Source organism: Clarias gariepinus, chromosome 25 (genome assembly GCF_024256425.1).
Source record: "Clarias gariepinus isolate MV-2021 ecotype Netherlands chromosome 25, CGAR_prim_01v2, whole genome shotgun sequence".
NCBI lineage: Eukaryota > Metazoa > Chordata > Actinopteri > Siluriformes > Clariidae > Clarias > Clarias gariepinus.
The window spans coordinates 13,854,533-13,998,711 of NC_071124.1; the positions used below are offsets into that span (position 1 = coordinate 13,854,533).

Below are 144,179 nucleotides of genomic sequence, written 5' to 3' on the forward strand. Positions count from 1 at the left end.
TCGAGAAACACCGAATTGTTGAACTATGTTGGTAACAACAGAACTTGCGACCATAGTTGGCTAACAATGCTTTTGGAAAACGCACCCTAGAGCGACTTACATTTTTATCTCATTATACATCTGAGCAGTTGAGGGTTAAGGGCGTTGCTTAAGGGCGCAACAGTGGCAACTTGGTGGTTGTGGGGTTTGAACCTGGGATCTTCCAAACTGTAGTCCAATGGGTGCATGGTCGAAAATAGAACTTTCGGAAGATAATTCGGGAGAGAATGCAGAATAGCTTTCTCTTCAAAGAAGTAATGCTCAAACCTTCAAGCCCAATAGCTAGGTCCAATGAAGGGACTGTTGTTCTAGTGGGCGGCCTCAACCGTTTCTCCTGCAGAAACTCCAGCACTGAAACAATCTGGCAGTGGACTGGGTCTACAGATGTGGTCATTAAGACTGCGCGTGTTTTCCCGCGGGATGCCTCAATTTAGCGCGCGGCGCGCCGCGACTTGCCGTAAGCAACATTCGGGAATTTAAATAAATGTGTTGTGCTTCACTGAATATCCGCCAGATGGCGCATGGAAGGACTTTATTTAAACGCCGGACCAAGTACTGTACAACGAAGAATTGTGTATAATTACTTAGTCTAAAACAATATTGTTCCCAATGCTGAAGCAAACATGAATTTTATTTTGCTTTACAACAGATCTTTCATGATAAATGTGTGTATATGTGCTTCATATTATTTTCATAATGATGAAATGAGATGCCCAAATTCGTGCTTTAAAATTCTTAATAAGTTTCTTATATATTTTTTGTAATGTTTTAACAGGGACAAAACAGTGAAAGACATGGCAATGTCTCGGTTTACATGGTGTTGAAATTAATTTAATTTTCTGATAGTAGGCTATCTGATAGTCTTAACTATGCGAATGTCCTGATTTGTAAATATGCCAACATATCTTATTTAAAACGTAAAAAATGTGTCGACATCATCAGAAGACATGAATGAACTATATATATTATATTATTAAGTAAATATTATTTTATGAACACGAACTTCTTCAGGCTTTTTATAATAATCATCATATTTGCTGTTTGTGTCCAGCATTTAATAATTATTTCATACATTATTTAACCACGGCTGGAAATAATAGCTGGAATGTGATGTGATTGTAAATTCATGACTGAAATAAAGCAGTTTGTCTTTTGTAAAGTACTTTCACTTTACAAAAGGCAGCGTTTTTATCAAAAGGTTGATAAACGCGTGTTGTACAGTATATACACCGCGACAGCGCGCGCAGTTACTCACTTCTCACCTTTCATGTAGGTCTGCTCGGACTAATTCGTTTTAAACCCCTCAAAACTGCGTGTATATACAGCTCAAAACCTCCATCAGTTATTAACAATAGCATCTATTTAGAAAAAATGCCCCAGTGATTTCGGAGCTTCAGGAAATCTCCCGGCGCTCTGCGCATAACACCGGGCCAACGCATGTCGGAAAGAAACGGTTTCCAAACGTGGGCTATTGTTTTTTACCTATAATATTTGTTAATTTAATTTAAATGAGGTTTGGGCTCAGGACTTTAATTCAGCATCGTGATTCTCCTCTTTAATTTACTCCATAGTTTTAATCAGCGCTCAGCCGCATGCATGGAGTTTTCCAGAGCGCACCGGCAGAAGTAGACTAATGATTATGAACGCGTCGGGAAAACAGCAAGCAGACTGACTCTGACCATTTAAAAAAACGTTTGCGTTCATTTTCTGACGCGCTCAAGTTCACCAAAAACAATACAGAACAGCGCAGCTTATTTGCTTTCAAACATTTATAAAATCACGTTTTTTCGTTATTGTGAGTGCTTAAATAAAAGTTGAGTCTTATAAAGGCATGTAGTCTTATATAGTTTTATTATATAGTTTTTGCACATTAATCAGAGTCCTCATCTGTTACATTTTTGAGGACAATAGTTTTTTTTCAGCCTGTCACGGCGTGCGCCCAAATCAATATCGCTCCTCGCTCACTAGTTAGGCAGCCTCTTCTTCAGATATGCGAAAAAGCGGGGCTGCGGAATTAAGCACGAATAGTGAAGAAGAGCTCTCCTTGCTAATGATCCCGGGTTCATCCGCGCTATAAAATACTTGGGGTTTGTTGGTTTACAGTGGATTTTACTACGCGGTGTAAGTGAGACGCGCGCACACAACGCGGAAGTGCGGCATGCAAGCGGGGCAATTGGAACGCGCCCCAGAGACTTTAAAGAAGAGCAAGAGCAAGCGGACGGAGGCAGGAGCTGCTGTCCGCGGATGGCCGTCGTACTCGTATTTTATAGCGCAGGATGAAAACCCGGGATCATTGGCATGGAAGAGCTATGTCCAGCTCTGTACCAGCATGTCATGTGGGCATTATAAGACTAAAAAGTGGCAGCTGGCACGCCTAAAAATAGACGCAGTTTAATTTTTTTATAGTCTAAATTAAAATCCTCCTCTTTAGTGCCTCCTATTCCTATTAATCCTATTGTTCTTTTAGTGTCACTGCGTGTGCTTACAATGCCAGACAACATTCAAATGCAAACTATTCACTCTACCCAAGTGTGAATCAGCTGTTCTCACCTATACATATTAACCTATACGTTCTCACCTAAAGTGTTTCCACCTATACAAGTGTGACAAATATGCAAAGAAAAAAAAATAGGAAGGGGCAAATACTTTTTCATGGCACTTCACGTGTAGTCAGATTGTTCCACTGGGCTGAAACTGTAGCAGGTGGAGTTATAGCACTTTTCAAATCACACTTACTATACACTGATATGAATAACTTTGAATGATGAATGCTACGTTGATATGATCTCGGGCTTGCTCCACATTATAAAAGCAAAGCGCGGAGTTTAGTCCGAGATCAGGGAAGTACGTGATGTGGTGGAAAATAGGCAGTGGCGGTTCTACACTGAATTTCTCTGCGGGCGAGACTTCCTCCCGCCCCCCGTCAGCGCCACTTCTAACCAACAAAACCCCCTGTCTGAAGTCTGCTCTGTCTTGTTAATTTGTTTTAAAAAAACCAATTCTCTGAATTCCCCCAGCAGCGAAACCAGTTTGATGACTTCACACCTGTTGTAAAGGTGAGATGGGGGATTACAGTAACTGTGGGTGCGCTTCACCTCGGAGCGCGCTGTCGCGTTGTATTCAATGAATAGACTAAAACAAAATCATGTTTGCTTCAGCATTGAAAACAACATTGTAATAGATTAACTTTATTGAAGATTATACACTTTTGTATTCTTTGTCCACACACGTGGGCAATTTTTAGATATTGATCCTTTCTCGATGCAGCGAATTTTCTGAGCAAATTAATAATAATTTCCATGAATGAAAAGGAGGAAGAAGAAAAGGTTACGCGAAAATAAGAAAAAGCTTTAGAGGTAAATGCTGTGAAATGCTTCAAATGAACAGATTTTGCCTATAACAGGTCAGGGACAGTGAGGCTGGATCCAGCACCGCACCACATCCCACATCATAATACATGCTGATGATGACCAACATGTCTCCCCTGATCTACCAGAGCCAAGTAAAAAGAATGGCAATAAACAGAATAAAATTAGTAGCAGCATTAACTTGTGCTAGTTATTATGATGGTGGTCAATATTAATTGAAATAATGTTTCTCAGCATTATTTCGTGTTAATATTGACTACCATAATAATTAAAGAATAAAATAAAAAATATTGTCTTTATAGATTTATATGTTGTTTGTCTTGATGTTCTTTTTTTTGTTTGTTTCTTTGACCCAATATATGTTCAGTGATACTTCAAATAACATGTTTAAATAGCATTGATTTCTGTATTGTGTTATATTTTTATACTAGTAACTGGTGTTAAAAATGTATCTCTACATTAATGAGCCAATGTATTATGGTGTGGGCTGCTGTGGGCCAGGAAGTCCAGGGCCACTTTTTGGTGCCAGTCCGCCCCTGTAATAACGAATGGAGAAAGCGGATTCTGTGTTCCGCGGGGGCCAGTCGTGAATGGCTGACACTCAGTGACAGCCAATGAAATTGGAGCATTTTTGCCGCTTTCCACGTGGTGTGGCGTTGCTTAAATAATATCCGTATAATATCCGTATATCCTATAAAATCGTCCAGACCCTGGTTCGAATCCCGCTCTGGGTGAAAATGTAATAAATGTGAATCCTTTGTTTTACACTTTTTGCTTATGATAATCATTAAATTATAGCAACTGTGAGGTGAGTGCTAATGTGTTTCATAGCTTAAGAAAAAAAATTCTGAATTGCAAACATACATTTAGTACTGAAGCATAACTTGATAATGTAATGGCTATATCGTGGTATTTTAGCGAATTTTGAGCACTGGCCGGGAATCGAACCCGGGTCTCCCGCATGGCGGGCGAATCATCTACCATTGAGCTACCAGTACCCATCTGTGTTTAAACCGTTTATAGGCTAATGTCATACATCTTTGTAGTCCTTTTGTAGTCCACACTCGCGGGTGCATTACAATAATAATAATAATAAATTTGGAGAACTACTACTACTAATAATAATAATAATTCTAAATGAAAATGAAGAATAAATACATATCAGTTTGAGCTTGACACGTTTATGAGCTCTGTCGCTTGCCGTCAATGGGCGCCTAAGAGACATCACATTTTTCGGCTTCAGTAGACACACAATACTTTAGACTGAAACACGACTGCCCCCTACAGGTACTGAAGGGAATTTTCACAGCTTGCCGCGCGCACTCGCGGCAAGTCGTGGGATCTCTTTTCCGAAAACGTGCGTTTTTAAAGGCCAGATCTGTACATGGTTTGCCATATACCAATTTTCAAAACCATTCCATCTGAGGGCATAAGTTCTTCTAGTAGAGGGAGCCTAGCACAAAGAATAGTTTCTATTAGAATGGCTGGAAGACCAGCATCTCTTGATTGGGCCCCCTCAGGGGCCAATTGTGAAGGTTTCAGAGCTCAGGCTGGGGACGAAATATTGTTCCCTGCACCAAAATTGCTCATGATGAGCTGTCGAGGAGGGATATTAGATCTGAGAACCATATTCTGGTCAGCAAATGAGGCGCTATGAATAAAAGGCGATGTCCCTGTTGACGGACCTTCGCTAGGACTCCGGAAAGCAGAGCTATTAGAGGATTCAGTGAGTAGTAAAGGGGAAATTGTTTCATGAACTGCGAAGCATGTCCTAAACCATGATCTAAAATCTCTCCCAGATTTTTATGACTACTTTGGGGTGGGGTTTCCATTCCCCATGTGTCACAGCTTGTCTGGATAGCAAGTCTGCTCCCATATTCATTTGCCCCAGAATGTAAATCTCTTATGCAATCCGCCCTGGCAATTTATGTAGGAGACTACTGTATTTTTGTCCACCCGTACTAGGACGTGGTAGCCTCTCCACTGCTGGAGGAAAGTATTTCAGGGCCAGAAATAGAGCCATCATTCCGAGGCAATTGATGTGCCATGCAAGAAGATAACCTCTCCAGATCCTTTGGGCTGGACGGCCATCTAAGGCCGCACCCCACCCCATAGGGAAAGCGTCTGTCGTTAGCATCTTGTGATGACAACACGGACCTAGAGCGGGACCCAAGGTCAGAAACCAGGGTCTGAACCACATAGAAAGGTTACAAAGCCCCTGGCGCATATCCTTCATTTTTACTTTAACGTAGCAGCAAGAATTAAGAAGTTAAGAAGTTAGTGCAAAAAGTAGTCCAGTAATGTATATTGTGCAAAAGAGCATTTACAGGTTGGTGTCTATGATAGTTTGGTAGTGTAGGTCAGTGTGTTTGCGCTTGTGTTGATTAGTCAGTCCAGTCTCAATGTTTTGAGGTAGTTGAGTTAAGCTGACTGATAATAATTGTGTGTGTGCGTGTGTGTGTGTGTGTGTTTATCAGTCCAGTCCCTTTTTGTTGAGAAGACGGATGGCTTGTAGAAAAAAGCTGTTGCACAGTCTGGATGTGTGTGCCCGAATGCTTTGGTACCTTTTTCCAGATGGCAGGAGGGTTAAGTGTGTGTGAGAGGAAGCCGAGCAGGCACAATGCTGGCGCCTTGGCGGATGCATCATGTAGTGTAGATGTCCGCAATAGAGGGGAGACAGATCCCAATGATCTTCTCTGCTGTCCTCACTATTTGCTGTAGGATCTTGCAGTCTAATATGGCACAATTCCCAAACCAGACAGTGATGCAGCCACTCAGGATGCTCTCGATTGTTTCTCTATAGAAGGTGGTCAGGATCGGTGGTAAAAGCTGGGCCTTCCTCAGTCTTCTCAGAAAGAAGAGACGCTGTTGGGCTGGTGTTGAGGGACCAGCTGAGGTCCTTCTCTAGGTGGACACCCAGGAATTTGGTGCTTTCGACGATCTCCACAGAGGAGCTGTTGATGCTCAGTGGAGAATGGTCCTCCTAAAGTCAACAATCATCTCCTTTGTCTTGTCAACATTCAGAGACAGGTTGTTGTCTTTACACTAGTCTGTTAGCCTCTGCATTTTCTCTCTGTACTCTGATTAGTTGTTCTTGCTAATGAGACCCACCACGGTCGTGTCATCAGCGAACTTAATGATGTGATTTGAACTGTGTGTTGCTACACAGTCGTAAGTGAGCAGTGTGAACAGCAGGAGATTGAGCACACAGCCTTGTCGGGCCCCAGTGCTCAGTGTGGTGGTGCTGGAGGTGCAGTTCCCGATCCGTACTGACTGAGGCCTAGAAAGTCCAGGATCCAGTTGCAGAGGAAGGTGTTCAGGCCCAACAAGCTCAGCTTCCCGATCAGTTGTTGGGGAATGATAGTGTCGAATGTTGAGCTGAAATCTATGTACAGCATTCGAACGAATGTGTCCTTCTTGTCCAAGTGTGTGAGGGCAAGATGGAATGTAATAGAGATGGCGTTGTCCGTTGAGTGGTTAGGACGGTACGCAGTTGCAGTGGGTCCAGTGAGGGGGGCGGCAGGGTCTTGATGAGTCTCATGACGAGCCGCTCGAAGCACTTCATGATGGTGGGCGTAAGTGCAACGGGACAGTAGTCATTGAGACAGGACACAGAAGACTTTTTGGGCACAGGTACGATGGTGGTGTCCTTGAAGCACAGGGGAACAACGGCGCTGCTCAGAAAGATGTTGAAGATGTCGGTGAGAACATCTGCCAGCTGTTCTGCACATTCTCTGAGCACTATGCCTGGGATGTTGTCTGGTCCAGCAGCTTTACGTGAGTTGACTCTGCGTAGAGTTTTCCTTACATCAGCTGTAGTGAGACAAAGCACCTGGTCATATGGAGGAGGGGTGATCTTTCTTTGCTGCCATGTTGTTCTGCCTGTTGAACTGAGTGTAGAAGTTGTTCAGTGCATCTGGGAGGAAGCCTTCACAAGTGATGGCTTGTAAGCCCTGCCACATGCGCCGTGTGTCGCCGCTGTCTATGAAGTGGATGTGGATTCTCCGGTCTGTTCAGACAATCAAAAAGTAAAAAATAACAAAATGGGGCAGTCATTAGAAAGTCAGACACAAAAGTTGCAGGTTCGTGTCTCGGCAGGGATTCTAGGTGGGGAACTGTGCTCTTTTCCACCCTTAATACCAGACTCCTGAGCAAGACACCAAACCCCCAACTGCTCCCTGGCCATCACCACAAAAATGACTGCCCACTGCTCTGGTGTGTATGTGTTCAGTGGATGGTCCACTGGTTAGGTGAAATGCAGATAAATTCCTAGTATGGGGGGTCACGTGATGCAGGCAGTGAGGGAGGACGTGCTGCAGTGAGCTCCTCTAACGAGCTATATTATCAATCCAAATCCTTAATAAATTTTCCAACTTGAAAGATCTGGACCAACTGTCAACACTCTCGAGGCTAACAAACCCAACACGTTACCTAGCATGGCTGACGAGGTGGAAGGTGAAATGTCGCTACAGATGGTGTGGAAAGCAATTAAAGCCAGCAAAGAAGAAATTAGTAAACAAATTGACAAAGTGACTTACAACATACAAAATAAGTTGGCTTGCATTGAAACTTCTATGTCAACATTATCCGAGCAGATGGTCAAGGTTGAAACCAGAGTAAGCGCGACAGAAGATGACCTAAAAGACACTCGTTCAACAATCAATCACTTGAAGAAAGATGTTTCTTATTTAAAAGACAAAGCTCAAGACCTGGGGCCTCATGTACAAAGACTTGCGTTGAATTCATACTAAAACATTGCGTACGGACAAAGCTGTAAATGTGCGTACGCAGTAAAAAAATCTGATGTATGTAACTGAAATTGAGCTCACATGCACGAGCGCAAAACCCCTCCCTGCCTTCTCCCCCGTATAAATATGTTAATGACTCCACTTTGGCAAAACCAAACAAAAAAGCAATGGCAAAAACAAGCAAGAAGAGAAACTTCACAGAATGTGAATTGAAGGTGCTCCTATCGGAGGTAGACCGGATATAAACTGTTATTTGCAAGTTTGTCCTCTGGAATTAATAACAAAATAAAAAAAACTTAGCTGGAATAATATCTTTAAATACATCACTCACCAAGAAGCCACCCATCGCGCACCCTGCCACCCTGGAGCCTCATCCCAACCATGCTGTTTGTGAGGATGAATGAATCATGGGTTGTCCCAGGCCACCTTGCCACAATATTTGTTAGGCGCATTTGAGCATCACATATTATTTGCAAATTTATTGAATGGAAATGTTTCTGATTCACGTATGCAAACTCGTCTTCGGATGGCGCCTTTATAGCTATGTGTGTGTAGTCGATCGCTCCGATTACATTAGAAAAACTGGCGATCGCTGCAAATTGCGCTTTAATGTTTGGCTGGTCAACTGCATGGTATGGAAACCTTATATACCTGCTAGACATGCGGATGATCCCGTCCCATACAGCTGGCATTGCACGGCTCAAAGATGACTGGCTTAACCCCGAGCGGTCTGCCAGTTCCTTTTGGAGAGAACCAGTTTTCAGGAAACCAAGCGTTGTCAGCACCTGTAAGGGAACGGGTAATGCGTGGCTCCTCCCTGTCTCTCTTTCCAAACTTGGACCCAACTCAGCACAGAGCTCTAAGAGGATAGCTCTTGGAAATCTGAAATGGCTAATCACTGCAGAAATGGCTAATTACTAAACAGAAAATCACTGTGATTCCTAAAAACGCGTTCCTTTCGGATTCGGCCATTGACAATGTCCTCTAATAAGGCCAACACTGCCATTGCCATACACTAAGGGTTGTATACATTTGCAAATGCTTTTATATGTTCTAAATCAAATAATTGGTGGAAAAATATTGTGTTAATTAACCCATTTTATCAATTATAAATGAATAGCAATGTTTTTCACATGTGTTGGTGCGATACTTTGTAGTGTGCAATTTAACATAATTGCCTCTAGGAGTCGCCAACGGAAATAAAACAAACACACACAAGAAATACACGTACGCCAGACATGAAGTTGGCGTGCAAGAACGCACATTCTCACGTTAATTTCACTGTTAGTAAATCCGACCGTGAGCGTGAAAACTGGCGTAAGCAAAGTTTTTTTGCGTACGCAGCGTTGATACATGAGGCCCCAGGAGAACAGAAGCAGAAGATCTAACATCTGTATCATTAACCTACCTAAAAAATCTGAAGGAGGTGATATGGTTTTGTTTCTAGAGCGCATCATACCTGAAACCCTCGGTGCAGAAAACTTTCCTTCTCCTCCTATAATCGAGAGAGCGCACAGAACAGGAAACATTTTGCCGAACAGAGCGACTCCGAGGGTAAATGTGGTGAAACTCCTCAACTTTAGAGACTGACAGAAAATCCCTTAACTCATGAGAGAGAGAAAGGAAATCTACTTCGACAGTCGCCGCATCCATTTCTTCCCGGATTTTAGCGTTAAGCTCCAAAATGCACGAAAGGCCTACACGGAGGTTAAACGGGCTCTGAGAGATCGGGGCATCGAATACTCATTCATGTATCCCTCCAAACTCCTGGACTCCTAGAGGCAATTATGTTAAATTTCACACAACAAATTATCGCCCCAACACATGTGAAAAACATTGCTATTAATTTATAATTGATAAAATGGGTTAATTAACACAATATTTGTCTACCAATTATTTGATTTAGAACATATAAAAGCATTTGCAAATGTATACAACCCTTAGTGTATGGCAATGGCAGTGTTTTCCTTATTAGAGGACATTGTCAATGGCCGAATCCGAAGGTACTGCGTTTTTAGGGATCACAGTGATTGCTTTTTTGTTTGGTTTTGCCAAAGTGGAGTCATTAACATATTTATACGGAGGAGGAGGCAGGGAGGGGTTTTGCGCTCGTGCACGTGCGCTCAATTTCACGTTAATTCAGATGTACAAAGAGAATATGCATGGGATTCCGCGTACGCAGTGTTTCATACATCAGGTTTTTTTACTGCATACGCACATTTACAGCTTTGTCCGTACGCAATGTTTTAGTATGAATTCAACGCAAGTCTTTGTACATGAGGCCCCAGGTCTTTCAGCATTGCTCCGGTAAAGGAGAAAAGATTAAGAAAAAAGAAAGCTGAAAAGAAAAGTTAAAAGATAAGAAAAGGAGAAAACTGAAAAAAGATGTAAAAGATACTTTAGAAAGAAAATACAGTATACTGGTTGTTTACATAAAATAAAAAGTACAAAAAAAATTCATTTCACAAGAAAAAGAGTGGAAGATATAAATATAATGTGTGTGTAATATATATATATATGTGTGTGAAATTAAATTTTTTTGTACGTTTCATTTTATGTAAACAACCAGTATACTGCATTTTCTTTCTAAAGTATCTTTTACATATTTTTTCAGTTTTCTCCTTTTCTTATCTTGGTATGAGTTACCAAGTAGTGTAGATGTGCCATCATCTTAGTGCTGATTTGTAGTGAGATGTTTTTTATTCCTGATATCGAGGAGGACCACATTTGGATAAATTTACCCTTGTTTTGGTTTCTCATCACAAGCCTTGGCCAGGGCCCTAAATAGAATACAAGGTAATTAAGTAGATGCTTATCTATTATATCTTATATAATATGCTATACAATATATTAGATATGTTATGTGAACAAAAGCTTAGTACCAGGATAGTACGAGTCGTCTATTCCACCAGGCCATTAGTTTGTGGTTGGTAAGGAGAACAGAGACTTCTCTTAATACCAGACAGACAGACAGACAGACTTTATTTACTGTGAGGGAAATTATTGTGTTACAGCAACAACAGGTTACGCAAACAGCAATAAGGGGAAAAAAAAACAAGCAAACTGGCAGTTCAAAATAAGAAAAAGAGAAGAAATGTGCAAATTGTCTGTGTATGTATGTGTGCATAAATTGACAGTGAGTACTGTCATTATTTACATCTGTTACATAGAGGTGAGTTGTTGTACAGTGCAATGGCAAATGGTAGAACCGTTCTTTGTGACAGCAAAGCTGGATCAGTTTTTTGGAGAATGAACTCCGCTGCCTCTGTATTGAATGTATAGGTACTGTAGTGGGTGGGATGGATTTTCCATGATTGACAGGAGTTTGTTCAGTGTTCTGTTGTCCCCCACTGTCTCTAACCTGTCAAATTTTTGTCCAATTATGTGTTCAGGCTTGCGGATGTTTTTATTTATCCTGCCGCATCCCTGGAACTGATGCAGACCACAGCACTATAAAGGGTACTAGCCACAACAGACTGATTAAAACATTTCCAGCATCCTGCTGCATACATTGAAGGACCTGAGCTTCCTCTTAACCCCTTTTTATACATAGTGTCAGTGTTGGTCCAACCGGCCAAAGTGAACACAGAAGTACTTGTAGTTGTCTACAACCCCAACCCCCTCAGCCATGATAGTCAAGTCAAGTCAAGTCAAATTTTATTTATAGAGCACAGGTTTAACATAACCATAGTTGATCCAAAGTCGACTTTCCAAAAATATATTGTGGCGTGGGCGGAGCGGCAGCTGACGACCATCATGCATTGCGGGGGTTTGCAATGTGTTCACCCTGTTGGGGAAGGTTGTTTGGGCTGGGGGCTTCGGCCATGTTTGTGTGTGGAGTGTGTGTGACCTGTTGCATGTGCTACTGTTTATGCTTAGGCTGAATTGGATGTAGGTTTTCGTGTGAATGTGCTGCTCATGCTATACCGTGCTGTGTTAAATAAAGTACTCCCAGCCATTGCATTGGGCAGCAATCAAGCTCACTCGTCTCTCCAACATTCTTTTGCCATCAAACCCTACGCATTCTTCGCCCATGTGGAGCTAGCCGCCGACTTTGCGGGCTGGTCCCCAGCGAAAACCGCCGTCAGAGTAGCATTCTCGCTGGAGGCCGACGCGCTCCGGGCGCTGGAAGACCTCCGGGCCGATGAGCGGAAGGACTGGGCAAAGCTACGGGAGTCGCTCCACTTCCGGTTCGGTGCAGGTGACCGTAAGGAGGCAGCGTGCGAGGAGCACGCGAGGAGCTGGTGGTCTGTGAGCAGCGCGCTTATGAGCCAACGGTTTTTCTCTCTTTCCTTTATTTAATTCGTTTGCTCTTCCTGTGACGTAGCTTCCTGTTTTTGTATCGTTGCCGCGAAATTTTGCGTTTGCGTTTGTGTTAGCGTTTAAATTACATACTTTTTTTACTTATACAATAATAATATTAATAGCAACTAGTTTTTACATCTCATACTATTTGGCTTCGCCTTTTTCTGCGCTTTTTGGAGAACGCGCGAGTTTTTTCTTTTTAGAACAACAAATGGAATTCAGCTCCAAACAACTAAAACTCTGACTCAGGTACGTTATCATGTCCAATATTCAGCTTGTTCAGTGTGTGGAGTGCAGGATGTTTAGACATTCTTCCTCCGTCATTAGTAATAATTTTATAGGTGTGTGTTAGTAAGCACTCTGACGGAGAAGATATCAGCGTTAGAGGAGCGCATCCAGACTTTAGAGAGGGTTAGAGAGTGTAAGAGCAGTGTTATTCCTGTAGTGGACAGTCTGGGTGCCGCAGGCGGAGATAACCAGCCCCCGACTCCGGCATTAGAGCCCTCACAGCGGGGCGAGTGGGTGACGACTCGGCGGCATACTCGTTCAGCCAAAGCTAACGCTAAGGCTAGCCCACCGGAGCACACCTCTTCTGCGCCTCAGCGTGTCCAACAGGTTTGCTCTCCTCACTGATGCACCCGCTGAGAAACCTGAAAGAGCTCTGGTTATAGGAGACTCTATAATGAGACACGTGAAATTAGCTAGACCTTTAGGGGCGCCAGCGGCAGTGATTAGGTGTATCCCGGGAGCCAGAGCACCGGACATAGCAGGTAATCTCAGGGCTCTAGAACAGCACAGGTTCTCCAAGATAGTAGTACATGCTGGAGCTAATGATATACGCCTTCTTCAGTCAGAGGTTAGTAAGAGTAACTTTATAGAGGTGTTTAAATTAGCGAAGGCGATGTCCGATGGAGTAGTATGCTCTGGTCCCATCCCAATGAGACGTGGTGACATAATTTACAGCAGGTTATGGTCGCTGAACCGCTGGATGTCCAGGTGGTGCTCCGAAAACAACATGGGCTTTATTGATAATTGGAAGACCTTTGAGGGCAAAGCTGGCCTGTTAGGGCGGGACGGTATCCATCCCACTCGGGAAGGTGCTGCTCTCATTTCCTGTAGTATAGCTTATAGTCTCAGAAAAGGCCTAGTTAATCGGTGACAATCCAGAGCCCAGGCCAGGGAGCAGACAGACAGGCTAAACCAACCGTCTGCTAGCTGCAAAGAGTCGTCACACAGGGTTCACTGTATTGAGACTGTGTCTGTTCCCCGAGCTAAAAACAAATTTAGAAAGACTCAGAAAGTCTGTTTTAGTAATTTAATTAACATAAAGACCACAAACTCAGGTCATACTGAATGCACAGCCGGCACCTCTGATCTGAAGGTAGGACTGTTAAATATTAGATCTCTTGCATCTAAAGCAGTTATAGTTAATGAAATTATCACAGATCAGAAATTTGATATACTCTGTTTAACAGAAACCTGGATTAAACAGGACGAGTATGTGGCTCTAAATGAAGCTAGTCCTCCTGGATACAGCTACATACACCAGCCTCGATTAACTGGTAGAGGAGGAGGCGTCGCAGTTATTCACAATGATAATTTGACTATTGTACAAAAACACGGACACAAATTTAATTCATTTGAAATTGTTTATAGTAACATAAGTGTATTTAACTATATTAAGTCAGCTCAGTCGATCCCGCTAATTGTCATTTACAGACCTCCAGGGCCGTACTCTGAATTTCTTAGTGAATTTGCAGATTTCCTCTCAACCCTAGTTGTTTCTTTAGACAAAGTGTTAATTGCTGGAGATTTTAATATTCATTTTGAAAACCCAGAAGACCCTCTGAGAACAGCATTTATGTCCATACTGGACTCGGTAGGAGTAAATCAGTGTGTAGTAGGACCCACTCATAAAGCAGGTCACACTCTAGATTTAATAATATTATTCGGATTAAGTATAATAAATTTATTTACAATTCCACTATCTGAAGTTATCTCAGATCACTATCTTGTCTCAATTCAAGTGTGTCACAGTAATAATGTACGCACAGCGCCGCGCTACCGTATGAAACGTACATTCACATCAACTACCAAACAGAGTTTTATCAGTAATCTCCCAGAGTTCCCAACTTCGATTAGATCACCGTCTGACCCCACAGAACTCGATCAGGCGACTGAATATTTAGAGTCAACATTTCGCTATACCTTAGATAATGTAGCTCCAGTTAAAAGAAAAATTATTAGAGATAAGAAACTTCCTCCCTGGTAAAACGATCACACGCGCACTTTAAAACAGACCGCTCGGAAATTAGAACGTAAATGGCGTCAAACTAAATTACTAGTATTTCAAATAGCATGGAAGGAGACCATCCTCAACTATAGAAAAGCTCTTAGTGTAGCTAGATCAACATATCTCTCCACTCTTATAGAAAATAACAAAAATAATCCCAGATTCTTATTTAATGCTGTAGCCAAATTAACCAGAAATAAGACCACTGCAGAAATCTCCACAACAACATCATGCAATAATGAGGACTTCATGAACTTTTTTAATAATAAAATTGTAAATATCAGGCATAAAATTGAGGTTTTGAAACCGAACAATGTAATTGATGCAGATGTTAATCTAGCCATGTCAGATCAGAACCTAGAATACTTTACTCCCCTTGAAGAGAATGAACTAATTTCACTCATCTCTTCTTCAAATTCATCAACCTGTATATTAGATCCTGTACCGACACATTTTCTCAAACAGATAGTACCAGCAATAACAGAACCCCTGTTGAGAATAATTAATTCTTCACTCAGCATTGGTTATGTTCCAAAATCTTTTAAATTAGCAGTTATCAAACCAATAATTAAGAAACCTGACCTCGACCCCTGTCAGCTGTCCAGTTACAGGCCAATATCAAACCTCCCCTTTATCTCTAAGATTCTGGAAAAGATAGTAGCGGAGCAGCTATGCTCATATCTACATAGAAATGGCATACATGAACTGTATCAGTCAGGATTTAGGCCTCATCACAGTACAGAGACAGCACTCGTTAAAGTAGTAAATGACATTCTATTGGCCTCTGATCAGGGTTGTGTAACTATGCTTGTATTACTTGACCTCAGTGCAGCTTTTGACACCGTTGATCATACTATTCTTCTTCACAGATTAGAAAATGTAGTAGGAATTAAGGGTACAGCCCTCTCATGGCTCAGATCCTATCTAACCCATCGTTATCAGTATGAAGACTTAAATGGTGATTATTCTGCATGTTCTCTAGTGGAGTTTGGCGTTCCGCAGGGTTCAGTTTTAGGTCCACTGCTTTTTTCCCTTTACATGCTTCCTCTGGGCAACATAATCCGTAAGCATGGTATTAGTTTTCATTGTTATGCTGACGATACACAGTTATATGTCTCAGCAAAACCTGATGAGAAAAAACAGCTTACTAAAGTTGAGCAATGTGTGCAGGACATAAGAAATTGGATGCTAATTAACTTCCTTCTGCTAAATCCGGATAAGACAGAAGTTCTAGTCATAGGACCGCATACAGCTAGGAGTAAAATAATATTATATTATAAAGTAATATTACCAGGATAGCATTCTTTCACCTCAGAAATATTGCCAGGATAAGACATTTATTGTCGCTAAACGACGCAGAAAAACTAGTTCATGCTTTTATTACCTCTAGGTTGGACTATTGTAATGCCTTACTGTCTGGTTGTTCAGCTAGATGCATAAATAAGCTTCAGCTAGTCCAGAATGCAGCAGCGAGAGTCCTCACTAGAACCAGAAGATATGAGCACATCACCCCTATCTTATCTTCACTCCATTGGCTCCCTGTGAAATTTCGCATTGATTTTAAAATACTACTCTTGACATATAAAGCATTAAATAGTCTCGCGCCGCAGTACCTGAGGGAACTGCTAGTGTCTTACGATCCGCCATGCCTACTTCGATCAAAGGATGCAGGCTGCTTGTCAGTACCGCGTATCATGAAAAATACAGCTGGGGGCAGAGCTTTTTCTTACAAAGCCCCAAAATTATGGAATAGTCTTCCAAATAGTGTTCGGGACTCAGACACAGTCTCAGTGTTTAAGTCCAGGCTAAAAACCTATTTATTTAGCCAAGCATTTTTATAAATAGATTTGCCATAGGTAAAGGAGCAGATCTGGGGGTCTCATGGACGTAGAGTATTATGGTGAACTGGTATGTTTGGATGCTGTCTTCCTCACTCTCATTGATCACTCAGGTTTGCTGACGGTGAGGTGATTGTTTGCTTTACATGTCAGGAAGCCCTCATGTCTGTGTTTCCTTCTGGCTCATCCTTTTAGTTATGCTGTCATAGTTAGTCCTGCCGGAGTCTCTGCTTGCACTCTACAGTTAATATACATTCACATTATACATTGTGTGACTGTGACCAGACCTAACTGCCATCTCTCCTCTTCTTCTCTTCCCCCCCCCTTTCTCTTTCTTCTCTCCTCCTGTCTCCCCCTTTCACTCTTTCTCTCTCTCTGTCGAGCTACACATGTCGTTCCTGAGCTGCCAGTGATCCAGACTCCCTCTGCCCTCCGGACCTGTCTGACCCATACTGGTGCCCCGCTTCTGGCTGAAGATTCGTCACATGGATGCCCCGTGTGTCTCTCCGGGATGCGTCTGGTGTCTGGGGATGGTTCTCTCTACCTAGAAGACGGTTCTGGCCTTGACTGGTGTTGGCAACTGTTTCTCTGGGGACTTGACAGTACGATAGTTCATGACAGGAACTTCTTACAAGTCTACCTGGGTCTTCAATAACTACCTGGACTCCATATTAACATCAATTAACATCAGCTATTATAGCTGAACTGCCTCCCACCCTACACACTGTATAAATGCAAATCATTTACTGCTTTCTGTTTCACCCAAATGAGGATGGGTTCCCTGTTGAGTCTGGTTCCTCTCAAGGTTTGTTCCTATTACCATCTCAGGGAGTTTTTCCTTGCCACTGTCGCCCTCGGCTTGCTCACCAGGGACAAACTGACCATTTTGATTCATACAAATTCACATTTCATACAAACTTAAAAAAATTTTTTGACTGTGTAAAGCTGCTTTGCGGCAATGAAAATTGCTAAAAGCGCTATACAAATAAAATTGAATTGAATTGAATTAATTCCAACCTGCTCCAGTTCTTTGAGTTGAGAGCGAGGAGCTGGTGGTCTGTGAGCAGCGCGCTTCTGACCCTCTAGGCACATTCTCTATGGATTTAAGATGCCTCGCGCGCCGGGGCTATCCGGAATTTGAGCACGACAAGCAGGAAGAGCTAGCTCATTGCGCATTTCTCCAGGGACTCCGACCGCCGCAGCTCCACGAGCACATCAGGTTAGCGCACCAGCTTCCCTTGTGCCCCGCCAGCCGAGCGCGCTGAACCCATAATGGCGGAACATTACGCCGAAAGAGCCGAGTGACCGCCCGCAGCTCAGGGTGAACCTAGCCGGGGACAGGGCTACCCGTCACGGCTAGGCAACGAGCAAGTCTCCGGGGTTTTGTGGCGATGCCAAGGCACAAGACCTCGAGACTACCGTTGCAACGTTCTCAGGCCTGAGAGACAGCATACCCCAGCAGCTGGTAAACTAGCTCCGGGGGGCGCTAAGAGGAAGCCGCCTCCCACAACCGTTCTAGTTCGTCATTTTAGAAAGATGTGGTGCGGTGCTAGACTTAAATAACAAAACTCTGCGTGGTAACTTCGGGTTAGCCAGGTTGCTAATAACCAAACCACAGCCGGACATTTTAGTAGCACACACCCGGGGGGCGGAACTTTCGGTATCAGACCAAGCGACGAACCTACACGCTAATGTCAGCGCTTTATCCCGACGGCCTGGCAGCAAAGCACGTGGTTGGTACTGCGACGTAGAACCCTCGACTCTGAACTTAGCCGAGTAACAGCCGAGTTACTGCATCACATAGAGCGTCATCCGTAGTCGCTTCGCCTGTGTCACAGCTGGACCGTGATCAGCTCATTGCCAAGCAGGAGAAGGATCCGGTTCTGCATAAAGTGCTAGATTGGGTTAAAGCGCGCGTAAGACCAGATTACACCAAGGCCGCTCAACTAGGGCGAGAGGTAAAAGCTCTTCGCTCCCAGTTCACTCACCTAGCGTTGCACGAAGGGTTACTCTACCGCTAAATAAAGTACTCCCAGCCATTGCATTGGGCAGCAATCAAACTCATTCGTCTCTTCAACATCCTTTTTGGCGGTAAAACGCTACAATATTATTGGAAAATATACTTTAAGTGAAAAGTTTGTCTAATTTACAAAGTATACTTATTTAAACTTTGTTTTTCAATGTATTTATGGTATATATTTTAAAAATATGCTCGAAATAATAATTGTAACAATGTACTGAAAGCATACATTAGAATACAGATTTTAATATACCTTAGTCTCAGTATATTTTTAGTCAATTTTGAATGTACTTATTCATGCATATATTGAGTGCACTACTTGTGCATGTCTGAAAATATCCTGCAATAATGCACTAAAAGCCGGGTTTTTAACTTCATTTAATGTTTTCAATAAGGTGTAAACATGTGTGCACATGGATATTCTTGTTGTCATGTAATCTTTATTGAGTTTATAATACACATTGTAACTGGCAGACAATTATGTTACAAAATCTTAAACCCAAGCTAAGTCAACACTTAAATCACACTTTGGTGCTAGTACAAGCAGTTAAGACAGTTGGAGCAGTCATCTCCAGACAAGTTATGCTAATGCTAGCGGCGCTAACGGCTGCAGACAGGAAGACACTGCCAGCACCGGAAACGCGTTCATCATCACCGAGCAGGCCGTGAGGAGAGCCTTCAAGAGAGTGAACACCAGGAAAGCAGCAGGACCAGACGACATCTCAGGCTGTATTCTCAAAGCCTGCGCAGACCAGCTAGCACCTGTGTTCACTGAGATATTTAACATCTCTTTATCTCAGTCGGTGATGCCTACATGCTTCAAAGAGTCCATCATTGTTTCTGTCCCAAAGAAACCTCATCCTGCTTTCCTCAATTATTATCGCTCTGTAGCCCTCACCTCAGTAGTGATGAAGTGCTTTGAATGCCTGGTCAGAGACTTCATCATTTCTTTACTACCGGACACACTCGACCCACTACAGTTTGCATACCGTCCAAACCGTTCCACGAACGATGCAATCTCACATCTCCTCCATACATCTCTCACTCACCTGGACACTCGGAGGGGGAATTATGTGAAAATGCTCTTCATCGACTAAAGCTCTGCATTTAATACCATAATTCCCTCCACACTTACCACCAAGCTGGAGCACCTGGGACTCAGCTTATCCATGTGTCAGTGGATCTCCAATTTTCTGACTGGCAGACCACAGGCAGTAAGGATGGGCGGACATGTCTCAGCCTCCATCACTCTCAGTACTGGAGCACCCCAGGGTGGTGTTCTGAGCCCCCTGCTGTACTCTCTGTACACCTATGACTGCGTGGCCACTACCGACTCCACCACCGTCATCAAGTTTGCTGACGACACTGTCGTGGTGGGCCTGATCACCAACAACGATGAGACGGCCTACCTGGAGGAGGTTGGAAATCTGGAGAACTGGTGCCAGAGAAACAGTCTCCTCCTGAACGTTAGCAAGACAAAGGAGCTGATAGTGGACTTCAGTACAAAGCAGGTGAGGAACTACCAGACCCCCATCATTAACAGAAGCCAAGTGGAGAGAGTGGACAGCTTCAGATACCTCGGTGTTCACATCACGCCGGACCTGGCATGGTCCTGTTACATCAACACCGTGGTAAAAAAGGCCCGGCAGCGTCTGTACCACCTCAGGCGCTTGAGAGACTTTAGACTGCCCTCCAAGGTGCTCAGGAATTTCTACTCCTGCACCATAGAGAGCATCCTGACAGGAAACATCCAACCTGGTTCGGGAACAGCACCATGCAGGACAGACGAGCTCTACAGAGGGTGGTGCGATCAGCTGAGCGCATCATCCGCACCAAGCTCCCTGACCTGCACTCAATCTACACCAAGTGCTGGACCAAGGCCAGGAAGGTCGTGAAGGACCTCAGCCACCCCAACAATGGACTGCTCACTCTGTTGCGGTCTGGGAAGCGATTCCGCTCCCTGAGGGCCAACACAGAGAGAGACTGAGGAGGAGCTTCTTCCCGCAGGCGATAAGGTCTCTCAACCACACCACTATGCAGAAATAACACAATCTTTTCACAATCAATCAATCAATCTTTATACATCTATGAACACTATGGACAATTCAACGCACATCTACCTTCACATCTACACTACATGTTTATGTTTACATTCTGGACCATTGCATAAAGACACTTTAATAACCATTGCACAAAGACACTTTTTCTATGCTTATTTGCACACCATTAAATTTTCTATTTGTACAGTATATTTCTATTTTGTACAGCATATTTCTATTTTCAGTTTCTATTTTTAGTTCTATTTTTCCTAGTTATTTTATTTTTTATATATTTTTATTCAATTTTTCTATCGTATTTCTTTTATTCATATTTATTACTTATATAAGCTTTAATTCTCTTTTTAAGGTCACTGGCGGTCGTGTAAGCATTTCACTACATTTCGTACTGTGTATGACTGTGTATGTGACAAATAAAATTTTAATTTGATTTGTTATTTACAATGTCAAATTCTGATTTACATGAAGAGCAGGTTTTTGTAGCTGACTCATTGGGTCCCATGTAGCTTTCACAGTTGGTGCAAAAATGGGGCACATATTGGCCAAATTGTCCATATTCTTTATGAAAAATATATGAGGTTGTTGGCACTATGCCAGGGAAATGTTCATTGAACATTGTAAGAAGATCCTAGAGCTGGTCCTGTCAAATTGTGCCTCAGCACATACTGTATGACATGAGCAAGAGCACACTCTGTCCTTTTGTGAGGGGAGCACTAGGGTACACAGGATTATTGTCATGTTGTTTCTGTAATAAAATATAAGAGCAATCATAACACTTTCAATACAATATGAAACTAAAACATAACCAGAAAAAGCACTGACAGTGCTGCTCACAAAGTCAACTTGAAAAAACACCATGTAAAAATATTCTGAAAAAGCATTGTTGTACATTCTCTTGGTTAAAACTTTGATTTCCTTGGATGTTGTCCTGGCTCCTCTCATTTCCTGCTGTAAGTTCTTGTCCACTTTTGTCATCTTCTCCTCCATCCTCGTGTCCACTTTCGCCATCTTCCCCTCCATGCTCTTGTCTGTCTCTATTATCTTCCCATCTGTCTCCACTTCTGGCATTGTCCTCTCCTTCCTGAGATCCATTTCCATCAACTTCATGCATGGATGTTCTTTAAGGCTTATTTTCTGTTCTGGTGTTGCATCTTGTCTTTTTTCCTCCAGCTCTACCTGCTCACTTTCATCACAATTTGGGTGACTCCTGTCCTGAGGAATCTGAGACAAACGTACAGCAAATAAAAAGTCCCACCCTAAAAAAGACAGACCACTCAATATAGTCTTGTGAGTAGTTCTGCTTTAGCCTACAGCAAAGCAGTAACTGTAAGTCCACTATTTTAAACATGTAGGAGCAGGTTTAAACTTTTAATAGAACTCGACTAGTTTATTAAAAAGACAGTTGCCTTAGCCATTGTTTTCTGAACATACCTCAAAAAACTTTCTTTTGTAATCAGATGTTCTAGAAACTGAAGATGACGAAAGAAATTGCTTGTAGAACGACCTTCTCAATTTCTGCACATACAGCGCATTGAAACAAAAAAAACAGTTAAACAATGATCTATCCATTAGCAAAATGTGTTTTTTTTTAAGTTAAATGACAATACAGTATGATGAAAAATGAAGATTGATACTATTGAAATTGAAATTTGTGTTTTTAAAGTGATATATTTCAATGAATCCTTTATGGTTACTTGTGGCCTTATGACTGTCAGGGCACTACAAGTAGGGTCATTAAAGTAGGGGTCTTAAGCTCAAGAAAAAAGGTTTATTAAAGTTTATTTGTGGCACTCAAATGAGAGGGCTATCCTAAAAACTTTTAAGGTCTTTTTCTAGCATTAACCACAGAAAAAAAAATATATATAAGATCTTATTGCATAATTACAGTAGGGGATCATAACTAATTGAACTTCTAGTTAGTAACTTACAGTGCAAAAATGAAAACTAAATTATCCTAATGTTTTTTACACCACTACATTTTTTCAGAGAGCTTCTGTTTTTGTTAATGGAGAAAATTGTACATGAACAAGTTGTGAACAACTTATCAGATATGAGGTTCTGGTAATAATTAGACTTCCTAATATACTGCAATCAGTATTGCTTAAACTCTCCACATACCCCACCCCCACCACATCCCTGCCCTATATATTTTTTTTATATTATATTGTTTGGACAAAACAAACCTTACAATTAAACAAGCATTTCCTGATTTTTATTTAGACTAAACAATTTAGAAGAAATTATGACAATCATCAGAAAATTTTATAAAATTTATTTAAAAAAATATGTAATTCTAAATCCTATACAAATCAGTCATATAGTATATGACATTAACAGGATAACAGCCATCTTACCTGTTTTTGCTGGAGTCTTCTGTATTTTGTTGTTCTAGGAGTCGGTTGTGGGTCATCATCATTTAAATGATTTTTCAGTTTTTGTTTTGATGCCATGGGGACATTTGACTTAGGTGCGCTGTCCTATCTGTCGAAATGTCGTTCCAGTTCACTATTTATTATCTCTTTAATAAAACAGTAAAGGTGGAAAGTACGTCACTTATTGTAGGTTATTCTGACCAACACATTAACCAAGTGACGTCCGAGCCAGACCTTGACAGCGACGATAATTGGCTTGAAAGAAAAATGGCCTAGCAGAAAAAAAACGGAGAAGACAGTTCCAGCTAAAGTCCTACTATTTGGGGGTTAGTGTTTTTAGCTTACTTAGTAGCAATTTGTATAATGTTTATCTTTAAAAAAGTTTGTATAAAGGTTGTTTTGCTCTTTTATTTAAGATTCGTTCAGAGAACTCGTTGCAAAGAAGAATTTGTATATTCTGGGTAAAGATATTTAGACCGAGGAAGAAAGCAGAGGTGCTCGCATGAAAAAACAAAAAACGGACCAAGCACAGAACCTCATGGTGAAGGCTAAAAGAGCCAGACTGGTGGGTGGATATGAATAATTTTGACAAACGCCATGTTTTCAACTTGACAGCCAAGATTTAGATATGTTTTATGTACCATATGTGCGGTCCATGTTTGTATGCTAGGAAATGCAGGTAAGGTTAGCTAGCAAAAAGTTTATGCTTTCTTGTAATCTAGACCTCTGTAGTTGGAGTCCACTAAGAGTAAGGCATTTTTCTCTGTGGGACCATGAGATGAGAATTTTGAATAATCACACCCACCAAGCACACCTTTCCAAAATGCATGAGGATTTCTTTCATATTGTGAATATATGCTTGTTCATATTCTTTCTCTCTCTCTCTCTCTCTCTCTCTCTCTCCATTTTTTTTTAAATCTATACAAATTTTCCAGCAGGGAGTGCAAGCCAGAGTGAAAGAGGCAGCCAAGGACCAGGCGATAAAAAACCTAAAGACTTCCCTTTCAAAAAAGAGGACCATATCCACACAAGATCACTGCACCAGTCCAGACAATAAAAGGCCACAACATGATGATGGTGTTAGAATGCTTTCCTGAGCAGTTGGCTAAATTTTATGGTGTGCTTTATAATAATGCAGATATGAACAGGTGTGGTATACTGAGACAAAGATGAAAGAAACAGTTTTCAATTATTTTAGGATATTGCCAACAATTTCCCTATTTTTACTTTAGAAATATTTTTATCTAGGCATTGCACGCAACAGCAGCTAGAAAAGTTGTTACCCATGGCATCATCTCCTGATCATGACAGTTCTGATGACGCCACAAACATAGCAAGTCAACAACACCCTGAGACTGTAAGTTATACTTTTACATATAACCATGCCATGTTTCCTTTTTGTTTTATTGTCATTCACAGCTCTATTTCCTTTTCATTTTTTTTCAGGTAGAAGACTGGGATGAAGAGTTACATTTACCCTCAACCCAGAGAATGGCAAGTACTTTTATATTGTTCTGATAGGTCAAATAAAGTTCTCACAACATTATATTGCATCCAACTGTGTCCCTCAAGTCATAATACAGTAAGTCCCCTACACAGAAACATTCAAGTTAAAACTTTCGAAGATACGAACATGCACTTGCGCGTGTTAAATTGCTGAAGTTAGATCACATGTTCAGAGAACACTGTCGTTCGTCCTAAGATGCAGTGATGAAGCTGGTACTGCTAAGAAGCGCCGAGCAATAATGATGGAGACAAAAGTGAAAATAATTGAGAGAATGGAGCGGGATGAAAAGGTGGCAGGCATTGGTTTTACTTTTTAGACGATGCTTGTTCTTTTCTTTTTGCTTATACTTTTTTTGTATTAAACTGAATAGCCAGTTGTTTTAGTTTCCTAGTACCTAGACAATGTTTTTTTGTGCTCGGAACAGAACTCTTTGTTTGTAAAGGACTTACTGTAAAATATCATGTAATCAATGATTTTATTTTAAACATTTGTTTAATCATTAGTCCCACTGTTTGGTGCTGTGTGTTATACAGTAACATACATGTTAATATGGTTTAATGTAACTAATCTTATTTAAAAAGAAAAGCCTGGTATTCCATTGTTCTTTATGTTGCAGGAGTTAGATGATAATACTGGTCATGGCATGCCACCACAAGGAAATGAGATCAGGGCGTCCCTTCATGGTACTGTAGGTGGTCAGTTGGGCATGGGTGGGATGACATTTAAAAATACAGTGTGTTCATTTAACTATTTAGGGTTTTTTTCACAATATACACAAACTCCAGTACCATTATCCCTCTGCCACTGGCCAGTTTATTTGATTTATTTGTGCCATGCAACAGACACAATAATAAAATCAATCAATGTTTGCTCTTTTTCCTTGTTACATTAACTTAGAACTGATGAAATTAATGAAGGAGTGTTTAGAGTGTGTTCAGGCACTGATCACTGAGGCCTTTACCCAGAGGCACCCCTTCATCCACACCCTCAATGTCATCTTTATCAGTGGACTATGAAACTGAAATGTTATGTTACAATTAACTGATAAAACCATCTATTTATTATTAGTCATTGTTTACTCATGTATGTACTGTATAGAATTATAAATTTGCATCACTTCGGTGTCATAGCTTGGTGTTTTGCATTCAAGTCAAGTCAAGTCAAGTCAAATTTATTTATAGAGCACAGGTTTAACACAACCGTAGTTGATCCAAAGTTCTTTACAATAGAAATAAACAGCAAAAAAATAAAACAAATATAAAAGGAATTAAAAAGAAAATTCACAAAACACAAATTTATTATGCAAAATACATGCACAACATCACCCAAATGCTAATGAGTAAAAATGTCTTTAAGCTTGATTTAAAAACGTCCAATGATGTAGAAGCTCTGATATGCCATGGTAAGGAGTTTTGGGGCAACTACTGAAAAGGCCCGATCACCCTTCATTTTACAATGTGAACGGGGGACAGATAATAGTAGCTGATCATTAGATCTTAAAGACCTAGAAGCTACATAGGGTGTGATAAGATTGCAGATATAGTCTGGAGCAGAATTATGCAATGCCTTATATGCAAAAAGAAGAATCTTAAAATCAACTCTCCCTTTTCTTAGTACCTGTTAACCTGCCGCATTTTGAACCATCTGTAACCGAGAGAGTGTAGATTGAGGTAGGCCAACATACAGAGAGTTACAGTAATCCAGACGACAAGAAATTAACGCATGAATTACAAATTCAAGGTCTTTACTGGATAAAAAGTGTTTCACCTTAGCCAATGATCTGAGATGAAAAAAACTACTCTTTACAACTGCATTTATATGCTTGTCAAAATGAAGAAAAGGATTCAGATGGACTCCAAGATTCTTTATGTAGTCATGTAGGTTGTTACTTAGAGAACCTAACTGTGTTTTGATAGAGTTATTAACAACAGTAGGGCCAAATAGCAGCACCTCGGTTTTATTTTCATTAAATTGCAAAGAGTTTTTGGCCATCCAGGTCTTGACTTAACTAAGACATGCCAAAAGATGATCAAATGAAAAGTCATTTCCTGATTTGAGTGGAAAATATAACTGGAGGTCATCAGCGTAAAAATGGTAATTAATATTATGTTTCCAAAGAATTGAACCCAGAGGAAGTATATAAATGGAGAACAAAAGGGGCCCAAGAATTGAGCCCTTTGAAACACCACACTGGATAGGTGCAAGGGGAGAGGTAAAAAATCCAATATTTACAGAAAAAGTCCTCCCCTTTAAGTATAAAGCTAAACCCCGCACCCCGATAACACACTCAAGTCGATTCAGAAGAATATTATGATCAACCGTATCAAATGCAGCACTTAAGTCCAGAAGTATTAAGATAGCAGAAGATCCTGAATCAATGGACAACAGCATGTCATTTGTGACCTTCAGCAATGCAGACTCGGTACTCTGCAGTGCTCTAAAACCAGATTGAAACAATAGAATCTAGAATCTAGAATATTATGTGTATCCAGGTATGAAGTAAACTGTGATATTACAACTTTTTCCAAAACCTTTGAGATGAACGAAAGTTTAGAAATAGGACAATAGTTGTTATGTACTGCGGGGTCAAGATGAGGGCCTTATAATAAGGGTTGAATAATAGCATGTTTAAAACTTTCAGGAAATGCCCCATTTATTAAAGAGCTGGTTACAATAGCTAAAAGAATGGGACTAATTGTGCCTAAAACCTCTCTAAACAAACAACCTGGCAATACATCAGATTGACAAGATGTGAGTTTCATCTGAGAGATTATTTTGAGCAATTAAGATGAAGACACTGACTGAAAGTTTATAAAACTACTAGTTGAGTGTGCCAGATTTGGTAGGAAACCTAAAGTCCATCTTTTTTCCACCTGCGCTCGGCCCTCCTACACTCTTGTCTGAGAGTGCGAGTGAATGCATTTAACCAGGGTTGAGGACTAAGCTTAAGCTTTTTGCGCTTAAGTGGAGCAACTATATTTAAAGCATAACAACAGGCAGAGTTGAACGTTTCAACCAATAATTCAGTATCCATACAAGATGACAGAGAGGCATTTGAATTTGAATTTACATTGTAAAATAGGTCAGTATTAAAGTTATATGGTTTAATAATTTCAGATGCTAATAGGTTATGTGTATCACATATTTTACACCTACGTATATCCCACCATTGTGACTTTAGTACATTGTTTCTATTGTTGGATAATGTCCATTTCTCATACTGTAGGTAGGTGGAAAGCACCCATGTTGATATGAATTTAATTGACTCTCATATTCAGCAACCCTTGTCTGGCAGCACAGTTACAGTTCCTAAAAGGGCCTTTTTGCATCTGAAATGCACCCAGCATTTTTTAGGGTGTATAATTTTGACAGTTAAAAATGAGTGCAGTGCATTTAAATGAACATAATTTTTCAAGTTTCTGTATTGTAAATACATTTTTTTCACCATAAGAAATTTCATAATATTTTAAGATGCGTGATTTTTATGATTTTTAATGGCTTGAAATATTTCACTTTACATGCAACTTAAAAGTTTAACTTTTTTTATTTAAATAACAAAAGAAAATTAACTCCTTCACAACGTTTTAATTTTTGGATAGCTTTGTACTGTTTAACTCTTGTACTTCCCTCAAAGTCTGTTCTTTAAAGATAAATTTATATTCAAAATTTAGACAATGAGACCATGGGTCTGTGCCATAGACCACCATTATTCCCAAAAGCACTGCTCCACTGGGTGACATGTTCCCTCATTTCAAAGCATGTGGTTAACAATTTTTTAGAATATTGATCAAAAAAGACAAATTAACTAATCTAGGTTTTAGGCTTACAGACTTCAAATTGTGAGTAATTATTGCTGGATTTAGAAAGTGTATGAACAAAATATGCATTTAGAAAATGTCCACAGTTCTCCTTTAATGTAGTCAAAACGAAAGAAAATGTTGCATGAATATACCCTGTGACATGATCTCTTATGCATTTTGTTAACAGATGCTGTTCTTCAGGAGTTTCCACTGACAAGTGCCTCTGATGTACGTGCAGCCATCAGACGCAAGTGTAATAGTGAGCAGTTTATCCAAAAAAAGGCTACTAATGTGTGTGCGTGTACATAAAACAAAAGCAAGTATTATTAGTGAGATTCCTTGTTAAAGATCCAGTTTCTGTCAGAAAGCAGTGATTCCGTTAGTGTACATGCGCTTGAGTGCCATTAGACAAGTTCCTTGTTTCCAGACAGAGTAATGTTTCCTTTAGAGTGTGCGTGCATGTGTGCGTGCGTGTGTGTTTGTGAAAGTCGTTCTACTGCTCTGTCTGGACTATTTTCAAAGGTAAAGTGCAGGTTAATTTGTTTTATTTTTTACTTAGTTATATTTTGTATTAATTAATTTTTTTTATTTTATATTATTATTTTTGAGATGTGGAACGAATCATCAAAATTTTCATTATTTCTTATGGGAAAATCCCAGGTTTAATTGTGCAGTATCATGGATTTTAAGAAATCATGTTTGACATGTTTTCCTCCACTTGACTAAATCCACTTGACTAAATCTGTCCCCTTTCCCCACTTGACTCCCAATCCACTTGACTAAATCTGTCCCCTTTCACCACATTGTGCATCATCGAATGTTCATAGGTCGGGGACTACCTGTATCCGAAAAAGCGATGGCTGGTATGAGTTAATCTGGCACAAAACTATTTTTTGTGCCAGATTAGCTCATAGTGAGAGTCAAAATTTTAAACATCTGGCAAATACAAAAGGACTGGCAACATTTTATTACGATTATGGTTTTTGACCACATGATGGAAACTGAATTTCCTGGAACACTGGCAATGCATCCAGAGGCTCAGGTTTGGGCATTGGATAGGTGAGAAACTTTACCTTTACTTTATCCTGTAGACGACATCACCAGTGAATTTGCAAAATTACAAAATTCTATTGTTCGGTCCTTTTAGGGTGACGTGTTGAGTTTCTGGTGTTTTTGCTACAGTGAACTCTGTGCTAATGAGAAAACATAATGTTGGTGGTATAACATTACTGTTATATTGTTACTTTAAACATCCAAGCATTTGGGCATTTATGCTTGTGGAGGTTTGTGACAGCAGCTTCGGGCATGAAAAGGACACACATCGTTCAATATAAATATTAATATTTTATTCAATATTAATATTTTTTATTGTATTCTAGCTATTTTCTCATTACAATGTACTGTACAAATATTGGCTTGTTTCAAATGTTAGCGTTTATAATGCTACAGGTTTTCAAGTTTCCACTGCCATTTGCTTAACATTTGACAATGTTAGCTAGCTAATTTTTATGGTACTTTAGTTAAGTTGAATTTTAGGACATTTGTGAGATAAAGTGGAGGTGAACTCTTTTTTTTATTATTTTTAAGCTTTTTTGGTCTAAAAGAATGTCATGTTTCATATTTAGTTTTAGCTGCAAAATCAGATGCCGCCTATATACTGGTAACAAAGTTGAAATTGTTTATTATTACAGTATAAACAACGTTTACATTATTACTGAACGTATTTGCTGCAAGGCAATGTTAGTTAGTTAGTTAGTTAAAGTCTCAATTCATGTTCTGTTAACTCACGGCTGTAATAACGTTTAATATGTGTAACGTTAATTATGGTTGTTGACCTTCGGTTGCAATCTTGAAGATACTTTAAATTGTCTGGAATTATAACCGAATAGGGATTAATCTGCAGACATACAATATAAAATATATTCAGAAAAGCTATTTATGCAATATAAGGGTATATAAATGAAGAAATTTGTGTTACAGTGCGTTTGTTTGACAGGATACAGCATATCGATACAAATTAATTTCTGCCAGCTTCAGTCCCAAAAGGTATATTTTTGACTAATCAGAGAGTATTTGAGTGTATTAAAGTATTTTAAATTATTTAGGAAACTGAAAGACAACAGCTACTTATCATTTCAATTCTATTTATGTGCATCTCACACTACAAGACACATATTACAGATCTCAAAATTATCATTAAGGTGCCGTATGAAACAAAACCGCAGGAAATACATCAAATTATAGACTGCTGATTTTGAGGAATTCATTTCTGAAGGCAAGTTCCAAATTGCTAAATGACTGTATGACTAGTCATTCAAAGTGTAGGCCATCAGGTGTCTTCCTTTAAACATTATCCTGCCTTTGTGAGAGAGAACTTATCCCTGTGAACAAGATTATTGTGGAAGATGATTCTGGCACTGAGATGGATAATGAAGTGTTTGCAGATTTATCTAGCATGGAGGGAATTTGCTTTGTTATCAAGGACAGTCATGATGATGATGGTAAAAAAAAAAAAAAAGAAAAGTTGTCATGTTGTATAAACTGCAACAGTACTTATTTCAGATGCATTATATTGATTTCATTTTCTTGCTTGCAGTTTTATATTTAGTATATAAAATATTAATAAATCTGTTAGAATAAGTTTAACTTATTCTAAGAATTGATTGATTGATTGATTGATTGATTGATTGATTGATTAAAAAACAACTAATGTTGTTGTTGCCCTAAATAGAACAAAGTTTTTTATCTTTTGTTTGTGGCAGTTCATATATGACGAAAGCAGATGTTTTGTCTTTGAATTCCAACTCTTTAAAAAAGAAATATATAAACAAAGTTTAATGCATGACTGGAAACACATACTGTATCGTTTTGATACAAAAAATACAAGATGTTTAAATGTAAATTGTATTGATCATATCAAAATTATCATTGTTAAATTTCTGATTAGTTTTATTTCAGTGATATCATAATAGGGTATAGAGTGTTGTATAAGGATGTCCAAAATTGTAGAAAAATACTACAATTGCTACAATTAATTATGCGGGTAAGCCATTAACAGCTATTTTAAATTTTTTAAATAAATCCACATGCTGTGGGAGTACTGCAGTACAGATAAATGTGTTTAGTCTGGGTGGTATCACTGTTCCTAATAAAGTTTGCCATTAGTGGTTGCTTTACTGGAAGAAAAAGCAAAAATGACAGTACTGAGGTCATTCCTGCAGTGGGCTCATTACTAAGGTAATTTTATAATTATATCCTTATAAATACTAGTAATGTTGAAATTTCTATTTCATGATCCATTATCCTCAGTGTATATGTCAAATTGGGCTTTTAGTACTTGTTTGGAGGGTTGAAGCTAAAGACATGTTTTTTAAGTCCAACATAAAATAATCGAAGAACATGACAAAATCCCTTCCAAAGAAAAACCAACTAGCTGTTGCCTATATGTCCCTTATAACATTGAAAGTCACTGTCTGCCATAAGTCTCGACCTGTCAAATCAAAAATATTGTCACACGCCGACCTGCGTCAGCAGGCTAAAAGGACCCACAAGCAGACACAGATCAAATGGGAAAAAGTATTTAATTGGGAAATATGCTGGAAGCAGATAAAGGGAAAATTAGGCAGTATATATATATATATATATATATATATATATATATATATATATATATATATATAGTTTAGTTCTTTTATATTTAATATATATTTAGTTTAGTCTAGATGCGGTCAGGAGTAGGCAGCAGGGCAGGTTGGAAGTTGACAGAAGTATAGCAGATGAGATTATGCTAAAAGTAGATAAAGAGGAAAGTTAGGCAAAATATGCGGTTCACTCAAAATGCCAATAGGAATGGGCAGCAGGGTAGGTTAGAAGTGGCTGAGGGCAGAGTGTGCGCGAGCATGAGTAACTCAGGCGGCAAAATGGAAGCCGCGGACTGGAGTGCGGAAGGGCGTTGCGGGAGATCAGGACTTGTCCCGAGAAGCGGGCATTACCTGGCGTAGCGTGACAAATATTGAGTGATGTTAAAAATGGTGATGTGATTTCGGAACATTTTCAAATTGATATGTCAAATAAAATACAGTGTGTAATGGGGTGAACTTAATGGTATTGAGTATTACACTGGTTTTATTGTTTGCACTGATTTTGTACATGAGATGCTAGTGTTCAATAAGATTGTTTGTATCTCTTTGAGACATGAGGTTGTTGTTGTTGTTGTTCTTTTGAGGAGCATTTGCATGCTTCTGATGTTATTGTCCATGTGCATAATGTTTCAGGTATATCACCTCATGAGACATTCCAAATGTCTTACGCTACAGACTGATTTTAATATGTTGTTCCTTATGGCTGTATTGCATAATGAAACATTGAGGTATCTCATAATACCATACTTTACAAAGTCGTTGTGCAGGTTTTTTGAGTGCTTTGCTCTGTTCCAATTACCAAGGGCGTTTTAACTATTTTTTTTTAACTGTTGCCAATATACTTTTACTCTCGCTTTCACTTTAAGAAAAGTATTCTAATGCTATTTTGACAAGCCTGTTGCCTCAGGATATTTACCCAAAGCAACCTCATGTGTCCTTTCAATTTCAAACTGGATAAAAGCTGCTGCGTTTTAGTCACATCAAACCATACAGCTGATCTCAAACAGCGGAGGTAGGCATTGTTCATTGTTGTATCTATAATAAACAATAAAGACTAAGCGTAATAATGTTATAGGAATCTAACTGTGGTACAGCTATGGGTTTTTTCGTATTTTTTTTTTTCATGTCCGGGTTTTGATGACTGTGGATAAATATGTTTTCACGGAGGCTCCAGCGGCCGTGGTTGTACCTTTTGACATTCACACATTCTCGATCCCCTCTTCCATTTCTTAATAAATAAATTCACAAAAATGACAGAATGCATATTTTCTTACACTTGAGTGGACAGAAAACCGGTACATGGAATATATTCTTGTATCTTCTAAAAACCTTATCTTTCAGAAACTCTGGTTACCGGCGCTTTATAGCGATGCAGTCACTATGAAAACTGTTCAATGATGTAGTCTGTTATTAATACTAACCACAACCATTACATTTTTAAAAAGCAGTTTGTTTATATACATTTAAAATATAGAATTACATTTCAGTAGCTGTGTGACTAAGGGAGTGACACATGTAAAGCCAAATGTCCTAGAATCCAGTTTAGATTTTCGAAATTCTGTTTATTTTTTTAATTAAATATAAAATAAAAAATGAATAGCTTTCAAATTATGGGAGTTACATATGCAAAACCAATTCCATTATAATCCAGTCTATTGATACTGATTACAACCATTAGCTCTTAAAAAAATCCGTTTGATTATTTTTTTCTTTACTCTTGCAAAAAAAAATATTATATTTTAACAGCTTTTTTTTATGTGGGTTATGCATGTAAAATCAATTCCACTATAAACGAGTTGTTACAATCATTAGATTTTTAAACTTTAGTTTGTTACATGACAGTCTACAAGAATTAGATTACAAACTCTAAATATTATTTTAAAAAATTAATAATACATTAAGATCTATAAAATGTAAGCATTTTTATCTTTTTTTAAAAAGGTTTTTAAATTCTACTTTCTATTTCTATTTTTCCTTTGTTTTGTTTTAAGATTTTAGACAGTTCAAGTGTTCTTGGGCACCCTCTGGTGGCCACGGGAGCCCTAAGCAGGAACTTGGTTAACTAACTTATGCAGCTCTATTGATCTGACAGCATTCGACTTAAAGGAGCTCATTGTTGTGAAATAATAGTAATGAAACAAACAAACAGTGTTATGCTAGCTACCCATAAATTAATAAGTTACTGTTACTAGTTACTTTTCGGTAATTATATTCAGTAAAATATTACTATTACAGGGGAATTTTAGTTCAGAAATGCCCCAGAGTACAAACAAAACAGTTTATGACCAAACTCCTTCTCGAAACCAGACCCAGAAATCCCCACTCCAAGCTGCCACTATTAGCTGAACAAAGGCATGAGAGTCTTCCACCATCAGTTTACTAATTCCACGGTCACTAGTGTTGGGGGACATTACTTTTTAAAGTAACTAATTACATTACACAATTACTGTATTTAAAAAGTAATCAGTTACATTACAGCATTACTTTTTGATAAAATAAATGATCTATTTACTACTACTACCCCTATCTCACTTATGCGGTTTCGCGCGGTGGCAGTAAGTACGGTTCTCCATGATTCACCGTGAGTTTTGCCACTGTGATAAGGTTTCCATCTTTCATAATGACGGAGAACAGATTAATACTATTTACATGTGTTACTATGGAAAAAACTAAATTGGACTACGACCAAACAAGAAATTAGGAACAAATTATGCTTGTGACCCGAGGTTCCACTGTACTTATTACTTTTCTGTAAATATATTTAGATTGTTAATACTAGTTTATATCTTAAATAATGGGTCATTTTTGCATTACTTTTTTAATTTGTTTTCCGTTTTCAAAAAAAAGAGAGTTGCATAATTTTCCTAAATGAGTCAGGATAATGGTGAATTAACAGTTCATAATAACATTTGACAAATGTCATGTAGATGTATTTTTATCTGATTATAAAACAAAATCAATTTAATTGTTTAAATTAATTGAACTAACAAATGTGAGGATGATAGGACATAGTAATTTTAAGTCGTAACAAATTTTTTTGCTAATGTGTTCAAAAGTTTTGAGTGAAAGCTGTTTCCAAAAAAAAATGAAGAATGAGGAAAATTTGAATTTTCAGTTTATGTAAGCTAGCAACAGGCAGGACAGATGTAAATGTTATACTAGTCTATTTTATTACATACGTGACATAGCTGCATAACTTTATCTTTTGCCTATTTCCCCTCTTCTTTTTTCCTCTTTATTCGAAACTGGGCATCTGATAGATTGGTTCTAATAGGTTGGTGTGTGATAGTTACTAAAAAATTAATATATTACTATTACTGTGTTACTATTGAAAGGTAACATGTTATATTACTAGCTACAAATTTTTTTTCTGGCTGTGTACTGATTCATTATATGTGAAATATTCAACTTTTTCATTTATTTTCGATGATTACAGCTGATATTGAGACATCAATGAGAGAAAAAAAATGTTGACAAAATAGTTGTTTCTATCCTTTTGTACAAAATAATGCTTTGTTACTTGACCAATCAATTATCCTGCAGGTTCTGAGACAAGAGATATTATTTTTAAAACATCACTTTGTTCTAAATTATATCTAAATATGTTTTATTAATGATGTCATATTGAACATAGTGATCAGCAGAAAGTTACAGGAAGACCATCATCTGGGATTAATTTTTCTCCTTAAGCTAAGAGAGATGTGCTTTTTTTTTTTTTTACCTTTGCGAGCAGAGATTTTGTTGTTTGCTTTATTTGGGGTAAATGCCAGTACTGTTGTACATCTGTCAATGCCAGTACATCTATCCATATCACAAATTGTCTGTCACATTAAGCATATGTTTTCATGTGTTTTCATTAGAGAGTCAGAGAGAACCATGTGCAGCCCAATGACAAAACCAATTTGTTTGGTGACAAATGTGAACAGTTCACTATGTGTAAACACCAGTGCCTTGGAGTACCTGTCCAATAATGACACCCCAGTGGTGGTGGTGTCTGTGGTGGGACTCTATCGCACAGGAAAGTCTTACCTTATGAACCGCCTGGCAGGCAAACAAACAGGTGAGTTTTGTTTTTAAAGCCATTCTCTTTTATTTCACAATTGTTGTAACACTGATTACATTGGGTGAATCTTTTTACTTTGTGACATTTAGACAGAGAATTAAACTCCTCAAAAACAATTTGTGGATGATTTCTTTATGAAAAAAAGAAAGGAAGTCTTCTTAATGGCTTTTAATTACTAGAGGTGTGTGCACCAGTGTTGCTTTATGTGCAGCAGGTGAATACTTACCTCAGCCCAAAATGCCTAGAACAGTTAATTTTATTTAGTTTTAAATAATACTAAAAATAACATGAAGGTTAATGGTTGCAGGATTTGCCCTGGGCAGCACCATTGAGTCGAAGACTAAAGGCATTTGGATGTGGTGTGTGCCACATCCTTATAATGCTAAACAAACTCTTGTGTTGCTGGACACTGAGGGACTGGGGGACATTGACAAGGTGAGGACAGTATCATCATACTAACACAGTAAATACTGCATGCATTACTATAAAGATGCATGTTTTAAAAAGACACTTTACTTGAGACACTGGAAAAAGCAAAGTTATAAATGCATTAAAAGATTTTTTTGTTTTTAATTATTTTTTATAATTAGGTTCAGTAGGTCCATAATTGCATGTCTACATGCAATTGAATTTCCTTTCCATGCGTATACAGTATAAGCCTTAGTGTGCTTTAGTAAAAAAACAATCTCTAAGCCATGTTACTGAGAGATTGGTAATTATAGTGTATAATTCAAGAGTGTTCGTGGTTCTGTCTATGTGCTGGCCAGCACATTGGGAAACGGACAGTTATTTAGTTAGATGAATGTGTGAATTTTTCTCTAACAGGACTTTTCTAGTCAACTAATCATTTATTCAGGTTTTTTAGACAGAGTCTTTATTTTATGGATGGTCAACTGCAGTAAAAAAGTATTTGCCCTTTTATGATTTATATATATATATATATATATATATATATATATATATATATATATATATATATATATTAAGGTTCTCCTTGGGAGTGACAAGGATTGATAGGATCAAGAATGAGTACATCAGAGGAACAACCCATGTTAGATGTTTTGGAGATAAAGTCAGAGAGGCCAGATTGAGGTGGTTTGGACGTGTTCAGAGGAGAGATGGTGAATATATCAGTAGAAAAATGCTGAGGTTTGAACTGCCAGGCAGGAGGTCTAGAGGAAGACCAAAGAAGAGATTTATGGATTCAGTGAGAGAGGACATGAAGTTAGTTGGTGTGAGAGAAGAGGATGCAGAGGATGGGGTTAGATGGAGGTAGATGATTCGCTGTGGCGACCCCTGAAATAAACAGCCGAAAGACAAAGAAGAAGATTACACAAAGATAAATCTGAGTGAATACAAAATATTATTAAATTATGTAATTTATTAAGAAAAAGCTGTGCAAACCTGCCTGGCCTGAAGTGAAAAATAATTGACACTTAACCCAATTCCATCATTAAAAGGAACAACTGCAATCAAGCATTTGCAATAACTGGCAGTAATTCTTTCATTTCGCTATAGAGGAATTTTGGCTCACTCTCCTTTGCAGAATTGTTTTAATTCGTCCACATTGGAGGGTTTTGGAGCAGGTATTTAGATGTTGTTCTTTTATGAGCTTCTGGATGAGCTGTCATTCTGCTTTTGGAGTAATTTGGTGGACTGGCCACTCTTGGGAAGGTTGAGCAATGTTCCAAGGTTTCTCCATTTGTGCCTCACGTCTCTCACTGTTGTTTTACTAAGTCCTTATAAATTGCTTCGGAACCCTTTCCAGACTGATACATGTCAATTACTTTGTCATCTGTTCTTGAATTTCTTTACATTGCGACATGATGTGCTGCTTTTTAAGATCTTTTAGCGTGCTTGACTTTGTCAGACAGATTTTATTTAAGTGATTACTTGATTCTACAGGTCTGGTAGTAGTCAGGCCTGGGTGTGGCAAGTGAAATTTACCTCAGCTTTTCATAAAATGTGGTTAATCACAGTTCATTCTTGATTAAGTGTGGGGATTTTTTTTATTATTATCATCATTTCTTTATGTAGGGCCAGGGAGGTTTAAACAGCTTTTTTCCCCTAATCATTATATTCAAAACTGAATTTTGTATTTAAACTGGTTATCTTTATTTAATATTAAAATTGGTTGGATGATCTGAATCATTTGGTTGGATGATCTGAATCATTTGAATCAAGTGTGACAAATATGCATAAAAATTACAAGAATCAGTGCTGAGGATAACTAAGTAATGATGGTGCATACCTCTGACTTGGAAAAGGTAAGGGAAAAAGTTTGAATGACTTTATTCTTTACTTATTACAATCTAAAGTCATATCCCTCGGTTTCACATGTTTGGTATTATGTTGATATTGTTTTAGGGAGACTCTAAAAACGATGCCTGGATCTTCTGTCTAGCTGTTCTTCTGAGCAGCACTCTGGTCTACAATAGCCGTGGAACCATCGACAACACAGCAGTGGAAAAACTACAGAATCCTTCATTGCACTATTAAAAATTTACTATATAAAATTATTCCTCATACCTACAGAGCCACTCTTTTCTTTTCTCAGTTTTTCTTTTTACTTTGACACAATTTCAGTCCTGGAATATGCCTGTGCAATTAGGGAAGAAAAACTTAACTGAAGTGACTCTCTAGTCATTCAGGTCTTCACCTGACTTCATTTTAATGCTACATATTGTTGCAACAACACACCATAACACTCCCTTTAGAGGGTTGTAGTGTAGCCACTATGCCTGGTGGATGCATTCTTCATGTGCATCCCTTCTTGCCTTGACATGACCATCACTCTAGAACAGGGCCAATCTGAACTTGTCAGACCAAGTTTTGTACATTGCTCTAAAGTCCAGTCTTTATGCTCCTCTAAGAAATTCAAATTCTGAATAATCTCCCTAGCAAGTGGTATTCTTATGCCCACTTTTTCCAACCACCTTCCTTCCTTCCTTCCATGATAGTTTACCAATATCCTTACAGGATTTGGAAATTTTTTTCATTAATTTCAATTCTTTTAAAGTAGTGATTTTTTGGCCAGGCAGTGTATAAACATAGTTCTTTAATCAGCACAAAAGCAACATTATTAAGACATTATCAAACATTGTGTGCATTAAAAAGCCTCCAACAGTTGTTTTTCTCCAAAATCTGCGATTTAATTATTATGAATGCTTACATCAGTCTCAAAACACAGTGAGGTGCTAATTAGTCTCAAAACACATGCACTAGAAGCTGCACACACTTACAAAAAAATGTCTGTGCTGTGCCCACAACCACACAACATTTACTCAATATTTTTGAGGCAGTAAACATTGGCATCCTATGTGGCAGGAGTGAATTATTTGAATAGTTGTAGCTTTGTAGCTTTTAGGTGGTGTAGTGGTTAGCACTGTTGCCTTGCACCTCAGGGTCCGGGTTTGATTCCCAGCCAAGCTTAATTCCTGTCTCTGTGTGCATGGAGTTTGCTTGGCGGGTTTCCTCCAGGTACTCCAGTTTCCTGCAGATTGGGCTAAATGGCGTTCCCAAATTGCCCGTAGTGTGTGAATGTCTGTGTGCTCTGCGATGGATTGGCACCCTGTCCAGGTTGTAGCCCGTCTTGTGCCCTAAGTATCCTGGGATAGGCTTCAGGCCCCCCGTGACCCTAAATACAGGATGAAGCATTATAGATGCTGAGTAAGTGAGTAAGTTACATGATAAGCTCTTTTACATGCTGCGCTTGTTTTTTTAATTGAGAAAATGCCACATTTATTGTCTCATGTTTAATGCAGTTGTGAAGCTCTTCAATAAATCTAGGCTTTATTTAACAGCTTCCAAAATGGATTTTTTTTCAAAGGTTCATGGTCTTGAATCTGGAAATCTGAAGAAAAAAAATTGTCATACAGCATCACAATAGTAACTGAACAGGAATATAGATATCATAGTAATATCATATCGGGGAGTCGTTGGTAAATCCCATCACTGACATTTACTGTACAGTTTAGTCATGATTCCTTAACATGCTGCAGCTATGTCACAGAGCTTTCAGAGCAGATTAAGATCAAATCACCTCCATCCAGAGCAGCTGAGGAGGAGGAAGTAGAAGACTCTCATTTTGTGCAGTTTTTTCCTAACTTTATTTGGACAGTTCGTGATTTTTCATTGGAGCTAGAGCTTGAGAAAAGGGGTCGAGTGACTGAGGATGAGTACCTGGAATTTGCCCTGCAGCTGAAGAAAGGTAAAAGTGACATCTCTGCACAAATAAACTGGAGAAAAATGTATACTTGTAGTCTCACACTCACCAAGGCTATGCAATTCATACATAACTTACTGTAATGTGCACTCACTGACTGATTTATTAGGAACCTCTTGCATCTGCACATTCATGCAAATGTCGAATGGCATGGATATAGAAGCCAGAATCTTTTTGTCTGCCTTATGTGTAATTTTACTCCTTATTCTTAGCTGATTGCCTACCTGTCAGAGCTATAGTAGTACTGTAGTATATTTAATACTATTAGTATAGTAATACTGCAGTATATTTAAAATTGTAAAATATTTGTTGTATCCTTTTAAAAAGCTTTAAATTTTTCATATTATTTTATAGTCTGTCATCTGGCATTTTCTTCTATGTTATTTGGTGCATCTACCTTTTTTTCTGTGTCACATTAGAGTCACCAAATAAAGCTAAGGCAAATGATGAGTTTGCAGCTTTGCATGTCTGTCACTGCCATAATTATTAACAAATCATGGATTTGGATCATCCTATATGGATGAAACATTATTTAAAGAAACTGTAGATATTGCCAAGCAGTTGGTGGCATTCCAGGTTAAAAAAATAAAACAAAAGAATAATTTGCAGGGCACAAAAAATCAGATGCAAGGCATGCCACTGGCATTTATTCTTACTGAAATGCAAGATAAGTAGTGTTAGCTGGTTCTCTTTGAACAGGGATACGTAGGCATGAAACTCATAAACGAACATTTATGGGGAGAAAACAAAATGCCTTTAATTTTGTTAGTTATTTCAGTCTCTTTCTATCCTTTAAAATTATACTGGCAGGTAAATTGAGTACACTATTATCCTTCAATGTGAATGTGATCTGAGCTGATGTTAACGATTTTGTCTGTTTCTTTGTTTTATCTGTAATACAGGACTTAGTATGAAGAACACCAACTACAATCTTCCAAGGCAGTGCATTCGAAACTATTTTCCAACCAGGAAGTGCTTTGTTTTTCCATTTCCGGCCCCCGAGGACAAAATGGTTCGTTTAGAGACTCTGGATGAGGGTGAAATTTCCCCTAAATTTCTTAATGTCACAAAGCAATTCTGTGACCATGTATTTGCAGCAAGCAAAGTTAAAACACTTAAAGGAGGATACAGAGTCACAGGGAGAAGTAAGCACTACATTATTTTTCCCTTAATGTTGATTATCTTTACAAACATTTTCTGTAGTTTTTTAGCTAACTATTTTACCCATAATTCAATATGTAGATGTTACTGTATATGCTGTGACACAGTCACTCTCTTTCCGTTTGCGGACAGTCTTTGGTCACCTTGTGCAGTCATATGTGGAGACAATTTCTAGTGGCAAAGTCCCTTGTCTGGAGAACGCTGTGGTTGTAATGGCACAGATTGAAAATCAGACAGCTTTGCAGGAGGGTCTTAAGGTCTATCAGAGTGGAATGGAACAGGTAATGCAATACACACAAACATACACAAAAGGAATGAAAAGGCAATAAAGACATGAAAGGGAGCACATTAAAATAAATTTTTTTGTAATTTAATGCAAAAGATGATTCAAGCCTTTAATTGCCCTTACTATTCTTCAGTATAAATACGGTGTCCCTCCGTCTGCTGACTTGACAGTCCAATCTTAATGGCCAGTCCTTTAGCTCTTTTAAACTGATGGTATGCCAGCAATCCTATTGACATAGGCAAAAAAAAAAAAAGCACAATAATTTTTTTTTTTATACTAAATCAAACACTTTACATTGATTGCAAGTGTCCCACATGTTCCTGTTCTTTTCTGAATTTTACACAAAAAACCTTACTGTCAACTTCCATCATCTAATTCTCGGTTCAGTCCACACTCTTATTTTCTTCTGTACCAAAAAATTCATCCTGAAAATCACGATCTAATGTTATCTAGCTACACTATCCCCTGCAACCACCTTACAGTCAAAATCTCCTTTAGATTGCATGTCCTATATAGCAGATAATCTACATGAGTAAATCTCCCATCTCTCTTTTAAGCCAGCCTGTGTTCTTTCTTCTTAAAATATCTATTCACCACTGCCATTTTTATCCTTTTTTTAATCTACAGTAATCCATACCTTAACCTCTCTCTTAACGTTATGGCGCAATTCCCGAAACGTTTGTACTCTAAGTATATTTTAGGTAAGTCACACTTTCCACAGTGCAGCAGTCTTTATAAATCAGCGGTGTATGCAAGCATGGCACGTTATCAAAGTCGTATTAATGATGGAATTTATTGTAGGCCTGTTTAAGGATTTAAATTTATTTGATATCAGAACTAATAGAGTGACTTTTAATTAGCCTATTCCATAATGTGACTAATGCATTAAAATTGGCAATCCTTTTTATATTGAACAGTTGGCAAACAATTTGGCTCTAAGTGGCTAAGATCGTATAAATTGGTAATCATGGTGGTGTCCAGAATGCAACAGATATGGCAGCGATACAGCATGTTGTTGTGCTATACGAAGACGCCGCCGCAGTTATGGTGGCAACAGCCATGCTCCATATCATGGCTCTGCGTGGTTGCTTTTATTGAAGGTTTCTACCAATGGCAATCAAGAGTGTGTTGCACATAAGTAACCGCAGCTGTTTGTCAATCAATTAGGATTGTATACTCGGTTCGTTTCACTGCCACTACAGGTTACGTGAAAATATTAGCAACACTAGCGAATATTATATATTTGTCTATTATGGCATGCTATTGATAAGTTAACCCATGTCGAAATGAACATTATGGGAGAATTTTTTGCAATGTTTAATTTGCATAAATGGTGCTGTCTTTCTTAATGCTGTCATGCAAAAGGAGTTTAAAATCGATTCCTAAGCAATCGATGTCAGCCAATTCAGTACCTTCATTGTAGACAGCGCCTTGTAACGTTGGATGTAAGAGGCAGCAACTTACAGTAAGAAGACTCCCAAGGGACAGTTCGGGAAACACACTTAGAAAAGTTAACAACTTACGAAAGATATACAGTATCTTAAGAGTCTTCTTAGCGCGCTAAGAGTGTGCGTTATCGGGAAACCAGGCCCAGAAAATCAAGGTCACAGAGTCTAGAGGAAGAGTGTAGAGGCAAGGAAAAGTTGCTTGAAGAACAGGGTAAAGTTACCATAGTTTGTGATTATTTGGGGTGCCATGTCATCTGCTAGTGTTGGTCTACTGTGTTTTAACAAGTCCAAAGTGCAGCCAGGAGATTTTAGAGCAATTCGGGCTTATGTCTGCGGACAATCCTAAAGGAGGTGCTGATTCTTTGTCCAGCAAGTCTTAGCACCTGCCCACAGTGCCAAATCTACCACTAATTGTTTTGCTGACTGTGCAGTTACTGTACTTGTTTGGCCAGACAACTTACCTGACTTGAACTCCATAGAAAATAGCTATTGTCAAAGGGAAGATGAGAAACACATAACCCAACAATACGGGCAAGCTAAAGGCTGCTATCCAAGCAATTCTTAATACAGTATGCAGCGGATTTTTATTTTTTACTGTTGATGCCAGTTACATTTTAGCGCTAAAACATAAGCTGTAACTCCAATTAGAATAGTGTAAAAAAAAGACAAAAGCAGTCGGTTGATCTGGATGAAGTAAGCTGGAATTTATTGCAGCAACAAAGCCCAAGTGAGTCAACCCAACTGCAAGATAAAGAACAGGCAAAAAGCAAACTGCTTCAAGAACAGGCAAAAAGCAGACAAATTCAATGACCACTCCTTATACTGTTGGCTGAGGGAGGGACTCAACAGTCTCCTCCCTAGGTTTTTCCCTTTTTTCTTATGTTATATATTTTTTTATCTTATATATATTTTTGTCTAAAAACATGCTTACAAATAACACTTTAGCAGTGTCACAGGCTGATCGCCTCCATACCAAGCTGCACTACATATAGTAATTATGCTAAAAGAGCCCTGACCAAGTCCTGAGTGTTTAAATTTATATACATTTTTTTAAATTTCTGTATAGTAAATCCCTTATTGATTGATCTTAGAAAATATTCTAATATTGTGAAATACTGGATTTGCATGAGCTGTAAGCCATAATGAAAAAAATAAAAATATATTTACATGTAATGAATCTAAACTTTTCAAGAGTTTCACTACTTAAATGAAATAATGTGATAAAATTAACTTCAAAATATTTTTTTTTAATGCACTGTATTCCAGGGTCATGAGCTGTATCTTAATGATACTGTCAAATACATCATCTTTCCAGTGCATTGTAAAAAGCAAAACTTAATATAACTTAACTTTGATTTAAACCCAAACTGAATCCTTGGAACGCCAGTATTTTTTCCCTTAAAAATACTTACTGAAAAAGTGTTTATTATGTCTACATTTACATTAATAAAAATGACTGTAACAAAAATTTGTATTTATAATTTGTTGATCATAAAAATATGATAAACTTGATATGGGCCATAAGACTAATCCAAAGCAAAATTAACTCTTAAATTTATGTAGGTGAAGAGTTTGTTCCCAGTCAAAGTGAGTGAATTATCTGCTGAACATCAGAAGATGAGCAACATGGCCAGCACTGAGTTTATGAAGCGTTCGTTCAAAGATGAAGGCCAGGAATACTTCAAGAAACTGGTGGTGGGTTTGGAACCACACACACACACACACACACACACACACATACACATTCCAAGGTTTATCCTTATTTTTGGTAACTACAGTTTTTATTTTAAAAACGTATTTATTTTTATCATATTTATTGATACAACATCTTGTGTGGATTACTCTTTTGAAAAACAATGTCAATGATCTCCCGGACAACCATCAAGTCATGACCCCATTTATATTGGATTACAAGCAAAATTTATTCTGGAAGCGTGCTCATATTTCAAAACAACCATAAACCAAATAGAATTTTCCCATAAGAAATAATGGAAACTCAAATTATTCGTTCCACAGCCTTAAAAAAATAAATACATGAAAATAATTAACACAAAATATGAAGTAAAAATAAAACAAATTAACCTGCACTTTACCTTTAAAAAAAGTAAAAATAAATCCCAACAGAAGTGTTTCCGTTTGTGCGCGCAGTGTATGTGTGTGTGTGGCACGGTGTCCAATGTGGCGTGCGCACACAGACACAAAGAGCATGCTGACCCTTGAGCAGAGAAAGAAATGGATTTTAAACCTCTCTAAGGAGCCTTGCTTTTGCTTTACACGCTGTACACACACGCATACAGACACAAAAATAAAAAATGTTTTACGTGCACACACATGGTCACAGTGTTATAGTAAACAGTACACACATGCACGGATGTTGATTATACCAGTAAGAGACGTGCACTAAAACACAGCAGGGGAGACGATTACCCACAATTCCACAGCAAAAGAGAGAGAAAAATCGTTGGCTCAGTTGTGATCATGTGAAGCTCAGCATCAAAACAAGAAGCGCATCCGTGATATATGAAACTCGGTACACGTAAACCAAGACTTGTTCTTTTTCCAAGTCGAAATTTATTTAAAATCTTTGCCCGTCCTGTGGAACGCTCATAAACACTATATGAATAGTAATTCTAATATTTAAATTTTTTAAAATACTGGAATTTAAAATTTCATGAGCTGTGAATTCAGAATATATGACAGGTAATTAAATCACAAAAGCAAATTTTTTTTAGAAGCACTGTATATACAGTATATACGTGTGTGTGTGTGTGTGTGTGTGTGTGTGTGTGTGTGTGTTCTGCATAATTTGAACGTCTTTGAATATACTGTATTTTCAGGAGGAAGTAGATAAGCACTATGCTGAGCTAATTGCTCAGAACATGGAGGCATCAGATAAGAAGTGCCAGCAGATTCTGTCTGATCTATATGAGAAGATGAATGAGCGTGTGCAGCGAGGGGAATATGCAAAGCCTGGAGGATATAGTCTCTATTGCACACACAGAGAGGATGTCATTACTCAGTACAACAGCCAGCCCAATAAGGGAATCCAGGTAAAAAAACAAAAACAATAATTTGTGCACCTTTTAATGTGACTGGTACAGTAGGTTAATTTAAGGAACGGGATGTCAAAAATAAAATTAGGACTATGATGTTCAATTGTTGCATGTTCATCACTACAGTGTATTTCCAAAAGGCATTTGGTTTACTGCGCTGAAATAAATACTACCCAATTAAAGCAGGATTATTGTACCAAATAGGTCACCAATAAAATGTACTCCATGGATTAGACTTGTTTCTTCATCTTGACCAAATTAAGATCTTGGGAATTTGGAGGCCATGTCATCACCGTAAACAAATTTTTCTCAAATCATTCCTGAAAGTTTGACAGTGTACATTGTCCTGCTAAATTTGCACTACACTGTTCAAATTAAGTGTGTGTGTGTGTGTGTGTGTGTGTGTGTGTGTGTGTGTTATCTGTTTGAAGGCCGATTTGGTGTTGGAGAGGTTTTTAAGTGAGAAAAGTGTGGAGGCAAAATTAATTCTCCAGACTGATGAACAACTGACTGAGAGTGAGAAAAAGGTTCAGGGTAAGATGAGCATGATCATATTATGTATTGTGTTTATTCATTATTTTGAATAATGGGGAAACCCCCTATAGATTGCATATTGGTGAACATTAAATTAGGGTGACTATTTTCTATATTCCCTAGTTGCTTTTGGACAACCACTAAATAGTCAGGAAGAGTCTAAGAATTATTATATTCCCAGACTGTTTTTTCCACAGAAATTAAGATACTATTATAATATTAAATATATAAATAAAACTAAAACTTTATAAAAAATGATAAAACAAAAATGAAAACGAATTTAAGTAAATGAATTATCCAGTTAAATCATCAAAATTAATTAACTAATTTAATATAACACATGTAATTTTTTTCACCTTTTATTAATCAACACGTTTTCTCCTAAACATATTGTTTTTTTTCTAAAAACGCTTTGGGAACATTTCTTTCCCATATGTGTATCAAACATGCCAAATTTTGGCTTATATAACCTCGGTCAGGTGACGTCATCTGATGAGGTTTATCTGCAGGTTATAAATAGGAGTGAATCGAAAACATCCTCAGGTCAATTTTTGTCTGAAAGGACGTCCAGTCACACCAGCAGTGGGTGAGGCGCTATCAATAAGAGGCGCAAACCCTGTTGACGGACCCTCTCCAGGACTCCCAGGAGCAGAGCTATCGGAGCAAATGCATAAAGGCGTAATCTGGGCCTCGTATGGGCCAGTGCACTTGTTCCAGTTTCCAGCCTCTCTCTACAGTGCTTTGTACTTAAAGAGACAAACCTGGCAGTAGGTTCCCTGTTGCCAGCCTCTCTGAAAGCGGCACAAGTTTTGACACTTCAGCTAGATGGGGGGGCGTTAGATGTTCGGCATCCTGAAACATGGCAGGAAGGAACAGAAGGGTTAGGGTTAGGGTTAGCATAGGAGAGTTCGCTGGAGATGAGATTTGGTGGCCGATGGTCTCGACTCCTGAGCACAGCGGGGGAGAAATATCACAAAGGCCAGCTCGTAGAGCTTTGCCTCCCGAACCTAGTGGTGGCGGTGTTTACGGCGTCGCCAAAGGGGCTGGAAGGCGAGGTGTTGGCATCAAGGAGGAAAGTGCAGCCCCTGTCCTTGATGCCCGTGAGGTTAAGCCACAGATTTCTCTCCGTGGCAAACATAGCAGCTATAGAAGGCCGTCTGTTTGGTGGCACGGATAAATAAATCTGTGGCTCGGCGTAGCTCTGCAAACGCCGCATTGTTGATAGACCTGCCAGTGCTCAGACCTCTCAGCAGGTCAGCCTGGTATACCTGCAAAACCGCTATGGTGTGCAGGGCAACACCAGCCTGACCCACTGCCTGGAAAAGCTTTTCCCACCGACAAACATGTTAGTGTTCACGGCTTGGTGGGGAGTGTGGGCTTTTCAGGGAGGATGAGCTTCCAGGAGAGAGATAGCCCACAAACGTCTCTTCAATCTGGGGTATCATTATATAAAACCACACTTTTATGTCATCAACGACATTTGAACAAATCGATCCTGCGGCTAGTCAAGGTGTAATCGTTCAAACGCACATTTTTTTACTACTTCCAGTAACTCCTCATATGTTCGGTTATCATTAGAGGAGCGCTCTGAGGTGGCTATCTCCATTTCTGCGGAAGCAAGAGAGGAAGTCTTTTCTGCCTATTCACAAGAAGCGCTGGAGCGCACTTGAGAAAGGGACGCTAAAACTACCTGATCCGGCGAGAGCGTAAGACAAAGGGGAAATTCTGTCTCATGCACGTCTGCCAGATCGGCACGTGAACCCCAGGAAGCACTCAGAAAAGAAAGTGTGGAGATCGCCTTCCGAAAGAAATCTGTCACATGGAGACACGCATCTCTTAAACTCTGCCATATTGGTATATTATTTAACACTTTCTTTCTCTTTGTTTGTATATTCGCTTGCACACACACACACACACAAACACAATGTGATCCTTGAAGACAAAAAGACCTGAGGATGTTTCCAGTTCACTCCTATTTATAACCTGCAGGTGCACCTCACCAGATGACGTCACCTGACCAAGGTTATATAAGCCAAAATTTAATGTGTTTGACATACACATGCTTCACAACCAGTAGAACAAAGAGATGTTCCCATAGCATTTTCATGCAGCATCGTAGCTTTTGAAAGGTACCTACTCTTTCTTTTCATTACCCTCTCATTCTCCACCTTTCTTTCATGATGATAATGTATAGAGGAGAAAGAGCAGGCAGCACTGTTGGAGCAGCAGTGTAAAGCAGAACGGAACAGAAATCTGGAGATCACACAGCTGATGCAGGAGGAAAAAGAGCACCATAAGCAAAGGATGCAACAGCTGGAGAAGAAGTTTGAGGAGGAGAAGCTTCATCAGCAGCAGGAGCTGGAAAGAGCACTGGAGAGAAAACTAGCTGAACAAAAAGAACTTCTAAAGAAAGGGTTTAATGAGAATGCCAAGATGCTAGAGATGGAAATTGAGCAACTTAAAAAAGAAAAGAATAAAGAGTCTGGAAATATTTTTAAGGATTTCTTTATGCCTATCTTAGGCACTGTGTTGTCCAAAGTCCTTAAATTATGAAAACAACTAATTCGTGTAATTATTTCTAATTTATAGTGAAGCTTTAGTAACTATAAAAACACAGCAAATATCAGTTAAAGAATATGAAAAATTATATAAATCAGGTAAGAAAAAATAACTTTTAATGCTTTGTGATATGCAAGTATTTAGTCCACATTTTAATTTTGTAATCAATTCTAAAAATCTTCATGATTAAGTGTTTTACAGTGCAGTTAGAAAAAAGAAATGATGATGCTATAAGCAACTGTTAAATATGTATTTTTATGTGAGTAGTTCCTTATGTAAAATGGCACTTTGAGGCTATTTTATCTCCAAATATAACATAGCGCTGTAACAATGATTTTAGTTTACTAACTTCCACTTGTGAAGTTAGTGAAATGCAGTATAACTATAATATATTGTAATTTTTTATAATTTCTATACCATAACTGAAAATCCTTTGACATGTGCTTTTATTGCATTTATTGCTTTTATTATTAACTTTAGGGGTTGTGGTTGACAATTCACATCTGGCTGTTTCATTATGTCTCTATGACAACACTTTTTAACAGTTTGTTCAATTTGTTACTTATAGACTTAAAACCCTGGTAAAGTCAAAATAAAAAAGATGGATTAAAAATATTGCGTTGTGGTCTTTACAAACATACAGTAATTATGTTTAAGAAGGGGGGGGGGACACATACGATACACGTACACATGTACAGTATAATATATATATATATATATATATATATATATATATATATATATATTTTTTTTTTTTTACACTCCTCATATGTACTGTATGTGTGCGTAGTATAAGTGTGCATTAGTGTGTGGTTGGGCAGGCTAATGTTTATAAAACGCTATAATTAACTGCTCAAAAAAAAGTAAAACACTTACATTATGTACATTTTCTGTGGCATCGTTCTGATAAATGTATGCAGTGTCACAACATATTAATATAAATTCAACATTAATCTAAAATCTGTTCTTGAACTACTTTAGTCTTAATTATTACACACTCTTATATAATAAGTCGTATTACTCACTCTTAAACAAATATCAAAACACCAAGAGTGCAAATTAGTCGAAAATCATTTTAGAAGCCCCTTGGGTCCGAGTTAGAATCCATACATTTCCGTGCACTTGCAGCCACTCAACCCGTGCACTCACTGTCATGTTGAGTTTTATGATTTTAAAGATGTTTGAGGAGATAAAACGACGCTGTTTCTTTATAATCCTACAGGTATTGCACTACGAACCATTTACATTGGTTAATTTTTTTATTAATTTTCTGATTAAATTGCATTAAGGCCTTTGATTCCAGCTGGGAACGCCGCCCAGCCATCGGGTGTCAAGAGGAACTCCCACCTGTGGCTGTGGACCTGGGAAAGGCCAGTCTTGGCCAATGTCAGCAGGAGAGGTCGTCCTAGGGAGCGTTACCTCTGCGTGCCCTATTCTGTCACTCTGCCCGCCGACACCTCTCGCCAGCTGTGTGCCCACATGCCAGATGGGCAGTGCCTTCACTCCTTTCCTCCCCTTTTCCTCTTCCTCCCTCCTTAAACCCTTTTCCTTTCCTATTTTTTATGAATAAAATTACCCCTTTTCCTGTAGGACCTCGCCTCATGTCCATTGTGGTGCTACCCGTGTAAAAGATCATTACGTCGTTACAAGTAGATAATGTGTTTTATACACACACATACGCACACACTGGGGAGTCAGAAACTATCCACTCTGGATGTAAAAATTATTTTAATTCACTTTTAGAAAAGACAAATACATCATTTTTCTACATAATCAACTTGCTTTTTAATACATTTAAGTAAGTAACACTCAATGACAATGTAATCAGGGTCATATTTTCTAAACATGCTGTGTGGTATTTACTTTTTTTATTTATTATTATATGCTTAGGATTTATTGGCTTATATACATATAGCTTTCTTGAGAATGTTAAAATTATTATTAATAGTAGCAGTAGTTCTGAAATTCTTCAGAATTGGATACTGGTTCTGGAAAACAAATTTCATTCTTTCATGTTTAAAGGTCCTACACATCATATTTTTCATTAAATGTTAATATGATCTTTAGGGTCCTAATGAAAAGTTTGTATTATACGTTAATTAAAAATTCAAAAGAATTGTGTAAAAAAAACACTACTTTTACCTGGTAAAAACTAGCTCTGTTCTCAGCAACCTGTTTCAGTACATGCTAATTTAAATGCTCATGACCTCTGCTGATGCACCCCGCCCCCCCCCCCCCCCCCCCCCCCGTTCTGTGGGGCGTGACACGTCGGGTATAGCGACGGAAGTGTAGTCCAGTGCGGGCAATGCTTTGGACTGCATTACCCACAACGCAGTGCTTTGTGGGTAATGCAGTCCAAACTGGAAAACTATGGAATATGGAGCCCGAGCCTGTTTTCTTCAGTCGTTTTTGGTTTGATTTAAGTACGGAACCTACGCGGAAGTTTGTAATATCGCCTGACAACGCAGAAATTAAAAGAATGGACATGCATCGACTCGATTTGTCTCTCATCACTGCATGGGCATGAATTAATGGGCTGTTGCGCTGCCGCGAGCAACAACAACAAAAAGCGGAGAAACTTATCGAGAGAGATACGGACGCGATGTGTTTACTGATGTGTTTACATGACTTCTTAATCTTTGACAGACATCGTTATAAACCATTTAACGTTACAAAGGTAAGCATAATATAGTTTTCCGACTACGTACACAGTTTGCAACTAGACAATCACAGTAATGCATTGTTTATTATAAACGGGCGATTAGGGATTATATAGAGACGGATGTACACAGAGAAGAAGCCATAACCATGTTCTATGAGAGTATAAGTTAACTTACACTCCGCATTCATCGTGATTATTAGAAAAGGCGATCTGCAAAGATTCATAGAAAAAGAAATTACTCACCGAGCCTGGTGAAGATGAAGCAGGAACACGAAGCGTTAGTACAGATCCATTTTTTAGGAGCTGCTTCCTAGCAAAACCTGCTTTATATTGACCCGCGTTTATAAAGCAGACTGTGAAAAATTATTACTGCAAACATGAACGCATTTAGGACGGCGGGGACGCTGAAACTAAATTCAGCCACTGTGTTCTCAGCGGCTCAGATGTCGGTAGTGAATGACGACTGCTGTGTTCGCTATTACACCCAACAACTGTACAACACACTCGCTTAGGTGGCATTTTGCTCCAGCGGCGAAAAACACCAGTGTCAATCAACTAGTGTAGGAGCGGCCTCTTTTGGTATGGCGTCACACTGCAAGGCATTTGAGAATAACCTAATTTCAGAAGGGGCATGTTATTTTAATAAATGAAAAGAAAATCACTGGGCAGCTCTTTATCATCGTAGAGTGATTCTGTACGCACTCTTCTAACACACAGTTCAGTCCAAACAGCTTAAAAAAGTGCATGTAGGCCCGTATGACCCCTTTAACCACTGAGCTACCCCTGATTACAATAAGCTTTGTCCATCTGTTTACAAGTTTTTATATTTCCTCATTTAAAATGCTTTTGTGGCTGAAAGGATTCTTTAACTCCTTAAAACAATGTTTCTGCAGCGTGTCAACAGTGCGGGCTGAAATTTACACATTCACACTTGCACAGCAGCCACTGGGGAGATGGTAGCTTTGAAAGTAAAGAGCTGATAAGACAGTGTGGTCAACAGAAGTTTTAATATAACTGGAGTATAGATAATTTTTGACTTTGCTCACCCTCTTGTATGTGTCTACACATACCTATTAAATACATACATATTAGATATACTGTACATACAGTATACACACACACACGGAATGACTCCGTGCATTTGACAAAGAAAAAAATCTCTAAACAGGCCTTTGAGATCATGTGACTGCTAACATTTACATAATCACAAACAAACTTTGCAGAAGGACTGTAACAGTGTTTTTTTAAGACAGTCATAAGGCAGTACTGTAATATACTCAGACACAGTAGATGGCAGTGTGCTCCAGGAAAGAAGGCTCAAAGAACAGTAAGTGAATTATTGCCACAAATATGTGATTTATATATGTATGTGTGTATACACACACCTGGAATTGACTAAGCAAATAGTTAAGAGGCTTCCATTGGATAAATCCTACAGTGAATAATATGTTTCAGCTGGCAGAACGGTATTTAACCATAACAGATGCAGTAAGTAGCTTCTCATTCCTTAAACAACTAAGTCAAAAGACATATCCTGTAGTCGTAGCAGTAGAAAATAATACTCTGTTTAAGAACAGTCAAATTACTGACCTGCATCAAGCAAAGAAAACAACTAAGGAGATTGCTGAAACTACTGCAATTAAGAACTGAAAAACACATTATTAAACGTGAACCATCATCTTTAAAGAACAAATATGGTGGGAAAGAAATCTAAATGATTATGAACAGAGATCATCTAAATGGATGGATGGATGGATGGATGGATGGATGGATGAATGTGTGTAAGCACTCACTAAACAATAAACAGTTCAACTTGTACCAGATTCTCATTTAGCTTCTGCTCCAAAGACTTTCTTCACAATCTGTGTTATCAAGCTATCTTGAGGCAATACAATTAATAACACCTAAAAACATATTCAAGAAACTATAAAGGTACAGGGTCAGGTTTTAAAGTATAGAAAAATTTATATTCCAATATAGTGTACAACGTGTTATACAAGCAGTTATACAAAGTGTGTTAGAAAGTCAATGTGATCACCTTACACTAAAACCTCATGGAGACCAGTTATATGATCACAAAATATACAATTATACCAAATTAATCTGCACTAAGTATACATTATGTGACTGTGACCATGTCTGACTCATCCTGGTGCACCGCTGCTGGTTGGAGAACTTGTCGCATGGGTGCCCCTGTGGTCTGCTTGGGATGCATGTGGTGACTGGGGACAATTCCACCTTACCATGAAGATGGTCCTGGCCTCGGCTGATGCAGAGTGAGGACTTAAGACTGCAGCCACTTAATAGATCAGGACTGGAATTTCCTACAGTTTTTTACCTAAGCCTCCAATAATGAACTGGACTTATTAATTTTAACACATCTATTAGATTAAATGTCCCGTTATAGCAATGAGTGCAAAACAGCTCCTGCCACGTTATCACCCAAATGATGATGGGTTCCCTGTTAAGTCTGGTTCCTCTCAATGTTTTTTCCTACTGCAATCTCAGGGAGTTTTCCTTGCCACCGTCACCCTTGTCTTGCTTATCAGGGACATTCTTCTGATCATACTCATTTAAATATTTTTTTTAAACCATTGTTAAAAGTGCTATACAAACACCATTTTAAAATAAAAAATTTAGAATGTCCAACCTAATGTACAGAAAACTTTAAGAGTATTTGTATATATGGATTAGATTGCGATAGCATATACTGTAATATCTTATCATGAATAGTATATAAAGATCTTTTAACAGTATGTGTGCGTTACCAAAAATGAAAAACTATTTCGCAATGATCATATGACAGGTCTCCATAAGGTTTTAGCCTACGGCGACCACATTGACTTCCACACGCTAAGACACATTGTATAACTATTTGTATAACACACGTTGTGTGGAACCAACCGCCCTCTTCCCCCGCCGCTGCTGCTCCATTCACTCTCTCAGCTCCACAATACTGATTTGCCCACGCGAGCAGTACTCCGTCACTGGCCATGGGTTTCCACGTGAGGCCTAGGTCTGCCTTATATAAAGAGACTGACGGTGCTTTTATCCAATTGCCACATTAGACTCCTTGTTCCCGCCTACTTTCATTGGAAACGTAAATTTATGAGCGAAGCTGATTGGTCTGTGAGAGACTTGGCTGGTGGAGTTTGAATTGAGGTCATCGCTGGCGCTGGAGATTCAGGGCAACAGTAAAGGAAAGAGTAAACGTAAGCGAGTGCAGTGTGTCAGGCGGCACTGGAGGCTGAACCGAGAAGCCAGGAATTGCCCATTCATATAAAGAAGTTCGCCTTGGGAATCACAGTTGCACAGTTGGGTTGACAGGTAGGCTGTGTGGTTTTTTGTTTCGTTTTTTTTCTTCTTCTGCTATGTTTGGAGTGTTATGAGTTCTTGTATAACACAGGCATTTAATTGACCGCAATGTGTAATGCAAGTTGGACTGGAACATTTCCTTGTAAGGGCACAATTCTCGCAACCTATTTCTCCTTACAATAAAAAATCAATTTGCTTTCCAGTTACTGCTCACATCACATTATACCCCGAGATAGAAATGAGAAATATGCGTAACTCTCACGAGCGCGTCTTTAACCCACATTGTTTAAACACGCGCGTTGCATAACTGTGTCACGGAGTGGGTCAACGCTGGTCACGGTCTAATAATGTCCAGAAATAAAAAGGATGGTGGGAAAGCTCTATATGCGGTTGAATTCAATGTCTTATTAAAATAAGATGTAAAAATAGATCTCTCATATGGATCCATTGTTTAACGCAATTTTGTCGCATAATGTGTTTTATCCTTCAAAATCGACTAAGCACTAAGCAATCTTTCAGAGCAACTAAAGTCAAGTGGAAGACTCTAGAAAAGTCTTCCCAGTTTGTGATCTTAACTTAACCGAGTTAAACATCTTCGTGCCAAGACAAGCTTTTCGTGCCACCACTACTTGCGGGTTCATTATCTGATGGGATGTAAGATCAAAGATTTTACCACCCATGCCCTGTCTGGACAGAGTAATCCAGAAAACTTTACTGTAAAAGAACCCATTACTTCCTTAATGTTCTTACTTTTTTTCACATTTTAAAGTTTTTTGGACTTTTTATGATCTTGAAAGTTTAAGGAAAACAGTTTTGATTATGGTTGTCATGGATCCCTTGCATCTCCATGGGTGGGTGTCCAAATCTCCCCTCTGGTCTGTGTGCATGGAATTTTAATTTTCCTTCCAGTGCATGGTTGGTTTCCTCTGGGTATTCTGGTTTCCAAGGACGGGAGGCTGATTTTCCGTTTCCGAAAAATAATGAATGAATGGTTGTGTGTGTACTGTGCATGCCCTGCAGTTGACTTGTGCCTAAACCAGGGTCTGCCCTGTGCTACAGGTTTTTTTGTGATAGGCACAAGCCCCCTGACACTACACAGGATAAGTGTTATGGATAAATGGAAAATTAATTCACAACATTATATAATGTTCTTGAATGTAATTATTAGGTTAGAAAATTAGTATTTTTGCAGGAAACCAGCCCCAGGATTTGGTATTAATAGATTAGTAATATGGGTCTGAAATGTCAACTGATATAAATGCTAAAATAATGAGTTTAGTTAATTTATTCATTTCTTCATTTAATGTTTTAACTTAAGTCTGTACTTTATTTTTGGGCACAGTTAAAGTGAATTTCATCCAGAGACAGAAATACACCCTGGATGGGACATCAGTTGATTGCAGGACACTGTTTACATACAAATCAATTGTTGGAAACCAACATGGACACAGTCCTTATTCCACACAGACATGAATACTGTCTATGATGTAAATATTTCTATAAGACCATACAAAACTGCAGTTTCAGCAGAAGTTAGATGACTGTACAATCAGGAAACAAAGAGCCAGGAAATTTATTTCATGCAGTAAAATGACATAAGAGTTCCATAGTCTAAACAAAAATTCGACACAGCAGGCTTCTATACTGATGTACAAGAGGACACAAGCTTCATCATATAAACATATGGTTAGTGCCCAAGGTGGGAACAGGAGAAAGACATAAACAAGGACACAACATCATGACTCAAGAACAGAATTTACATAATCGGTAATCATGTGTGAACACAGACATTTAATTGAACTAATCTTAGATAAATAAACAATTTATCTATAAAAACATAGTAGCCAGTCATGGAAAATATCACTGATCACCTTAATACTGTGATAAAACATTGTGTATAGTGACATGAGTAGTCTCTTCCAGGATGGCTTACCCTCAGGCACAATAGCTCAGTGAATGGTTTAAAGAGGATGACAAAACAGGTATTTAAAATTTCATGCTGTGAGGTTTATATCCACTACATTTCTGGTTTTGATTTTGAATTAGCAGTTCTCACCAGCATCATAAAAGTTACATTTAAGGGGATTTTTTTAAGGTAGAGTTTATCTCCCAAGACAGTTTCAAAGTGCATTGAAGCTGATCAGCTGGCTTGTGATGGGTCAACACCTTAGTAAAACACTTTTAGTGTGATTTGTCCTCACCAACAAAACTAGCTATGTATGGGTGTTTAACACCTAATGTTAAATAAGTAAATTCATGTATAATAGCTAGCATGGCAAAAATAGTGTTCTTAAAGTATTTGTTTGGTTTCTTTGAATAATAGAATTTAAATTACTTTTAATTTTAGCCTCAGATAGCTTATAGTTGGGCCACAGAGTGTCTGATATCTTTATTGCATGTTTTTCTAGTTTGCAATATTAACAGCATGTCCATTTTACCAATGCATTTTATTAGGGCCAACAGCAAATAACAGAACAAATACTAATGTTAAGATGATGTTTTCCAACAAATATTCTCTTAAATTTTCTTTTTTTTTGTGAACCTACTGTACAGTATGTGTTTTTTGGATACTGGCCAAGAATGGCCAGACCTACATTTTGCTTACAAAATTACCAGATGTGCAAGCAAATACCAGCTGTCTGGCTCTCAATACTACATCATACTGTACCGGACTTCTTTTACCTACCCAGTTAGGAATGAAAATCTGTCACGCCTACTAGTGGCCAAGCTGCACTTTTTAGATCCCAGGAGCACAGTCCAAAAGCAAGACAAAATAATGACAAACACTGCATCAGGATTGTGACTGCTAAATAAGGTATAATGTGATGCATGTGTTTGCGAGTTAATTATTAAACGTGACCTATTCCTAGATTATGTGCACCAAATACTAATCTGGCTTTAACTGGTGTGCCTTTTTTTTATAAAAAAATAATTTAGTAAAATAATTTAGCATTATGTTTATTACCTGCTAATACTCACTGATTGTTGATTTAAAAGTAAATATTTTCAGATAACAGAGTTATTACTGACCAGTTAATCCATTGAAAAGCTAATCTGTTAAATTTGCTAAAACTGTAAGCTAAAATGTGCAGCTACCTAGTGTGGAAAGATCCTGGAAAATCAAAATGTGCTGTTTTGAGGTGATGAGAAAACGTATAAGTGTTTTCTTTTTAAAATTAGATTTATGTAAATGAAGAAATTAAGAAGCAGAAATGCATTTAAGTACAGTACATGGAAACTGGTGGGCGGTTTAGACATCTGGTGTTATGGATGCAAGGATTCATTTTTAAATATTTAACCATATTAATATTTTGGATGTTTTTTGCTTAAATGTTCATGTACTACATAAATACCTCAATCTATCATCATACTTGTATTGCACTCTATTTCTAGCCACTTTAATATTGTTCTTTGAAGGTTTTATTCATTTATCCATCTCCTATAACTTATTTATCCTAAGGCACAAATATTCTTGTTGTCGTTGTTGTTAATCAAGAGCCTACAGCTCTTTTCAAGTAACATATCTCATTTTGTGGTTTTCTGCACTCGTGTAGATTGCTGGATGGATTCAGTTTCACCGGAGGGATAACTACATGCAAATGCCCACTAGAGAGTAATGACTAGATTAGGAGGCAGCGCTGAAGTGGCTGCTGTGTTATTGCATACCAAAGTGCTAGGCGTGGAGGAAAGGCTGATGACGCACATCGTGAGGGAAATGCTCTTTTTTGCTTTAAGGGAGGCGTACTGGTCATGAGTCACACAGATACACACACACACACTCACACTCACAGAAAGCCTCTATTCAAATTTTTATCAAACATTGCTTGTACAGACAGAGTGCACAGAGGTTCTGTATACCACTTTTAATTTTACCCAAATAATAGACTTTCAGAATACTGTACAGTTTATCATCACTGTTCTTCGAGGCTTTTTAACAGACCAAGACTGTGACAAATTGTAACAGAACAGTACTATTTGACCAATATATACCTGGGCAAAAAGACGGTATAAAATCTATAATTGATATCATAATGTGTCACTTTTTCTTCTAGATATGCTTTTTAAAAAAAAAAAATTCAAACTGATTTTAAGCAGCTGATCTATGTTAAATTACTGTAACAATGCAATGAACTGTAAAAAATTGCTGTGACGAAAACGAAAGTGTTCACGCAATTGTGCAGCACAGTGTTTGCTGCACGAAGCCATTAGAAATCAAAATTTCAATTACACTTCGGCTTGAAAAAGAAGACATTGAAAAGCTTGGAACAAAAGCATTGTGTAAAATCTAAAGAAATCATTTAACCCAAAGTCAGTTACATTACCAAGATTCTGAGAACTACAGCGGGGTCTCTGAGTCATGATACAAAGCCAAGACACCTTTTCCATCAACGTTTACTTTATAGTGTTAAACCACAAAATGTTAGAAGCTGAGAACAATAAAAGGTCTTAGTTATACAAAATAACTAATGCTATCATTAATAATTTAACAATTACCAAACTGAATAAAAAAATTATTATACATTAACTCACATGAAAAGGAGAATTTGAAGTGCTAGAATAGTGCTAAAACACTAAATGCAGTCAATGTGGAAAATAATAAAGCACAAAAATAAATTAAGGCTCAAGATCATGAGTCACTCATCAAATTAGCACACAGAGGAGGTTGCAATTTCTACACAATCAAAAAAATAAATATCTTTCTTGTGTTAGAATTGTTATACCCTGGAAATGAGAAAATCTCTCGTTTTCCTTCTATTTAAAAAGAACATAAACAGCTGATCTTAAATAATCTGGTCATATTAAAAAACTAATTTCTTAAAAGATTAGTTAATTAGGCTATTGTAGCATAAATAAATTCCTCACACCCTTCCTGTTTCAGGGATGAGTGGAGTTTGGCCTGATCTTCTTGTCTTTGCTTGCTCTCTCTGGCTTCCCTGTGTTTGTTAGAGGGAGATTTTCTGTGCCAGAATAGTGTCCTGTCCCGGGTGTGTCCTTGAAATTGCCCAGGCTTTACTGTAACCGTAAGGATAAAGTGCTTACTAAAGATGAAATAATGAAAAAGTGAAAGCCCCAAAGTTGTTCATGTAGGTTTTTAAAAAATGAATAAGAATACCAATAAAAAAAATAGTACACGTGAATATGAAATGCTGCAAGTACAACATCTGGAAACATGCTAGATTTCCACTATTTTAACAACCATTCATTTTATGGTCAATGGAAAGTACATAAATTAAAATTCCAGCCTAGAAAGAACTTGGTGAAAGAGAAAACCCTCAAAATTGTATAATACTTTTATTCTACAATGATTGTATTGATTTTAACGTGAATCAAAACTGTCTTGTCCTGATAATCAGTTAGATCTGACCATGACAGTAGCTAATAGCTAAAGCTCTCAGTTTGGGAAATCACATACATACATATACAGGGGAAAAAAAAGTAATGGTATCTTTTCCTTTTTTCATCCTATATATTTAATCAAATAGATTGTGTATTAATAAGTCAAAGGTTGAAGGGGCAAATTCAAGAGAAGAATTAATGTGCCTTTCTCTAGATTGAATGAATAGCTTGTTGGGCCAAGTAGCTGCACACACATGCATTGACGTAAAAGGAAAGTGGTCAGCTGCTTCTGTCTCAGCAGTATCACACTCCCAGTGACCTCCTTTTTCAGCATCAACCTATGTGACCGATCAGGACGTTTAAATGGAATGTTAAGACAAAGACCAGTGCATGTTACAGATTTGAACTGTTTAAACTATTATTGACAATTTTATCAGACAACCTGTAACAAATTCAGCTGTAGAAGACCTTAAAGATGTATGGTTAGGGTCAGGTTGCTGGGTGCTAGACAAATGGCTCTTGGGTTTCACTCAGATCATGATAATTAGCACTCTCACTCACTCACTCATCTTCTTTACCACTTTATTCTGTATTCAGTTTCGTGTAAAGATGAGATTGTGTGTGTGACTGCGTGCACAAACAGAAACACCTATCTGTTGGGATTTATTTTAACTTTTTTTAAAGGTAAATTGCAGGTTAATTTGTTTTATTTTTACTTGATATTTTGTATTAATTATTTTTATGTATTTGTTTTTTTGGGCTGTAGAAGGAATAATTTGAGTTTTTATTCTTTCTTATGGGAAATTTAAATTTGGTTTACAAGTGTTTTGGAATACTAGCCTGCTTCAGGAACGAATTATGCTTGTAATCCGAGGTTCCACTGTATGTTCATTTTAGTTCAGCTAAATATGTTTCGATTGCTGACTTTTCTATCATTTTGATGTTTGATTTACCAACCAGATATTTCACCCCTTGACCTTTGTGGAATAGATTTTGAAATCTCTAATGATAAAGCTGTACTGGTTGATTATTACTTTATCACCCAGCAACTAAACTATTAACCCTGTTTATGCTTAAACATGCTCGAGAAGATTAAAATCCTGAGGCTTGGCTTATTCCATGTAATGATTTAATCATTCCTGCAGGCTTCTACTACCATGATGTCCAGTGATGTTTGCCCTTTCTGTATTACCAAACTTGGCATACTTCACACATTTTTCACAGGACCACCACAAATTCTCACTAGAGTATGCTAAAGCAAAGTAGTTCTTTTTTTAATACATCAAAGTCTGTAAAAAATAAAAATTAAAATAAAAAAAAAAATATATATAGGCCTATATATCATTTAATTCAAGTCATTTAGTGGTTTTTGGTAATGGTGAAGCATGGCGTAATGAAATTTCTTGCCTAAAAATATTAAATAGGTCTAATCTGTAATCTAACCAAATCTGTAGCTGAGCTTTGTTCACCCATTACCCCTGTTTTTAATTTCATTCTATACTTTTATTCTTTTGCAGGAAAGTTATTTTTTAAACTTAGTACTTACTGTACTGCTTTCCATGTGGATACTATGCCAACTTCGCTAATTAAAATCCCTTCTTTTACAATGCCCGCTCACAACGAATGCTCCTTAGTTTTGGCTCTGTTCCCGCCAACTTGAAAGTGGATGCAATCCAGGATTAAAAAAGCCGGCGCTTGACCTAGAGGAGATCAGCAATTATAGACTTATTTCCAACCAGCCTTTTCTAGGCAAGCTACACAGACGAGCATGTCATGGCAGCTTAGCACAAAGAACACTGGCTTCAGCCACTCAGTTTAAAAAGTTTTTTTTTAAGAGTCCTAATTCTGAAAGTATTCTTGTCAGGGTTTCAAGCAACTTGTTGGTTATGGTTAATCCGGGATTTTTTTAAATATTTAGCTAAACTGCTTCCTCTGAAGAAGTATGCCACAACATACTCCTGCACTAAACTCACAAAAATGGCTGGGCATGTGGGTACTGTGCTCTTCTGGGTCTGATATCTTTTTTTCATATTTCTCACAGACAGCAGTTGGCTATAACTGTAGCATTAAGGTCAGGCTTTTCTTGACCTTCTCTTCTAGCATTCCCCAAAGCTCAGTTCATTAAAGACAATCTACCTTGTCAGTATCATCAACGTATATGGGGCCTGAAGTTCCATTTATATTTTAATGATGTGCAGATTTAAATACACCCTAAATCTTTTTGTGGATGACTTGACAGACCTCAAGACTTTAATAAATAGAAGCTTTCTGAGGCTCAACATTAACACGTCCAAGGCCATATTGATTGCAGACAACTATTAGAAAAACTCCAGACTGATTATTGACTTATTGATATGGCCTTATATCACCCAGCACCAATAATTGTCAAATTTACTTCTTCTTATTATTATCATTATTATTATGCTCTGATAGTTCAGGTGCAAGGTTTGTACTGTAAATATGCTCAACTTTTAAAGCATAAAAGGGATATTTTTTCAAATGACAGAATTTGCTTCCATGTCACAGACTGGACAGGGCAAGTCATGGGACTACTTTGTGTCTAGACAGTATATTTAATGAGGTAGTATACTGCCACATAAAGAAAATCAGAATGGCTATTTAAAAACTTTAAAATGTTGCCAAAAAGACAAAATACTTGATACATACTTAAATAATCTTGACTTCACACAAACTTGTAATATTCTTTTCTGTTATTAGTTATAATCTAAATTGGCTTCTTGTTGTACATGTACACAAGGGGCATTCGAGTCAAACTGGAAAATTTCTTGCGACATAAGACATAAAAAAGATTGACATTTTCAGAAGACCTTAAGAGAGGTACAGTAATAAAGTAGTAGTATTTGAATTATGCAGATGATTTAAACCCACGAATGACAATCCATAAACATTTAACAAGTGGGACGTCTGATCCTTGAAAATCGAAAAGTAACTTGCTGCCAATTTGTGAAATAGTAGAATTTGTCTGTGGAAACTGTACACACAGTCATTCATGAACACCTTGGACATTAAAGGAACTCAGCTGGGACTTACTGCCACATCTTCATACATCTTCATGACCTCACTCTAGGATATTTCCACATGTTTATACTATTAAAGGAGTTTCTGAAAGGCAGGTATTTTATAAGTAAAGCTGATAAAACCTTCATCAGTGCGCACATATATACGCATATATAAGTTTACTTTAACACTGTGTCCCGTGTGTGTGTGTAAAGCATTTTTTTAATTTTGTGACTGCGTGTGTGAAAGTCATCCTAAACAGTAGCCCCCTTCCTTCTCCTCTCCTCTCATTGGTTCTGTTAGCAAGCTGGTGTGTGTGTGTCTGCGGTAAACGTGTGTGTGTGTGTGTGTGTGTGTGTGTGTGTGTGTGTGTGTGTGTGTGTGAAAATTATCCTACACCGTAGCTCCCTTCTTTCTTTTCCTCTCTCTCTCTGGTCTCAAGCACTGCAGCCATGATTCTTTTTATAGGTAAAGTGCAGGTTAATTTGTTTTATTTTTACTTTTATATTTGTGTTAATTATTTTTATATGAATATTTTTGGATTGGGAACGAATCTTAAGAGTTTCCATTATTTCTTATGGGGAAAGTCACTTTGATATAAGAGTTTTTAATATACAAGCATGCTTCCGGAACGAATTATGCTTGCAATCCAAGGTTCAACTGTAAAGAAAGTTTTTACACTTATAATTGTGTTTTGTTATTCTGCAAAATCAAAAGTTCTTATTTGACTTTAAGGATGTTAAAGGATATTTTGTCCAATACGTGAGTACTCTTAACTGTGTGACACTGAAGTACAGACAGGATACCATTTTTAATAACTAATCCTGCTCAGTACTCATATTATCCCTACACATGTGACAATAATATAAAAGACTTACAGTTAAATACAGTTAAATAGGCCCTTAAATGAAAGCCCCCTGCACTACTACATGCAACGGATCCAGATGTGGGCCAGGGGTAGCTCAGTGGTTAAGGCATTGGACTACGGTTTGGAAGAGCCCAGGTTCAAACCCCACAACCACCAAGTTGCCACTGTTGGGCACTTGAGCAAGGCCCTTAACCCTCAACTGCTCAGATGTGTAATGAGATAAAAATGTAAGTCGCTCTGGATAAGAGCGTCTGCCAAATGCCTAAATGTAAATGTAAATGTAAATGTGGCATTTGCAAAGACCGTAACCTTGTTATTAATTTTACAGCACCAACATCCTCATTAATTATCAAACTCCTTCTGTACTACTACAGAAGTTGTTTGTCGAAATGTGGCTAGCTCTACGTTGGAGGAACCAAAAATAGATTAGCTGTTTGTTTTGTAGACCAACTAAGCTCACTGGAGATTTTATTTTGCCAGTAACATGGCACTTTCATTCAAGCTGCCAAATGTGTGACATCAGTGTCAGTATTCTGACCATCTGCTATGGCAACAGTGATGTAAGAAAACAAAGAGAAAAGGAACTCCTAGGAGCTATGGAACCTCGGGAAGGAATGCTTTTTTCCATTACAGTGTTGTGTGGAAACATTTGGCAATGGGTGCAACTTCTTTCCATTTTAATTAGTTAAACTCAGGTGCTTGCTTTAACTTAATTTAAAAAACATATAAGCATATTTGTTTGTTATATCTAAAACACGATCCCTGTTTGAGAAAGAAAATATACAACACTCAATCAAGTTATATTTACTACTTGGTTATTAAACGAATATAATGCAAATGTCTGATTACTGCCTTTTGGAGTAATGCAATTATTACAGTCCTTTTGACTCTTAGATTAACCTGCTTCCTATTTAACTCTTCAGAATTTACTGCATTTGTGAACAGTCCCTTCAGGTTGTCACTGCCCTCCCGCATGTTGAATCTTACAATTAAGACATAAAATTCACGGTAACTGGAATCTAATGTCTTCCATCATCTGATGTCGCTTCACAGGAGTGCTGCAAACACAAAAAGTGACTTGAAGGATTCGGTGAGGCCCTTAAGTGTAGTACCATTAAAGTGGATTGGTAAAGAAGTGTTGTAAGAGTCATCTAAGTGGAAAGACACTAAATTCCAGACTAACAGGTAAGTCCAGACTCCCATCAGGATAACACTGTCTATACCGTTTTATCCTCTAAACAGGTTTGCGGGTGGCCTGGAGTCTTATCCCAGGAGACTTGGGGCACGAGGCGCAATACACCCTATTGGATAGGGTGCCAATCCATCGCAGGGCACCCATACACACATTACGGGCAATTTGGGAGCGCCAGAACATGCAAACTCCATGCACACCGCGGTGAGAATCGGAAATCAAACCAAGACCCTGGTGGTGCAAGGCGACAGTGCTAACCGCTAAGCCACTGTGCTGCCGCCATCAAGAGTTGAAGTTGCTAGACTAAAACCTTGAAAAAAATTGCTTACTCTAGCATGTTAAGTGTAGGGTTGCTGGTGGATAAATGAGTATTTTAGGGGTGAACAATATTGCATTAATTAGTTAAGCCATTAGGCAAGGACATTTTTTCCCATATCCATTTACAAATTCTTATGTGTTCTTAATTCTGCAAAAACATGAATGATATGATAATGCATGATAATTAATCTACCTAGTAAAAGCCATTTACCATCATATTGCTTCTAGATTGGATTATGTATTACAGTAGGTAATGCGATTTAGACCTGTGTGCTGCACCACCATTAAGGTTAAAAACACACTAAAATATACTTTTCCCCAGGGGCACGGGCTGCTGATTTGGTAAAACTTATTTTAAATCAGCTAGTGGGAAAGTAGGATTCTGAAAGGATACCCAAATAGTTTGTGTCAAGTTTAGCAACTGAATGGCAATGCCATCAAATTACTAAGAAGGTGTACATAAACTTCCTGACCTACTTAAAAGCTTAAAAACTTTGAAATTACCTTTTATGTAAATTGTAACATGTAATTTCCAGAGTAAAAGTTTACTAAAAATGTCTTTAACCTTGGTGTATATAAATTTTGGTCTCAAGTTTAGCACTAAACAAATGTCCTTTCCCATGATAAGTCCATATTCATTATGTGTGGCTCTGACATCAAGCTAAACACTTGTGATGAGGCAATTGTTTTACTAAACATACTAAGCATATTTAGCTTAAACAAATCTATAACTAACCACCTGAGTCTTATTACTACTAGTCTACATTCCCTTGTGCTTTCTGTATCTCTGCATAGGGAGAGAGCTTTACAGCTCCTCGAGGCTGCAACATCTCTCTCTAGCTGCGTTCAGCTAGATGCGTCCGATCGGCAAGTAGTTAATTGCAAATTAAACTTTACAGGGTATTCCGCCTATAAAGTTTGATGTTTAGTTTGAGTCCCCAACATAGGTACGTGCTAAGTTTAGAGGGTGAACGGTATAGGGTCATCAAGTGAACATTGGTTTGTCACTTCATCAGAAGAGGACATGCAGAATTTCTTACAAGTTATTACGCTTCGCTGGAGTGTGTAAAATGGAGCTTTAAAAAGGGGTTTATATATTTATTATTATTATTATTATTAATAATAATATATTATGATTGTGGATGAAAGAAATTTAAAGTACACAGTGGAATTAAATGTAGTGCATCTTTCTCACACGCATACAAACAGCATAACCTTTGAGCAAAAAAAAAACCTGTTTGCTTAGTAAAAGCTTGTTTGTATTTTGGGGTTTGTACAGTACCTTATGTTGCACTTTTCAATGACTTGTATAAGCAAGATGACCATGACCCTGCTTTTTGTCAGTCTTCACTGCAGAGAAAGTTGCGTCATTCCTGAATTTGGCTGCCCTTCTTGGCCTGTATAAACACCGCACCCACAAATTGTCTTATATTGTCTCTGACTCAAATTCCTTTACTTCGAGACAACATGGTGTGTCAATCTTTAGTAGTAGTAGCAACCAGATGTTAGTAGTAGTAGCAACCAGGAGTTTTCCTCACATAGAGACCATTTATTGCAGGTGAGGATGGGCTCATATGGTTTACTTATAGATACATGTGACTACTGAAGAGTAGGTATGGTTTGGTATGATGGCTTATGACTTCAGAAGCTGTGATAGTTTTAGGACTGAAATCGCCATGAACTGATTTAATAACATTTTGCTTAATTTCAAATCTGTTGTGGTGGTATACAAAGGCGAAATTACAAAAATAATCTGTCACTGTTTATACACGTTGGCCAGCCAAAGCATTTAACATCACCTGCCTAACATTGTGTAGGTCCCCCTTGTGCTGTCAAAACAGCTCGGACTCATCGAGACACCGCCTCCACAAGGTGTGATGTGGTATCTGGCACCTGGACGTTAGCAGCAGCTCCCTCAAGTTCCGCAGGTTACCAGGTAGTGCCTCCAAGGATCCAAAGTGTCTATCCATCACATCCCACAGCATATTGATCAGATTGAGATCGGTGGATTCCGGAGGCCAAGTCAACACCTTAAGCGCTATCCTTTTGAAAGAGGCCACAGCCATTAAGAAATGCTGTTTCCATGGAGGGATGTACTTGGTCTGCAACAATGTTTTGGTAGGTGGTAGATGTCTTATTAACATCTACATGAATGCGAGGACTCAAAGTTTTGCAGCAGAACATTGACAGAGTTCTGTTGTATTTCATGGTGCTCAGGAACAGAGCCTATAACCTTTTTATACCACAGCATTTGCATACAGTTATGCATTTAACAGCTCATTTTAAAGGGACTGGTGCATCAATTGCAACATGTAAGGTAAGACAAATAAAAAAAAATCTAATGTATCTTAGTTGATATGGTAAGAAGTACAATTAAGCGAGAGAAAGTAGTGCTTAAGTAGTGAATTCGTGCATTTTTAAAACATGGTCTCCTAAGTACATTACTGTTAGACAATGATATACCCATATGTATCCCAATTAAGTTCACAACCCCGTGTTCTTTTTACAAAGCAGCTTGCCAATTAGAAGTAATGTTTATGTGGCATTTGCATGCTTTTTCTGCCTTTCAGCAGCAATGCTGTAAAAGAATTAGTGTCTGAAGATTGACAGATTGTTTGCAACTTGAACTTTTCAGCTCTTCTTGCATGTACAAATTATGTGCTCAGCATGCGAACAAAGTTTAACAGCTTGTTAATTAACTTATGAGGTTTTCACCCTATCTATATCAGTATAACCTTTTGTACTGTAGCCCTCACAAGCTGTATTTAAGAACACTGATGTAATCTTTGCTTTAGTTGTACGTTTGTCCTCTAGGTTACTAGGTTACTGTAGTTTTTTGGCACACACAGTCTCTTTCTTTACCATGTGCACCATCATTGAACACCTTATCTGAAATGCGATTGTGAGAACCATAATAAAAATAAAAAAATTAAATAAAGCTCATTGTTATTTGAAGGGATATATATCAAAAGGTTTGCTGATTGTGTAACTGCCTATTGCTTTTGCTCAGCGTCTGTATATTTACATATATATATATATATATATACATGTATATATATACACACACACACACGCACAATTAAATAAAAATTGTTTTATTTAAACTAATATAAATAATACTGTTTAACACATTATTAAATTAAGGAAGACATGTGGTCGAAAAAAAATCCTTAAACTTTTGGTGAAAAACAACAAAACTTAGAACTATGTTTAATAGTAAAAGTAAGAGCATTTCCTTATGTGAAAAGACCTTGAGGGATAGGGACTAAGCAACTTATCATGTTCAATGGATCAGAGCTCAAACCCAAATCCTCGGTCCAAAAATCAACAACCTAGAGCCTTAGCCTTAAATTCATGAGATTTTGTAAAAATTGTTCCCCTTGAAGTTACCTCTTCAACGAGCACACACCTTTGATTTCATTCAAACCTCCATCTAGAAGCTTTTAATAATTTAAATTTGCTGTTCATCACACGTGATGATGTTTTTCAGTCATCTTATTATCCGCGTTAAACATGCCATTATCATGCACAGTCGGGTAACTGTGCTGCGATTATGGTAAGCAATTAGGGTCATATGATTAATTTGCGCTAAAAAATAGCAGATTTAGTAATTAATAGTAAATAGTAAATTTCTATACTATAGATATTAGTAAATTTCTAGATTAATCACATGTGTTAACCCATTAATATTGACAGCTACACACATAATAATGTACACTAAAATTCTCAAGTGGCAGATAAAAAGGTATGATAACCTATAGAACCTTTGGAAAAGCCTAGAGCAAGGCTAAAGGGCAAAGCATCCTGCTACACAGGCTAGACCACGTGGTTAGACATCTTTTGAAGGCCCAGATAGAGGTTTTGTATAGAGCAGAGCTGATGGAAGCCCTAGACTCTTAACCATGGCTAAGCTAAACTTACCTTTGATGTTCTAGCTAGCTCTGTGAGGATCTTTTTTAAAAAGGGCACCAGACAGATGTTGCTCTTTAAGATCAAACCTTTAACCTAGGTGCTTGTAGGGATTATATTACTTTTTCTTCTTACCTGCTATATTTAGTTCTCACTCCGTCTGTAACCCAGAAGTAACATATCAACAGCAGGTAAAACAGTGACCAGTGTAATTTTCATTCAGATATGACAAGAGTAGTCCATGATGACCTGCATGTAACCATAACAATGTTTCTGCTAGTTCTATCTAGTATTGCCTTTCTATTCATTTGTTTTATCTGTTTACCTGTCTACATACTGTATCTATCTATGTTTACTTTACAAACTCAAATGATGTACCAATGATTTCCCAAAAATAGGCAAGTAGGTATCTTATTTTGGATTACAACTTTGTAATATAAATAATTATAAATTTTTATTTAATTTTTCAGAAATCTTAAACTCGCATACTAATAATCATTATTATTTTTCACCAGCAAGCTGTCCTGTTTTTTTGTTTTTTATGTGACCACAATTGTTTTGTGCCCTAAATAATTGGCAGAAAACAATAGTCACATAGTGTTTTTATTTTAAAAAATAGGTTTTCCTTTTTTTTTTTTAACCAGATGTTGGCACATCCTGCCCACCTTGCAATTGTACTCATGGTTGGGGGGATACACTCCAAATGCCTTTAATATGTTATAACACTACGACATCTGTTAGAAAACACTGATCAAAGGTGTTTAATGTGGTTGTTTCTAGTTTTTGCATCTTTTCATGAATTCATAATTTGGTAAAGTTATAAGAACAATGTTACAAATAGTTTTCTATACGCCTCAATACTTAAAATAATACTATGATGAAATGATCGGACTGTGGTTCATACAGTAAATAGACTTTTTGCATCATAGAAGTTTTCTGTAATTCCGGTTTTCTTTCAGCACAAATTTCTGATGTTTCTTGTATGCTTCTTTGTGTTTTCTCTCAAAGGATACTCAGGCCCAATTAGATAAATTTTTTTCACAACAACATTGAGAAGATGGGGAAATATTCTTAATAACACCGCAAATGCAGAAACCCATCTCCATGTCTGAAGACCACAACACGAAACCATACCTGTTTTCCTCTTTGGAGGGCCAGGACCAGGCTACTGGCTGTATTTCCATGGCAACTCTTCATCGTTTTGCAGAGGCAGGGGAACTTGGCCTGGCCTCAGAGGGTAGTGACAGCAGCAGTCATGACCCTTCTGCCTCACCTGACAGTGACTGCAAGATGGCACACTCCTTACATGAGGATGTGGAGATGAAGAGCAGTGGTTCCAGTGGTAGTGGGACTGAATCACAAGGAAATGAATCACATGGCAACGAGTCTCATGGAAATTCATCAAATGGGAATGAATCAACCAGAAGTTCCAATGGCAATAGCAAGGATTCAGCCCTTTTGGAATCATCAGGGAGCAACAAGAGGTAATGCAATCATAGGCACGTAAAAGTAATTGTGTAATGGTAGGCCATAATTAAATGAAATTAAATGCAAGGAATGTGCATAAGAGCGCATAAATTTGATTTTTGAAAAAAACAAACCTGCCGGTTTGTAGGTGCGAGAGAAGCATTTTTATGATATATGAATATAATATAAAATACTACCAAAGTAGAATGATGCTAAATCAACATGGCTACAAACTGCATTGGAAATAAACAAAGTAAAACATCTTACCCTAAGTAGTTACAGTTATACTGTATATAAAAGTATTCGATTTAGATTAATTAGCATACAGAGATATATTCTTATACAATTTCTACACAGTTTAATGTTTTAGAAAGAGAAATGTATAGTGGAACCTCGGATTACGAGTAACGCGGTTTACGAGTGTTCCGGAAGACGAGCAAAGATTTTTTTTTTTTATTTGACTTAAAAAACGAGCATTGTCGAGGTTTACAAGCTCCGAGTATTATGTATAACGCATGACGCTTCTTATTTTGACACCAAGCGTCGCGTCATCACAACTGAGCCAACAGTTTTTCTCTCTCTGGCGCTGCGGGGAAATCATCTCCCCTGCTGGGTCTTAGTGCTCATCTCTTACTGGTATAATCAATCCGTGTGTGTGTTTTTCTTTCTTTTGCGCTGCAGAGCGTGTGTGTTATGTGCGTGCGCACATACAGTAATTTGACACCGCCGGTTCACACACACACGCTCTCTTTCTCTCTCACCTTTACTGTGTGTCAGTGTTTGAGTGTGTGTGTTATGTGTGTGCGCACTTAATTTGACACCGTGCAGGTTCGCACACACACTCTCTCGCTGTTAGTGTGTGTCAGTTTTTGAGTGTGTGTGTTATGTGTGTGCACCCATAATTTGACACTGCGCCTGTTCAAACACTCTCTCTCTCTCGCCTTTAATGTGTTTGTGTGTGTGTGTGTGTGTGTGAAACAGAGAGGGAGTGCTTCACTCACACACAACCAGCACGGTGTCAAATTACGCTCGCGCACACACATAACACACACTCAGCTGCGCAGGAGAGAGAAAAACACACACACACACAGCGCCTGTGCGCATAAATGGAAACACTCATTGGTCGGGATTTATTTTTACTTTTTTTAAGGTAACATGCAGGTTAATTTGTTTTATTTTTACTTTATATTTTGTGTTAATTATTGTTATGTATTTATTTTTTTGGGCTGTGGAGCGAATAGTTTTAATTTCCATTATTTCTATTGGGAAAATGTGCTTTGATTTACAAGTGTTTTGGAATACAAGCCCGCTTCCGGAACAAATTATCAACGTACCAACACTTATTTCTTTATATAAATTCTTATTAAATTAATTGATGTTAATTAAATTAAAGAGTTGGAAGATGTGACAGGCTGCAAAGTGCCTAAAGATACCATTTAAAAATGGGTTTTTTAGGTAACAACCACAGCAGCTGTTCCAACGTCTGACCCAGCTACTCAGCATTGAGCATCACAAGTATACTAATCACTGGCCTGATCATCTGTCATCATTTGCACCCTTTTCTCACTGGTTCATGCCTTAAGTAAGATCTTTGGTTTTATGCTTGAATGATTCATTGTTGGCTTAACAAACAAAAAACCAAACAGAAATTTGGCAAAAATGAGAACCAAATGCTTTAGAGAATTGTTAATCAAAATTAGATTATAAAAATACAAGAAAGTCTTTCTTTGGAAGAAAAATATGAAAAAAAAGAGGGTGGCCTAACACTTTTGTGCAGTACTGTAATGCTCGGTCCTTTTATCTAATAAACCAAATTAAAGAGACTGTATTCACTCCGCTCATAATAAGTACCAAACCAAACATTGTGTACTGAAATGCTACTAATTTAAAGATGTGTACCATTACATTCTTTAACTTTAAAGTTTATATGATTTTATGTTGCATCAAAATTGAGGAAGGTTTATAGACATCCAAACATCACCTCCATATGTATGTTCAGCATTATACCAGGTTAAGCATTATCTCACTGTAAGATTTGCAGAGCTGATAATCATGTTACAATATTTATATTATCACCAAACATTCTTTTAAGAAGCATGGGTTAAGGGCCTTGTGAGAGCTTGGTCATTCTAGAAATAAAACCCTGAATGATCAGGGCATACTTTATAACCATTGATTGATTTTATTTATTTATTTATTTATTTATTTATTTATTTATTTAATTGATACTAATGTTTCCACTGGTGCTGCTGTGTATGTCAGCAACAGTAAAACGGTTTAATCAAATTGCTCCAGATGCAAAGTCTAGACAGATGTGAAATTTTTTTTCAAGAAATTTGTTGTTAAATTTGTTATGGTAAAAAACAGAATTTGCAGTAAAAGTATTTCTATTCCCTATGAACTCTGCAACAAATGAAAAGGTAATTACAGTGCAGTTGCTTTCATATGCATTATTTTGACTTTTTCTCTGAAAAAGCCTTACAAACCACCTGGCTAGATTGTAACCTGATAGACACATCAACATGTTTTTTTCCAGTTGAGAACCAAATTTTTAGCAGTGTAAGGTGTTACAGATAACGGTAATGGTAAATCTTTTTTTATAATCGTAATATTAATAATAAACCAATTTCCAGGATAGTAATTTGTTATTTAACAAAGAAAAAAAAAGATTATTATTAATATTTTTTGACACAGGAGAGTTTTCAGGACATGAGCTTCCATATGCGAGGATATTGTAAAGCAAAAACTTAAGAGCTTTAAAAATTGCTGCAGTGATTAATATGTTTTAGCTAGCAACAGTTCTTTCAGCCAAACTGAGTAGCTTCTGCTTTTTTTCAACAAACATGATGAAAGATGTTGACTGTAGCCATAAAAAAGATCTTACTTAAAGAAAAGAAAACAACTAAGGATATTGCTGACATAACTGGAATTGGGTTAAGAGCTGAATTTGGTCACTAACATTAATAAAAACCTAAAAGGATAGTGTTGAACCAACAGCCTTATGGAAAAAAGGTAGTTGGAAAAAAAATTGAAAAACAATTACCAGGATTTGAGATCACTTAAACACTTGGTGAAATTGATCATAAAAAATCAACTGTAAAAAATCAACTGTGAAATCACAGCTATGTTTAAGAGTTAATGTAAGAGCATTTCCACATGCACTCTGCAAAGGGAATTTTCAGGATTAAGACTAAACAGCTGGATGGCCATAAGAAATTATTATTGATACTAATTAAAAAAGCCTTAAATTTACTGATTTTACTTATCATGTGGTCTGATGAGCCGAGATTGACTGTATTCCAGAGCGTTGGGCGCGCCAGGGTGAGAAGAAAAGCGCATGAAGCAATGCACCCATTATTCACATTGTCCATAGTGCGAGACTCTAGAGGCAGTGTTATGATCTGGAGTTGCTTCAGTTGGTCAGGTCTAGGCTCAGCAACATTATGTGGCAATAACATGAAGTCAGCTGACAACCTGAATGTACTGAATAACCATGACAACAGTTTTCTCTTTAATGATGTCACAGAAAAAATTTAGGACAATGCCAAGATTCATTGAGCTCAAATTGTGAAAGAGTGGTTCTGGGAGAATGAAGAATAATTTTAAAATATGAATACTCTGTCTCTATTTTGTCACCACTAGTATTTTCTATTTATTGGGTCAGTTTGTCAGAGCTGATGGATTTTTGCATAAGTAAAGTGGACTAATTTGTGTCTAATGATAACAAAAACAGATTACACTGCCCTCATAATCCTTGCCATTTGTTGCCTCTCTGTGCCAGAAGGAAAACATTCCATTCCCACGCACTTAGAGAGGTTTTTCCATGACAACGTAAGTGTTTGCGTGTGTACAGGAGATTGTGTCATTTAGCTATGGCCCAATTTCACTGTGTTTTTGTTTCAAGGTTTCTGTCTTTTTTTATATCAATTTATTTTTTCTGTGCTCACTCTTTTAGTCTTTCATTGTGATTGTGATTTGCCTCAATTTTATATATTTGCCATGCATTTATTTCTTATTCTATTCCTATTCTCTTACCCTTTTTAAGTTTCTTTTTGCATAAGTTTGGTTAATTTCTTTTCATCTTCCAATGTACAGTACATAAATCAATAGAGGAACATAATTGAAATGTGACTGTGCTCAAAACCAATCACAACATAAATGTTCAAAAGTTAATTAAAATCACAATACACCTGTTATGAATGAGGTGATTTTGATTAACCCAAAGTAAATATTAGCTGTTACTATACAGTACATGTGACTACTCAAGCCATGGTCTGCTTGCTTTTAATGTATTTGTTTCAAACATTTTGAAACTAATCACTCAGTAGTCTAGGCCCCTTTGTCCTTTTCCAGGTAAAGATGTACAATTTAAGATCATGTAAATGATTAGACAAAAAAAGGTTTGACTGGATTTGTGTTTTTGCTGGAGCACCAGCCTAGAGGTTTTCTGTTCAGGCTCACTGTTGTCCTGCATTTTGCAGCACCATTAAACAATTTACCATTGAATTGCAACATCTGTCTAGCCTCTAAGACTCTTAGTTAGTATGTACTAACTATGTAAAAAAGCAGGTCATTTTGGCAATTTAAAAAATATTCATGGAAAAAAAATGTAAATAAAAAAAGTGTATTTGTTATGAATATAAGCAATAGTATTCCTGTAGTATAACTTTTTTTTAATAAGCTTCTGAATGTGAGGTCGCGCTACATTCACATTTCTGCTAATAATCTCAATTGTGTTATGATTTAAAAAAAAAATAGTTTGTGGGGATCTTCATAAGAGTTCTACATTTAACCATGTACAACCTATAACTCTACCATTTACTTGGTGCATTACTTTATTTTGTCAGTATATTTAGCTCATCTTCTTTGGCTATTCTATTTGTAAACATGCTTTCTATTCCAAGCTTCTTTGGGAGCTATTTATAAAGTCTCTGTTTAATCTTAGCAGAACCTTAATGTCAATTGCACCTGGACAGGTGCTTTATTTAGTGCTCACAGCTCTAAGCTTATAGGACAAAGCAGTGGCCTGGATACATGCATATTTATATATTCCCTAATCTTTACTAATCTATCTTTGAGGAGGCTAGATGTCACCTGCACCTGGATGGTCACTCTTACTACTTACTGCACTAAGCTGAAAAAGAGCTAAGTAAGAAACAGAGGGGAAAAGAGTTTTTAAAATACAGTTTTCTTTCAAAAGTCAAAATAATTGCAAAGGGAAGGCCAGTTTTTGTTTTTTTTTTGCTATGAAAGAAAAATTAGCCTATATTTTCTGATGTTTTTAAGTTTAATTATGGGGTCTAGAAATGCAATATGGAGAAGAAAGAAGCCACAACCAGACATCGAACAAGTAGGCCAACAATTGCAAAGACTTCAGCAACAGTTTCCACGGGGTAGGGGTAAGGGTATCATACAACTAGATGCAAATCTAAAGAAATAGACATGAGGCATAAAAAAATTCTGGAACCAAGATTAACTTCTGCCAATGTTGTAAACAATAAAGAATCTGCTCATGATCCGAAGCACAGCTCATTTGGCAAACCCTTTGGAGGTAGTGGCATGGCTTGGACTTGGGCTTGGCTGCTCCGGGAATCGGCTCACTATTTTTACTAATGATTAGAGTGTATTCTAGGTGCTAGCATTACCTGCAAATGGAGTGTGCAGTCCACTTGTTGCCGCTCCTCATTTTTTGGCAGGCTTTACATTTTCATTTGCATATATAGGCATTGGGCAGACGTTCCCATCCAGAGCAACTTAGAAAAGTGCTACGAAGTTTCCATCATTGGATAGATCCTTACACTGGATTACTAGGTTACTTGCCAAGTACTGTCAGCTAAGCCTGTTGGGAAGGTTTTTATTTTTATTATTATTATTATTATTATTATTGGGGAGATTAACTAAAATTTTGGATAAAACGAGATTCATTAATTAAAGATTGCCAGTGACTTAGCTGTACTGTCTTGAACTATATCCGTACCACCAGATATGAAAAAAATCCATTTATGGAAAAAATCTGGTCATTCAGTATGCCTGAGACATGCTCACAGAACAACATAAAAGTTGATTATGACACTGCCAGTGCAGGAGTTGACATACATTTCAGTTTAACTGATTTTTTTTCTAACCACTTCACAGATTTCATGTTAACAAACTATAATTTTGGCAAGTTGTAAAAACTGAAACAGAAAGATTATTTCGCTTATAATTAAAACAATATTTAAATTATATAAAGGTAAATTTAAAAATATAAAAATAAAGTTTGTTTGTACACCTGGGGTATCATGTTCTAAGTTATATAACACCTCTAGATGTAAGGAAATGAAAGCTGACAATCTGATTCATCATCTAATATTTATCTTTTTATTTTAAGCCCAACTGTTTTCAGGGTGGCGGCACAGTGGTGTAGTGGTTAGCACTGTCTCCTTGCACCTCCAGGGTCCAGATTGACGGCCAGGCTTGATTCCCATCTCTGTGTCCATGGAGTTTGCATGTTCTCCCCATGCTTGGTGGGTTTCCTCACACAGTCCAAAGATATGCAGCAGGTTAGGCTAATGGGCGTTCCCAAATTACCCGTAGTGTCTGCCTTGTGCCCTAAGCCTCCTGGGATAGGCTCCAGGTCCCCGTGACCCTGAATACAGGATAAAGCGGTATAGAAGATGAGTGAGTGAATGAGTGTTTCCAGGGTATAGCAAAAAAAGGAGAATTGGTCATGCTGTCCAATACTTTTACAGTCAACTGCATATAAATGAATTATGTCACTGTATGAATTCAGACTTCCTTTAAAAAAAAAACAGTTAATTTTTAAGGAGTCCTAAATATTTTGTGAGCAGAACAGAAAAGCTCACTAAGTTTTGACTTTGTGTCTTTATCATATAAACACACAAGCTTCATATACTGAAGAAATACAGTAAAAAAGGACCACATGTCATGCCAAGGGTGCTAATTGGATGCTTGAGAGGCACAAGTGAAGAAGTCAGCAAGACCCCCATCTCATTTGTGAAGTGGGTTATTCACTTGTTACCACCCCACTATTGTGACACTGAAAAGAAGAATAAGAAATTGGTCTCAATGGCGTCATCATGGCACCATACAGTACAATTGCCCGTAGTGTGTAAATAAGTGTGTATATGTGTGTGCCCTGCAATGATTTGGCACCCTGTCCAGGGTGTACCCCGCCTCGTGCCCCAAGATAGGGATAGTTGCCTATAAGTATTTTAATGGTGCAAAAAGTCAAACTTCAGAGGCATGTCATCGGTAACCTGAAATGAAAATGCTATTTTAGTGTGTGACGTGACTTCATGTGCAGGTGCGATGGATCGCGTACCAACCAATAGGGTGTAACGAGGCTATTTTTTTAATTTAAAGAGTAGAAAGTACAGATAATTGCGTAAAAATGTAAGGAGTAGAAGTAAAAAGTCGGCTAAAAAATAATTACTCCAGTAAAGTATAGATAGCCAAAATATCTACTTAAGTAAGGTAACAAAGTATTTGTACTTCGTTACTTGACACCTTTGGTTCTAACCCAATTTTAATAGTTTCAGCAATTTCTTTTTTTTTTTTTTGCTTGAGGCAGTTTTTGCAATCAAGAGATGTGTAGCACTTTCTTTGCTTTAAGGAAGTCTGTTCTCATACTTTTGCTCTAGGTTTAATGAAATAAAATCTACAATTCTGATATATTATCCAACATTCATCTTATGCCCAAATGTGTTCAGTGTATAACACAAACAAAAAAATTGGTCATGCTGTTTCAATGCTTTTGGAATGAATAGGGATAAATGAATTAGGTCACACTGTGTGAACCCAGTTCTGTATGTACAGTGTGTGTGTGTGTGTGTGTGTGTGTGCGTGTGTGTGTGTGTGTTTACTTAGTTTACTTTTTTTCCTTCTCCTTCACACAATATAATTTGCGCTTAAGGAGGAGCCCTACATTTTTTTGTAAGCAAACAGAAAAGCTCACTGAGTTTAGGCTTTGTGCCTTTATTATATAAAGCCAAAGGGTGACCCTTGTACTGAAGCAATAAGAAAGTAACACATTGCATGCCAAGGGTGCTAATGGGATGCTTGAAAAAGGCAAAAGTGGAGAAGTCAACCAAACCTCCATCTTATCAATGAAATGGGTTATTTGCTTATTACCACCAGATTAAGTGGCATTGAGAAAAAAAAGAGAGAAATTGGTCTTAATGGCTGTCATCATGGCATCCTATAAGCACTAATTTATTTTCAGGGTAGTTTTCCTACTTTTACTTTTAAGCTCATGTCTAGGTAATTTTCGGGACAGTCTATCCATTGTTTTTGTGTTTACGTTTATATGAATTAGAATTTGCATATTATGAATTGTCTGTTTTTACAAGGTTCTCAACCATAAACCCTTCTTCTTTCATAATTGTTTATATGAAATTGTCTAGAACCTGGCAGAACCATAAATATGGAATTCTCTATGGTTTATCTAATTCACTGTTCAATCCAGAGAAGTATTTTATGTCTGCATCGAACTGCAAACACCCCCAACAAAAACAACTAATCTACAGGCTATGATAGACGTTTTTCCAATCCAATTTTCCTAATAATCAAAATGGTTTGTTTCAGGCTAACAAAGACCAGTTCTAGCTGTTGTAGCTGTTCCGCAGATGTATAGATAGTTATTGTTTAGAACTGTGTTTTCATTGCTTACATTATGTGTCTTTTCATTTTGCTTGCAGCTCCAAATCTCACAGTCCCTCACCCCCCAGCAGCTCTAATGCCTTCAGTCTGCTGAGTGCAAGTTCTGAACAGGACAACCCTTCTACTAGTGGATGCAGGTTTGTGGATGCAACTTACACAACTCTTGTACTTAACTGTAGTACCTACTACCACTTGCAGTTTGGGATTAATACATTTGCCTGTTGGTGACACATTTTCGTCATGTGATGTGATTTTGTGTGTGTGTGTTCTGTACATTTGCAGTAGTGAAGAATCTGCCAAGGCAAAGACACAGAAGGAGCTGATAAAAACCCTCAAAGAGCTGAAGCTTCATTTGCCAGCAGATAAAAGGAACAAGGGCAGCAAGTCCACCACTCTGAACACACTGAAATACGCCCTTCGCTGTGTTAAACAGGTTGAAGGTGAGCAGACCCCTTTAATTTAACATTCTTCCTGTGGGTGCAGATCCTGTACCAGGCCCCATTGTGTGTTTTACTTCAATTGCACACCTGTCAGTGTCACCCTGTTCCCAAAGCAAATGAAAATAATGACCCATGAAACATGAATTTCAAACGTAGGCTTGATAGCTTAATCAAATGTAATAGTGACATCACAAGGTTGTCTTCATGATGAGCTTATTCATTTACCTTAGTACTACTAAAACAGAAAGCTGTATTAATTATCACAAGCTAAAGGCTATGTATCACAATTCATTACAGATAGTGTACTGCCTAATACCAGTTAGCTGGCTAACACTAAGTGAGTGACAATTCAAATGGTACACTAGTATTTTTGCTAGCAGTTTGGGAAAGGCTCATTTATTGGTGTGATGCTTGAGTGTTTTCAAGTTTTTTGCCATAGAGTGTGTATGATATCTGATGACATGTAAATAATAGGATGGCTGGTATTAAAATAAACACCAGATTAGAGTATAATATTTTGCCAAATTATTGGTATATATGTAATCCTGTGATTTACTGATGAAGGGGGCCTTAGATGCCTATTTCTGCTCAGTATACTGTATTATACGTTTAATAAACATCATGGTTATGTATTTAACATTAGCTATTAGCATAGTACTGATTGTATTGTACTGAACATAGTAACATAGTATTTACACACCAAAACATGGAATTTAGTGTCATGTAGTGATTTCCCAAACTGTTAGATTGTGGTACTCAATATCATACTGTTCTTTAATTGAGTCAGGATCACATACGCAAAATGGCCTTATGGTCATATTCACCGAAATCTGATACATACTGCTGTTTAAAGCATTGTTCCCCTTGTGTGTGGAGCCCATTAAATAGACGTCTAACTGACTGTAGTGAAAATATAAATTATAAATATGTCTGTTTAAAATATTATTATTAAATATATTTTGTGTTATATTAGTAATATCTTTTGTCTTAGTGACATGTATTTTTGTCTATACAGTAATATGTCTAGACACATAACTTGTTCTTATAAATCAATCTTAAGTAATTTAATTTATTACGGGTTTATTAAGTAGTTCCATTAAAACAGTGATCTGAAATCTTGGACTTTAGATTAATGCTGTGACTTTTGTTTTAGCCAATGAGGAGTACTACCAGCTGCTTATGATTAATGACAGCCAGCCATCTGGCCTGGATGTTTCTTCTTATACGATAGAAGAGATTGACAGCATCACATCAGAATACACGCTAAAAAATACAGTAAGTTTCACACATTTTGCTTTTTAAAACGTTATTTAGCATATTTTAATTGCATCATGTGACACATCAGTCCCACTAACACTTACCGCTTAAAATAAATCTGGTTCTTTTTTCAGGTAAAATATATTTTTAAGTTTTTAGATTTTATTAGCAACATGCTGTTTAGATATTTTACTGCAGTAAAACAAACTGTGTGGCATCTGGCCTCAGGTCCACGTGTGATAATTCATCAGACAGCTCAGTTTTTATATGGCAGATTGTTTTAGATCTTTGTTTGAACTTAGATTTTTTTGTAAAAAAAAAAAAAAGAGCAGAATATGTAGACACTAGGAAATTGCATTTTAATAACTACATTTATAAATATACACTTATAACTATATTAAAATTTGATTAAGTTTCAAATTGTTAAATGTACTGATTAATAGTGACACCTAATGCTGACTGTGTGTTTATAGGACATCTTTGCGGTAGCAGTGTCTCTGATCACGGGCAAGATTGTCTACATCTCAGATCAGGCTGCATCTATTCTCAACTGTAAGCGGCATGTGTTCAAAAATGCCAAGTTCGTGGAGTTTTTATCACCGCAGGACGTCAGCGTGTTCTACAACTTCACAACACCATATAGGCTGCCATCCTGGAGCATGTGCACAGGAGCTGGTACGACATCCATGCAATATCTAGTGTATAAATGATTCTACCACGGTTTCCAACAACACCATCACGAAATATGATAACCATCACGAATTGATGATGAAATCCAGTGGTGGGCAAAGTCCTCCTGTTTTTGTTGCTGTCTGCAACCAGATCCACTACCTTATATGTTATTACACATGTTTTGGACGAATGGCAGGTCACAAAATTATGCATGACAGTCAGCAGGTGTCAAAATTTGCATGCAACACGTGCAGAAATGTAGCTATTTAAAGATATTCATTGCACTTTTAAGCAGAGTAAAAGTATCGTCTTATAAAACTACAGTACAAATTTGTGATATATATGCTTTACTTTACTGTATGTAAAGCACAATCACAAAATAAATGTACTCATTTACATACCACCCCTGATGAAATAACAAAAATTTCCAGAGTAAGTGCGTCATTCTCTTCTGATTTAGTCTCCTGCAAACTCTTCATGTACCATGGAGTCAGTTTTAGAGCACAGGAAGGCAAAGACCCAAATAAAAAACAAAAGTTCAAGCCTGGAACAGGGATCTATATGTTGATCTAGAACACCATTTGGGTGATTTAATTCAGTTACTGAAAATAGGACAGTAATTTATTTTAAGAGATTACCCCTGTGTTCTAGGTAACAGTCTGCAAAGCTTAAAACAATTATCTGTGAGTCATTTTACCTGATGTAGGCCACATTGGGGACAAAGGGTGACTGATACAACCCTTAAAATTGTTACAATGAGAACAACTTTTTCACCTCAACTGCCACTGGAATTCTTATTGTAGCATTGTAGGTGTTTTATTAAAATTCACGTAAACATTTTGTACAAGTTAAAAGAGTACTCATTATGTCGTTGTTAAGAAGCAAAGAATAAACCATGACTAAAAAATCGGAAACGTGATCAGTGCATGTACTTAATTCACACAATGGGTCTTGCTGTTATTGGAAAATAATAAATGATTGAGTGGTGGAATGTCATCACCACGCCAAAGCTTTTTTTTCTACTACTTTCTAAAAGCAAACCTTGTCCCAAAGTGTTTTGGGGATTTTACCACAGGAATTTACCAGGTTCATTTCTAAAATGTAGTTCCTTTGCCAGCGTCTTTTTCTCTCTTGACAGATAATAATAAAAAATAATAATAAAAACATCCCATTTTACTGAAAAACTTAAAAGCATGAAGACTGATGAGCTGAACTATGAATGCTGAATGCGATTCTAATGCGATTCTGCTGTGTTCCTAATGACTCTCAGACTTTCAAAAATTTTGTCCTAACAGAAAGCTTCACCATATTAACATAATAACACCTTTTTTATCCATTTATTATTAGCCATAGTTTAGATGGAACATCTGTCACACTATGAATTTGTAACTATGAAAATAATAAACCTTTGAAATATACACATATGATTATTCCATAAATGTATTATTATTTTGCAAGTGGCACTGCTGTAAGAGCTGTGCTGTTATATAACATAAATAAATACCTTCTTTTCAATTTTTTGTTAGTTTTCGGCTTCTCCCATTGAGGGGTCGCGACAGCGGACCAACTTATCCGCACAACAATTTGGCAAAGGTTTTCTGCCGGATTCCCTTCCTGGCGCAACCCTCCCATTTTATCCGGGCTTGGGACCAGCACTGCATCCAGTGGCTGGGGTTTGGGCACTGGCTGGGAATCGAACCCGGGCCTTCCGCATGGCAGGCGAGAAACATACTACTGAGCCGCCAATGCCCCCTCATCATTCAGCTGTATAGCTCTTAAATGTAACATACCTTTCGGTACATGCCCCTTGTTGTTTTTTCTTCATAAACATTATTCTGAGATTCTCCAATGCAGCATGCATCTTCTAGAATTCACCAACACTGTGATATAACTGGTTTTAAGCAGTAGCAACAGCCATAATTACCATGCTGTAATAATGTACATCTCTTTTTTTTTCCCCTCAAAAGAATCTTCACCTTCTGACTGCATGCAGGAAAAGTCATTCTTCTGCCGCATCAGGTGAGTATCAATATATACTGTACCTATGTCTATGTATCTGGGGGTGTGTATTGTGTGTCTACATCCTCACTGTATGTGCCTCTCATAAAGAAAAATAAATTTAACTTAAAGTACTTTTAAGCATTTATTCTGGTCAAGCAGTATTGAACATTCTTCCCCTGATATTTCCCTTACAAACAATTCCTTTTTTGCTGCATACAGATAATTATTAGCATAGTTTCTGCTGCTCTTTGCTGTGGACAGAATGGTATGATTTTTTCTTAGACATTGTGCTCGCACTTAGGTTTTACAGTTTTTCAGCTGAGAACAAAGTCCAGTCAAGTTCAACTATGCCTCTTTTTTTCAGCTGACAAATACGATACCAGAGTTCTTGATGTGAGCAACTTTGTACAGAGAGGGTGGAGAAGCCGATTTCATTTTCTTTTTTGTTCCTTTTTTTTTGGTGCTATTAAATTAAGCATTATATAAAATGTTCGGCACCCAGATAGTACAGGTAGTATGTGTTTTTGTCTTAAATAGGGTTGATTGGTACCTGGTTTTTAAACTAGCACATGATTTACATAGAGCACATCTTGATAAGCTCTCTGCTCATTGTTATCATTTGTATTATACATCCATGTTTCCAAAGAGTGACGTGCAGAATGTGTATAAGTTGTAGACAGCCTTAAAATACTGACTTGTAAAGACCAGACGTAAATACTTATACAAATACTCATGGAAACAAGAAATCTTGCACATATAAATTTTTTACAAATTTTATTTTAGTCAAATAAATAAGAAAGTTCGATTGTATACAAAAATCTGTGCGCCCATAAGCACCAGAAATTCTAAATTCAGACTATGTGGACGGTGATGTAGAGTCAACATTGGCCCATGATGCAAACTCTTTGCACATATTACAATTGAAGTTGCAGTCAAATGTCATTGAGTAGACCAATGACTTATAGTGCATAACCCAGCAGCAGTAGTGGGCACATTTTCTGTACAATTTCTCAAATGATGTAAAGACTAAATGAACAATCAAAATGTTAGCTGAACAGAATCACATGGCAAATTTTGTGCATGTGCACGCCACGCTTAAGAATATGCGAGTTAGGCTATTCACGAAGTAATGCTCTATTAAACATGATGGTAATTTTACCTTTACTGTGTTCCTACTGTAAGAAAGTAGATTTCAGCTTTTGTAACAGTGGTGATTTTTTTTGTCATTTTCTTTTTAATAGTCCCTCATTTCTTTGTCCATAAGTTTTTGAACGTATATGTGTAAGAAAATCAAGCCAGCACAATTGACCAAGGTTAAACACCACCCAAGTGTGTCTGTGTTGCTTAAACTTCTCCTGTGTTGCAGTGGAGGGAAGGAGTGTGAGGGAGACCTGGAGTACTACCCATTCCGTATGACTCCTTACCTAATGAAGGTGCAGGATACAGAGCACACTGAAGACCAGTTCTGCTGCCTTCTGCTGGCCGAAAGAGTGCATTCTGGATATGAAGGTCATTAGCAAACTTTTTTTTTTAACACTCAATAAATGTCCAGGTTTCAGGAATGTAATGTAATAAAAATGCTTATTTTTACTTATTTAAAATTTGGATTTTTGCTTATTAGAATTTAGATGATTTCTACCAATACCCTATCAGCTTATTTATTAATATACATATAGAACTGATTTGTATGTATTCTGAAGTACTAGTATGAATACCAGATTTCTTGTGTAAATCTATACATCTATACATATAATAAAACCGCAAAGTTGGGGTTTCTGCACATTAATGATATTTGTGGAAAAAAAAATTTGGGGAGAGGTAAGATAGTAATAGTAATAGTAAAAGAGCACATTAAGATGGTTTTGGGATTTTTTTTTCTGTCTGTTTGCCTGTTTGTTGGTGCGCGCATCATTACTAAACAAATTTTAATGGGGTTGTCACAGCTGTATTTGGCCTAACTTAATGTTTCATTAGATTATGGGTATTATTTATAAAAGTAACTTTTATCCCTTCATGCATCAATAACGATTCTTGTTTTAGATGCCGATTTACGTGTTGGTGCATTTTAATGGCTTAGACTTGCACACAGCTGTGCATCCATGCGTGCGCAGTAGTGTAAAGATCTGGGTCGACTTGGAAAGTTTACTTCTGTTTGTATTTTGGGTTAAATTGCACTGCGTTGACGTCGTAGATTAAAAAAAATATTCCTTCCCGTTATTATCAATTTAAATTAATTCACTGACCCAGTTTGTTAAAACCGAAATTTTAGATTATACTGGGGCACAGTAGATCAACACTGAGGCACGTGCGGCAGTAAAATTAGTCTAGAGACAACCATTGTAAAAAAAGAGCAAACATTATTTTTCCAAAGTTCATTCATATATCAGATTTAGCTCCGGTTAATTTTTTTCAACTATCTTATTTCCATAACTCTGGCAATTATAATTTTCCAGTCATTTATTTTAATGCACATACAGTAGGCTATGACTAACTATGTGATTTCCTGTTTTCTTCATTTTTTTTTTCAATTTTACCTACACAAAAGCCTTATTTTGGAGCCTTATGAAAAGAAAATAATTAGTTTACCCTTTACAAATCAATCAGAAATTTTGCTGCGGCTGCTACATTATGCCCCTCAGTACAAACTCTGCCCCTGAATAAATGTGAATCACTAAGGAACACTAGCTTTAGTTAAAAGCCAGAGCCATTAGGTGTTTTACACACAAAATATAATAGTGAGGCTAGTCTCTAAAGCAAATGACTTTGAATAATAGAAGTGCGTCACTATCTGTTATTGCTTGTATTAACCTCAAGATGTTTACTTCACAGCTCCAAGGATCCCCACGGACAAACGCATCTTCACCACTACACACACACCAAGCTGTGTGTTTCAGGATGTTGATGAAAGGTCAGGATTCATGTTTTTCTGTTTTTTTATTCTAAACATAAAAGTTTTTCTTAAATTTGTATTTAAATTTAAATTTCCTGAAACAACATATAATTTAAAATAATTTAAAATAATTTTTGTTTGTGTCACAGAGCTGTCCCGTTGCTCGGGTATCTACCACAAGATCTGATTGGTACACCAGTACTTCTGCACTTGCACCCAAATGATAGGCCTCTGATGCTGAGCATTCACAGGAAGAGTAAGTGTCATATCATCGGTTTGTACTGCCCGACCCCTATTTGGTTCTAGTTTTTATGGGAAGGTGGGGCAATGTAAAAATTACCAATATATGTCTGAAATTTTAGTTTAATCTAAATCTCTGATGTCAGTAATTTTACTTGATCCACATTCCTGGAACGATTGCATTTACTTATTCTACAATAAAATGACTTGTAGCTATAATACTAAGTAGGATCAGTGGGGTCTAAGAGTCAAGGTTGAGGTTTCCTCTGGGTAATTCACTTTCCTCCCACAGTCCATTAGGTTAATTGGCATTTCCAAATTCGCCATAGTGTGTGTGTGTGTGTTTGTGTGTGTGTGTGTGTATGTGTGTGTGTGTGTGTGTGTGTGCGCCCTGTGATGGATTGGCACCACACACTGGGTGTAAAGGGTGTAAGTCTCCTGGAATAATCTTGTATAATATTTAAAATATATTTAATCCTTAGGCTACCCTGTACACAGAATAAGCAATATTGATTGATTGATTGATTGATTGATTGATTAATATTATACATGTTGTATATACATTATACATTATACATGTTTATTATACATGTATAAATTCAGTCTGTTACCAGTCCACTGTTTAAGATTAGTGTTGGCCTGATCGAGGTACTTATCCCAATGACATGTCCAGTGCTCCTCACACCTCTCGTTTCTGAAGAAAAACAAGTGTTTATAACTTTTTTGTTTATACGTTTTTTGGTACTTATTCATCTGACTTTTTAAACCTGTACAAATTTAATTTGAATGTGATATTTGAAAATTTGTCTAGCGATGTGCTGCTTGTTTCTTCGAAAATGAAATGCATGTACCATTACACCCCCGTCAATTATAATCGTCACATAAGGCTTTATTAAAAGACATCATGGTATACTTTAACCTAACCTAAGAAGTTGGGCGATGCAGGAAAAATATACATACCTTCAGGATGTAGCATGTGATTTTCAGCGTGGTAAATCGGTTCTTTTCCCATAGTCTTGCAGTATGCTGGCCAGCCATTTGACCACTCATCCATTCGTTTCTGTGCTCGAAATGGAGAGTACATCACCATGGACACCAGCTGGTCCAGCTTCGTTAACCCCTGGAGCCGCAAAGTGTCCTTTGTTATTGCACGACACAAAGTCCGCATGTGAGTATGAGACATGCTGTTTGTGCTAAAACTTACCATTGTTTAATTTGAATCTCTGACTTCAGACCTATAGTTTTTAAAGTAATTGAAGCACAGGTGTAATATTATAATAATGATTATTATGCTTGAGTGTTAAGTTTCTCATGGTTGGACTGTACTACAGTATATCCCTCAGCTGAATGTTTTATATTTTCATTAAACTCATTTTCTTAGGCAAGTGCAATATGGTAAAAGAAACAGTAGGTTTGATTAGCTTGGAATTTTTCAGGGGTCCATTAAATGAGGACGTCTTTGCAGCACCAGCTGCAGCTGAGGGTAAACCAGTGGACTCAGATATCCAGGATCTAACAGAACAGATTCATCGGCTTCTTATTCAGGTCAGTCAGTCTATAAGGACAAAGAAACACAAGATTTTATGCCAAAAAATGATTTAGAGACGGGAATTACCACGGACCACCCGATACAATATTATCACAATACCCAGATAACAAGTTGATTAGTATTGAGATTCTGTACGTATCATGATTTTAGATCAAGATCTGTAGGATTAAAGCAAACCTGCAACATTATACCACCTCAAATCCCAACATATCTTAATTAAAAATAACTAATTTTTGTCAGTGTGGCAATACATGTATTGCCACACAAAAGAATCTCGATACATACCCGAATCGATTTTTCCCCATCCCTAGCGTTTATATTTTCTTGACCTAATAATAATACAATAATAAATAATAAATACACACACACATACATATAAATGACGCTTTAAACAGTCAACGTCGTTGTCCCCCTCTTCTCTCTCTCTCTCTCTCTCTCTCTCTCTGTTTATGTGGGTGTAGCCAGTACATAATAATGGTTCAAGCAGCTATGGAAGTCTAGGCAGTAACGATCATCTGGTGAGTGTGGCCTCATCCAGCGACAGCAATGGAAACGGAGCGCGTCCACGCGCAGATGACGAAGAAGATCGAACCAAACCTGTAAGTCATGCTAACTGATTCATCATATGGTCAAAGATTTGTGTACAGCTGAAATGTGGACCATGACAAAGTAAAAATCACAAAACTGTCTAGGATTTGTACACTGTTGCATTAAGGTTGCTCTTCACGGGAACTACGTTGCCCAAACTTGTAACATTATGACAGTGCTCCTGTCTGTATGGACAGGGTTTGCCAAGGCTAGTGTGTAAGAACTTGAGTACCTGACCTGACATCAGTACCTGAAGGCTGTTTGGCATCTGGTGGCTGGTTAGGTATCCACATACTTTTGGACATACAAATTCAACACATGTACAAAAGACATAGGCTGTGCACCTTTCATGGTTTTGCCACTCTAAGAGATATTTGAATTTAAAAACAGTTACAGTTTAGTGCAATTAATAATGGGGATGCTTTTAAATTGATCTTACATGTTCACAGAGGTCTTGGTGATGTTTATGAACTTGTGGGTAAATACTCATTTTTATTTACATTTTTCTTTCCTATTCGAAAGGAAAAGGTCCCACCACTTATCGTAAATGTTTCTTTGTTTAAGCCCCTTAGTTAGAAATGAACCTAATGAGCATGGTCCCCATCTTTTTTTAATTTAGGTTTAAAGATTTTTAAAGACCTGATAAGATTTTAATGTAAAACCTGTATTCAGAAATGTTCCCTGTCGATCTAACATATACCAGTTTACTGTTTTAGATTAGTGTTGGTCTAATCCAGGTACTCATCCCAATGACATTAAGTCACATCTCTCATTTCTGAAGAAAAACAAGTATTTTGTCCAGGAGTACTGTATAGAGTGTTGCTCTAGGCAAACAAGTGAAAATGTCAGTAGAGGTTTATTTATAGAATTGGTATATAATTTTACATATTTTAAAATAGTACACTTATTCATATAGTTCGTTATATGATAATAACTATTAAGATGTAAATTATTCATTCAAAGTACTTCAGTTACATCTACTAAAAACCATTAACCATAAGCTAAATCTCTACATGCTAGTTAAAAATTTTCTGAAGTTCAGTATTATAAAAATCTATTAAATTAGGATTTATAAGAGCAAAAATATAGGATTTATAGGAGCAATTTCATTTTTGAATAAGGGATTCAAAAATGAAATTGCTCCAATCTGACATTCTTTTGTCGCATTTTAAATACTTTTAAATCTGAAACTGAATTTCAAATTTGCTAAAAAAAAATTATATATATATATTCTATTCTCTAATATTCTAATGTTCTATTTTCTCATGTTTCAGCTAAACTTTTATTTTAAAAACTCTTATTTTATCCCACTATTTATTTCTTGTTAATTCTTTTTAAATTTTTAAGGTCACGGGAGGTCATATAAGCATTTCACTGCATATGGTACTGTGTATGATTGTATATGTGACAAATTATATTTGAATTTGGTTTGAATTTTATTTTTATTTTTATGACAGTATGCTCTGAATCTGGCATAAAAACCTCAAACCAAATTTGCTTACATTCAAATAAGAACCTCAAAGTAGTATACAATCCAATATATTAAACATTTACTTTTTGTTTTAAATCTTTGAGAATTTTAATTTAAAAGAAAAAAGTCTAGCTTTTCAATGTGGTCTTAGAGTTTTAGACCCCTCTGTATATATTTTATAGATGCTATACTTAGTGTGCACTTGCTTGATTACCAGTTAGTGATTTGGCTTTAAAAACATGTACTGCAGACAGACACTATAGAACATCATCAACATTTTGGCTTCACCTATTAGCCACGTTCATGTTCGGTCTCCATATACTGTATGTATTCAATCTCTAGTGCCTTACCATTGTGCTTATTGGGCTTTTTTCCCCCACAGAGAACATTTCAGGAGATCTGTAAAGGTGTTCATATGCAGAAGAACCAGGGACAGCAGTTCAGAAAGAGTCTAGGCAGTAAGTACGAATATGCCTCTATGCCTTTGCTTACATGTGTATCAGTGTATGAATGTCTCTGTAAGAAGAATAAGAATCATGTATGGCTTGATGCCAGGACTAAAGAAGACACAGAATGTAGCGAGAACTAAACCAGTTACACTTTCTTCAGCAGAACCGCTCCAGAAAAGTCCAGTAGTTCGGCCCAAGGATTCCGCGTATCCAGTAAACTTGAAAGAGAGTGTGGAGGAGCAGCAGGCCACCATACAGGAAGAACTCCCATTAAAAGACCAGACTGTCTACTCATACCAGCAAATCAGCTGCCTGGACAGTGTAATTAGGTACGATGTGATACAAAGAATAAAGAATAGTGTATTAAATTTTTGTATTTAAGAAAATTATTAAATTTGTTGATTACTGTATGGCAATCAAGTTGTTTGTATTACATTTAGGGCATTTGGTATAATCTCTTATCCAGAGCAACTTACAGGTCAACTGTATAAATCAATAAATCCTATGAGAACAAATACAATTTTATTTTAACTTTTTACTTGTATTTATATAGGTTAATTTATTTATCCCAAGTTTCATTCATTTAGGACTCTCACGTCAATTTAATAATAAGTCACTTTCATGCACACCCCCCCCCCCCCCGACCCAGTCAATTTTCTTTATTTACACAATGTCCATATTTTCTATATTTTTCTATTTGCACAGAATATTTTTTATTTGTACAGAAAAAAAATTCTTTATTTTACCTAGCTAAATTTTATTTTCTATTGTATTTCTTTTTTATTCATATTTATTTCTTACAAATAAGCTTTTACTTTTAAGGTCACTGGCGGTCATGTAAGCTTTTCACTGCATATCGTACTGTGTACAGTATGACTGTGTATGTGACTAATAAAATTTGAATTTTAGGTTCCATATAGGTTTTTTATGCCTCTGCCACTAGGTGGCGGAGGTGTTTTGTCTTAAGTTGTTCTTTCATTCATGTAAGATTCAAGTTATTTTAAGAACTACATCTGGTTAAATGTAATTATTATTGTTCCCAGCAGATCAGGGACAAGAACTTTTTCAGCTTTGATGTGGTTTCAGAAGACGGCTGCATAAAGTCTTGATTTTAAATTTTTTATGAAAATGCTTATCTCTAGCTCTCTTTCTATCTCTTAGGTATCTAGAGAGCTGCAATGTGCCTATCACAGTGAAACGTAAATGCCAGTCATCATCCAATACCACTTCCTCTAACTCAGACGAGGACAAACAGAAGGGAGCTGAAAGTTCTATGCAGGTGGCAGAAGGTAGAAAAACAACAACAACATGTTCTTCAAGTCATTTAACCACTAACCACATGTGCTGCAGCAGTAAAATTCTGTGTTTAGTGGTTTCAGTTGGAGTGAACAAGAAGTGCTAACTTTCTGTTGTTTAAAAACAAGCAACTATTATATGTTATCATATACTTTTTTAAAATGCACGTCACCAATCAAAGCATTTTATTAATACCTGCAATACATTATTAATTAACAATAGGTTTTATACATTTTATATGTATAAATGTTTTTTTATCATTCGTTTATTATTATTATTATTATTATTATTATTATTATTTAAAATCATCAATATCACTGTTCTGAGCAGGAGTTATAACTATAACATATTTTACTGTTAATATGTATTTTTAGTACGACATACTACATATTTTTTCATCTTAATGTCAAGCTAAAAATGTATGCATATTTCCTCTGGTTGACCTCAGTGTAACTGACTTGTTTTAAATCGTATTTATCCTTTAGCATCCGGTCACCTGAAGTCCCAAAGCAGTCTTTCACCTCTGGATGTGTCAAAGAAGCCGAATGGCTCGAGCGTGGTGGGCACTTCACTCACTCCCCTGGCGCTACCCAGCAAGGCTGAGAGTGTGGTGTCCATAACCAGCCAGTGCAGCTACAGCAGCACCATTGTACACGTGGGGGATAAAAAGCCCCAGCCTGAGTCAGGTAGATAAGGCACATAAGTTAATAAGCAGTAAGAACATCAGTAACCAGTAACATGGTTAAAGAAAATAAATTTAGCTTCTTACAGGATTTCTCTTTAATAGTTATTATGAGCAACCACTAGGTGGCGGCAACAGGTTGTGGCATAGTGTGCAAATGCCAGCTGGCACCTGCTAGGTTCCACTCATTATTCGTTTACTATTCATATGTAATATTACATATTTTGCATATTTTTGACCGTAAAAGAACTGCAGAAATCCAGTTTATTTATTATTGCGCATTAAATGAAAAAGTCTGCATTATACAGTGAATGAACATGAATTTCCTCCTGTTTTTCTCACACAGAAATTATCGAGGATGGTCCCAGTGCGGGAGACACAGCAGAAGGCACACCCACTCCAGCCACTCCTCCTGCCACAGTTACACCGCCGAGCCAGGAAAGAGAAGCGTACAAGAAACTGGGCCTGACCAAGCAGGTGCTGGCCGCACACACACAAAAGGAAGAGCAAGCATTTCTTAACCGATTCAAGGAGCTAAGAGGGGTTCACACTTTTAAAGCAGACTACCTGGAGAAGCAGAAAGGACAAGCCACCGATGGTGAGCATGGATTCTCTTTGGGGTTTGCAATTTAGTCTTTTTTTTTCAGTTGTCATCTGGTGACAGTAAACCCTAGTTTAGAATCATCAGGCCGAAAATCTGTCAGCTGAGCTGAAAATAAACAGAAGTGAGGAGGCAGAGTTCACACCTTGTCAAACACTGTATAGAACGTCACTGCGAATTTCAGTCAGCAAAGCGGATTTTAACAACGCTTGTTAATTTATTGCATGAAAGAGTCATTCTTTGACTGAAGCCCAAATAAGTACATTCCGATCCCGTGTACCAACGAAAGAGTGGGAGTAGGTGAAGTGCCACCCTGGTAGCGTAAGCCCTGACTCAACACGTTGGCTGTTAGTTTGGCGACATTTTTTTTTTCTAAATATAGCCTGAGAAAAGGAATGAAGCTTTAAACACAGGCTAAGATCCTACTACTAGAAGTAAACTTATAATCTGTGAAATTTTAAAGGGAACAATTAAATTAAAGGTGTGGGGGCGAGGGGTTACACATTGCTGAAAAGTAAGCCCTTGTGTTACCTTTGAAAGAAATCCACAAAGCATAGGGAGGAAACATATTTTCTGCGTACACAGACCGAGCTTGAGCTGTCAATCATGAAGGTCCAAGGCCATAGTGGTGACCAGAATTATGTCTAATTTTTTAGAATTATTATTATAATAGTATGTTCGAGACCATTTATTCTACTTACACTCTAGCAAGTTGCCAGCGTATGCCAGCTAAGGCTGTGATTACAGATATATGTTAAAGAAATATAATATTATAGTTTTTTTTTTCAATTGCAGCATGTTTTGCACATTATTAGAAATCTGTTTATTAAATTATGTGTCATGTCTGCCTTACATGTCCCTGTGAATGAGTTGTGTACAATTGCTAATATCACTGCTGCCAGACCTGCTGACCAAAAATTAAACAACTTAAATCAACACCTGCTGACCCAACATATTTAATAAAATTTATGCTGTAATGTGTATCAGTGTGACAAACTGTAACTAATTAGTAAGAGACCAGTATTCTCCTTGTTAAAATCTAGTTAAATCACATAAAGTACTGTTTGTTTTTCATTCCATTATTTATACGTTTGTCTCTTTCTCTTCCCTTTTCCTTTTGTACAGCCGGACCTTCTCCGTTTGGTAAGCAGGGTGGGAGAGCAGAACCCGCCACTGGCCGTGGGGGCCGCAACAGAAAATCCAAATCAAAGCGCGTCAAACAGAACGAATCATCTGACAGTACAATCTCACATCGAAGGCAGCTGTTCAGGCAAGAACTGCAAGGACTGAACCAGACTTCGTGGTCTCCTTCAGACACCTCACAGTCTGCTTTTCCAATCGCATACCCAGCTGTTGTGCCTGCGTATCCCCTACAGGTCTACCCAGGGACCAATACTATTCCACCCAGAGTGGATGCTCCACAATCAGGATTTGGAGACAACCAGTGTACCCAGAATCCACGTTTCCCCATGCCACCCATGCAGCCCCAATTCCCTGCCCCTCTTGTCACACCCATGGTGGCACTTGTTCTGCCTAACTACATGTTAACACAGTTAGGAAGTGCCCCACGTCAGACTTTCTACCCTGAGCAGGTGACCTTCAGCTGTTAACTTACCTTTTTTGCATTTTAGATTTTTACATATATAGTATAATTAGGAAAGGCAGTATGTAAACAATTATTAATGATTATTTATTTTTATTTATTTTTTTACTCTCTTAAAGGCATTGTTTCCACCCACTCAGGTTCCATTCCAACCCCAGACGACATTTCCTGTACAGAATCAGTTCACCCCGCAAAACCCTTTCCCAGCTCAGCCATTCCCTTTCACGATGCTGGACAAGCAACCCAAGCCCACAGAGCCAGAAACAAGAGAAGAGCCTTCTCGAAGCTCCACCCCTCAATCACTGGGTGGACGGGACCAGTCATCTCCACCTTTGTTCCAGTCACGGTGCAGCTCGCCACTGCAGCTCAACCTTTTGCAGCTGGAGGAGAGCCAGCGCTCCAATGAAAGACTGGAAACCACAGCAACCTCTGCTGGTACTCAGGGCAGCGCTGCAGTGGAGAAAGGAGCGAACACTGGCATGCAGACCAACACAGACAAAGAGCCAGTATGGACCTGAGTTCTTTTAACTTGTCTTTTCTGTTTTCCCTTGCTTTTGCTTTATTTCTCCACCAGATGGCAATATTGTTGTTATTTTTTCCCCCATGGATTAAAAAAACAGTCCATGAAAAGGAATGAATAAAAAAAGTATTTGCCCCTTGATATGAATTATAATAGATCCTTCTGAAGATTAATTGACATTTGGAATGGTATGATCATTTTGCTTTATACACAATAAAATTAAACAGAATTTAGAATTTTCTCAGCATTTTTGCTGATGTTTTATTAAAATATTATGATCCGCTTGATTCTCAGACTTGCTGATAAAGCTTTGTGAATCTTTTACCAAAAACAATTTGATCCTGTGCAGTAAGTGTTCATGTTATTTGCTCTGCACAGATTTCCTTTGTACCAAAATGTGGTTACACACCTGCAAACATTTGCACCGAAACAGAACATCAAGAATGGGGCAAATATTTTTCAACAACTTGGTACAAATTGTTTCAAATTGTTAATCCTTTACAACATGACCTGTTTAAAACTTATATTAGGATGACTAAAAAATAGTAATAGACCAATGAGTGCAGCGTTAATAGCGACTTACAATAGGATTTTTTTTTTCTTGCATGTGTTGTTTTGCAGGAAGATGCAGATGATGGACACCACTGTGATGCTTTCTCTTCATCCAGTGATCTGTTGGATATCCTCATGCTGGAGGACTCTCGCTCTGGCACCGGGTCAGCCACGTCCGGGTCCATGCGGTCTGCTTTTAATGGCTGTGGCATGTCAGCTTGTGGAAGTGGTGGATCTGCTAGTGGAACTGGTATGCATGTCCATTTGCTGTTTTTATGACACTAGAAGCAAATAGGTGTGCATGGGCACAGAGGAGATCCCTGTAACACAACACGTTATGTTTTGGATGTATTGTTTTACCTCGGCCCAAATGACATTTTTGTAGATGTGTAAATAGGCTAGCATGGAGACTTGCCCATTACTCTGATACATTCTAATATATTAGTCTTCATTTGCAAATAAGACTATAGGCCTACCCTAGATACTATGGTATTGTCGATTATTAAATTGTTGCTTTCTGAATGAAAATGGTGTGAAAATGTATGATTTTCATATGGATGGAAATGTTCGTACCTACTTATTTGATGAACCATTTTAAAAGTCATTGACATTTTTTTCTCTTCTCTTTTTTTCTCATATTTTTTTCTGTATCTTACACAGGGAGCAGTCATACCAGCAATAACAGCAGTAATTATTTTGGCAGCGTGGACTCTTCACAGAAGTCCCATAAAGCAAAGAGACCAGGAGGTGGCGTTTCGGGGCCCTTGGAGTTAGAGGAGAGTGAGAGTTTGATCAAATATGCATTGCAAGATCCTCTGTGGCTCCATGCTGCCAACGTGGACAAGACTGTAATGATGACATACCAGTTGCCCTCTCGGTAAGTGTGTAAATATAACCTGTGTCTTGTCACTATTCATAAAGTCGGCATTAATGATCCCTGTAAAGTGTTCTGAAAACCCACGGAGGGGAAGACAAGGACAAGGAAATAGATATAAGTAACAGTCACATTAGGATATTTAGGACTTGTGATAGATATGATTTTGCATTTGACATTTTGCCTATAGTCAAGAAAAGGTCAACGGTATAGAATAGCAAGGTGTACAAAATACAGTGGTCTTAAGTAAATATAGTATTTTTATTAAGTATTTAATATTCAATGAAAGTTTTGAAAGTATTTATAGTGATGTAAGAGGAGATAGTGTAAGTAGAGCATTATTCTTCTCTAAGTGTTCATATGGATCCACAAGGTTAATAAAATTACAATTTAAACATCAGTTGGTTGGTATGCATTGCAGTTTCCCTTTCCCTGCTTTCAGCTCTCTTAAGGTGGAAACAGGAAATCAAATATCATTATGATTTTTTGATTATTTGTTTAGAATATCATGTTTTTATGTGTGTTCATTTCTCTTTAGTGATATTCAGCAAGTGTTGCGAGATGACTTGGAGAAACTGAGGCAGATGCAGAAGAGTCAGCCGCGGTTTTCTGAAGAGCAGAAGAGGGAGCTGGCTGAGGTTCACTCCTGGGTGAGAGGAGGCGGTCTACCAAAAGCCATTAACATTGAGGTGAACGGCAAAAAACAGCACTTCACACACAAGACCAGATAGGCATTTTACATCTAACCCAAAAAGTGTCAGCTAAGTGACAAAATGTAAAGCCAATATACAGCGGTGAGCCATAACATTAAAGCCACTGACAGATAATTAACACAGATTATCTTGTTACAGTGACACCTATTAAGTGGTGGGATATAGTAATAGTATATCAAATAAATAGTTTTCAAAGTTTATGCGTTGTGAGCAGGGAAAATAGACAAGCGCAAATGAGCTGAGCAATGTCAAGAAGGCCTTAAACAGAACAATTCCAAAATAGAAGGTCTTGTGGGGTGCGCCCGCTTCCGGAGTTAGTGCCTATCAAAATTAGTTAAAGAAGGGGGTCAGGGTCACTGATGCACATAAAGTGGCAATAATAGCAAATCTGGTCATAGAACAATTATTATCCCACTATAAAACAAGTTGCTGTTCTCATTCTCGCTATGATGGAAAGGTGTAAGAACACGCAGTGCACTTTAGCTTTCTGCATATAGGGCTATATAGCCTCAGACCAGTCAGATGAGGGCACTGGTGGCTCAGTGGTAGGTGTTTTGCCTGTCATGCGGAAGGTTCGATTCCCAGCCAGTGCCCAAACCCCCCAGCAACTAGATGCAGTGCCGGTCCCAAGCCCGGATAAATGGTTGCGTCAGAAAGGGCATCCGGCATAAAACCTGTGCCAAGTTGTTGTGCGGACTGGATATTCCGCTGTGGCGATCCCTTGCCGGGAGCAGCCGAAAGACCAACAACAAGCATCAGACCAGTCAGAATGCCCATGCTGACCCTTGTGTTCCACTAAAATCATCTACGGTGGGCATATGAGAATTCAGTTTAGTTTTACTTATATAGCAATTTTAACAATAGGCATTGTTACAAAACAGCTTAATAAAAATAATCAGACACATCAGGTTATATGCATAGCGCAACCAAAAATAATTAACTTTTGTAACTGTCCTATATGCATATGAAGTCAAACCCTGCTATAAAGTCAAATGTCCAATTGTATAACAGGAAATGTGTTGTAGTAAAAATGAAGTCCATTTTGTTGTGGTTACCAAACTGTCAACTGATGGAGAGTCGAGTGCACAACTGTTCATGGCACTTTCAGTTAGAGCAACTGCAGTCATAAGCCACTATAGCAAAAATATCTCTGTTTCAAATGTGGGCCAAAATTATCTTCATGGTTTCTAAGTGAAACCACTTTCAGTAGTTAGATATGTAGGAACATGACAGAGTTCAAGTCCAATTTCCCTAGGGATGTGATGGACTTACAGAACCTGAAGGATTGATTGCCAGCTTCTTGGTGCCAGAAACCAGAGCACACCTTTAGAGGTCTTGTGCAGTCCGAATCTCAACAGGTCAGAGCTGTTTCGGCAGCACAAGGGCGACCTACACAAAATTAATTAAGCAGATGGTTTTAATGTTATGGATGATCAGTGTATTGCATTTAACTACGATTAAAACACTATTCACAATTATGCAAGTGGCCAAGTAGTTCTGGTACTTAATTTTTTTTATACTGTTATTTCCTTTGTCTGATTTAGGAAAGTTGAAAGATGAAAATCTTGATTTATAATGCTTAGATTTTAAACCTAAACTCCAAAATTAGGACATATTATCAATTAAATGATCTCATCATTGTTTCAGTATAAGTTTTGTTGGCTAGATATACATTATTGTATTGCTGTTGACTGACAAATAAATCAATGAGGCATTATAATAATTGTTAAATTAATGTTTAAAAAACATATAGCATTTAGTTGTAGATACGTAATGCATGTTAAAATTTCTACAGCAAATTGTACACTTTTGTACTTCCAATTGCTGGGTGATTTTCTGTCACACCACTTGGCAGCAAAACAAATATAAACTCTTTTTTTTTTTTTTAATGATGTGTGAAACGTATACATTAGCTACGCTCAGGCAATAACCTCTGATGTAAATATTTTTATCAGCTGTATTAATTAAACCTCTTCAGCCTGACATCCAGTACATGTTCTGTAATTCTTGTAAGAATCGAGCTAATATAAGTGTTTATCTGTTGCATGTTGTGAAGGCGTGTGTTGACTGTAAAGGAGTCACAGAGACAGTGGTGGAGGAAGAGCTCCCAGACCTGCACATGGGGGAATCTGATGTCACAGCCTCCTCTCATGACCAGACGCAATAAAGAGCTTGTATATACTGTATAATTACACACACACACACACACAGAGTGCTGATCTGGGACAGGAAGTGTGTGTACGCGTAAAAAATGCCATAGATTATATGTTTAGATGTTAGGCGGAATGTTATGGAGTTCGTGTGTGTGTGGGGGTGCGTGTGTGTGTGTGTGTGTGTGTGAATGAAGGGGGTGTGCACGTGCATATCGGTATGCGCATGTGCGTGTGTAAAGTCGAGATGTCTGTCAGCAAAATTCATAGACTCCACCGGGTTTTAAGACAATGTCCTTGTGACAGAAAAGTTTTCCGTTTTTTTTTTTTTTCAATTTCTCCTGTAAATGGTTACTATTTTAAGATATTTATGTGGATCTTGAAAACCACATATTTTGTGTTATATAATTTTAGACTCCAAGTCTCCTTGAATACCTCAACTATGACTGTAGTAACATGTATGTGAAAAGGAGGTCATAAAGCATTTCTGCTAGAAAAGGCTATAAGAATGAGTTTCAATTTTAACAAATGCATATCATATCTCATCATCAGCCAGTACACCTATATAAAATTTAGAAAAATAAGATGGAAAAAGATAAAACTATCCAGCTAAATACTAAAGACCAAGCTTCATACTGCCTCGTTAAACCCTGAACCTGAGAGTTCCAAAACCAGTGCAATGAAAATTGTTTAATATACAGTGTTTTATGTAAGTTATTGTATAAGCTAGTACCTTAATGACGATTATGGACAAATGTGTTCAAAGAGAACTGTGGTACAAGTCACAAAAAGTTTTTTTTTTTTTTTCCTAGGAAAGAGACGTCGAGTTAGGAAAAAAACTTTTGATATTGGATATGTCCAAAATAGCTTCTTACTCTAGTGAGTGGGTATTGAATATATTCATATTCAATTAAAAGCAATTAATATATTAATATTTAATTTATAATAAATAAATTATGCTTTTTCTTCTCATGTAACACCCTTAAAAGCACTTTTTTAAGATGTGAGTCACCAAGTCTTTTTTGTTTTGTTGTGCTTTTTTTCTTTTTTAAAGGGGGGGTGGTGAGATTTATTAATTAAAATATATTTTTCTTTTAAGCTTTAGTTAGGAAAGTTTGCACAATCAAATAAAATGTATTGTTGGCTATACGGACGGTATTTTGTGTCAGATGTTATATAGGCTTTGTTTGTTAAAAATGATAATAAAGTGATATTTTTTAGAAAAATTCTTGATTGGAGTTTTGATTTTTGTGCATTTTTAGTTTACATAGCGCTTTGAAAAGGCAAAATAGGTTAAATTTCACAAATGGAAATCCCAATGCATTAAAAAGCATGAGACGTATACAGGACAGCACACAGCAACAAAACTAGCAAGCGAAAGCTAATGTAAATGTTTAAGTCATTTACATTATAGAAAATAAAGAACAAATAATAAATTTGACTATTTAATGAAACGTGCTTGTTTTTTTATAGACATGAGCTCTGAATCTGATTATATCGGCCGCTGAGGTGACCGTTGGAACCGTGTGTGTGTAACTGGAGCCGTTTCGGTGCCATATGCTCAAAATGCTCCTTTATTTCTGCCTCAGACGGCATTTCCTGCTCGTTTTATGACAACAGTTTTCCGGTGTACAGCCTCTCTTGGGTTTTAGTGGCCCTTTAAGCGTCGCTGAGGGCGCAGAGACTGGACGCGACGTGAAGAGGATGCGACTGCCTTTGATGAAAGAGACCTGACAGTCGTTCACACCTCTCCAGCCAATTTAAGGACGAGGTGTTAAAAAAGTCCGGACGACACTAAAGTCGACACCTCGCAGACGCCACTATAATCCGTCTGATCAGAGGAGCAGCTTACCTTACAAGCTGACAACAGTCGGCCAAGTTTCTAATGTGGATTTAGGGAAAATGGTTAATACGTTTTTTTTATTCCACACTGACCAGAGGATCGAGCAGAATACAAACTATTATCCAAAGAATATGCGCTGAGGGTATAATATAAGTTATTTAATATCATACATTACATTTGTACTAAGCCTACATCAATATTTAGGACGCAAGAATTATGACATCATACCTATGTCGTCATAGGGTGAGAAGGGGCATATCTTTTTCCTTGTTATTTTACTGTCTATTTTGTCTTTCATATCAGTCATGCCACTGAACAGTACAGAATAAGTGCTGTATCTAAGATCATTTTTAAATCTATGGTTAGAGACTGATTTATATTTGAACATTAGATCATACCAGGTTATGAGTTAGTTGTACAACAGTGTACTACATCTAACCTGGACGCGGCTTATTTCACGTGTCTCTTAACCCTTATAATAACAAGGGAGCGAATGTCCATGTCTTGTTTAGGGCTCTCCATCTATTTCACAGACCTAAATTTAGCCAGTGATAAAAAGTTGAATTAAATCCTTGGTCTTATAGGCATTCTGTGCTGGTAAAATATATGATATAGATGGATACACTGTATAAAGAAATATACAAAATAATAATAAAGTGTAGTAAATGTACCTCAACAATCAAAGTGAGCCTGCTGAAGAGCTTTCTAACAACTCTTTTTTTTTCCTACAAAGGGGTTTACCATAGCCCAAATAAAATGCTTCGTCTATGAAATTGTTTGCCATGCAGATGCTGTTAAGTGAATGTATTAGTGTACTTCTATTAATTATAACCCTGTAATATCCACAACCACATCACTTTATAACGTGTGAACCAGCCAAGCCCCAAAAGGCTGTGGAAGAATGACAGCTGGGATTGTCAGCTCTGGATTACCGACCATCAGAGGTGTGGGGTTTCCTACACACTCCAAAGAGTACTTTCTCACCTTAAGCCTGCATAAGCAAAGTGTGGGAACGATGCCCCCTGTGCTCTTGACCTTTGCTTATTTCAATTGTTAATTTTTTTTTTTTATGTCTAAGAATTCTACGCATAAAATTCAATTGTGGCCAGCTAGTGTGTGAAGTCTGATGACGTGTAATTGTATGTAATTATATGTAATTATATCCCATGTCTGTTATGAGACATCCCTGCTTTAGTAGTGCAAGGGGTGCTTCTTGCATTTTATCCCACAAGACAAAAACAAATGAATACATTGTAAAAGAAGAAATGTTTTAATGAAGAAAACGCATGTCATCAATATATCTACAGCAACAATGAAATATTTACATTTTCTGTCTACAATAATAAAATACAGATAAGCACTTTCTAGAAATACTCATCAAAACAGTCTCATCTTAATTAATTTATTTTTTATTACTTATACAAAAAAAAACACTTAAATACGCTACAAAGATGCTGATGTTGCAGTGTTATTATTAGGTTGACGCGCGGCTGTTTCACCATGAAGAGCTTTTCAGAATTGTTACACACACTTCTCGTTCGCAGCTAAAATGTCCAGTTTCTCTGAACTAACATTATACCTAACAGCTACACAGGTTCTGTTGCATACATCTCACTGCTACGTTTCAGGGATCTGTCCACGTCTACCAGGGCCTCCATACAGACTTAGAGTAGAACACAGTAGGCACGTTATCCTGAGCGTCCCGGCTGTCCACGTGACTGTGCTCGGTGTCGGTCTCGTCGATGTCCGAGCACAGGTCGTCGCTTGATGTGCTGGACGGGGACGGGGAGAGGTCTGAGGTTCTGCCGGAGGCGCCTCCATCGCGTGGGGACAGCACGGAGTACACCCCGTCGCCCGACCAAGCCCCACCGGGCCCACAATCTCCCACCATCAAATCAGAAAGCAAATCCTGGAAGCGATCTTCGTCGTTCAGAGGCATACACTCCAGCAGATGGTTGAGCAGGTCCGCTGCAATGGTGGCGTCGATGCCGGGACAGCTGGACACGAACGTGTGCACTTCATGCATGCACTGGATATAACCGGCGGTGAAGCGCTCACTCGCTTCACGGTTCATGCTGTCAGCTGCTGAAGGAAAGACAAACACATAAGTGTCTTGATCCCAACGCTGATCTATTCAAGGTTCTGATTAAAGAGTTGGCAAATGATCCTTGAGCACACCTAACTCACCTTTCGCTCTGTTTTGAAGAATACTTTCCACGTGCTTCACGGTCATTTCCAGGACTTCTGCGTTCTCCATCTTTGTCTGCGCCTAATGATGACACAAAGAGTGTTAAAGCAGGATAATTGTTCGCCCTGGTTCCGCAGAAAACGAGCTGTCATGTGTATGTGTAGGCGGTAAAGTTAGACAAGTGATCAGCTCGACTTACGTCTGAGTCGGTCACAAGCAAGCGCAGCTCCTGCAAACTTTCATTAATCCGGGCGCGCCTCTTCTTCTCCACCAGCGGCTTTCTCGTCTGCACACATGTAACATTACATAGCATTAAGCATCGCTGCAAACACTAGAAAAGCCTGGAACGATGCAAGATCACACAAAACAGTTCGTACCTTTCTGTCTCCTTTGATCCCATAATAGTCATCCTCACTCTTGCCGTTGCGGGAGGCAGGGGCCATGTTGCTGTGGTGCAGATATCCGAGAGAGAGAGAGAGTGAGAGAGAGAGAGCGCGCTCCAAACAAGCACGCAGCGCCGTTACGGCTTCTGAATGGAGGGCAGATGGCCGGCGAGCGCAGTCTGAAACAAAGGTCTACACACGGCGCTAACAAGCGAGGCGGGTATTGTGCTAGAGCGGGCAACCAAGGGGTGCATTTATGGAGCCTGATTTACATGTCAATGGAGCGCGGAGTGCGCGAGAGGGCTGACGGCGAGTTCGCGCATAAAGAGAGCCAATCAACTGCAGCCCCTTTGTCTCGCTTTCGAAAACCAACCCACCCTGAGGAGTGTGTAGTGGAGGGGAACGCTTCGATTTCCCTGTCCCAGATCAGCGCTCTGTTCAGTCATACCACCACAACAACCTTCTTCTACTACTACTACTACTACTAATAAATATAATTAGAGGAAGTTAAAGTGATTATTTTTAAACAGTTAAAATAGGTAATTAATAGATTAATTTGGTAATTAATAGACAGAATTTGTAAATGATCAAACCACAAATAAACCCCAGTTCATAGTTCACATAACATTAAGATATTACCTGTTTATCAGCTTTTAATATGGCATCCTCCTGTTTACCTGTAATTTATTGTTTATCTGTAATGCAATTAAGTTTATTAATAAAAGTTTTAATTGATATAAATTCATTGTGATTTAAATTCGCTTTCTATCTAAATGCCAAGTTAATAACGGAAATGTCTCCCTCTGCTGGACACTCCGTGTATGATTCCACGTCAGTTGTGCCAGTTACACAGCTTTCGAGGACAGCCTATTTTTACACAGACGACCAACGAGGCCATGATGTAAGAATTGTTATGATGACGCAATTCGATAAACAGAGTGATTAACACGTGTTGCTAAATTTGTGACCATTTAACTTTCATGTTGTATACATCCAGGTATACAAATCTACCGTAATACACTGTTCACTTTAAAATCAGAGCAGCGAGTGTGGGTTTGGACGCAAGCACAATCACACAGCCATCTTTCAAATCTCATGGAAAACTATTAGTCCAAAACTATTTAGAAAAATCCCACGTACATATGACATTCTAACGGCAATATAAAATCTAGTCATGTATAACCTCTTTGTCATAGACCAGGGGTCCTAATTCTAAGGGCCAGGGGGATATCAGGCTATTATTACAGTCACACTGGGTCGTTAATTGATGTTTAAAGTAAACCGATTAGTCAAAGGAAATCCGGTGCTTGATTGAGATGATATGTTTTTGTGTTTTTTTTTTTTTTTAATTTAGTCTTTTTACTTATTTATAGTAAAATGTTTAATTCTCGGACAGACCCCATAAATAAGGGTAATTACACCACAATTAAACTAAGACCCTGTGTTCAAAACCTCAATTTTTCTGATTAAATGATTGATTAAGGATCCCGGATTCCCACACACCGTCAAAGCGTTGTCATAAATTATAATAACTCCATATAAGTAGAGTGCCATGTCAGGTTATTTTTTGACTTCCGGAGGGCTGATGCAAATCTGAGTGCGTCGTTCACCGTAAAAGCCTAAAATAAGCATCGGAAGGCACAGCCATTTCAGGAGCATTTCAAATTAAAAGCCCCTTTGCTCGCGATGCAGCTTCTAAGGTAAAACGAGCCCAGATTTAATCAACGTTAATAAGGCCTATGTCTATTATTACGATAACAATAATAATCATAATCATAATAATATACATAGGCCTTATTGATGTTGATTAAATTTGGTCGCAGTTAACCAACCTTATTTTTTTAAATTATTATTTTATAGCCAGCACCTTTGTAAAATATTGAATCTGGTTGGTGAGAGTGTGTTCTCTCACTCATATACAACTTTATCCTGTATACAGAGTCCCAGTGGGCATGGAGCCTATCCCAGGAGAGTTAGGGCACGAGGCGGGGAGTGTCAATTTATCTCAGGGCACACACACAAATACACAATTTAGACATGTCCTTTAATCTAATATCCTAATATAATATCTTTAACCTGTGGTAGAGGAAACCGGAGCACCCGGAAGAAACCCACCAAGACCTGTAGCAGGAATCAAACCTGGACCATGGGGGTGCAAGGCCAAAGTTTTAACCACTATGCCACTGTGCCACTCTAGTCAGAAAGTGTTGATTTAATTTAAGTGGTTAATTAAATTTTATAATAGTATCGGCTGCAAAGTAAGGTAGCACAGTGGTGTAGTGGTTAGCACTGTCGACTTGCACCTCCAGGGTCGGGGTTTGATTCCCGGCCAGGCTCGATTCCTGTCTCTGTGTGCATGGAGTTTGCATGTTCTCCCTGTGCTTTGTGGGTTTCCTCCGGGTATTCTGGTTTCCTACCACAATCCAAAGATATGCAGGTTAGGCTAAGTGGCATTCCCTAATTGCCCGTAGTGTGTAAATGAGTGTCTGTGTGCCCTGCAAAGGATTGGCACCCTGCCTCGTGCCTAAAGGCTCCAGGTCTCTGTGACCCTAAATACAGGATAAAGTGGTGTAGACAATAAGTGAGTAAATGGCTGCATAGTTTATATTATTATGCTTTTTTCTCATTCCAAAGAGAGAGAGAGAGAGAGAGAGTTGTCATAGTTTATGTGTAACAGAAAGCAACTTGTTTGATGGTTATATCACAATATTAAGTACAATTAAGGACTTTCAATTCAAAAAAAGTATATTCATGTTCCTTAATTCATAATATAGAAAGCAGGTTTGCCAAATTGCTGTTGTGCATGAGGAGTTAATCATCGCCTCGCACCTCTACTTCCTCTTATCGTGCTTGGTGGGTTTACTCCGGTTTACTCCCACATGGGACTAAGGGACTAAGCACAGTCTGTATCAAGTTGCTAGGTTTGGGAATTTGCTGGGAATCGAACTAGAGCCTTTCACATGGTAGGTGAGATGCCTACCACTGAACCACCAATGTTTTGTAATAAAATATAATAAAATATGCAATAAAATATCCAGTCAACAACTCTGTGGTGTTTATATTATATTAAAGATCATATGATACAAGACACTTAATTAGCATATTCTTAAACCAATTTAATTCAAATTTATGTTTACAGAACCTTCTGCACTAGACATTGTCACAAAGCAGCTTTATGAGTCAACCTGCAAAATAGATATTATAAGTCCTTACTCTTTCTCATTTTACACCACATAGTGATGAGTGAAGAGTGTATTGAAAAAAGTTCAGTAAAAACATCTACTGAACAAGGTCTGTTATGAAGTTTCTGTGTATAAGTCTACAAAAAAGTTATCCATTGAAAAATGGGTGAGTGTTTGGCATAGAGTGCAATTTTTTTAGAATATCCATGTGGAATCATCCCCAGTAGCGGTGAGTGAGTCAGAGGTACAGACTGCTCCAAGCACAAGCAGAGCATCAGGAAGGGTCAGGCAGTTTTGGTATCCTGAGGGTGTCAGAAACACACTTTGTCATCCCATCTGGCAGTAGCAGTAACGTATGTAGCTTGCATTTTGAAAATTTTGAAAACACATTTGTGTTGGCATGTGAAAGAATGTCCTTAGTCAAAGGATGTTCTCCAAAACTATTTAGGCCCTGTTCATGTTCTCACTGAGAAACATTATGTGGAATGAAAATGTAAAAATTTTAATGACTATTAATTTTCTTCTTTAAATAAAAAGAAATCAGATTTTCTTGTGCAGGGTTTTTTTTAAAGTCCTATTAAAATTGTTGTAAATGCTTGTCGATTGTCATCATTCTTGAAAGAAAAAAAGAGAGATCTGTAGATATCAGACATCATCATCATCTTGGCTTTGGAGTCCTTGCACTGGTTCCCAGTACATTACAGTATCCTAAACTTAAGTTAAGGTTAGCTTTTAACATTTAGTTTTAACACTTGTAACAATGTAGCTCCCATAAGTTACTGCGCCATCACTCTACTATAGGTCATGAAGGATATGCAATGATAATTAAATTCAGACTTGAAAGAAATTTTTTACGACCACAGATTTTCACACTACAGGGAATTTGGAAACGCCAATTAGCCTAATCTGCATGTCTTTGGGCTGTTGGAGGAACCAAGGCCCTGGAGGTGCAAGGCGACAGTGCTAACCACTAAGCCACTGTGCTCCTTATTTCTTATAATTGCTTTAAAACAGTAAAATTATTATTCATTCTCTCTCTCTCGCTCTCTCTCTCTCATTTTTTTAATAAATTATTTTAACCAACTTATTTAGTCCAACATAAGAAGTTAAGCCAGTTATTACTTAACTCTGTCTACTTTCCAATACTTCTTAAACTAACTTTTGTGCTCTTTCTATAAACCGATATTTATAGGAGTTGTTATTTATAACCGGTGTGCGCTGATTGGACGACTCTTACTTTGAAGCAGACCGGAAGTCGGGAATTCCCTTTAAGTGCGCGCGCAGTTCAGCATCTCGCATCAAGCGCATCGCTGCCTTTGTGGTGCATCAGCTCCTCTCCTGAGCGCGCTCACACTACGACCCCGAGCTAAAGAACAGAACAGAAGAGAAAATGGTGAAGATCTCATTTCAACCCGTGTCTGTGCAGAAGCCTGAAAAGCAGAGGGATGGAGAAAAAGAAGAGATTATCATGTCTTATTCTCAAGTGAGTTGTTTTTTGTTTCTTTGTTCTTAAAAAGTAAATTTTATTTATTTTTAATACAAAAAATGATTTGATGCAGGTGTAAACTGATTAAAAGGATGTTTTAATCTTTTTTAGTTAAAATGTAAGTTTTGAAATGTATTTAAAATATTGGGGGGATTTTACCATTAAACCCCCACTTGAAGTATAATTATGATTCTATGCTTTTGACGTCATAAACGCTGTAATAATAGAGTGGCATGATTGGTGGTGTTTATAGAGCTTATATTCGCAGTGTAGAAACTAAAGCCCAGAATTATTAATATTACTGTTTATTAACATTTATTTAATTTTTTTAACGTTAAGGGTTTAAACCAGATTCCCAGAGCACTGCCGAGTCTGGCATTGCATCACTGTTAGTATGGACAAAGGGGTATAGGGTGACGTGCAAAAAAATAAAAAAAAATAAAAAAAAAATAAAAAAAATATATATATAAAAAAAATTTTGGAATCTGCTTACTAAAAAGTACATTATATTAAAAGGTCGGTTTTATTCTGACATGTACTTTAAAATGAATTTGGATGGCAAGATTTTTATCAAATTACATGCCATTTAGATTATTTATCAATTAATCAGTTAATTAATTAGTTAATTAATTCATCAATTAGGGTCGAGTAGCTCAAATTACAATAGGAAGTAAAGTGCTACTGATAAAACTCTTGATGTCATATTTTTTCTAACACAGACATCAACCTATATGAATAAATGCCCTTACGTGAAATAGTCTATTAAATGTCATTTGTTCAGAATTCTTTTTATAATGCCAAGATACCGATCAAATCCAAGATGAATAGGGAACTAATGATCCTGTATTAAAAACAAATTCTCATTATTGCTCAAAGATCCAGAACATTAAATGTGTACCCATATGATTTAAAAATATTAATTTAATGCATCTGAATCCTAATTGTATATAATCAGAAGCAAAAGCTATATCCTACTTATGCCTATGCAGAATATCCTCAAAATGGTATCTCCAGTGCCCTCTTTCCTGCACTGAAAGGTCTATACAGATATAAACTATAAGGTACAGTATGTGGTAAAAAAGAAAAAGCAGCTGCGTCACGCATTTGCTCTGTCAGCAGGTCTGGTGGACTTGCTACAGCATTGCCATGGTGAGTACAGTCAGCGTGGGCTGAAGCCAGAATGGCGTCCTTGGCAGGCTGGTCTGAGAGACTGGAGGCGTTCACACCTCCTGACTCCTTGAGATGTAGCGTGACTAATTCCTTCCTTGGCATTCACAAAGTGGTATTACAGATAGAGAGAGAATACGTGCTACTAGGATTTATCTGATTAGTTGCTAGAGAGGCGTCATCAGGCCGTCTAATCATGGTCTCGAGATTGCGGAGTCATAAGCATGAGCTGAGAAGTGTATAAAATCACAAATTGCTATGTTTAGAGTTAGAAACTGGTTTGTAGTCACAACCAACAAAGTCATTAAACAGTCACACTCATCAGAATCGCTGTAAAGTTACATGAACTCAGGTTCGCCTAAACATGTACATGAACTCAGGTTCGCCTAAACATGTCCTTTTGGTATAGGGCTTTTGTTCAAATCCCCCCGCCCTAAAGATTTTGCTACTCGGTTTTGCTACTTGATCTAATGGGTTCTATTTTCTTTTAGCCGGATGATTTGGTCCTGCCTGTGAGGCCTAAGAAGTCTTCAGTAAATTGCCTTTGGTGTCTGATCCCTGGCCTGGTCATCTTCGTGTCTGGCCTGATCATGGTGTCCGTCTATGTGTATCGCTACTACGTCAACACTCAGGTGAGGCATGAACAAAGAGTCATATAATATATAATAATAATAATATATAGTGCTGTAAATGAAGTAAATTGTAACTGGTAAGTCAAGTAGTACAGTGCAGATAAGACAAAGATAAGCAAAATCTAGGCCACAATTTGTCAGTCAGTCATCCTCTTTTCACTTCCTTCCTCATTCATTAGCTATGGTTTCCATCTTGTGCTTTGTACATTCTTTTTTTTTTTTTTTTTTTTTAAGACATGTTCCAATTTTGCTCTTTACACAGATCCCAGAGGACAGCCTGTTCCACTGTCGGGTGATGTATGAAGACTCCCTGTACGCGCCGTTGCTAGGGAGACAGGAGCTGCAAGAGAATGTTGGCATCTACTTGGAGGAAAACTACGAGCACATCAATGTTCCTGTGCCCAACTTCGGAGGAAGTGATCCAGCTGACATCGTCCATGACTTTCACCGGGTAAGAAGAAGAATCTCCTAGCTTTTTGCATTTTATCTCTTGGCTCTTTCTCTTTTCATTGGTAGGCCACGAACAGAAGAGAGGAATTGGTTACGTTTATTTATTTGGTGGTAATTTGTGTCTCTTCCCCCACTTTCTTATCTACACAGGGCCTCACAGCATATCACGACATTGCGTTGGATAAGTGCTATGTTGTTGAGCTCAACACCACTGTTGTCATGCCTCCCAGGAACCTGTGGGAGCTACTTATTAATGTCAAGGTAAAATGCATTACCATGACTCTGACTCTTCTATCACATCTTGGATCATACTCTATATATGGCCTTTTAATATAGGCATTTTGTGATGAGTGAAATGTCACTGAGGATGCTGTTTTGTGAATAAAACAATTTAATTAGTCCAAACTTGCACAAAAGGAAATTGAGGTCAAATTCTAGGTCAAAAAATTTGGGTCAGCCTTTTAGGCCATTATAGTTATATCTTCATTTTAAACATGTATGAAACTTAATTATTTTGTTTAACAAAACACAATGTGTTTATCTGTGTAATACTTACTGTAATTGCTGTGTGTAATGTGCAGAGGGGGGTGTACCTGCCTCAGACCTATATGGTTCAGGAAGAGATGATGGTGACTGGCCGTGTGAAGAACATGCGTCAGCTTGGCCCCTTTATCCACCGTCTGTGTTATGGCAAAGAGACTTTCCGACTGAAACGCCGCAACTCTCGCAGACGTAAGTCTAACCCCTGCCTGTCTTGCCTACACAACCTAATCTCTTCTTTATTTGCCTTTCACAATTTTGTTCTTATTCTTTCCCTCATCTATTAATGGATAGTTTACATTCTATAACCATTTATCCTAGTTGTACACTTTAAGATGAATTCAACACCCTGACGTTTATTACCTTTTAAGCACTACTAACAATGAAGGCTATTATTTAATGGCTGATATTATATAATATGTGGCAAATGCCCACTTGGGACAATTGAACTTACAGAATGGTGCTTAAATGATGAAACATTTAAGTCGACTGTAACTTTAAACCTTCTCATTTTATGGGCCTACAACTCGTGCTACGTCACAAATGGCCTGCCTCCGCTCTAGTGGCAGTGGAGGAAACCTGGAGCTGATGTTAGTGTAGGCTGGTGGTACGTAGATCTCGCGTGTGTGTGTGGGATGCACTAATACTGTGATCCACCGTGTGATTAATCCATGTGTGGATGATTCACTAGCCGAGTGTACGCCAACCAGCTCCAAGTAGGGTACTGCACGGGGGGAGGAAGTGATGCAGTCAGTGAAGTGTGGGAGTTTGGCTTATTGGGGATTCTCCTTCTTTTCACAGATTATATCGTTGTGACAGAATGACGCATTTGACTAGACATTATTTGTACTGATTGTGTAGGCCTGAAATACTTTGTCTAAAATGAGCCATGAGTATTGAACAGGGTTTAACAATTTGTATTTAATTTTTTTTCTGTATACCAATTACTATAATATTAAATAAAATAGTGTTTGGTTCACTGACTTATTTAGTATTTTTTAAGTCTTTGTCTGTACACAATCTTGCTTAAGTCGTATTCTCTGCAGCCCTTTAAATTGCCCTTTTTCCAACTTTGTGTTATCCTCTCTAGGTATCGAAAAGCGAGATACCAGGAAGTGTCACAGCATCCGTCACTTTGAGAACACATTTGTGATGGAGACAGTGATCTGTGACCGGGCCTAAAGCATCAGCCTCGGCATCTTCCCAACTCGACTGAGCAGAACCCAAAACCTGTTCCTCTGCGTTTAGCTTTTATTGCACTTTATAGCACATCTTCTATGTACATACTATGTAAGGCATCAGGTTTTTCCCCTTTAATTTATTATTAATGTGATGAGAGAAATTTTTCCCCCTCCTAGAATCCTAATGTCCCAGGTTGAATAATTAACTGCCTTAGTGTTTGGTGGCTATTCTTGTTGTCTTGTCTCGGATAAACATGTTGATGTCTGTATATATTGGTATTTACATAACAAATGTATAATTTTCTTTTTTCTTTCTTTTTTTTTTTTCTTCATTGAATATGGGGGATCCTAATGTCTGACTGGTCTGAGAAATTGAAGCACATTGAAATAATTTACCAGACTGTATTAACATCTTTTTAGTGTGGGACTGTGGCATGCACTATGCACTGACTTCTTTTCCTTTATGGTTTGTCTTTTTGTGTGTGTTATGGTTATTTTGTCTATATAATGGATAACCTGTTCACTACTGTCTCCCAGTGTTAAATAGGAAATCCAGATTTTGAAACTTGTCTTAATGCCAAAAAGTATACCTCATGTTTTAGAAATGTATAAGTTAATTACTTGTTATTTAATTAAGACATTTGTTTTTTATTTTTTTCCCCAAAGGAACTTAAGCAATAGAGTTTTCTTATCTTGGATTTCATATTTTAACATCGGACATTTTCGTATTGAGTTATGAAACTTGTATGTTTTTGTCTCTTTGTGACATATCCGTGAATAAACTTTATAGAAAAATTGACCAGACTCCCATTTTTGAGTGCTATTCTTTGTAATTATTTGTGACTCTTATATAGGAAATATTTGTTTCTTGAGCTGCTTTATTAATAAGTATCCTCCCTAGTTTACCATGATATGGACCTCTAATGTGTGTCACCACAGTGGAAGTGTCCCAGATGGTGTGTTCCCTGGTAAAGGCACATCAAAACTTATTGTCTAAGTATGACTATAGCTTCCTAAAAACAATGTCTTGTATTTTGTGAACAGCCTAATGGGAGGTTAAATTGTAAGCCATTAATTTAGAATGCCTAAAGGTTAACTAAACAATAGGTCCTAAGTGATTCACATATTTGACCAAGTCTGTGGCTATACAACATAATGTCTAACTACATCTTTTACATACAGTAGTGATCACAAGTATTAAAACAAGACATACCATGTGGAATAGTCCTCCCTGTGCATGGAACAGATCTGAAAATACCAACACATTGCCCCTATCTTATCCACACTGCATTGGCTCCCTGTAAAATTTGGCATTGATTTAAAAATACTACTTTTAAAGTATAACGCTTTAAATGGTCTCGAATATAAGTACTGCAAGCTGGGGGCAAAGCTTTTTCATACAAAGCCCCAAAGTATGGAATAGCCTTTTAATTAATGTTCGGGACTTGGTGTTTAAGTCTAGGCTAAAAACCTATTCATTTAGCCAAGCATTTTTGTAAATAGAATTGCTTTAGGTAAAGGAGCGGATCTTCTATACATGATCTTAAGAAAGCTACCAAGCAGGCATAGACTGAGCAAGTGACCAGAGTACCACAGTCATCTTTATGACTATAGCAAGTTCATTGCATAAAATAACAAATAATTTATATTTTCTTGACTTGTTATTTTGAAAACATTTTGCCTTTCATTAAAATATTTTTTTTTTCATTAACCTTTGGTCACCACAGTATATTGCCAAAAGTATGTTAATTCATGAAAAGTAAATTCTTATATGGGCTATTCCATAATCTGTTGCCAAGAAGATAAAAGCATGCAGTTATTTAGAAAGTTTTTGTATGCTGAAGTATTATTATTGTAAGGCCCTAATCTGTTCCAGCAGGGCAAAGCCCCTGTCCACAATGTAACATGGTGTGTGGTGGAAGAACCCCTCTGATTTCCTTAAGAAAATCTGAAACACTAACTGCATACTAGACCTTCTTTTCTGACATGTGTCCAACCTCACAATCACTTTTATGGTTGAATAGACACAAATTTCGTTTTAGAGAATCGTTTTACAAAATCCAGTGCAAAGTCTTCCTAGTAGAGCTAAGCTTATTGTATCCGTAAAACAGGACTGACTGTGTATTAATGCCCTTTTGATTTTAAACAAGCCTACGTACCTATGTACTTTTGGCTACATCTTGTACATAAATGGAGGAATCAATCAAGGACAATGACGCGTTTTCTCAAGCAGATGTCAGGAAGTTGATGGGACCCCAAAAGATTCGGCCAATATATGCCATTTATTATAATCTGCTTTTCTGCTGTAATCACTGGAAATAAACAATCCCATCTTTTTAACCGTGCCATGTCAGCAGCTCTTGTATTTTATCCTAGGGGCTGACCTAGGTGTCCCGCATTCAGAATTGAACTGGTGATCAGCTCTACAGTATTCTAGGTGCAATGAACAAATGTATTAACAAATTGCTTGTGCACAATAGAAGAGACATCATAATCCGAATATCACCAGTGCACCTGAATCTGGTTCTTTTGCATTGTCTGTATAACACAGTGTGTTTGGGGATGGCTATTCTAAACATGGCTGTCCCAGACAATACATTTGACCAGGTAAAGTCAAAACCTTTCAATCACTTAGAGCCGAATGTCTAAGCAGAAAAATTGTTATTCTGCGGGGAAACCCCTTTCTACTAGAATGGAGTCACAGACATTCACTTCTTCAGAAACTAGAAGATATGAAACCTGAATATCTAAAGATAAAAAAGCTCAGCTGGTAAATGAGGTGCATATCTGGACACAGAGGCAGTTACACAGTGACACATGTATGCATGTTAGCAAAATCTACCTGACATCTCAAGCCTGGTGTAGAACACATTATGAGACAGGACAATTGCTCAACTACACTGATGTGATTTCTCCATAGGCTTTAAGGGACTCTGGGACTGATCCAAAGTGCCAGGGGAGACATGATCAGTGCAAATGGAGTGGAATATGTTAAAAGGAAAAACCACACAAACATATTTGTACCACTCATCCACAGCCCTGAGGTTGGTCAGATGGTAGCCAAAGTAAAAAAAAAAAAAAAATCTTATAGTGCTAAGGGAAAGCACAGAACTGCTTCACCATGCTTAACTGTGTCTGTTATCTTTGAGTGGAAGGTTGTCTTGTTTTTGCGTTAAACATATCTTTTTGAATTTTGCCTAAAACCTTTACTTTGGCAACATCAGACCATAGCATACTTTGCCACTTGGTATGGGTCGGCTTGGATGATTTCTTCCCAGCACCCTACCGCACAGCCATAAAGAATACAAGAGATATTTGTTCACATGTATGAAGCAACCATGCAGAACTTGTGGGCTCATTTAATATTTCTGTGGACTTATTAGCAGCCTTCCTAATAAGATTTTTTCTTGTCCTTTGGTCAAGTTTGGACAGATGTCATTTTCTTAGAAATGCCACTGAGGTGCCCAAATGCTAAGTTTACTGAGGGTATCCTCTACAATATTTCATGGTACAGGGAATTCTAATTATTTTCTACTCCCCTTGTGATCGACACCATTCGAACCTAAGACCCTGTACATGCTTTGTAAACTCTGTGCGGACCATGGCTTTAGCTGTCAGATGTAACCAAAATGCTAAGAAAATCAGAAAGTAACAGCTGATATCATTTGATATGATTGGTGATTGGTTCATCACATGGCCATAATAAACGGGTGTACATGCTTATGCAACCGGTTTATGGTACATTTATTTTATTATTTTTTTGTTATTATTTGTTTTTGTTTTTTACAATTTTTTAAATGTAGTTAGTTGCTATATCATATTGAAGTTCTTTTGATTTTTTTTTTAACACTTACTCACACTCTATACTGATTATCCTGTATAGAGTAGCGGAGAGCTTGGAGCCTATCCCAGAGGCAAGGTACACCCTGGATGGGTTACCAATCCATCGTACGCCATACACGCACACACAATTTGGAAACGTCATTTAGCCTAATCTGCATGTTTTTAGGCTCCACACATACACACTGACCCAAGGCAGGACTTAAACTCTTGACAGTGGAGGTGCGAATCGAAAGTGATAACCAAAACGCCACTGTGCCACTGACCACAAACACATCCATAATAAATATTTATTTTAATTTACCACTGAACCCAGGAGTTGAGAAAATGGTAAGGCTAAATATATCTATATGAGCTTGGCTTATCACAACTAATTTGATACAATTCTCTGGCAGTTTAACTAGGGCCCGCTGTTTACATCTGAGGTAATCACAAAACTATTTGTTAGAGATTTATTTCAGCTTTAACTCAGTATATCAAAATTTTAGTGGCTCAAAAGTTTACACAAAACTAAAGTGACTGTCTCTTTTTGTAATGACTCGTATAATAAAAGCTTTTGATTGGCAGATTGTCATAATTGGGAGTTAATAAGGAGGGCACATGTGATTGTAAAGGGGCCCTCCATTAGAGATACCATGGGAAAATCCAAGCAACTGTTTCTACCTTAAGAGCAATTTCCGAACAACTAAAAGTTACCACAAGGATCCATACAAACAACTGTATACAGATATCAAATATTGGATCAAAACAGACATTGTGTTGTTTAGGAAAAAGGTACACATTAATATTACCAGCATAAAGTAATACATTCTTTGGTCAAAATTTTACTGTTTGATCATCATGATATAAGGGAAAAGAGTGTGAAACAGTTGACAGATCATCATTTCCACTGTCAAGCATGATGATGGCAGCATTGTGCTGTGTGGGTGTTTTATAGATGGCATCATGTGGGAGGAGGCTTATCTAGAAACTCTGAAGCAATACCTCAAGACATCAGACAAATGGTAAAACTACCAGCAGCTTACAGTAGTTTAAAAGTTGAAAAAGAATGGCTTAAATACAATGAAGTAAAAACTTTAGAGTGGCCTGTAAAGATCCCTGAACTGAATCCCATAAAAGCTTTATGGACTGGAAAAAAAAAAAAAAAAAAAAAAAACGTGTCCGAGCAAGGAGGCCCAAAAACCTGACTGACTTCCTCCAGTTCTGTCAGAAGGAAAAGCAAAATTTCACCAAAGCACTGCATGAACATTGTGGAAGGCTACCCCAGGATTTCTGTTCAAGTTCGAAAAAAAAAAGGCAATGCCACAAAATAGTAACAACGTGTATAAATGTTTGACCCACCGAACATCTCAGATAGTGAAAAAATAAAATAAATTTGTGTCTTCGATAATAATATGAAATTATTGCTCTTATAGGAATACAAAAAACATGCTATTTAAATGAATACAGGAAACATATGGTTGTGATAAAATCTGCCCAAGTTTATATCAACCTATGTCCCCAAGTATAAAAAACCCTGAATCTTTTTTTTTAAGGTTTATTAGACCAGACAAGACATATGAACAGGAATTTGAGCCAGTACGTAAACCTAAAACTCCTATGCCATTGACACAAAAAATTCTTTCTAATGACATTTTAAGATGTAAAATAATTCTTGCAAAAATCCCACTGATTTGTGCTTTGAACAAAATTCTGAACAGATTTAAAATAAAATTGAATTTAATGATTTAAACATTCATTAAGTCATGATGTAATTACTGTTATTTAACAGGTTAATATACTATTTAAAAGCAAATTACGGCTAGTTTCTGTTTTAAAAATGAAGAATTCTAGAGAAAGATTGTAGGAGATGGCAGATGCACTGTTAACGGGTGTCACTTAACTTTGGTTGTATTTCTCTCAATTTGTACTTGCAGATCGCAGACAGGAAGCTGTGGGAGGTTTTGTTCATTATGTGAAGACTTGCCGAAAACAGCATGTGAATCTGCTAGACAAGGCCAACTGTACAGTAGATCTCATGTGAGATTAGCCAGTGAGTATTCAAATTTTTTTTAAGTTACCAACAAGTCTCTTCTCATGTTGAGTTTAAATAATTGATTCTTTTCATAGACAGTAGAATGCAACAAAGAGGTGGTAAGGTTTATTAAGAGAGAAATATACATACTGATATTCATACAATCATATACTGGTTGGTAACAGTGTGTTTTGTGTAAAACAAGTGCATATATAGCTATAGGCAAAAGTCTATTGACTCCAACTAGAATATGAATTATTTCATATCTTTTCAAGTGTAGGTTAACAAAAGCCGAAAAATGCACATGTCCTGTTAGGTTTCAAGGAAACTCATTAGTATTGTGTATATACTAATAATAAATTAGCGCCATCTTTTGGCAAAAGAGCCCATCCCAGGCACGAGTTGGGAGCACAATTGTCCGATTACTTTTGAGCCTGTGGAAATGGAGAGAAAAAGAGTAAAATAGCCGCAATTCTGAAACTATTAATGCAATATTATTTTAAGAATAAGAATATTATAATAATAGAAAACCAGAGACCTCAGAGGAAAGCAGGCAGAAAATTTAACAGAGGAACATGTGAAAGTCCATGCATACAACACCCTGATTTCAGGTTTCCTGGTGCTGTGAGGTATTATACCTGTGACACCTGAAAGGAAAAACCAAAAAACAACTGTGACATTTCCATTAATCGCTACAGGGCAGGGATGAAGGTATCATAAGAAAACTTCGAAAGCTGGAAAGCTGCAACACGTTTATGAGCACTAATAACCCATCTTTCGTCTCATATACATATTTCACTCTTAAAGGTCACACGTTAAACTCTAATTATACTTTTTTTTTTTTACAACTGACAAAGGTCTCATGTGCTTCAAAATGTGTCATTCACTTTTCCAGCTATAAACTACTTAGCATTCTGGAATTGCAAAAAAAAAAAAAATCCCTGATTCACTCCTGTTCCATCCAAGCTTGAGTGCCTATAAATTTAACCTTAAATGAAGTGCAGACCCTACTAATTATCAGTGATGTCCGACATTCCCATTTAGTGTCAACCATTGAGTGTTCCTGTCGATATAGAAAAATCTTACTGAACTCAAAAATAACAGAAGAAGTAATAGTAAAATAGTTGAAACTACAACCACAGGAAGGAAATCACAGTAGCAGACAGTGAGATACACCTGCATGATGTTGAGCGCCAAGACTCCTTTTTTTTATACACACTTGAGACCCATTAATAACTCAGTAACTGAATTTTGCATAAAAGGGGGCCTTTGAACCCTAATATCATTAGAGTATTGCAAAAACACATGAATTGGCTTTGTTTTTCCACTGATTTTGGATGATATAATGTAATACCTTTTCTACCGTATAACAGAAGAATAAATAGGATATACATTTCTAAAATTACACGTCGCAATTACAACTTGATCATCAGCTATGATGATAGGGTGAGGCAATAAGTTTGACAAATGTAAAAAAAAATGTCAATCTGCGATAATCTACTGAGACTCACAATGAAACAGAGTCCATTCTTTGCTTAGCTAAAAGTGTGTATGGATGTTTGTATATGTCTCTCTTTCTCTCTCTCTCTCTCTCTCTCTCTGTTTCTCTCTGTTTTTCTGTTTCTTCTTCAATACTTTCAGCCAGGTCATGATTTGTGGTTTGATTTCGTGAAAACAGACACGATTGCTCAACACGGTTTCCTTGATGTGTAGTGGCATGTGGTAGAACTGGAATTCTTGCATGAAACTAAAGTTCCCATGTAGTCATAGTGAAAGATATTAAAGACATAGAACAGAATTTATTCTATGGGATTAAAAAAGATTTGCCTGTCCAGCTATTCTTTGTCAGGCATGTTTAATTTAATTTTATTCTGTTGTACGTATAAATACTGTAATTAAAATGCTTATATATTATAAAAAATAACTACTGGTGAAGTACTTAATCCTCCAAATGACTGTTTCTGTTTTTTTTGTACCCATGTTCCATGTCTGTTGCAAAAAAGAACAACAATATATTATGGACGTTCAACCTCATGAGGAAGTTAAAAAGAGAACATCAATTAACATATTTTAAGTAACCAATCATGTTTTACTATGTGCTAACATTTTGTTCGAAAAATATATTATATTGTATTATATTATATTATATTATATTATATTATATTATATTATATTATATTATATTATATTATATTATATTATATTATATTATATTATATTATAGAAGGGTTTTCAGTGTAAATGGAAGACATTCACATTGACTATTACAAACTGAGAATCATTTATTTGCAGAAAGGATTACTGTCATTGGGTCCGCTTAAACAACGGCAGTCATTTTCATTCTTGCTAAATACTTTCCTTTCAAATATAATAGGTGATCTCTGATATAACAGTGAGTAAATTGATTTTGGATGAAACAAATCACACTTTGGATTGAAAGTAAATTTATGTACAACAGATTTCTGATAAACAAATCATTTACAAACAGGCAATGTTTCTCTTTCATAGTCACCCCCTCACACACACCGTTTTTTTTAAGATCTTTATTTACCATGAAGAACATTATATAGTTAACTTCAAACTTTAATCTTCAAAATGAAATCGGCAATAAGTTACTGTATCTATACTTAATTACACTTTTTATGCTTTTACAAATTAATATAGAAGAAAATAAAGTCTCTAGTTTTAGGTACCATTGATCACATAGTTTAAAAATAATTTTTGTTAGGGCTGCTAAAAATAATTAAATAAATCCACCATCACTAAGTCCAAAAACAACAATAATAACTATGTTACCATTATGTGGAGAGATTGGTAAAAATTATAATCTAGAAAAAATAGTAAAGAACATGGTTACAGAGTTACGGACCAACAGGTGCTTTGGTAAAAATTACTGCTTACTAAATTATTGCCTCCTATGTTACCGCTTAGTTATTAAGTGTAAAACTCTAATACTGTATTTTACATCAATATACACCACAGAAAACTAATTATAAATAAAACATGAGAATAAAACATTTTAAAGTTTAAAAGGTTTTTCATCTTAAACATTTAAAAAGAAAAAAAAAACACTTTAAAAAAGTTGTGCTTTTAAATAATGCTTGTTCTATAGGATACTATACACTTGGCATGAGAATTGTAGCACAAAGGGAAACATGTTTGAGGCAGAGTGAAACTATCAGGCATGCTGCCTCTGCCCACTCCTTCACCCAACTAAAGAAGACCAGCAGCAGCAGCCTCTGTGACTCTCAGCCCTTTTGCCAGTTAAATAATGAATAATAAATGATTATTAAACTTCCCATGAACAGATTTAAATTCCCTATGACACACAGTTTGTAAAACATACTAGTTTAACAAAGAAATTTTTATAAGATGGTGCTTTAGGTATTTGATCTAGATCAACCTCATAAACTTCTGAAAATTCATTTCTGAAATATCTGTTTAGTTCGGCACGCTCCCATCGCGTGAGAACGACCTTTGGCAGACTGCTGAGGTGACTCAAGCTAGAAACCTTTTTCTATTTTACACATCTGAAGCATACTGTAGGCCTATATAAAACAGAGGGGTTAGAAATGAGTAAATATATTTTGATAAGCTTTTTTCAACCCAATAAAATCCCATCAATCTGTCTTCAGCTTGCCAACCTTTGCACCTGAGATCCTCGTGGCAGCCCCTGTCTGAAAGTCATTTTTGTAAAATGGCATTATTTTCTGCTTCCGATGTAGACTAAAGTAAACATATTACTCTGTCAATAAGAGTTTTAGTAAGCATCATCATGTTTGGACAAATCAGAACAACTGCAAAAATCCACACTTTCTTTCTCTCTTATGTGTCTGTGGCACTCACACTTACAATCCTAGTGATGGACATCCTTATTCTTTCCCTACCTGCCCGTACCTCTTTGGCTATAAAGTAGTAGAATATGGCATCCAGGCAGCATGTTATGTTGGCCAGGCTGAGTGACAACTGTATAAACAGTGAGATCTTTTTCATGGTTGCACACTCGGAAATGATGGAGCTGCGCACCAGGTATTGGAGAAAGATTGCTATATGGCACGGTGTGAAGGGCACCAGAAAGGCACATAGGCTGCTGTATATGATCCGGACAGCAGCGTGTTTCTCAGGAGTGTTTGTGTAGTCTCGAGAACGCAGAGTACTGATACTCCGAATTGAGCAAAATATTAACACAACAGCAGGCAGCAGAAAGCCAAACAGTTCCAGACACAGAATAAGCACCATGTTCCATCCCTTATTTGAGAATCCATGAAAGCAGTGAAAATCATCAGTTCCCTCTTGCCGGAATGTATATACTGGAAGAGTAGCTCCAATAACCAACACCCAAATTACCAAACACATAATCATGGCACTTTTCTTGGAACGTAGGTACTGGGCACGGAATGGGTGGCATATGCCAAGGTAGCGGTCCATGGATATGCACATGATGATGTAGATGCTCCCATACATGGCCATGAAGTACAGGCTTTCCAGAAAAGAGCAGAAATGTTTTTTGTTGGATGACCACTTGTTATTTGTGGCATGCATCTTGAAGGGCAGCTGAAGCAGCAAAAGCATATCCATTACAGCCAAGTTGATCATGTAAATGATGGATTCAGTCCATTTTTTAAAAACGCAACAGAACAACCAAAGTGCCACTGCATTTAGGACAATGCCGACCACAAAGATTGGCACGTAGATGACCAGTTCCAGTGACTGCATTAGGTAGTCCACATCATCCAATGAACAGTTGCTATTGTTGCTCATAGTGACTCTGGGGGAAAGAACATTTGCTTATAAAACTGTTCTGATGTTTATTTCTCATACACCTACTCCTATACACATATTTAGTAGCATGAGCAATAATGAGAGATAACGCAGATTTTGCTTCGTCCAAAGAAGCCGTGGAGTGATGTCCCAAAACTTAACTTACATATTTAAATGAAATATTATTTATTTAAAAATCATTTATAAAATGTTAACTTGTTGTGTCTCATAAATGGGATTTGCTTTTTAGGATGTCGTAAAATTTATTGTGTAATAAATAACAAATATAATAAACCTACTTATTTAAAGTGCCATTATTACAGTGCTGTGGAGTCATGTGGTAATGAAATCAAAGTTGACAAGTGTATGCTAAAATTAAACTTTAAACGGATTTTTCTAAATTCGATGTAGACATTTATAAGTGTAAAAATTTCATTAATCTTAATTGGATTATAGATCATTGATTTTGTAATAAATTCCTGAATTTTCTGGAAATTAAATGGTTTGTTGATTTGACTACTTCAGCCTTTTATGAACGTTTTAAAATTTCTTCTAATTTAACCTACTTAATCTGGTGCTAGGAGATATGATCTGTGATCATGTGGAAATAACTCAGGATACTGGGAAATTAATTACCTAACATTTGCCACATCAAATGCCATCACTGATCTTCTACCATCTTTTTCACCTTTATTTACACAGTCTTGATGATAGAAACACACATTTCAGTGCATTCTACATGAAAATATACAAGTTTTGCTCAAGTAGCCTAATTTTTTTTTTTTTATAGGATCTTTAAATGATATACACATATGCATCTAAGCTTATTTATGACTTACGGAGTCATGTGTAAAAACCTCAGTCTTCCTCTTTTTTTGCATCACGCATCTTACTACACATGTAAAATGTAAATACTCATGGAAAATCGTCTAACTGGAAATGTTATTTTCAAAATTCAAATTGCCATTAGCTGTTGCTTTGGATTGTCTAGACGGTCTGGTTTCTCCAGCAATGTTTACACGTTTTGGAAGAGGGATTGACAGAAAGGTTTGGGTGGTGCTTTAAAAAATCAAAGTCCTGAGATATAATCTTTACAGGGTAAATGCAATGCCTTTGTTGTGTTCAGTCAGTGTCTGTTCATATGTATCTGTGCCTACGCCTAAGAGACCTATGCCACCTGCATCTGCAGATTTAAAAAAACCAAGCTGTATGTATATTGTACTCTGCAAATATATTGTTGCCTATGTGAATCTACTCCGTGTGATACCTTTTGTAACTTTTTAACTTTCGTAAATTAATTTTTTCTTATTTTTCATTATTTGTGAGATTTTAAATACTAAATAAAAAATCAGTTTCAAATGTTCCATTGCGATATTTAATTTCAATACTGCCAGTGATTAGATTATTTAAAACTACTTTCAATTTCACCTGAGTGCTATTGTCTCTATTTGCCAAATCTGTTGAACTACACTTACTGATTTTGTAACATGTTAGCCGTAAACATGTAATTCAGTCAAGGTCTCATTTTGTCAGTTTGTCCAGATTTTTTTAAACGCTACTTTCACTACAAAACAGGAACAAATAAAACATTTAGGTAAAACAAACAAACAAACCAAATGACAGTCTTTATGTTCACAACTACGTGTCAAATGGCTTAAATTCTAACTTCAACCTGAAAATTAAACCTAACATGTTAAACAAAGTAACTCTTACCAAAGTAAATGTGCTCTGATGTGAGTGTCTGGCACTTTCCTGAAAGCTGACTGTGGCGTCAGATAAAAACACTTCTTCTTTTAAACTATGTAACCACATCCTTGGTATGAGAAACCTACTGGTGCCCTTGCCTACATAACCTGCAAGAACTAGTTTAGAACAACAAACTGTTTGTCAAAATTAAGTGCACTGATAAACTATCAAGTGGAACTTGATCTAACATACAAATTTTTAATGAAAACTTAGATTAATGAGATTAATTAGATTAATATACTTTTATTGGGATTAGCAAATCATTAGTACATTTTTGCACAGATGACTGGTCCAGCGTGATTGTGGTAAAATGACTAGATTTATGAAAAACTGTTTAAAAAACATTTGGCCTCAATAATAATGCTTAGCGAAAAACTACTTACCTTGTGGAGTGGTGCTGAATATGTTAACTTGTAATATAAAGATAAATATATTTTAGCTATTATCTTTAAATTATTTTAATTTCAAGTAAAAATGTAATGGTTATGTAACTGCAGTTGCAGTTGTGTTTTGAGCCTTTGAACCTAAACGGCCTAAAAAAGCATGCATTACTTTTTGGAGTTTCTGGTTTATTAATCTCCGTACCTTCTTTGCCAATCAAATCATACCATGCATAAACTTGTCTGGGCAGGAATGTGGTTTGTTGTAATAGTGTTTATTATTTTAAACTAAACCTGTGATTTATATTAATGATGGTGTAACATTTTACCGCATACATTGTACATTATTTTCTTTCTTTTTCAAAAACTGGTCCTCACTCACACTTAACATGCGCAAGACCATTATAAAATTATATATTTTTAACTAATTTAAATTGACTTTTTTGAAACCTAACACTGTAATTAGTATACTTTTTTTAAGCGTCAGCACTCAATTCTACGTGAAATATGCTACCTCTTATATATCACTAACACCTACTGTATTTTAAAATGCTTTCTGACTGCTTTTCTACTCTTGCTATAAAATATGACATAGAATAGCATAAAATCTTGTTTTGAACACAGTTTGTAAACCAACAAAAGAAACTCACTGCTGAACACTTGACACCATGAAGACATAGACAAAGAGTAAAAAATCTCACCCGATTTGGGTAAATGAATAGATGACTATAGGAATGATGATGGGGTGGTGATAATGACAATAATAATGGGGAGGAAGAGAAAGAAGATCAAGAAAGTATGTAGAATGTATGTAAAAAGTAGATCAGCCAATTTTATGACTGTATTTTGTACCGACTGATTTTTAGTCTTTATTAATTATTCAGTACTTCACTATTTTAGTATTCCACCTTTGGTCTATATCCTGCTACGGCTAGTCTACAGGTATGTGCTACATTCGAGGTTAGCTGCTGCTGAAGACTCTACTGACAATGGATGCCATGTACAGTATATTATTATCATTGCTATTATTATTATTATAATATAATGTTTAGGACTCTAGACTTGCACTTCCAGGGTTGAGGGTTCGAGACTACGAGGTCTGAGTGCATTGATTTTGTGTTTTCTCTCCATGTTTGACTGGGTTTCCTCGAGGTATTCCAGATTTCTCCCATACTCAAAAGACATGCAGGTTAGGTTAATTGGTGTTTCCAAATTGCTCGTAGTGTTTAGTGTGTGTGTGTGTGTGTGTGTGTGCTTGTGCCCTGCAGTGGACTGGTACCCTGTCCATCCAGCTCCAGATCTATCATAAGCCTGACCAGGAACATGATTATTAAAGTAGATTGATTGATTGATTTATTTATTCGAATAAATGAATTTCTGCAAACTATCTTGACTTTTTTGTTGTGAATACTTATACAAAAACATTCAAATAAAATGATCATTCTTTTATGTTCCTGAAAAAAATATATTTTTATTCTACACAAGATAACTTTTCAAAGTATATCTACTGTGCGGAGTATCAAGCTATATATGATGATAATAGTCCTGTTATTAACTGGTACTGGTTAAAAAGGAAAATCAGTTGTATTCCCCATGTCTCACGTTAACCCTGCTTACTGAGGCAGACAGGTGGTATGAAATGCAGTGGTCAGTACTTTGCGTTCCCATCCGGGCATTTTTCAGGAAACGAATGGTCATGTGACACTTTCTCAGCCATCTTGTGGATACGCAAAGAGCGACAACTCGCACCCAAACTCATCGCTGTCAGTTAAAAGCAGAGGTAAGACAGCGAGCTTAGTGTACACATGTTTGCTGTAAAATAAAGCGTAGCTCAGTATTATATTGATTCCAGTGGTGTGTGGCCCCCAAATGTAAGGACTGAAATCGTTTAGCCGAGATGTTGTTACCCCGCATGGTTGCTCCATGGCCCTGTGTCCTCGGGCTCAATTGTGGTTGGCTACCGCATAGGAGTAGCATAATGCCGGTTTAGCTGTAATTAGGAAACTTGTAGCTAATGTTACTAGCTGTGTAGCCATAAACTACCACGGTAGGCCGCACGAAGGCTTTTGTGGTTTAGGACTTAACTCGTATCAACTTAATTTAACATAACTTGTATATTTGCCGAGCACTAGTATTTAATACGAGGTATACCTGTCGTTAAGAGTGTATAATACCGACAGACATGTGCTGTAGTTAGCTAACTAGCTAGCAGGCTAAGTACTTGTGTACAGCTTGCACAAAAGTCACCACGGCACTGATTTAACTTTAAGCTAACGTATGATAGCATGAATCAGCTAGTGAGCACAATCTTTATAATAACCTGCGGTGTTCACTGGGCCTTTATATTTCCATGTCTTTTGGTTGCGTTTCAAATAGTTGAATTAGATACTGACTTAATAATCCTGGACTTGAACTAGCATTGCTAATTCGCTAGCTATTTAGCACATGCATTTAATGTTAGCCGTCTGGCTAAATGTTTCGTGTAATTTTAATCCTTGTGCTAAATTTGCCATATTACTATATTAGCCACATCTTGGTTGTTGGTTGACTGACTGAATGCTTTCACAGCTGGGAGCCAGAACAGTGAGGATTTTAAGCGTCGATTATCTTAGCCTGGTTAGTTTCTTGGCTAAGTACGTTAGCTAACGTTACGACTGACAACTGCCAGCTCTACACGTCTCGTCACTGTGCAGTGTTCCAGGGGGGATTGTAGGTAGGCCTTGAGTACACGTCATGCCCGAGTGTGGATTTTAAATCGGCTAAGTCACTTCGTGCAGTTTGCTGACTTTGTCATTTGGCAATGATGGAATCCCAGACATGTAGTGCACTGCATAACGTGTCGAGGCCATCCCATCATAGTACACACACATTGAGATAGAGTAGCACCTGTCTGTATTTAGTCACTTTAGGATCTCGGCTAGCTACACACATGTCTGACTGTCAAGTCAAAGTATTGTCACTGTTTTTTGGGCACTGACAGTAAAATAAACATTTTACAATGCTCATTTAGCTTTCAGTCTCTTAGAGTAATGCAACATCATTGGTAGCTGATTTAAAAACACATCTCGGCTTAAAATTTGACCAGCAGTTGTTCAGGTAGAATGCACACAGAGAAGATACTTTTATCCTATTCATCAGATTAAATTTAGTGCTTGATTCCAGTTTACTAATGATTGTTCTGAATTGGTGTGTTATTTTTGTAATAGGGCATAGTTAAATTATGCTAGCCCTGTTTCAGGTCTTTTAGTCATTCATGTCATTTCTAATATATTTGAGACATAAAATGTACATGAGAAATAAATCTATATTTAAATAAATAGCCCGTCGGCGCAAATAAAAAGTAACAGCATTGTGCTCAACAGGGTACCCATAAGGTGATTTTTTAAAAAGTTTTCTTTATTTTCAAGACAGTGAATTTATCATACCTGAAAGCCATCATGTGCTTAGTGAAGAGCAGCTAAAGGTTTTTATTTTATGTGTTCCCATCATGTTGCATGAGTGTTTTTCGAAGCTGCGCAAACCTCAGAAAGCTTACCAAATAAAACTGCTTATTTTCCTTAGGTATTAACGGCGGTTGTATGTTGAATCACTTTATGGGACTTTTAGGTTGTTTGAAAATGGTTAAAATGTAATGACTAGTTCCACAAAACCTTTACATATAAAGCTACCCAAAGTGAAAAGTTTGTGTCTACTTTGAAAATTGACAGCACCCGACCAGATTAGAGACGTGTGCGGAAATGTTATTCTTCTTTTTAATGCCAATTCCGCCTCCCCTCCAAAAAAAAGTTTGGCTAATCTCACCCACTCTTGCAGTTTGTATAGTTTGTCCATTGTGTTTTCTTGCAAACCTAAAGGAATGAGTCATTTACACTATGGAGACTGTAAGTGGACTTATCGGATTTATGCGCCTGAGTTCTCTGGTGGGTGGAGGGGGGTGGGTTGAGTTTCTAGCATTAATCATTCCATTCTAGTCTTATGCATATTGATTTTTTTTCCCTGCTTGCTATTTACTGTTGGATACCTCATAAAATAATTGTTGCATTAGATATTTTTGATGATTGGTGGGGGGGAAACTTCCACCATTTCAGATTTGCTGAACGTATCCAGGGTGTAAATTTATCATTTGTGCAATCGGGAACTGCCTGATTGCCTAGTTTTTTTTTTTTTTCTCCCCAATATTAGTCATAGCTAATTCCTCCCCGTCACTAGGGGGCTTCCACATTAAGGCTACTACTACCACTCAGTCGAAAGGCAAAGACTATCCCATGTTTCCTCCGAACCACGTGACGTCAGCGGACCGCATCTTTTCGAACTGCCTGCTCACGCACCATTAGGGGCGAAGTAACACACTCGGAGGAAAGCGCTAGCAGCTCCTTCCGTGTGCGCGAGCTCACAGATGCCCCTGATTGGCTGTAGAGCCGTGATTAATGTGGGAGCGCTAGTACCTCTCATCCCTCCCCCCTGAGAGAGCTCGGCCAATCAGCGCTCTCTTACCCCTTTTCCACTGCTCTGGTTCCCGTGCTAGTTCCGTGCCGGTTCCCAATTTTGGAACCAGTGCTGCGCTTTTCCACAGAAAAAAATTGGTGCGGGTGCCCTAAAATAAGCACCGAATCGGCCCCTAAACTTGCGAGAACCCGTGATGTCAGGAGTGGTGGACGGAGTTATAGGGAGCGTTAAAAAAAATGGCGGAGACCCAAAGTCTGTTAATGTGGAGCGCGGACGAAACAAAAGCGTTTTTTCATTCGCCGAGATTCAGCAGAAATTGGAAAGTGCTTTAAGAAAAAAAAGGGTATGAGGAAATAAGAGAAGAACTAATAGTTGCAGGCTTTACACAAACAACCGACCAAATAGTGTATAAGCTAAAAAAAAAAACTGAAGAAAGACTTTCAGCAATTATAACACGTCGAATAAACTGCTTTTGGATACTGAAATACATTTTCATACTAGTTTGGAGATTAACCAGTAAACTGACTTCGACCATGGTCGCATCTATTTAGTGGGCGTGGCCTGTGACGTATTATCATGTCTAGTGTAAATGCGGGCCAATCGGCACCTGGCACCAGTGTAGTGGAAATGAGGTATCTGTGCCTCCGGCTGTGAGAGGAAAACGGCATCACCCGGGGATTGTGCCTAGTTTTGACTCTTTGGCAGCATCCAACTCTCATGTTACCATTTGAATCGATTTTAAGCGTCGATTATCTTAGCCTGGTTAGTTTTTCGGCTAAGTACACTAGCTAACGTTACGACTGACAACTGCCAGCTCTACACGTCTTGTCACTGTGCAGTGTTCCAGGGGGGATTGTAGGTAGGCCTTGAGTACACGTCATGCCCGAGTGTGGATTTTAAATCGGCTAAGTAACTTCGTGCAGTTTGCTGACTTTGTCATTTGGCAATGATGGAATCCCAGACATGTAGTGCACTGCATAACGTGTCGAGGCCATCCCATCATAGTACACACAGAGATAGAGTAGCACCTGTCTGTGAGTTTTGATAGTTTTGACTTTTTGGCAGCATCCAACTCTCATGTTACCGAGTAGGCATAGTAATGTTGAATATTTACTCAAGTTTCTGTTGCATACATGCAATAATTAGTGACCTGAAATTTTGAATAAAAGTGTAGTATAGGTATGCCCAAGTGCAAATGACTTCCTTTTCCCATTGTAACCACTCTAGGGTTTAACATACTAGCTTTGCACATCATAGGTAGTGCACTACAAGCTATAATATAATATATTGTGCAGCAGCTGAGAGAATACAATAATCATTTGTCCCATTTTATGCGGTAGAGTTGTTGCTTAGAACCAGTAGACTAGCAGTCGTGATATGGACGTTTTATGACACATTATCTAATCATTATGGTGTGTTCAAGTATATGTGGCATTTTTACAATTTATGAGTTACAACTATTGATTTCTGTAGATAATTAAAATTACCATGAGTTAAAGCATTATGATGAGTCACAGATGAAATAAAGATGACATTCATTATTTCTTAAAGGTGCGTGCCAAGGTACTGGAAAATAATAGTAAGCAAATAGTTGGTTCTTGTATTTGACTAGTTAAATATGGGAGAAATGTCAGACACTTTTCACTTTTATCAAATTATGGCTTTGCGCATGTGGGTCGGAGCATCACAAAACTGATTGGGGGCGGGGGGGGAAGACTTGGTCAGCAGTAGTAAGGACTTACTGACGCTGGTCCAAGGAGGGATGAGTTACAAACGTGTCCAAGGCCTAAAGCACAACAAAGGATATTCCAGAGATGGACTATTTCTTTATGGAAAATTGTGATGATGGTTGTAGGTGGATTATGTTCCATCACTCAGCGCATTGCACTCTGCTGTTTATGGGTCTACATAGTCGCAGATCAATCATAGTGCTTGTACTTGTCCTGTTCACCATTAAAGTCATTTACGAAGGCCACAAGAATTTTATAACACATGAATCTTACTGTGTCCAGGTGCTAATTTGGAAGTTAGTGCCATTAACATTATTTTTGCTCGCCTCTTCATGGCAAGTGATTTCTCATTGGCAGTGGCCTATTGGCAGGATAATGTGCCCTGCCACTCTGCACACATTGTTCAGGAAAGGTTTGCAAATCATAACAGAGAGATCAAGGTGTTACCCTGGCCTTTACATTCCACAGCTCTCCGTCTAGCGTGGGATGTGCTGCAGCAAGCAGTCCACACTGCAGTGGACTAGGACTTACTTACAGAACGTGAATCCTTTTTTAACGTCAGGATTTGTTTTGGTTGATGCTAATTACCAACAGTCAATGATATATTTTTTTTTACACTTCAGTGCTTGTGTGGAGAGAAAACACTTATATCCTCAGACATGATGGCATTATGACATTCAGTCTTTTTAGATCACAAGGTAATATGAATTCAGATACTCATATCTAACCTACGCGGTTTTGCGCGGTGGCCAAAAGTACAGTTTATCATGATTCACCGGGAGTTTTGCGGTGATTCCGTTTCCAACTTTCCGCTCGAAAAATGAAATTGCGGCGGCTCACGGTGCCTGAGTAAGATGCGGTGTTAGTCAAACCGTACAGGTAAGAAAGGGTTGTAAGGTGTTACGTAAAGCAAACCTAATGGGGCTTGTTATAGTTGTATTTTTGCAATGAGGCTGCTGCTTAATTGTCGAACTATCATGCTTGTCCTTTATCTAGACCTGTTGAGTAGGCAACATTGTTGTTTATTGACCTGATATACAAACTGTCCTTAGTTTTACATAGTTTACCTATGTTCACATGTTTCAGGGACAAGCACATAAATACATGTTTACATGCTTGATCTGTTTATTCTTTACAAATAGTTTCAAGGCAGACAGATGAGTTTAACTGGCTTCTGATATAACATGCACCAACATTTTGTACTCTTCTCAACAACAAAGGAATGGAGACACTGCACTTTTTTATTTTTATTTTTTTGGAAAACCCAACAAAAGTTTTCATTTTGAGTACAGGAAGATATTGGCATACTATTAGCATACGCTCCTCATTTTGAAAAGAGCCATCCTGCTATATGCACGTAATGAAGGTTGTGCCATGCTATTATTTACAACCTTTAATTTCGAATTGTGATAGCCATATTTATGTGGCTGAACTAAAACTGTAACTGAAGGGTGTGTCTTCAATATTTTGGCTTTCTAATCAACTTTCCACAGCAACATTATAATATGGTAATTAGTTACCTAGATGTATGTTTAATCACATTTTGCACTTTACTATTGCTGTAAAATTTAGAGCTTCTTTGAAGCATTTTTAGTCTTTTTGTTTGACTTCTTTGGCAAATGAAGCTGTCTCTGTTAAATGAGCACACCCTTGCCTAATTGGGCAAGTCCTTAAAATAGCTTTGGCTGCTGCAGCAGTCCAAGCATCGAGGTCAGTCTTTAGAAGGTAACAAACCTCAATGCTTTTAGTGAAAAGGGTCCCAAAATAGGAGGTTACAAAAACTATAAATCTACTTGGATGCATGGCATCATAATGACAATGCAAGCAAAAGATACCATAAAGTGCCTTTTGCTCGAAAGTCAAATAAATTAGCTTTGCAGTAACCGATTTTTACCATGCACTGTTATGGCAGTTGCATTTTGCACTGCAAAAATTTAGTGTTATATGCATTTTGGAGACACTGTATGGTCAGAAAGAGGTTGACGTTTATATTTAAATAACAAACGCACTGCAAAGCAATGCACACATCATGCATAATGCCCAGTGTGTACAAGCTGCTAATTTAATGTAGCAATCAAATAAAGGTAGACCAAATACCTAAATATAAAGAAAAGATACCCTTTATGTTGATCACATGAGTGGTGGTGGCTAACAGACACACTGACTCTGTACTAACCACTTCTAAAATTATAGTATAATATAACAGTGTATATTGGTGTGGTTTAGAAAAAAATTGACATGTTTTTTTAGTTATTTAAGATGGACTATCTGATAAACTTATCCTGATTAAACATAGGTCAGAACTTTCCATTCTTACTATTTAGTGTGAGTAGTGTTGGGTGAGTGTAACACTTAGCAAGCTTCTTTTTTTTTTTTGGTAATGATTGTATTAAATATTGGCCAGTAGCCTTGCCTAATATGACTCACATTTACTTACACTGCCACAATCTCTAGTGGAGATTATTCAAATTATATTATATAACCAGACTTGCTAACTATTGAGGTTTGAAATAAAAAAAGCCTCACCTTACGCTAACGAGTAACTATGATTTTTTTTTTTTTTTTTTTTTAAATAGTCATTAATAGAACTGAAGATGAGCCAATCAATATACAAATTTGCTGGCAGCTGCAGTCCTTTCCCTGCCAGTGTTCTCAACTTTTTTTGTAGTCTCATGTTCACGTTCTGTTATATTGATAGTGATATACAGCTGTAGATAAATATAGATGCAGTGTTTTCCCACACATAGAGTATAGGCCCAAGTATATTGCGGCCGCCCCAAGTATATTTGCAGATCTTTTAAAAAAATTTGTCCATCTGACATCGGCAATCGATTAACTAGTAGCGGACAGTTTTCTCTTGTGCTAGTGAAATAAACAGGAGCTTTAACGCGTGTACTGAGAGACGCAGCGGATGCCAGTGGCTGTAAAAAGTCTAGAAAGGCCATATTGACGGTCGCTCATGCCCTGCAGAAAAGTGTTGATGTCGGTGTATGTTAAGGAGGGAGCTTTAGACGTCACACTATGTATTTGGGTTTTCCAATATGTCACGTAGCACCAAAGTTATCATTACTTTTAAAACGCATAAATTGTACAATACTGCTGCCGGAATATTGTAATGACGTCGCAAAAATGTCAAATTAAAATGTACTTATTATTATTATTATTATTATTATTAACAACCAAAAGCAACCGTGTGTGTAATTTTTTTTTTTTTTTTATGGTTGCCCATTCTACCGTACTACCGCAAGTATATTTCAGACCTGTGGGAAACACTGAGATGTGTACAGTATGTATACTGTACGTACAATGGAGATTTGAAATTTGAAGGAATATTAGCGGTGGCTATACCACTGTTTAACTAGCATGTTTTACAAAATAACTAAGGCACTTTAAAGATCCTATATTTTGTGGAAAGCTCAGTGATCAAAATTAGAGAACCGTAACAACTTTAAGTGACTTCAATACATTTGTGGCCACCAGACATCACTAGTTTCTCAGTATGACCTTGGTCCACTGTTCTTCAGCGTCTTTCACAGTTCGGTTACTGTAATGGGTTTCTAAGCTAGTTCAGATCTTTCATTATTTAAATGTTCTTTGCTTAAAGGAGAAGCGTCTTACCCCTTTTGCTGTGTGAAGAGGCTTATTGTGAGATCCTCACAGGGTTAGGACCCAAAAAAATTTAACTTTCTGTCATTAAGTGAACTTTGGACCTCCTCTGTGCATGTTACTACATGCACATCAGCAAGGGTTAGCCTCTTGTCTCTTAAATTGTCAGAGACCGATCCTTACCCTTTTTAAGCAATTCCTATTGAAAAAAAAAAAAGCTGCATTTCCCATTGAAAGTCTTCGTATGAAACTGAAAAAAAGCACACATTTACATCTCAAATATTAAATAGGCTTACAACAACATATTAGATGTGATAAATTTGAAATGTTGTTAATAGTGGTGATTGTTAAATAGAGATTAAATACACTTTTAATTGGAACCATAGATCTTGTGTGTGCAAGATGAGTAGTGAAATTCACACCTATATCTATGTTCGACAGCTGATTTATAAGAGGGTATATCTTTTCACTGTTTTCTGCACATTACTGCCAAATCACCTAAAAATTAATTCACCCGTCAGCTGAAGGTTCATGATTGCAATAGTTTTTTACTTCGTAACTGGAAGTACATCTTCCTGTACTCAACTTAAAACTGAAACGTGAAAATGCTTGGTTTCTTGTCTTTTTAGATCTGTTCTGTAAGTCATTTATCACACTATTTTAAAAAGGAAAATCATGCAGATAATGTTTTGCTTTGTTACACATAGTCAACTACAGATAAGTCATGTGTTTTGTATAATATTTTAAATCTGTATCCTTTTTTTTAGACTTTGTAAGAAAAAAATGGCAGAAACCCAGACACTTAACTTTGGACCAGAATGGTAAGTTGTTGAAATCTGACCTTTTGAATTTATTTGCAACAGTATTGACCTGATGAGCTCATCTTGTCAGTTAATGCACCTCTCTCACACTCTCAGGCTCCGTGCTTTGTCTGGAGGAGGTGGAAGCAGCAGTGTGGCTTCTCCACCACTCTCGCCTGCATTGCCAAAGTATAAACTTGCAGACTATCGCTATGGGAGAGAGGAGATGCTAGCACTTTATGTAAAGGATAACAAGGTAGGCAGCAACCCTTGGATGGCACTTGAAAGAGTTTACGGTGTTCAAATTCAAATTTTATTTGTCACATACACAGTCATACACAGTACGATATGCAGTGAAATGCTTAGACAACTGCTCGTGACCTAAGAATATGAATAGAAAATAAATATGAAAATTAAAATAAAGGTAAGTTTAACTAGGGAAGAATAAAATAAAAATATACAAATAAAAGTTAAAAATAAAATATCTGTACACAAAAATACACAATATAGAAAATATATGGAGAATATATGAAAAAACGTAAAACAATAAAAGCAGCCGAATAAATGGTAATAAAAGAATGGTTATGTCCATGGTTGTGCAATCCACATATTAAAAGTGACTTGTGCAGAGCAAATATGCTTAAAGTGATTTGTGCTGGAGTGATTTGATGTGATTTGATGACCACGAAGTGTAGTTGTGCAGTGGCCAATAGTGTAAACAAATGTCCAGAATGTCCAGTGTGTGTGTAAAAACCATATGTGTGGGTCAGTACTGTGTGGTGGTGTGTTTGTGTTGCATCTCAGTTTGTTTCACTCCGCTACCTTTAAACATGTCATACACAAACAATTCAGCATTGTTTATGCACTGCTTTAGCAAAAAATGTAAACGTAAAGTGTAACACAGGAAATAAAAGTTGAACTAAAATTATGCTAGAGCTCTACCGATAATCCAGCAAGCTATTGCAATGTAGTATTAGTGTAAGTAACAGCATGCCCAACAAAAAGCCATGATTTTCTGGCTTCATATTAGATTGATATTATTTTCTTTTTATTCCTTGTTTTTATGCTCTACGCTAGGATAATATCTTCGAATACAATTTGCCAATTTTTCATCTCTGTAGATTCCTGTAGATCTACATGACAAGGAATTTCTGCCTATTTTACAAGAGGAACCCCTACCCCCGCTGGCCCTAGTCTCATTTACAGAGGAAGAACAGGTAAGGATGGCCAGGTGTTTCAACCATCACTCGACACTCCAGATGGCTACATGTTCCACAGATATCATGCACACATGTATTTTAATGGAAGTATAATCTTCTTTATTGTAAACGCTAGATCTGTTTTCCAAAGGGAACCTTAATGTACTGTTGTCCAATGCCAATTATTGGCTAATGTCACTTTTCAACACAATCAAAAGCCTCCTTCACAAAAAGCACAGTGGTTTGTGCCTTCTAAGTCCCACACGTTAGTATTTTTTTCTTTAAAATTTTACCTTTTATTACTATAGGGCTAAAACTAGTATAATTGTCGCCTCCATTCATAGCTTTTAGTTTAAATGAATTAGTTTTTTGGGAAGGTGAGAATGTGGCTGCAAAAAAAACAACAGAGTAGACAAAAATAACTGGTCAGTCCACATCTGGTTGAGGTTTTATTGCAGGGAAAAACCTAACCCATAATTGCCCTCTACATGCAGCAAGTGATCCAAATATAGTCTGGTTACTTTTAAAGCTGCTTAATTGATCAGTGAGACAAGCAATGTCACACAGAGAACATGCTATAAAGCTGTTAAGAAATCCCGTGTAACTTTATTAGCATTTGGTAATTTGTATTAGGGGTGTAACAGTAGGCAAAATTAATAGTTTGGTCTGTACCTTGGTTTTGTAGTCACAGTTTGGTACATTGATGTGTGAAAAAAGAAGTCAAATTAGGAACTTTAGCTTGTAAACAAATAATCAGTGTTTTATTGTAGGGCTGCAACTAACGATTATTTTGATAATCGATTAGTTGGGCGATTATGTTTTCGATTAATCGATTAATCGGTTAATCGGATAAAACCTAACCGCTTCTTTAATTTGATATTTCGTTTATAACTATTAAAAAAAAAAATCAGGGTGTTATTTATGTATAAAAATAAACTTTTCAAAATGCAAAAGCCACATAAAGAGTTTAATAATCTTTAATTTTGACATTTTAAACCTTAAATGAAATGTAGTATATAATATATACAGTGTATATATAAATATATATATATACAGTGTATATATATATATATATATATATATATATATATATATACTCAACAAGAATATAAACGCAACACCCTTGTTTCTGCTCCGATTTTTCATGAGATGGACTTAAAGATCTAAAATTAATTCCAGATACACAATATTCCCATTTCTCTCAAACATTGTTCACAAATCAGTCTAAATGTGTGATAGTGAGCACTTCTGCTTTGCTGAGATAATCCATCCCACCTCACAGGTGTGCCACATCAAGATGCTGATCTGACATCATGAGTAGTGCACAGGTGTACCTTATACTGCCCACAATAAAAGGCCACTGAAATGTTGGAGAGAAATGGTAATATTGTGTACCTGGAATGAATTTTAGATCTTTAAGTCCATCTCATGAAAAATCGGAGCAGAAACAAAGGTGTTGCGTTTATATTTTTGTTGAGTGTATATAGTTTAAAAAATACACTGATATATTCAATTGATAAGATATAAACAGCTAAAATAATGTAATTTTGTATAATAAAATGATGTATGCATAAGTAAAACCACAGTAAATTACAAGTTAACTTTGTAGTGGACTATAAAAAAACTGTAGAAATGCAAAAATCTAATAGTCACAAATATACTGTTATTTGCATCGCTGAAAACCACAACAATCACTAAATGTAATATTCTGTTATTTGCAACGTGTAAATTAAACTAATCTGAAGTAGCGCCATTTAACTAATCACTATTGCTCATGAGGTGATTGCGCAATGTGATGCTAGCGAGTAGCACGTGAACAGATCGAGCGCGACTGTCCCGATGTTAGCAACTTTTACACGATGAGAGAGTTTTTACTGACCCTGCTGACGTTTCGCCATCCGTAACACCAACATGTTTTCTTTTTAAGACGCTTCCGTAACCTCCATTGCGCGAGCGGCTGTGTATCTGTGCTTGTGGTCGCGCGCCTCAGTGACGTAAGCAGCCCAACTAATCGATAACGGCATTCGTTGACAACGAATTTCATTATCGATAATTATCGATTTTATCGATTAGTTGTTGCAGCCCTATTTTATTGTAATTCCCTAAACACATAAATAGTACGTAAATGCACCTTTCTTTCTTAAAAACAATCAATAAACAAAACTTACCAACATCTAAATATCTAGGTGATAAGTTGTTGAAGAAAAATTATAATAATAGTTAATAGCACAATCTGTGCTTCATTTAAGTATTGGATTTTTTTTTAAATCACTTGCACTATTTGTTTTTGCACAACTTGGTGAAAACTAAGTGAACTTTAATTTTCCAAGAGAATAAATAAGGAATGTGCATTTCATGATATAAAATGCCACAGTACTTTTACAGTAGTACAGTAGTTTTACAGATTGACATCACATCCGCTATGGTGCGCACATTATCTGCAAAAAAACAAAGTAAAATGTCTTACCTTTAAACGAGTTAAACTATTTAAACAAGTATTAGCCTTAGACAACCTGCAGGCATACTTGGTAAATCTAAACACTGTTAAAACAGTTAAAACACTGACTAAACACTTTACTATTTGCTAAGACACCTAGTTTCCACTTTGTCAAGGGAACGGTAAAGTCAGAAATGCTTTAATTCCACCTGGAGATTAGGTCCTTTTAAAGATCGTTCATCTGACTTTTCCTTTCACTAATTCTGTACCCCTGAAGTCATATTTGAATGTTTTTTTTTTCTAAAGATTCTAAAAAGCAGTGTGCTTCCTGTTCTATTACTCTGAATTATCAGAATTAATGAAAAAAATCCCCCAGCATTAGTTAGGAATTGCCCTAAACCAAACTTTATGTAATGAGCAGTATGAATTTAAATGCACAAACTGTTGCACTTTTAATTCACACTGAACCCATTAGGTCTAGACTAAAAGCGACCTCAACATGTTCATTTAAGGTGCATGTTGGCGTTTAACCTGAGAAGAGGCGCGACAGCATCAACATAAAGTGTGTTGCATATGTAATGCACATACCATTGCTAAAAAAAAAAAAAAAAAAAAGATTGCTGAGGTGCTTTTGCTAGTTGTGTATGATGCTCAAACTCTGGCTAGATAGTAGGTTGTGACATTTGTGTATATTCGTCAACTTGTGTGGAGTGTGTCGTTGTGTCGCAGTGTTTACTTTCATTACCAATAAAATGATGCTCTGTGTTGGAGTGAAATGGCTCACCACAGTCTTGGCACGCACGCACGCACGCACGCACGCACACAAGGCACGCACTCGCACGCAAACACCACAAGCTTCTCTTTTCTTCTAAATGATAAGACAGCTGCCTAAATGTGTGTTAGATGTATGTTTTTTGAGTGTTAGTGGGTGCCCGGAAGTCAAGATTCTAGTCTAGTCTGGCAACATTGTTTTCCAGTGCATTGGCAAGTTGTAAACAGATTGTTTGTGTGTGTGTAAGTTTCAAATGGTTGCTTCATGCATAGATTTTTTAGTAAAATAAGTGATAAATGCACAAGCATTTCTCTGAGGATATCTGTAGATGATCTTATTCATGGATTTATAAGTTAAAGTGTATTTTTTTTTTTCCCTTAGAAATAGGCAAAGCTGTGTGCAGGTTTTTAAATGCATATTTTTTTATATATATTGCCACTATGCCTGCCCCACAAGGCTATTTGACTTCATTTTTGACACTTATTTATTATGTGGAAAACCTTTAATTTGTAAAATAAATATTTTATGAGAAAGGGCTTGAATAAAATGTTATTTTGTGGTTATGGCAACTTTACTGCCAAGTTCATAAAATAATTTATTAACGAATCAGAAATGCCTACATTTATTATCATTTTCTTCCTATTAATATATATATATAATTTTTTTTTTTTTTAATGATGGATTAATCAATTAAAAAATTGCCAGGTGCAAAACACTCAAACTCTCGCACCCATAAAAGCATTGAACCTTGTAGAGTTTTACATTTGTGCTGGAATACTAATGTTTGGTAATCAGAAATGGGTTTTTGTTTTGACTTAATGAAGTGATAAAATAAACATGTAAAACACAGTTTGTACAGAAAAAAAAACGGGGTAATTGTGTAGTCGTGGCCAAAAGTTTTGAGAATTACATAAATAATGGAAATTGGAAAAGTAGCTATAAAAGGTTTTTATAATAGCAATTTGCATATACTCCAGAATGTTATGAAGAGTGATCAGATGAATTGCATAGTCCTTCTTTGCCATAAAAATTTACTTAATCCCAAAAAAAACTTTCCACTGCATTTCATTGCTGTCATTAAAGGACCTGCTGAGATCATTTAAGTAATCGTCTTGTTAACTCAGGAGAGAATGTTGACGAGCACAAGGCTGGATCATTGTCAGGCTGATTGGGTTAAAATGGCAGACTTGACATGTTAAAAGGAGGGTGATGCTTGAAATTATTGTTCTTCCATTGTTAACCATGGGGACCCGCAAAGAAACGCGTGCACCCATCATTGTGTTGCATAAAAATGGCTTCACAGGTAAGGATATTGTGGCTACTAAAATTGCACCTAAATCAACAATTTATAGGATCATCAAGAACTTCAAGGAAAGAGGTTCAATTCTTGTTAAGATGGCTTCAGGGCGTCCAAGAAAGTCCAGCAAGCTCCCAGATCGTCTCCTAATGAGGATTCAGCTGCGGGATTGGAGTGCCACCAGTGCAGAGCTTGTGTAGGAATGGCAGCAGGCAGGTGTGAGCGCATCTGCACGCACAGTGAGGCGAATACTTTTGGAAGATGGCCTGGTGTCAAGAAGGGCAGCAAAGAAGCCACTTCTCTCCAAAAAAAAACATTAGGGACAAATTGGTCTTTTGCAGAAAGTATGGTGAATGGACTGCTGAGGACTGGGGCAAAGTAATATTCTCTGATGAAGCCTCTTTGTGATTGTTTGGGGCATCTGGAAAAAGGCTTATCCGAAGAAGAAAAGGTGAGCGCTACCATCAGTCCTGTTTCATGCCAACAGTAAAGCATCCTGAGACCATTCATGTGTGGGGTTGCTTCTCATCCAAGAGAGTGGGCTCACTCCCAATTTTGCCCAAAAACACAGCCATAAATAAAGAATGGTACCAAAACACCCTCCAACAGCAACTTCTTCCAACAATCCAACAACAGTTTGGTGAGGAACAATATGTTTTCCAGCACGATGGAGCACCATGCCATAAGGCAAAAGTAGTAACTAAGTTGCACGGGGACCAAAACGTTGAAATTTTGGTCCATGGCCTGGAAACTCCCCAGATCTTAATCCCATTGAGAACTTGTGGTCAATCCTCAAGAGGCGGGTGGACAAACAAAAACCCACTAATTCTGATAAATTCCAAGAAGTAATTATGAAAGAATAGGTTGCTATTAGTCAGGATTTGGCCCAGAAGTTGATTGAGAGCATGCCCAGTCGAATTGCAGAGGTCCTGAAAAAGAAGGGCCAACACTGCAAATACTGACTCTTTGCATAAATGTTATGTAATTGTCGATAAAAGCCTTTGAAACGTATGAAGTGCTTGTAATTATATTTCAGTACATCACAGAAACAACTGAAACAGATCTAAAAGCAGTTTAGCAGCAAAATTGGCCTCGCACATCTCTTGTGGTTATGGAGATATTTCTGAAAAACCATTTTTTGGCAGTATCCCTTTTCGAAGGTCTGCATGTATATATGTTACTCAAAAAATTAGGGTTACTTCACATCACCTCATTTTAAATAAATAAAAATACCAGGGGTGTGTTATGCCCTGCTTTATAGAAATCATCAAAAAATTAATTGTCCAGATTTTGCAAATGTTTTACGATTTGATAAACATTTTATATACAGAGAATGTACATGGATCTACACAATAGGCCTTATATACCAGTAAATGTGTCATTTTATGGTAGTACATGTAAGATACATGTATCACTGTCAAACAGTATCCTGTAACTGAACCATTTAGGTTCATACTGATCAGAAAGTTGAATTATCTCCAACCAAC

General features: G+C 37.4%; 6 protein-coding genes across 16 annotated transcripts in view; 4 read left to right on the plus strand and 2 right to left on the minus strand.

Moving 5' to 3' along the window:
* Nucleotides 1-32,861: 32,861 nt before the first annotated feature.
* Nucleotides 32,862-49,923, plus strand: LOC128512853 (guanylate-binding protein 1-like). Its single transcript, XM_053486319.1, has 11 exons — nt 32,862-33,000; nt 35,849-36,048; nt 36,359-36,486; nt 38,419-38,528; nt 40,053-40,261; nt 41,179-41,421; nt 41,570-41,718; nt 44,735-44,866; nt 46,009-46,221; nt 46,656-46,758; nt 48,953-49,923. The coding sequence occupies exons 1-11, from the start codon at nt 32,918-32,920 to the stop codon at nt 49,309-49,311; spliced, it is 1,929 nt and encodes a 642-aa protein (XP_053342294.1). The 5' UTR covers nt 32,862-32,917; the 3' UTR covers nt 49,312-49,923.
* Nucleotides 49,924-55,182: 5,259 nt separating this feature from the next.
* Nucleotides 55,183-100,775, plus strand: per2 (period circadian clock 2). Of its 7 annotated transcripts, none has more exons than XM_053486311.1 (26): nt 55,183-55,306; nt 65,571-65,702; nt 67,845-68,145; nt 70,945-71,420; nt 80,103-80,201; nt 80,347-80,504; nt 81,658-81,779; nt 82,235-82,436; nt 84,401-84,452; nt 85,801-85,943; nt 87,264-87,342; nt 87,474-87,580; nt 88,579-88,732; nt 89,001-89,109; nt 89,575-89,712; nt 91,555-91,630; nt 91,782-91,950; nt 92,783-92,910; nt 93,403-93,603; nt 93,946-94,197; nt 95,326-95,792; nt 95,923-96,309; nt 96,945-97,125; nt 97,536-97,752; nt 98,288-98,438; nt 100,519-100,775. In XM_053486311.1, exons 4-26 carry the CDS (start codon nt 71,023-71,025, stop codon nt 100,627-100,629), a joined length of 4,101 nt encoding a protein of 1,366 aa, XP_053342286.1. In that variant the 5' UTR covers nt 55,183-55,306; nt 65,571-65,702; nt 67,845-68,145; nt 70,945-71,022; the 3' UTR covers nt 100,630-100,775. The 7 variants fall into 7 exon arrangements, with proteins under 7 accessions (XP_053342286.1, XP_053342292.1, XP_053342291.1 ...); XM_053486317.1 differs by having other exon boundaries at nt 95,944-96,309; XM_053486316.1 differs by having other exon boundaries at nt 91,785-91,950.
* Nucleotides 100,776-103,748: 2,973 nt separating this feature from the next.
* hes6 (hes family bHLH transcription factor 6) lies at nt 103,749-105,728 on the minus strand. 3 transcript variants are annotated; one of them, XM_053486885.1, is made up of 5 exons: nt 105,666-105,728; nt 105,021-105,090; nt 104,843-104,929; nt 104,643-104,724; nt 103,749-104,540 (listed from the first exon to the last, which is right to left on the minus strand). In XM_053486885.1, the coding sequence occupies exons 2-5, from the start codon at nt 105,084-105,086 to the stop codon at nt 104,098-104,100; spliced, it is 678 nt and encodes a 225-aa protein (XP_053342860.1). In that variant the 5' UTR covers nt 105,087-105,090; nt 105,666-105,728; the 3' UTR covers nt 103,749-104,097. The 3 variants fall into 3 exon arrangements, with proteins under 3 accessions (XP_053342860.1, XP_053342862.1, XP_053342859.1); XM_053486887.1 differs by lacking the exon at nt 105,666-105,728 and having other exon boundaries at nt 103,749-104,537; nt 105,021-105,425; XM_053486884.1 differs by lacking the exon at nt 105,666-105,728 and having other exon boundaries at nt 105,021-105,424.
* A 3,794-nt stretch (nt 105,729-109,522) lies between these two features.
* itm2cb (integral membrane protein 2Cb) lies at nt 109,523-114,437 on the plus strand. The gene is made up of 6 exons (XM_053486713.1): nt 109,523-109,691; nt 111,353-111,493; nt 111,756-111,944; nt 112,094-112,204; nt 112,525-112,675; nt 113,574-114,437. The coding sequence occupies exons 1-6, from the start codon at nt 109,599-109,601 to the stop codon at nt 113,663-113,665; spliced, it is 777 nt and encodes a 258-aa protein (XP_053342688.1). The 5' UTR covers nt 109,523-109,598; the 3' UTR covers nt 113,666-114,437.
* Nucleotides 114,438-121,965: 7,528 nt separating this feature from the next.
* LOC128513204 (G-protein coupled receptor 55) lies at nt 121,966-126,031 on the minus strand. Of its 2 annotated transcripts, none has more exons than XM_053486897.1 (2): nt 125,993-126,031; nt 121,966-124,286 (listed from the first exon to the last, which is right to left on the minus strand). In XM_053486897.1, the coding sequence occupies exon 2, from the start codon at nt 124,277-124,279 to the stop codon at nt 123,344-123,346; it is 936 nt and encodes a 311-aa protein (XP_053342872.1). In that variant the 5' UTR covers nt 124,280-124,286; nt 125,993-126,031; the 3' UTR covers nt 121,966-123,343. The 2 variants fall into 2 exon arrangements, with proteins under 2 accessions (XP_053342872.1, XP_053342871.1); XM_053486896.1 differs by lacking the exon at nt 125,993-126,031 and adding an exon at nt 124,916-124,962.
* Nucleotides 126,032-128,088: 2,057 nt separating this feature from the next.
* Nucleotides 128,089-144,179, plus strand: part of gigyf2 (GRB10 interacting GYF protein 2) — a 47,569-nt gene continuing 31,478 nt past the window's right edge. For both annotated transcript variants that reach the window (XM_053486395.1, XM_053486396.1), the window contains exons 1-4: nt 128,089-128,185; nt 136,955-137,008; nt 137,105-137,243; nt 138,109-138,204. In XM_053486395.1, the coding sequence (XP_053342370.1) occupies nt 136,971-137,008; nt 137,105-137,243; nt 138,109-138,204 (273 nt within the window). In that variant the 5' untranslated portion in view covers nt 128,089-128,185; nt 136,955-136,970. The remainder of the gene's footprint in view (nt 128,186-136,954; nt 137,009-137,104; nt 137,244-138,108; nt 138,205-144,179) is intronic.

Excerpts from the sequence above, each read along its gene's own strand:
- itm2cb (XM_053486713.1), top strand. The coding sequence starts at position 109,599 with ATGGTGAAGATCTCATTTCAACCCGTGTCTGTGCAGAAGCCTGAAAAG. Across the intron at positions 111,494-111,755 it reads GCTACTACGTCAACACTCAG|ATCCCAGAGGACAGCCTGTT; the intron begins GTGAGGCATGAA and ends CTCTTTACACAG. Across the intron at positions 112,205-112,524 it reads AGCTACTTATTAATGTCAAG|AGGGGGGTGTACCTGCCTCA; the intron begins GTAAAATGCATT and ends TGTAATGTGCAG.
- LOC128512853 (XM_053486319.1), top strand. The coding sequence starts at position 32,918 with ATGTGTCCTTTCAATTTCAAACTGGATAAAAGCTGCTGCGTTTTAGTC. Across the intron at positions 41,422-41,569 it reads ATACAGAGTCACAGGGAGAA|TCTTTGGTCACCTTGTGCAG; the intron begins GTAAGCACTACA and ends GTTTGCGGACAG. Across the intron at positions 46,759-48,952 it reads GAGTGAGAAAAAGGTTCAGG|AGGAGAAAGAGCAGGCAGCA; the intron begins GTAAGATGAGCA and ends GATAATGTATAG.
- hes6 (XM_053486885.1), bottom strand. The coding sequence starts at position 105,086 with ATGGCCCCTGCCTCCCGCAACGGCAAGAGTGAGGATGACTATTATGGG. Across the intron at positions 104,725-104,842 it reads TGCTTGTGACCGACTCAGAC|GCGCAGACAAAGATGGAGAA; the intron begins GTAAGTCGAGCT and ends TGTCATCATTAG. Across the intron at positions 104,541-104,642 it reads TCTTCAAAACAGAGCGAAAG|CAGCTGACAGCATGAACCGT; the intron begins GTGAGTTAGGTG and ends TCTTTCCTTCAG.
- per2 (XM_053486311.1), top strand. The coding sequence starts at position 71,023 with ATGCAGAAACCCATCTCCATGTCTGAAGACCACAACACGAAACCATAC. Across the intron at positions 89,713-91,554 it reads AAGAAGATCGAACCAAACCT|AGAACATTTCAGGAGATCTG; the intron begins GTAAGTCATGCT and ends TTTCCCCCACAG. Across the intron at positions 92,911-93,402 it reads TTCTATGCAGGTGGCAGAAG|CATCCGGTCACCTGAAGTCC; the intron begins GTAGAAAAACAA and ends TTTATCCTTTAG.
- LOC128513204 (XM_053486896.1), bottom strand. The coding sequence starts at position 124,941 with ATGGCATTTGATGTGGCAAATGTTAG. Across the intron at positions 124,287-124,915 it reads TTTGATGTGGCAAATGTTAG|AGTCACTATGAGCAACAATA; the intron begins GTAATTAATTTC and ends TCTTTCCCCCAG.